The sequence below is a fragment of the Chelmon rostratus genome, chromosome 20 (genome assembly GCF_017976325.1).
Source record: "Chelmon rostratus isolate fCheRos1 chromosome 20, fCheRos1.pri, whole genome shotgun sequence".
NCBI classification, from domain to species: domain Eukaryota; kingdom Metazoa; phylum Chordata; class Actinopteri; order Chaetodontiformes; family Chaetodontidae; genus Chelmon; species Chelmon rostratus.
Window position 1 is genome coordinate 6674516 of NC_055677.1, and position 140947 is coordinate 6815462.

At 44.8% G+C, this 140947-nt stretch overlaps 4 protein-coding genes across 4 annotated transcripts in view; 1 reads left to right on the plus strand and 3 right to left on the minus strand.

Annotated features, from left to right (window-relative positions):
- Positions 1 to 10066, minus strand: part of pxdc1b (PX domain containing 1b) — a 10388-nt gene extending 322 nt beyond the window's left edge. The window contains exons 1-5 of the mRNA XM_041961629.1: positions 9404 to 10066; positions 1832 to 1923; positions 1544 to 1661; positions 1324 to 1435; positions 1 to 836 (exon numbers count right to left, since the gene is read on the minus strand). The exon at positions 1 to 836 is cut by the window's left edge and continues 322 nt beyond it. Coding sequence (XP_041817563.1) covers positions 713 to 836; positions 1324 to 1435; positions 1544 to 1661; positions 1832 to 1923; positions 9404 to 9659 — 702 coding nt within the window. The 5' untranslated portion in view covers positions 9660 to 10066 and the 3' untranslated portion in view covers positions 1 to 712. The remainder of the gene's footprint in view (positions 837 to 1323; positions 1436 to 1543; positions 1662 to 1831; positions 1924 to 9403) is intronic.
- Positions 10067 to 17026: 6960 nt separating this feature from the next.
- prpf4bb (pre-mRNA processing factor 4Bb) lies at positions 17027 to 26674 on the plus strand. Its single transcript, XM_041961290.1, has 16 exons — positions 17027 to 17098; positions 18408 to 18489; positions 19073 to 20220; positions 20565 to 20732; positions 20879 to 21037; positions 21513 to 21594; positions 21790 to 21991; positions 23572 to 23645; positions 23762 to 23852; positions 23981 to 24128; positions 24299 to 24436; positions 24548 to 24701; positions 24796 to 24910; positions 25002 to 25153; positions 25287 to 25373; positions 25546 to 26674. The coding sequence occupies exons 1-16, from the start codon at positions 17040 to 17042 to the stop codon at positions 25747 to 25749; spliced, it is 3063 nt and encodes a 1020-aa protein (XP_041817224.1). The 5' UTR covers positions 17027 to 17039; the 3' UTR covers positions 25750 to 26674.
- A 1087-nt stretch (positions 26675 to 27761) lies between these two features.
- Positions 27762 to 120312, minus strand: gli3 (GLI family zinc finger 3). The gene is made up of 15 exons (XM_041961363.1): positions 119906 to 120312; positions 103212 to 103385; positions 84406 to 84651; positions 68983 to 69088; positions 52080 to 52285; positions 48516 to 48677; positions 45015 to 45216; positions 42933 to 43152; positions 41555 to 41668; positions 40605 to 40745; positions 34802 to 34951; positions 34533 to 34697; positions 34152 to 34442; positions 32562 to 32955; positions 27762 to 31992 (listed from the first exon to the last, which is right to left on the minus strand). The coding sequence occupies exons 2-15, from the start codon at positions 103342 to 103344 to the stop codon at positions 29600 to 29602; spliced, it is 4923 nt and encodes a 1640-aa protein (XP_041817297.1). The 5' UTR covers positions 103345 to 103385; positions 119906 to 120312; the 3' UTR covers positions 27762 to 29599.
- A 14157-nt stretch (positions 120313 to 134469) lies between these two features.
- LOC121623921 (C-C chemokine receptor type 9-like) lies at positions 134470 to 137068 on the minus strand. Its single transcript, XM_041961455.1, has 3 exons — positions 136807 to 137068; positions 136595 to 136653; positions 134470 to 135821 (listed from the first exon to the last, which is right to left on the minus strand). Exons 1-3 carry the CDS (start codon positions 136808 to 136810, stop codon positions 134772 to 134774), a joined length of 1113 nt encoding a protein of 370 aa, XP_041817389.1. The 5' UTR covers positions 136811 to 137068; the 3' UTR covers positions 134470 to 134771.
- Positions 137069 to 140947: the final 3879 nt, after the last annotated feature.

Genomic DNA, 140947 nt, shown 5'->3' on the forward strand with positions numbered 1-140947 from the left:
GTTATCAAACCCATGTCGTCTAGTTTCACTTGGATCCTCGAGTACTCTCATGCCAAAGAACCAACTGCATCTCCCAGCAAGAAAACAGGAATTACCCAATGAGTTTCAGGCTGGTATTTGACAAACACAAGAGTTCCTAAATGCTGGTGGAAGCTGCACCATAAACAAATATCATACACAAACCTTCATGTTGGCTTCCTGTGTTCTCACAGGAATAAAACACCAGAGTGGCAACACTGTGAATAACACTGCAGGGAGCAGCCTAAAAGAGAAAACAACAATCCTTGCTGATCACGTATCTCCTGGCAAACCACGCCGATGCCATCATGGAGGTCCACTGGAGATTAAATGTGAAAGATAAAACAAATGAGATAGAAAAAGAAGTTTTAAAGTAACAGGAAATGGTCCAATACCGTAAATTTGTCTGCAAATCTAGGTTGATGTGCAGCTCTCTCCCCTCTGGTTGCAGTCACACTCCAAACCACAGACATCCATGTGTCTGACCGACCTCCACGGCTGTCCAGTCAGCATAAAGACGATCCCGTCAGGTAAGGCTCTGAATGAGGCACGCCGGTGACGTCGCTCTAAGTGGAGGTTTCTAGAATAAGCAGCAGCAGCATTTACTCGGCGCAGCCATGTGCAGCGTTGCATAGCTCGGTTCCACTGATTCCTCAGCGACAGTGTTGTGTGTCCATCAACGGGCGTCTGCTCCTCATTCCAGGATGTCAGTTTCAAATGGGACCAGATGGTAGTAGGAAAGGTTGGTGACATACGCCTCTGTTTCCTCGTCACACACGTCTGCTTCCATTGGCAAAAACTCTGTTCCATCCTCATATCTGGCAATAAAATGAAAGACACATTACTCTAAGGACGCAATGAACCTGTGGAGCCTAATTTCAGAATCAAAACTGCGATGCATTTGATTTAAGGCCCTGTGTTTATTGTCTACATCAGCCCATAGAGACTTTATTTGCTAGCACAAGGTCAGAGCACTGCAGAGAAGCATTTCAGCTGCTTAAGAGTGATGAAAAGTCTTGCTTTGTGTGAAATACCAAGAGGAATGTGTTCCTCTTTTGCTTCCTAAACACACCCAGGGAAGGAAGAGGTGCACAGACACACTTCCTGTGGGGGGTGGGGGGGTCCTGGGGTTGGTTCACATTCAAGGGCTTCAAAACAATTTCTGTACACTCAAGAGCACAACTTAAACTTAATGTTTGAGGAAAACAAGCAGGCAATTTGCTTGCTGAGCAGTCTATGAAAAAGCCAGTGTGACACAGACTGGTGACAGAGACAGGAACACTGAGGAGGGGTCTTAATGCTCACGTATGTTCCACAGAGTCGGTGGATGAGGGTCTCTCTTTTTCTTCAGGGAGGCTGTGATCAAATACAATGGTTTCCGTGTTGGCCAGACAGAATCCATTGGATCGCATGATTTCTAAAAAGGTGCAGAGTGCAGCATTGGATCAGCTGTCAGGTTGCCATGACGTCAGGGATGTCAACAGTGGCGCCATGTTTGTGTTAGAAAGGAAAGCGAGATATGCACCTGATATCTTGATTGGACTCTGGAAGCACGGCTGGATTCTGTGGACTTTGTCGTTCCTCAGCACCTGGTCCAGCGGTGAGCGCTCAAAGAAAGTCAGCATGACCTCCGACCTGGAATACTGTGGAGTCAGGTTTTTCATCATTTAACCTACATAGCTGTAAGTCTCCAAACATCTTCCATTTACCCCCAAACAAAAGGGAACATTAAAATCTTCAAATGTGCAGTAAATACTCTTTAATAAAGTATGGATAGACAATATTATTTGAAGGTAAAAGCTGAAGGACCGACCTTGCATGGCATGTTGATCGCGTTCTTCAGTAGTCTTTCCACCTCGTTCAGTTTCTCCTCTATGTCGTTTGCCTCTTTGATTTTTACAAGCCCTGAAACCAACAAATATGAGCATCTGAAATCATCAGCACTTGTCTTCCAAAAATATCTTCCAAAATCAGATACACCCGTGCACTCTAATGTAATTTAGTTTTGCAATTAATTTTCTCTTTGTGAAGCCTATGCTTCCATAAAGGGCCGTGTGGCTGCAGGTTTTCGTTCCAACCAAGAAGGAGCACACCAGGCTGGAGTCAATTAATCAGCTGATCTCAGTCTTCAGCTGACAACTAAGAGATCCATTGATGTTGATTGGTTGGCCTGGTGTGTTCCTCCTTGGTTGGAACGAAAACCTGCAGCCACACGGCCCTTTATGGAATCGGTTTGACATATGTGACCTAGAGGGTGTGGGACTGCCCATTGTTCTGACGGATCATTATTCCAAAACCCCAAGAGTTCAAAAAATATCTCATGGGACTGAAAGCCCATTTGCTGGACAGTCCATTATCCTGAAAACAAAAGCCTGCTGCTTCCGAAAGCACACACAACCCTGGAGCTTTTGGCCTTTAATATCTTATTGTTGGGTTAGGGTATGTCACTCAGTGTAAGGCCTGAAAGATAGCCAATTAAGGGCAAAACCCCAGCAAGAACTGGGACATTTTTCAAGAGGTTTTGGAAAACCGAACAATGGCGTGGCACCAGAGGGCGCCCTTCCAGTAGGCAGAATGCAGGGTTATATATGCTGCCCCACCCCATCGTAGAAAAGGTTTTGAACTGTTTCAATAAATGCATCACGACTTTCTGCGTTTTCCACCCCTGCCCGTGAGACCGCCTGAGTCCGCCCCTGCAACGCAACAGTATCAACAACTGCAGCCTAGAGGATAACATAAAAATATTCTAAAATACATTAGCAATTAACACTGAACTTAAAAGTCCCATGAACAAAGAAACTGGCCTGCACTCAAAAGTTCAGTGTATCTATTTCTGTGTTGGTGTGATAAAAAAGGGCAGCTGCTACGACCTTTACTGCCATCAGGCTGTTATCTGTCCACAGGGTCACGACACAAAAAGCCAGACAGGGCCGAGTTTATCACTTTGCCTGAAAAAGGTTGCCACAAATGCAAGTGAAAAGGCACTAGTCTGTTGAATGTACTAACCTTTTAAAGAACAATGCCCCCTGATATTTACCTCAAGTAGGAAAAGGAACCAGAAAAAAGTTTACATATCGCTGTGTTCAGAGCAAGAACACACAGTGTAATTGCAACCATTTGTACAACAGCAGTAAATAACAGAGGAAAGTAATAACAGTGGTACAATGATGACATGTAAATCCTGCATGAAATACTAGGAATGCAATTTAGGAGGCAGTTGGAGTGTAAAATCAGCAGGTTTAGGGATGAAAGACTGCCACCCCTGTGAGCGAGCAGTGAGCAAAGCATCATCTGCTGCCATGCTGACAAAGGGATGTGGCGAGGACAATAATGATGAACGCCGCGGCCGCATTGACGAGGCTCCATCCAATGTAAGCGGTACAGACAGAAGCCAGTCACACAGCGGTTACTGTTACATGGAGGCACTGAGTAAGAGAGTCTGAAGCCACACTATGCACAGTCTCATCCATTCGTAATGGCCAGCAGTGATGGCGTCATACCCGCGGGGATGTGAGGAGTGACTGGCCTGTTTAATCATCAAGAGGAACCAAGTGAGACTCCCACCCAGTCTCAATCTCACACTGCCTCAGGATCATGTTCTTACAAAGTCCCTGTAAGACCTGTTGACAAATCACACATGTTTGAGGCATATGCTGATCTCTCGTGTTTTTTTTCACAAGCTGTGAGTCACGATTTTAAGCTGTAATTCTGTTTAAGGTAAATAACAATGTAGATCTTTTTATACTCTGTATGCTTTCAAGTGCTTAGAGCTACTATTTAATGTGATTAAAACAGACCTGATAAGCAGAGAGTGTGTCACAGTGTGTCATTCCTACCGAATCAATGATGGGAGAAACTCCAGGATGTTTAAGTGTCGTTAAATTAAGGCAATTAAACAGAGTGCAGGCTGAACTAAAGCTGTAGATACCAGAGGTGGACAGCAGGCTTGAAAACACCAGTTTAATCCATGTTGTTAGAGCACTTGCTGATTGTGAAACGTTTGATTCTCATGGTTGATTCAGAGATGTGGTATCTCGAACAGAAATGAAGGCTGGATGACAACTTCACTGCAGAGACTTTAAACCGCACCCAGTCTTGTTAGTTGTTATCTCTGTAAATGGTTTAGTAAAGCTTATGTTCCGCTATGTGGGGCATTGACGTTATGAATTAAGGGCAAACGTGCATTATTGCATTTATGAGGTGCAGGGACGCCGTGCACACAGGGTGCACATGGTCACAGGATGGGATTTGGAAGAGGGTGTGTTAGGGATTGGTGACAATCATCACAAGTCCTCTAATCCCCCTGAAAAGCTGTTGTCTCCACCATAACATTCTGACAGTTTGGTCAAGGAACGTGTCCCAAGGGGAAACTTGTTAGCAGGCTAATAATAATGTAGTTTTGCATAAGAATGCATGGCTTTATTTACAATAGCTGCAATTGAACTGTAGTGCAATAAAATCAAATAAAAGTATGCAATGATGATTAGTGCATAAACTAGCAGGCTGTGTAGACCAAGATGTAACAGGCCTGTTTGATGTGAAAAAGAGCAGCATGCTAGCTATTGTTGCAACAGCTTGGAGCTGGTTGTGCAAGATTTAATTGTGTTTTTAAAAAAAGTGCCTCTCTCCAATTAGGGACAGCAGATTCAACACACACCTGCTGTCATCAGACGGATATAAAGGATGTTATTCAGCTGCAGGACTTTCATATAAGAAAGCTGTTGTGAACGGCAGGTGCTGCAAAATCAGACATGTCTGCAGGTTAGAAGAATGCATAACGAAGGTAAACCAGGATGCACAAAATGCTGCAATGAGTTTTCCTGCAGGGTCCCTAAGTGTGTTTCCCCCAATTTCCTCTAAAAGACTCAATTTCCTTCATGTGCTTCCTGGCTGCAGTGGCCCTTGTGTTATCAGTAATTACTCAACATGTTATGTCCTCTGTCTGAGATTATTTATTCAGACCTCAGTAAGTCTACTTGTCCTCTACAAACACTCCATCCTGCTGCAAAACTATTGGGCTTTTGGTTATTTCTATCTCCATTTTGGAAGATAAGCTAATCTTAGCACAACAGGTTAGTAAACTCTAGTAATAACAGTAACTGCACAGATACCAGATGAAATTATAATGCATGTGCTTGTCTCATACGCTTTGAAATTGCACACTTAAGTTCCCCGTCTGTTAGTTCCGTCACAACACGCCATGTTGACAAGCCACTTCACCTATTAGCTAAAATAACACAGCAGAAGCAGGAACTCGACTGTGCTCGAGTCATCCTCAAACCGATTATCTAAACAGTGATCAGATGTTGCAAGCACCAGCTATCTTCTGCGTAGATGTGATAAGCACATGTCAGTGGCCCGACACTTCACCATCTAACCACTAACTCTATGCAGTTTCGACAACGTGTTATTTCTGGACATCTCAGTCAACAAGTGGAGGACGTCAAACCTCAGCGATCATCCACGCCCATGAGAAGGTCAGGCTCCGTTACACGCATAAACCTGTCGCGTCAAGTGCAAGTGTTGTGTGTGGCTGTGCATCCAAAATCACTACCTAGTGCATATGCATAATTATATGCAAATAGGTATTTTATATAAGTCAGTGTTTTCTTACCATGACCATCCAAAAGACTGTCACAGCAATCAAATGAAAATACATAGCAGCAGTATAGCTGTTGACTCACTTATACAACCAAAATCATGTTTAAAGTCAATTTGCATGGTTTTAACATAGCAGCTACAAAGATATTACAGATATATATATATAGATTACTTCTTCTTCTCAAACAACACAAACTTAAAACTCTTTAACTGGGCCTCAGTGTTGCTGCCCTTACATAGAGTGGAGGAGACAATCAATACCAACCTTGTATCAGTTAGCTTAGCTTAGCATTAAACCTACTAAAGCATACTAATTTAAGGCAGGATGAGTGTGATTTGTTGGTTGTGTTTTGTAAACAAAAACAGCTCAATGGCTCTGATGCACGCTGCTGATGATCTGTTATTGGCCGGGGGCTGCACACCCACTGTCCAAAGGCTGATGCCCAGAAACATCCCGAACACAGCCAAATAAGAAAATACAGGCGGAGGGGAGGGACTCTGCAGATACAGACACAGCCACACGCGCTTCTAGTGGGTCAAAAGTGATGAATGAGAGGGCTTATTTCTGTTTGAGTCCAAACGTTGTTTTTTAGGTAAAATCATACTCATTCTGCCATTAACATGTTTGTTTAATCCATACAAAAACTGACACGTATAAGCAGCACATTGTCATCAATGCCAGACTATTTCTTGGCCGGGCATGCTAACTTCCTAAAGTGCTAAAGGGCAACATGTCCTTCTTTGCATGTCAGTTGTTTCCTTCTATTTTCAGTCTTTAGGCTACGCTAGGCTAACCAGCTGCAGGCTGGAGCTTCATATCTAACAGACAGATATGATTAGTGAGTAGTGATTTTCTCATCTAAGCCTCAGTAAGAAAGCGCATTAGCTTATTTCCCAAAAAGCCAAAATATTCCTTTAATCATGGTTGCATGAAATTAAGGGACACCCAGTGGGAACCAAGAATTTTCAGTGGCCAAATTTCAAGAGTTGGATAACGTTCTTCATCTATAAAAGTAAAGCATCTATTCCATAATTCTGTCAACAACTGCCAAATGGAAGTAAAAAGCGTAGAGTCCATAATTTGAAATATGATTAAATGTCCCTCCTTTGATAGCTGTGTAAAAACAAACTGAGATGATGATTCATACGTGTCAGAGATATGTGAAGTATTCTGATGTGTTTCGTACACAGGGAGCAGTGAATGACTGTGGGAGGGAGGGATTTCAGACGCAGCCTGTTTTGACCTGCCTCTGTGGGATGTGGCTCACATGGAATGTGAGCAATCACTTCCTGTCTGTGTTCAGTCTGGGGTCACATGGAAGGTAAGTGTTACGAGGCGTTCGCAGACCAGAGGGACTAAATATGGCAAGTCCACTCCTCTCTCGGTCACCCTCTCCCTTGCTCTCTCTCTCTCGTCATGACATCAGACTGAAAGCTCGGTGAGCCTTCCTTGTTGCCTAGGCGCAGCACAGAAACAGGAAAACATGAGCAGAAAGTGGAGCAAAGTGGACTGAGAAAGGCCAGAGCTACATCTTTTTTCACAGAGACTTTCAATCTGAGTGCTAATTAGAAAGGATGCCAATGAAATATTGAACGGAGGTAGGAAATCAGGAAAGGCTATGAGGGGAATGTCATTAACCCTGTGGCTTCCAGTCCATCAATGAAACTGCTAAACCAGCTCGAGTCACCAGGTACACTAACGTTTCCTTCAGTGCTGACGTCACAGCTCCATTTGACTTTTAATAATCAGGATGTGAAGGATGACAGACTGTAAAAAAAGAAGTGAAAAGTGAGTCATGAGATCCAAAATGTCTCTTCCCAAAATGCACTGCACTGGCAGCGGCAATGCAGCGAGCTGTCAACAACCTCGTCAGCTATTTCGGTGGACGGGCAGGAAGCAAAGCGTTCCAGTCGCCACTAAAGGGACGTATCCAAAACATTCGTATAGGCTCAGTGGGTAGAGACAAAGGGGAAGTGCCAAGGAGACTGTGTGGGGAGATCATGCCCACAGAACAAGCTGGGAGCTCTGCCAAGCCTGTTGGCAGTGCCACAGCACCACAGTGTCAAAGATCCAAACCCTGAGGGCCAGAGGTTTGGGCTACATGTGGGAAAAGACTGCCCTCTAGAAAAGCCCTGCTGGACAGTTTGATCAGATCGTAGCAGAAGAAGTCAGAGCACCTTCTCGTGAATCACAACCTCTGAACCTGTTGATGAAGTTATATTTCATGTACGGATTAGGATCATTCATGCTTGATTTGCTCAAAGTAACACAAGATTTTTTTTAAAAAGGAATCAACCACCTTAACGAATGAATAAAACACATTTCAAACAAGTTGGGAAGGAGCAACTAAAAACTGGGAAAGTCGCTAAAAAAAACCCTGTTTCCACAGGTAAACAGGCTGATTGGTAACAGGTGATAGTATCATGATTGGGTATGAAAGGAGCCTCCTGGAAAGGCTCAGTCGTTCACAAGCGAGGATGGAGCGAGGTACACCACTTTGTGGACACATGATTGGATAACGGATGTTACTATATGGACTCCACTTTTCTGGAATTGACGTTGCGGCACTCAAATTAAAATCAAATCCTTCAGTTTGCCTAAAAAAATTCTAAATCCCTAAATTTAGAGATGTTTTTACTGGATAAGCACGACATAGAGGCACATCTGAGCAAAGCATAGCCCGGACTGTTAATAACTGTGATTTAGTGTTAAAGTCAACGTTTTCGCCTGATGCTGGGACGGCAGCTGTCCCCTAACACCTCTTTCCTCTGCAAAGAGAAAAGACGTTAGATAGCAGGAATTAATCAGCCACTGCGTTTGATCAAAGTGCCGGCCTTAGAACTGAGGTGTGTTCCTGCAGATAATAGTCCACCCCTCCTCAATTGTTATGATGCATCTGATCTTTTGGTCTTTTTTCAGCGTTTTCCAACAGGAAATCCATTACTAGGCCACAAAGAGGTGAAAGCAAACCTCTCAGACCATTCGGCCTTTTAGCTGCCAATTATTGACAAAGATTTAGAAACACTGACAGCATGTTGGTCTTGTGGTCTGAAGGTTATGTGATAGGTCTACTAATATGACTTTGTTAAACATTAACCTGTCCAAACAAAGGGAATGAGGTAGCTCGGTTCAGATTAACCATAAACCAGTATTGATTATGATGACTATGTCTTCCTTCTTTTATTTTTTCTGCTCTACGCTGTAACAATACCATCTACCTATAGGGCACAAAACTGGGGAAATGAATGCCCTGATGCTCCTCAGTTGTACATTTACAGATGTTTCATAATCTCACTCTGACAGATGGTTCGGTGACTGTAATCCACAAAAACAAACTTTCCCAAAAGCACAGATCAGTTGTTGTGCTGTCCGAGGCTTAATGTAAACAGGAATATTATTTTGTGAGGAAGTCTTCCTCCCATCGGGGAAACTTTCCTGGTCTGGCCGAGCCTGAGATGAAAAACCTAAACTTTGCAGCAAGTCCAGAAAATGAAATCAGCAATAATACAGTAGCTGAGTTTATGTGTCGACAGGAACTACCTCTGCAACTATTCTAATATTTGAGTTATCAGTCTTTTATAAAGCAAAAAATGCCAAATATTTGCCAGCGCTGACTTGTTCATACTAAAGTTGAGGGGGGCTGCAGCCACCTCCTGTGCATGACCCCATAATTTGTAGCTACGCCCCTGATCAGAATTACATTTTACAGATTTCTATTAATACCTCCATTATTTCTGACACTTAATTATTAAATGCTCCGTCATCACTTTCCTTCATACCAACCTTCTATCAGGGGACACTTGGACAGGTCTCTTCTGTCCTCGGGAAAGGACTCTACCAGTCTTTTAAACAGCCGCCCCAGATCGGAATAACTCCGATGCAAGTATAAAATGTTCCTGTCAGACCACTCTGTCCTTATCTCGAAGAACTCCTCTTCCTCCCCGCGCTGGCTGATGATGAGCCTCCGGATCCCGTTGACCCAGCAGTCCCGCACAAACATGTTGACCAGCGACGTGCCCTCAAACACAGCTGATGCCATCCCTCCAGACGTCAGTCCAGCATTGCTGGGGCGGGTCGGAGGACAGCGCGAGAAGTCGAGGCCCCAGATATTTGGAAAATTTAAGAAAAAAAAAAAGAGAGAGAGAGACAACTTGGGTAACTTTTCGGCTCGGTCTCCTCTGAGTGCAGCTGTGCGTAAACAGGAGGAGGATGATGGTCGCTCAGCCCATCAGGCGTGATCTCAAACGTGGCATGATTTGAGGAAAAAATAGACACAGACTTGGGAGTCGCAGACACCGCCCCCTGGAAAGAGAACTGGCAGTATCGATCCACCAACAGCTTCTTTTCTCGTCCGGAGAAAAGTCTCTCAAAGCGCTGCGCCCTCCTCCAACCCGCCGCTGCGCTCCTAAATCCACAACATTTCACTTCACTCAGTCTGGATATGCAGCGGCTCTTCTTTCAGCGCAGCTTCCTCCCCTCTCCTTCCTCCCTCCTTCCTTCCTCCCCTCCCTCACAACAGGGTATTATTATGCAAAGAATGCACAGGGCTGCAAAGACAAAACCGTCCCATCTGCTTAAAATCAGGGGAAACAGCTCATTTTCATCTGTTTCTCCATTCAAACAGAACTTTTATTAGCCCTGAATATGATGCCGCCTTTCCTCAAATCACTTAATCTTGAAATGAGACCTTTGGAAAATAACCACAGGAACAAAACTCTGGTGAAATGCAGTTTCATGAGGCCCAGCAGTTATACCATACCAGCATTTTATCCACAGCAGAAAAAATGCACAGCAGCAAATTATTTGTGTCCTGTCAGAGTGGCCAAAAAAAAAAGGAGATTTTCTCTGCATTGCTCGGCTGAACGGCACACTAATGTTTCACTGAGTGGAGAGGCAGAGACCAGTAAAAGAGCTTTACAGGAAGTCCCGGTCAAGTCAAGAAATGACAATTCAGCTGTAATTAACTACTGCACTGTGGGAAAAAAACTGTCTGCACACTGTTCTGGTAAAAGCAGTTGATAGCAGTGCAGGAAATAGCATGTTCACTGCAAGTTAAAGCAAGCATAGAAACACTCCTAACTGGACATACACGTAAATCTGCTCAGAAATTGTGCTGTTGAGATAAGAGGAACTAGTCTCACATTGATGTGCACGTCACATTTTATAGGACAGGGCAGAAGGTCGCTGCAAACGTCTGCATTCAGGCCTTTTTGAGCTCGCAATCACACCTTTATGAGTGTTTCAGTCTCACTATGGCACATGTAAGGACTCCAAACAGGGCAGTGCAGCCAGTCAGGAAGATATAAAGTTTCAATCTGGCACATTTAAACTGTCCAAACAGGTCTTCTTGACATGTGACAGTTTCAAATACAGCTTTTCAGTCGCTGCAACAGTGTAGAAAATAGGGAAATAGACGAATATAGGAAATATTCTGAAGATACAGACTCACCGAGGGACTCCAGCTTCTCTGGAAGTTCCACGCTGTCAACCACAGACATGTCATGTTATTTCCCCATAACTGTCTGAGCCATTGTATCTGACTAGTTGCATATTTAAACTGCTTACTGAAAGTGTTTTTCATATACGTTACAGCGGAGCTGCGTCTTGGGAGCACCACTGCCGGGAAGATGAACACCAGATTTGTAGCCAGTGAGCATGATCATTTCCCAATATCCTCAAAATGTATTTAAAATGCACATTAGTCAGCGTGTTTGAATGCCCCTCTTCTCATACTGTGACTACAAACTAGTGATTCGATAAATTGTGTAGAAACTAAAATAAATCTTGCTTTATGAGAATACTGTCTCAGGTAAGATGCATTACTTAAATTAATGGCATCTTTTGTGCCACTTGGATCAGTGTTGTGTGTTAAATATTGAAAATTAAAGGGAAACATTAAGAATGCAAAATTATATGATCACTCATCTCAGTGGTTGTTTAGAAGAATCGTATTACATAGAGCGCATTTAGATATAGCTGTCCACACAAACCAACCATTAACCTGCATCCTTACAATGGTGGAAATTATACAGTGGGAAGAAAACGACTGTGATGCACTGTGATATTAAAGTAGCTCAGACTGAACGTTGACTTGTTAAGTGTTGGTGTGAGATGCGGTTTTATCTTTATTACAGAGGCAGAGCTGAATCACCACAAACAGCCTCTGTGAATGACTATGAGTACAAAATATTTATTAAATTACTTAGCATGAAGTCCAAAGATGACAAATCCTTTGGAATTGAATTAATAAAAAGTCTGACTAAATTTGGCCCAAATTAACTTCTTTGCCTTTCTGCTCTGCAAATCATGTAACATTCATTCTGAGTGTTGTGTTTTTTGCACCTCTTAGAGGATGAAAAGATGAAAAGTCAGTGGGATGCATCCTGTATGAATGTCTGCATTCAAAGCAATCCATCTAATATCTGCTGATTTCAATCAGGACCAAAGTGGTGGACAGTCCATCCTGAACTTTTAGCTGTTAGAAAAACAATGCAGCACGTCCCCTTTTCAAGTGTGAAGATGCTGCGTGCTGCACATTTCATTTTAAGCTTGAACGATTCGAAAATTATTGCATTATGCAGAGAAAGCGCCTCAGTATTATCACAAACCCCCTCCTCACCCTGTGTAATAATAGGATCTGTCTGTTTGGAGCAGGGCTTCAATCTGTGGTTCGGCCACATTTACAGAGTCAGCACATTCTGCCTCTAGACCCCATTCCACTGTAATTCCTCTCAAAGAGTAAACTTTAAATGGAAAAATAGGCTTTCGCCCACTCATCCTTTAAAGCTTTCCAATACAGAATTCTAAACACATTTGTCTCTCGTTACAAAAGCCGACGCCAAAAACCACAGGGGGGAAAAGTACCAGACCAAGAGGAATCGTTCAGGGTCGGTTTGTTTGATGAGAGACTGATGTGTCATCAGATAGACGACAGTTTGTCGGTGTGTGCGCTCGAATGCCCTCTCATGATAGAAAGATATGAACGAATCCTCCAAACTGAGGAGGCATTTTGCCACCCTGCACTTTTTATGACCTAATTTAAGTTTAGCAACTGGGTTAAGGTTTGAAATAAGAATTATTGAAGCTGGTAACAAACACAGAATGAAGGTCTGAATGTCTCCATCAGAGATTTCCCTGCACTGACTTTTAATCCAAAGGAGCTGAGATTAAGAGAGCCCTCATCAGTATAATGATGGAGCAGCATGCTGTGTTTGGATGACACTAAATCTTTGTAACGGCATTTTCTTAAAATTAAACAAACTATTCAGCATCATACACAACATGAGTTTCAGCCAATGGCTGATTTACCTTGTAACCTGGGTGGTGGGCCTACAGCATAGTTAAACACTGACATTTGGAGCCTTAATTATTGCTTCAGTAAAATTTTACACCCATGTTTAATTAGCTGAGAAGAAGAAAATAAGGGCCTCTAGATCTTCTGTTTTTTAATTTGTCACTCCCTCGCTGCCAAACTGCAAACTGCCACACCCCAGACCTGATGTGGTGCTGTTAAAACAGATGTCTCCAATCAAGCAGCACCAAATTAAAAGAATATTTCTACTTTCACATCACCTGAGATTACATGTATGTAAACCTACTTCTGCAGCCCTTCCCTTGAAACAAATATAAATTTCAACCTCTGTCAAGGCCATATGCTCAGGTCGTACTCCCAAACCTGCAGCTTTGCTCTTGTAAATCCTGCGCCAGCGCCTGCTCTTTCAGAAACTCAAACATCAGGGGCTCATAAAGCAAAACTGTTCAGAAAGGACGAGAAAAAGAAAGAACAACAAAGATGGACACGTCTGTCAGCGAACAAAGAACATCTGCGCTGATGGAAGCAGGCGTTCCCTCTTCATTGAGAAGCATTATGAGCTGTGGCAGAGCTTCACTCGGAGGACGTCGTTCTGAGCCATAACTCTGCCCTCGTCCACACCAGCAGACAAAACCCAATGAAGAGTGCAGGGGCTGGGGTGACAGTGGGTAGCGAACTGCCTGAGTGTTTTTAACAGCCTGTATAATGGACTGTGGTTGTCTGACGGCGCATCTGTTGGACCTCATGTTTTATGGCTCCATCCTTATTGTGTCTCCAGTGAAGCCTGGAGAGCGGAGGCCCTGTAAGAGTCAAGGCAGACCTGACGTCTGCTTGCTTTATTTCCTCTCTGTGGAAATCTGAGTTTCAGCTACAAGACTCATAAATCAGATCCGCAGGTTTGGGACATCAAGAAATTCCTGCAGTTGGCTCTGTGAATATTGTTCCATCAGTAATGCTGTCACAGTTTTTGCTGCCCAATCTGACCTGAACTGCTGATTTTGTAGTTCTCTAGGCTGTTTTCTACGTGGCAATTTACTGCCGAGTTCATGCACTTGTTGAAACAAAGGCAGGCCCCTCAACAGTTTAATTCATCCCTTAATTTTCTTCAATTTAATAACTTTTCTACATTGCAGAAAGTGTGACATTATGTAGAAATTCATGTGCGTGTACTGTATCTTCTTGTTCCAGCACTTTGGTTTTGTTAGCTGATGCTTACAGTTAATCAAATACAAATCCAAGATGTTGTTGTTTTTTATGGCTGCACCATTACATCATATGGAAATATTCTATATTGATTTCTGCACATTTTCCTCAACCTCTGCCCGACATACGGGACTAATGGGCTCTTCATTGGAATTTTAAATGGAGTTTTGCGTGTTCAAATGCTTGACCACGTAAAACAAGCCTGAAAAGAAAGATTCAACAATGGACCAGCTAGAATTGTCAGGATGGCTTCGATAAAAAAGCTTGACATTTCAAAAAAAAGACGGCTATCTTAGCTTAGCATAAAGACTGGAAACGGGAAACAGTTAACGCTAGCCAGTTTAAAGGTGAAATAAATCCACCTACCAGCACCTCTGAAGCTCACTAACTAACACATTATATCTCGTTTGTTTGATCCATATAAAAACCAAAGTGGAAAAAGGAAGAATTTGTGATACTTGACAACTTCTTGGTCAGTGGCAGTGACTTCCTGGAGTCTCCACTGGTTGCCTGGCAACCTCAGAGTGACAAGACTCCAGTCAAGGCTAGCTGCTTCCTCTCCTGTTTTTATGCTAAGCTAAGCTAACAACCTAGCAGCTCCAGCTTCGCACCTGAGGGACAGACACGAGCATTGTGTTGATCTTCTCATGTAAGGTTTTGAACTTTCAGACTTCTGTAAACTACAACGTCAGCACTGTGAAAACAGCAAGCAAGCATACATTGCACGGACAAAAGCTTCATCTTTACAAACTGGTCAGCATTATAAATCATAAAGTGTGTGACGCACAGTCAGACAGCGTCTCTGCACAGTAGTGCACAACGTTAACCACAGGCCCTTGATTTACTGGGCACACTGGGACAGAGGTCTCAACTAATGGAATAGCTAATGTTACCATGTCCGACACTTTAATCTGTGGTGGACCTCCATCTTGCAACTTTACCAAATAAATCTGAGCTACACTGTACAGCAGAGGGGCCAGACTGTGAGTTACAGCCCTCGGTGTGTACTGTATGCTGCACATATATTCACAAGCTCAAGCAAAAAACAGATTCCCCGTCGATTTTTATGTTTTCTATATAAATTGCTTTTTAATTTGAAACAGAATCAAGAAACATTTGACAGAGTTTAATCCAGCCTACACCAATCAAGACGTCTTTAAAACACATGACGATAACGACAACCCCTGCGGGACTCTCATCTGCCGAAAGCACTCGTCCCATCTGCCAGGATGTCAACGTTAATGCTGTTACATCTACACGCCTCCATTACTCTCACACTGCTATGAATAAGCGATCACAGGTGCCTCACAATAACATGATTTACTGCTTCATATAAAACTGTCAAGCGTGGATAATAACCATCCCTTGAATGCTCTTGCATCCTTAAATGTCACGTGCTTCCACTGAGCTGTTAGAGGGACTTTTGCAGCTCTTTTGCATTGGAGCATAATGTCTCAGATCTGTCTGATTACATCTTAAATTCTATACGAGGCAACATGCAAAATCAGATGTGGTGTTTGGTATTTTCACCCTTTTCGGTTAACGATCATGTTGTGTGGTTTCATGTCTGAGGATTAACATCTCAAGCAATGGACTTGTTCTTCGCATGTGTGCATCTCAGCAGCTCTGCAGAGCATCATGAGGCTGAGACTAAATGTAACTTGCATATCTCATTATGAGTGCAGTGCAAATTTAACCTTATCATGCTTAACAACAACGACAAGATACTTTCATGTCAGGCTTGTTTTTGCAGAGTGAAACAATGAATTTCATCTTTCAAATATGTGATTTCATTATACTTTTTCTCATGCACCCTATCCTTAAATAGTCAGTTTTACAATGCTTAAAAATGTATGCTATATACATTACAATTAATATTACTATACTATTAATATCAGTCAGTATAATTATTGCAGCCAACAATTTGTTCTGTCTCTTTCGGGACGATGCTGTTGAATTAATAATGGAGAAGACAATATTGCAGTATTAACTATTTCAAATACTTTTTTTGCCGAATCAATCAGGCAACATAAGTTAGAGTTAAGTGGCCTAAAAGTAAAGCAACAGGTTTTAATGTCAGATTAAATGAAATACATAGAATGTACAGAGATTTGGGCTAATAACATAGAAATTACAGTACATGTGATGCAGGAGAAACTCCTTAGATGCATTCATATGCTTTTACACATTGAGTCTACGATGCTATACTGGAGGAGGGAACATTTTCAAGTAAATTTAAAGTAGCATTTTTGTTGAGCATACCAGCTGGGGCTAAGGGAGAAGCACAACCCCCACGTGCACCCCATGGTGCCTAAGGGGCCCTCAAAACCACATTATCCAATAATTGACTTCCATGGCCATCCTGTGGTGTAAGGAAAGTAAACAACCCTTTAATATGCCCTTTGCTTTTTTTCTCTATTTTTTAGAGCCTATTTGGTTGTCTCTCAAAGGTTGCACCCAAGGCACCCGGTGCATAGATCAGTGTTTAACACAGTGACGCACACTCACTTGAAACAAGATATTGCAATCAATAGATAAATATGGAAAAGTTTGTTAGGCCTTAATTATTTACAGCCAAGAACACATTCTTGCAGTATTTTACCTTAGTTTGGCTTAGGTCAGTCCTGACGGCATCACTCTGCCAAGTTATGTCAGCTGTCGACTTATTTATTAAAACCTCCTGTTGTGTTAATATATTGACACCAATGATGTAAATCCATATGGCTGAAAACTTTGAATTACACAATCACACACTCTGGCGGACATAAGGCACATTTCAGTCCACAAAACCTTATTGTAGTGCGCCGCCAGCACTGTAGAGGGCCTATCGGTGTTTTGATATTGTTGTGCTTCTGTGGTAGCAGAAAAATAATCGAAGAAGAAAGGGCCCCTCAGCCGAGGAAAATGGCCGACGTTGAGATGGACATCGCGTCCACAAGAATGAATAATGGCAACGAACACGTGTAAGTCATTTAAGATAAGACGTTTGTGGTAATAAGGTGCAAGTGCCTTCTACAGGTAAAATCTAAAGAGAGCTTTTCTGTAAGTAAGAACTGTAGAGGCTAAGAGAATAGCAGGTTCACGTTGTTGCCGGGCTAGCTAAATTACTTGTCAATGGCTGGCTAATGTTCTTAGCCAACTAGCTAATGTTCTTTAGCTCACCTAGCATTAAGTTTCGCTAAACGACTAACACAGAGACGTGTAAGTCAGTTGCAGGGTGTGTATTTTCGTTCATAAAAGGTGTCTATACCTGTTAGGCAAGTCAAACGTTGGTATTTGGCAGCATGCAACGATTCTGTAACGCAAGTTAGCATGGCTAGAGGCTAACTGAGGATGTAGCTTGCTAGCTCTAAGTTGGATAGGAACGGTTAGCGTACCCGAGCGAAGGAGTGAAAATCATCTTGGCGGTTGTGCTCAGGGGGGGAGCGAACAAGTCAAGTTTCGTGGTGACAAATGAATGTCGTCGCCACGTTAATAAGTAGCGTCCTCTCATTAAAAATCGCAGTCGTTGTTCTTTACGTTACTGCTCAGTGTTTCTGCAGTTTGAAGCTAAATTCAGGACATTACGTAACCATGGTTTATCTAATGCTACCCACAGAGCTAAGTTGTGCTTGTTGTGATCTAACGTTATCGTTAGTTAAACGTTGCTTTGTGGGCGATATTATTGTACACGTGCTAAAATTACTGAAATGCAAGGGATACATTTAATTCCCGGCATATTTCCGTAACGTCTGCTAGTTAAATCTGGAAGAGGACGACGGTTAATGTAATAATTTTATAAATGTGTAATTTTTTTGAAAGTATGTGCCAATATTTTTATTTTAAGTGGTATTATTTCACTGAAAGGACCAACGCTGATTTTGCCTCTGCACAGGAAGGTTTTTTCTCACACTAAAAGTCATTGGTGCCCTGGTTGCCAATGGTTACTTGTATTGAGGGAGAGACAACAATAGAAAGCTTCTGATAGCTCTATGACCCCAATGTTTATAAGGGCTACAAAGTCTAGATTGTTGTCATTATCGGTTGTATTATTATTATCAATGATTATATTTACAGTTAATTGGATGTTTATTTTGTATGCAAGCAGTGTTGGTATAGTAAGTATTGTGAATCAGTAATATCTACGTATGGTAGCACTGGTTCTGACAAAACTGTTGTGAATGAATCCCATCAATCAAACAAATGAAAAAAACTCTGATAATTGACTGGTCATTTTAGCACTCCCGTGTGATACTGTGTGCTCTACATTTAAGATTGTTCTCTTTGTAACAGGAAGCAGGATCTGGAAAGCCATGAAAGAAGTGGAAATGAGGACAGCGGAGACATGTCTGAGGAAGAAGAAGAGGAGGAAGAGGTAGGGGTGGACCGCAGCGAGACCTAAATATCTTCAGTGGTATGATGCCATGATTCTGATCTAAACTTTTTTTTATCTTAAATTTATTTTAAATTACCTTAAATGTGGGCAGTCTACACTTCATTGTTCTCAAACTGCAGTGGCGCTCCATGTCTGCACCTCAATCTGGACATCCTATATTTACCAACTTAACAACAGATCTAATTCAATTCAGAGAGTCCTGTCTGTCTTCCTGTTATTCAGATTTTCCCTGAATGAAGTTTCGATTTTGGATTAGTGTAACTAATTGTAACTGTTTTTCTAAATGTCTGAGACCATATCACAAACACATCACGACAAACCCACATTAAAAACTTACAAATTATAAATAGCGAAAAACACAAAATTCAAATAATTGGATTATCTTTTCATCAAATGAACCCTAATCAAAATTAATAATAGTGCATAGTGCTCATCTGCAACTATGTTAATAATCTAGTTGAATACAGCGACATAAAATTGAAGATCATATCTATAATGAAAATATTGACATAATTTTACACCTGAATGAATTGTCAAGCTGATGTGTTGTATCTCATCCTAGGAGGAGGCAGTGACTAATGGGGAGAAGACAGAAGAGGGGTCCAAACATCACAGCAGCAGCGGTAAACACAAGAGGAAAAAACACAAGCATCGTAGTAAGCACAAAAAACACAAGCATGCCTCTGATGAGGACAAGGACCGCAAACGCAAGCATCGCCACAAACACAGGAAACACAAACGCAAAGAGGGCTCCTCTCCCTCTGGTGCTGTCCTCTATGGCTCCTCCAGCCACAGAAAAGTTGAATCCTCTCCCTCCTCTGGAAATCCAAGTCTGGACGACAGGGCCTTGCTGGAAGATTTGGAGAAACAGAGGGCCATGATCAAAGCTGAGCTGGACAGCCAGTTGATGGAGGGCAAGGTTCAGTCAGGCATGGGTTTGATCCTTCAGGGTTATAACTCTGGATCTGAAGAGGATGGAGATGCTAGGATCAGAAATGGAGAACAGCGTCAAAGGGTCAGCTCAGGTAAACCCATATCTCCCAGAGCAGGAAAAAGTGGGAAATCTAGACGGGACTCAACAGAGGGCAGTAAATCCAGCGCCAGGCGTCGTAGTAGGAGTAAGTCTGCAGACAGGCAAGGACAGGCCAAGGAGTCTAAGCCAGACAAGGTGACCAAAACCACAAAGGACACAGGCGTTAAAGACAGAGGCCGGGGCCGCAGCAGATCAAAAGACAGAAAGCGGTCCGACAGCACTGACAGGTCCAAGGATAGAACCAGGAAGTCCAACTCCCCCTCCAGCTGGAGAGGAGAGCAGAAAGGCAGTCGCCCTGATAAACGTTCCTCTCCTCAGCGGGATGACAGACCAAACCAGGAGAGGGGGAGCCAACGATCCAGATCAGCTGGACGAGAACGTCCAAGTCGCTCAGATGCTGACCGAGACAAACGACCAGCCAAGTCCCCATCCAAGGACGCGTCATCAGGGAAAGAAAACCGCTCCCCTCACAGACGAGGGCCTCATAGCCCCGTGAGAAAACGCAGTGCTTCCCCGCGCCACAGAGATTCCCACCACCCCTCAACTAGTGCCTCAGACAGGACATCGAAACAGAGCCACTCTCCATCCAGAACAAGGTCCCCCCCCAGGAGAGGCCGCAGCCGCTCACCAGATGTGAACAGGAGGAGGGAGGCCGATAGGCAGGAGTCACCACTAAGGTAGGGGAACTGACTTGTTGTGACTTTAATAACTTCTCACAGTAAAGTGAGTTGACTGTGACAGATGAGTCAGAGCTAAATGGAAAAAGTCTGAGTCTAAAAGATGTACAAAGATCAAACATTTGCCAGTTCATCATTCATTTATAGAATGTATGACTGAAAGTGGCTTTGTGAAACAGCAAAAGTCATGAGTGAATCAATGAATGAAGTGTTGAATATAAAACATTTAAAAAGACAGATATACAGTGTTTGCAGTATTTGAAAGCTGTTGCTGTCCTTAATGGTTCTTCTGCACAGTAACAGTTCTGTTCAAATGACAACGTGGAAGTCTGATGTTTCTACAGGAAGCGTCCCCGGCCAGATGTAATGCTAGGCAGAGATAGGTCACGAGATAACAGTCCCAGATCGTCCTCCCGCCGCAGGATGAGTCGCTCACCTCTAAGACGGAGGTCCCCATCGCTACGGCGACGCTCCCGTTCTCCCCCCCGCAGGCGGTCTCCACTGGGACACAGGTGATGTTGCTTTGGACTCAACCTCCATTGGCCTTTGCACACACCAGAGGCGTTGTCGAGCCTTTGTCAGGTTTCAGTGTTAGCATTTGTCTCTGGAACTTTTGCGTGGTAATAAACTCTCCTTCCTTTACATGTATGCCTCACAGGTCTGGGGAGAGAGACAGGTATGGCAGGCTCAGACAGTATCGCCGCTCAATGTCCCGCGATCGCGAGAGGAGAAGAAGACACAGCAGAGACGAGGACAAGTTCAAGGGCAGCCTTTCAGAAGGCATGAAAGTCGACCAGGAGTCCTCAGAGGAAGAAGTGTGAGTAAAAAAAGATATTCTCTCCTCTGACATCTGCTATACATATAGAGGCAGTTGTTTCCGTGTTGTTGTACCTGTGAAATAATGTTGTCAACTTGGGCTTCTTTTATTTTAGTTCAAATATGATGCAAAATTTGAAGATATAACCAGGCAGTTTGTGTCCAGATTTCTTTCTGGTTCTGCATTATTAAATTTAGGGTCTATACTACACAGGGTGCTCATCTGATCATTTGCTAAGTTTATTTAGAAACAGTGTACCATGACAGCTACCAGCTGGCTAATATTGGATAGCGTATTCATGGCAACTGCTTCTGATGTGAAGTTGTGTTAAAGGCCAGAAAAAAAGATTGCCAAGAAGTTTTACAAATAAACAGCGATTAGAAATTGGCCGTGAGACAACCTGGAGCAGATATGCTACTTCAGAATTCACTCGCACTGACCCTGATTAGAACTTGAGCCTTGTTTGTGTTTGCAGGTTGGACGACTTTGATGGAGAGGAGGTTGATGAAGAGGCTCTCATTGAACAGCGCCGCCAGCAGCGCATGGCCATTGTCCAGGTTTGTATACAGGACTCATCCAATCCTGCTGTTTGTCGATGGCTGTCGGCCACTATGTCAGTTTAGTATCGGTGAAGAAGAATGCTTTTTTATATAGTGGCATGTCTGCATGGAAGCAAATAACCCAACTGATGTCCATGGCTTACTTTGTTTGAGATGTATTCTTATGGTCACACTATTTCTGCCATTGTACAGAAATACAAGGTTGCAAATGACGACACAAACATGGTGTCAGAGCCCAGCAGCCCACAGAGCAGCACACGCAGCCGTTCACCCTCACCTGATGACATCTTGGAGCGAGTAGCCGCAGATGTCAAGGAGTATGAACGCGAGAACCTCAACACCTTTGAGGCCAGCATCAAAGCCAAGCACAACCTCATCCTCCAGGAGAAAGACGGTAATGTCCTGGTCAAAATGGTCATATATGTTGGCGTACAAGGCAAACTGAATGAACCACACCATCCGGTGTTTGCTCAGGAGTTAAATTAATGCAATTCATTTCTCTGCAAATATTCATAGAGGCTTGTGACGGCGCAAAATTAAATATCGCTCTCCAATATGTCCCCAGGTATTGTTCAGATGTAAGTGTAAGTTGGCGCACACACACAGGTGATTGTTCTAAATACTGCTCAAGGATGGCGCCTCCACATGGGGCAGATATAGGTCCTCTCACCCTGATCACACAATGCCTTTTCCTTCATATCTGCTGGCCAGAAGTATCATCTCACTAGTCGCCAAGGATACGTCAATCATGTATGGCTTGAAGTCTTAGTTAAAATAGGACAAGTATTACAGTAAGTCCAGCACAGAAGTTGCTCCTTGTATGTTATCTGTGGCAGAATGGAGTTAGACCCAGGTAACAACAGAATATTGCCGTCTGTCCGCGCTCCAGGCTCACCTATCACTCAAACCTTTGAAATACAGCTGAAGAAAAGATTCATCTGTACCTTTTGAGTCCGCCCACTCCATCGAGTAGACTGATTCTGGCATCGTGACTTACAATTAGCCAATCAGCTATGTGGGTGGGAGTAACGCCATTGTCAAGCTGTGCACTGGAACCAAGGAGGAGTAATGACAGCGATGCTGACAGATGTAGACAACATAGGTAGACAGCATGTCTTCTCAGTATTGCCCTATGTTGTAGGGGTTTTTTTAAAAATTTTGCTCCGCTCCACTCTTAAAACCTCAGCAAAACCAGTAAGTTGGCTACGCATCAGTGTCGATTTAAAATGACACTCGATTCAGGCGAATATGTGGCTCTCTAATGATCGGTTGTGGAAAATCAAATCCCCCTCCTCCATTGAAATGGGTAAGAGTGGACGCAGTGTTCTGTCTGATATCAGGCAATCACTGAAGAGCAGTCTGTGAACGTAGAGCAGATCAGAACCTGAACAGCTGAAAGCTCTTTCAGCGATAGCACTCACTTGTGAATAGTCTCTGATTTAATGTCTGTTCATTTTCAGAGGAAGCAAAATGGCAATTTTTTGGTGTTCTGACAAAGCAGTTTCTTCAGTTTGATCATGGTCAGTTTAGCAGATATGGAGGAAGTCCAGTTAACAGAGGTGAAAGCTGATGGGTACCATTTTAGCCCTGCCTTAAAATTCGTTGAACAATAAATGTGCATTACTACTTGCACGTCCGTGCAGTTTGGAAGTATTTGACATTTTTTGTGGCCTATTTCACACACTTATGTCAGACTGGCCAAAGGACACCGGTCTATGCAAAACAAAAATGCCTTGATTTGTATGAGAAATGCAGAGTTGTGTGATGCAGGCATTTTAATTTTCTTTCTTTCTGTCATGTGTTCATTCAGTTGCTGGCTTGTAATCCAAAGCCTGGCTGTCTCTGCCACCTGCAGCATATTTTGAGCTCTGCAGAGTATGTGAATCAAACACATGTTCCAGATATTCTGTTTTACAACATGGTGCACGACTAGAAACTCATCCCGTGTTGTTTTATTGTTTTTGTTTGTTGCAGGAGCAAACCCAAAGAAGCCTTCAGCCCCTGACATGTTTACAGAGTCAGATGACATGTTTGCTGCTGACTTTGATGTAAGTATTTTTTTAGGTCAGAAGTTGTAGTACACATATGTGTATCTACATAATTTTCACTCTTATTACTTTCAGCAGTTGTTTGAGCCACCATCTGTTTTGTGTTGTTTTAACAGAGTGCCAGGATGAGAGCAGCAGGTGTAGGAAAGGACTTCAAGGAGAACCCCAACCTCAGGGACAACTGGACTGATGCTGAGGGTTACTACCGTAAGTGCAGCCTTCCATAATCCATATATTTTGCTTGCTTAATGTTATAGCAATGTCTCCTTCCAAGGCAACACCCACATTTCCCCAGCTGGGGATTAATAAAGTTTTTATCTTATCTTATTATTTAGGGGTGAACATCGGTGAGACGCTGGACAAGCGCTATGATGTGTACGGCTACACCGGCCAGGGTGTGTTCAGCAACGTGATCAGAGCCAGGGACACCGCCAGGGCCGGCCAGGAGGTGGCAGTAAAGATCATCCGAAACAATGAGCTCATGTGAGTCAGACATTTTTATAGGAACTGAAAACATTTCTCCTTGAATGTCAAACAAATATGTAAACAAGTATAGACACTTAGAAATACAATACTCTGAACAGCAACAATCATCTGGCTGTTTGCTTGAAGTTGCATTGATGAACAACATCAGTGATGTTTTTGGTGAACAGGCAGAAGACCGGGCTGAAAGAGTTAGAATTCCTCAAGAAGCTGAATGACGCAGATCCTGATGACAAGTTCCACTGCCTTCGCCTCTTCAGGCACTTCTACCACAAGCAGCATCTTTGTCTGGTGTTTGAGCCTCTCAGGTACTGAAAACAGAAACGATTCATTTCTTCCCATCATTTGAGATGTGTGCTGTTAATAGTGTTTATGTGATGACCCTGCATCCTAATTACCTGTTGTATTGTCATCCATAGTATGAATTTGCGAGAGGTGTTGAAGAAATATGGTAAAGATGTTGGGCTGCACATCAAGGCTGTTCGTTCCTACAGCCAGCAGCTCTTCTTGGCCCTCAAGCTGCTCAAACGATGCAACATCCTCCATGCTGACATCAAACCAGACAATATCCTGGTAAAGTGCAAACAAGTCAAGTTAATTCAGGTTATAGAAAGCTGACAATGCCACAATATTGTGTGTACTCATGTATTTCTTTTGTCTTGAAAAGGTGAATGAGTCAAAGACCATTTTGAAGCTGTGTGACTTTGGTTCTGCATCTCATGTTGCCGACAACGACATCACTCCATACCTGGTCAGCAGGTTCTACAGAGCTCCAGAAATCAGTAAGTTGGCTTATTTGTGTAAATCAATTATTTCGACTTGAATCAGCTGCATTCAAAACTGGATCTTGCTCACAATTTCTTTCTGTCTCAGTCATAGGAAAACCATATGACTATGGGATTGACATGTGGTCTGTTGGCTGCACTTTGTATGAGCTTTACACTGGCAAAATCCTGTTTCCTGGATCTTCTAACAATCACATGATCAAACTAGCAATGGACCTCAAGGGCAAGATGCCCAACAAGGTAAAATTGCATCATACATTTTCAGCTCCATCAGCTATTGTTTCCCTTTCCTACATGAAGTGAGACATGTTGCTCTTCCATGCAGTGTTCAAGAAGTTATGGCTGATGCAATGATGTGGTTTTCTTTCCTCAGATGATCCGTAAAGGCTTGTTCAAAGACCAGCACTTCGATCAGAATTTGAACTTCCTGTACATTGAAGTAGACAAAGTGACAGAAAGGGTGAGGTGTTCCGTCTTACTTGTACTGTTTTCACATGATGAAATTTATGCGTCCTTGATGTTTTAATAATGAGTATCAAATATAATTAATTGGCTTTTCAGATCAGTATATCATCACTGATTCATTTTAACTTTGTATCTCCTGTCATTTCTCCATTTCTCTGCCCCATCAGGAGAAGGTGACGGTGATGAGCACCATCAACCCCACCAAAGACCTGCTGGCAGACATGATAGGAGGCCAGCGACTGCCTGAGGACCAGAGGAAGAAGGTGATGCAGCTGAAGGACCTGCTGGATGGCACCCTGATGCTGGACCCAGCCAAACGCATCAGCATCAACCAGGCTCTGCAGCACCCATTTATCCAGGAGAAGATCTGACACCCTGAACGCCGCACACTCCCAGAGCAGACACAGAACCAACCACTAAACCAGCTCTGAGGGAGCTCTGCAGTGAAGCAGCCAACCCACAGACTTCTATTCAGAATGTCATGGATTTTTCTTCTTCCTCAACTTTATTTTGTTTATGGATACATAATTGTGCTTTATTGTAAATAGATCATTGAAATGGTAGCCATTCTTGAAGACACTGATTTTGCGATTTATTATTGTAAACTTCCCCTCATACCCAGCAATGCAGTTACAGACTTTTTTTTATTTAACTGGCATTGGAGTGACAGATGTTTTAAAGAAAAATATAATTCCTGTAAATACTGTATGTCTATTGCATTAACAATCTCAAGCAGCAGACAGTTGAGTTTTGTTGTAGTTGCAGATGTCTAATACATAATTTCTTTCTTAACCACAATTGTCATTGTGGGGCGATGCATGCTTTTGAATGTGCACCCTTTGTGCTCTAGATTTCTGTGGTGCAGGCCTGTGTAAATGCTCTGTTTGTGCATCAGTGTCCCACATAGGAAGGAATAGATGCATATTATGTACTCCTTGTACAAGTTTTTGTTTTCCTTTTTTTTTTTTTTTTTTTTCAAAGCAGGTAGTCATTGTTTCCTGTTGCTGGACATTTCCATGTTTTTAACCTTCCTCCCCCTCCAGCGCTCTGGCTTGGTCATGGCTCTTAAGGCTCTCACATTCAAGTGCCTCCTGTATGAGCCTCGTGTGTTGAAACACCAAACAATGCTGGCCTGTTGAAGCCACACCTGTGACCCTCCTCTTCCATTGTTGTATATAGTCCACAGTTACTGTCATTTCATGTGTGATTTTTTTTTTTCCATTAAGTGGTTAAAAAAAACAATCTTGTGATTTCAATAAAGAATAGTTGTGGAAACGCTGCTGAAAGAGCACCTTCAGTATAAGACAACTTTTCAGTAATAAAATGTTTCCTATTGTATACCAAAACCCCTTTTCTTCATTATATCCCCAGCATGGTGACACAATGACCTGTGCAACCTGTTTATCAATACTTCAATTCATATAAAATTAAGTGCTAAAGGGGAAGCAAAAGTCGTGGAGCGTGCACACATTTTACAACTGGATGCCAGCTTTCCAAAAAGGCCTTTTTTTGATCCTTGTGCCCCACTAAGTGCAGTCTGAAGATGGAAAGACAGTTTGCAGGGATACACTGCAGCCTCCAGAGCATCAAAAGTAAAAACGGTCTATCTTGTATCCAGTTGGAACAATTTAAAGCTCTCATGCTCCCTCTCTGCTGTGGAAAGTAACTGTACCCTTCATTTCCGTCACGATTGCACTTGTGTTGAGCTTCAAAATAGCATAATGGGAGACTCGCTTAGAATACATTCCCACTTTTCTCCGTCTGGAAAGTTAGGGAGTGATGCAAGAGCTTTCTGTGCTTACCTGAAGCACGTTAAAAGGACTTCTGATATGAGCTGATGGGCCGTCAGCCTTAAAGGCTCTGTAAATACATGTGGACTATAGTGGAATAACCACCAGTAAAGATGTCCAGGTGAATGAGTGGGGAGACAAGCACCTACTGGCTTTAATCTCAACATAGAGAGATGAGGGCTTTTAATGTGAATATGTATCCAAACAAGTCATTTATAACCATGCTATCAAATTCATGAGGCTAGAATTAACACACTGCACAGCTCACGCCTTACAGTGGAATTGTAATTTCTTGGAATGACCAGAAGAGGGCATCAGAAGCACTACATATTCTTTCTGAATGAATTTACTGATGGTGACTGTGTTTCTTATATTCTTTAATGAGAGGAGCATATACCCAAACTATAATCTAAAGCAACATCAGGCCATGTATTTATTTACTGTCTCGTCGTTAATATAAGGAGTGTGTGCACAAGTACAGATGTAGTTATTCTGTTTATCCTCTATCTTGGATTGAAACAAAACCATAATTCAAAACAGTGTGTTTCATATATTATCAAACCCAGCATAGAAAGAAGGAAAGAGACTTAAAATATAATTTCCATTTTTATTAAAACCATACAAACATTTGTTGTCAGTTATAAAAGAGCAAAGTGGCTCTTCTGGCGGAGGGGCAGTGCTGGGCCCTTGAAGCTCCGCTCTGAGCCAGATGTGTCTGGCCTCTAACCAGGGCCTGGGAATCCCTGCTTTCAAAGTCAATTCTTTATTGGCCCCAGGATACTCCCCATTTCCTCTGCTAAACCTACAGAAAAGAGTATTGTATTTACACATTATATATAAAAGAGCACAATAAATGTGAAAACTTAAAAAAAACAAAATCAAAGAAAAGTAGAATGCATTTCGCAAATCTTAACTTTTCTGATATTCAGACTTTTCTTATATAAATGTTCTGTCATTTTATCTTTTTTCAGGTCTCACAAGACACTGTAAATGTTATTCTTTAATTTTTTCATAATTCACAATGGAAGATTGGCAGTGATCTTTCTCTTTACCGACAGGCAGATACTTATGTAAGGCACATACCTCAATGTAATTTCCCTCCTTCAAAGGAAATGATTTCTACTTTTTGGAAAAAAAAAAACAAAAACAAAAAAACAAAACACCATCAATGCACAGCTACAAAAATGACAAAAGTACCAAAGAACAATAAAACAATTTGTACCTCATTGCTTTGATGCTGAATAAAAGGTAAACTACTTAATATTCTGTGTTCAGTCACATACGACTGCAAGGCAATACTAACACTGTTGACAAAGTCACTGCAATACTTGATGGCAGTACACATTCTGAATTTAAGAGCTTTGGAGAAAACAATACGGATGATTTCCTATGAAACAAAACAACACTTTACAGCATTTATCATCATGAGAGGGAAGTTCATGTGCTGTGGACCACTGCTGGCCATTAAGACAGATTAAAAACATGAAGTACTCATATCTATTTATGTCAGCATACATAAAGCACCAAATGGGACCTTTGATCATCAAGGAGAAAATGTCCATGTTCACATCAGCTCCGAGCAACCGTGCAATCCAACAATAATCAAGATTATCACAAACAGAATATAAAAAACACTGTTATATACACTTGTGAGTACCTTAGCAGACTAACTAAATCAAGCTATTTAGATATCAAGTAGACGACTATCTACGGTGCCTTGAAGACTTGGATGTGTCCATTTTTTTTCGGACTCGATACAGAACCTCAGTTACTCTTGACAAAAACACCACTTGGTAAAACTTGGTAGAAGCACTGAAACATTTACAGATTCACAAAAGTAACGTACAAACAAAATGACAACAAATGTAAGTACACCACTTATTAAAACCTATGATATCTAAAGTTATCATCAGGGCCTGTTAAATTAACGACCCACGTCTGACCTGCTGTAATAAGAATGGATTTAGCGGCTTTGTACCTGTTAGCGATCAGAATGGTAGATACTTGGCACATGGGCTAGTCTATTACTTATATAGACAGTGTTCATGTTTAACCTTGAATACATGCATTTTTACCATCAGTGTGTACAGCAAAAACAGTGACAATACACGGAATACTGTTTTAAAGAAGTGAGCTTTTGCTCACCACCACATAGTAATACAAAGAGAAGAGCTTCCAAAAATAGCCTACATTCCAGAAAAGGAATATAACTATTTATCTATACATAATTTTGACACATCCCATTTCTGTGTGGGATGACATTTTTACAAAATAAATGGGTTTGGCAACTGCCTGTTCCACAACACTTTAAAGTACATAATAAAGTTCTCATAATTGCCACTTTGGTCTTAATCTTCACATACACCAGAGTTTTTCTCTTCCTTTTTTCCATTTTTCTTGAGGGAGGAGAAAGCTGAGAGAGAGAGAGCAGCTACTGCATGATAGCCAGGAACTTGCTCTCCTCAGCAAGCGTGGTGAGGAGAGAGCTCATGTCTCCAATTGCCATGTTGTTTAGGCCAGGGGCCACACTGTGGAAGGCCGCGGATGCTCGAGGGGTGGTCAGGCGTGATGAGGTTCTGGACAGACCCTGGAAGATGGAGGGACTCAACACCCCTGAGACCAGGCTACCCTGGTCAAAGCCATCCTCCAGCATGACTCCAAAGTCCAGACTTGCGCCCTCATCTAACACAACAGGCACATTGCCGTCCACTGTGCTGGTCACCTGGTCTGCACCAGGGGAGAGAAGGGAAACAGAGTTCCCGCTGCCACTGCCACCACTCTGTCCCACAGACTCAGCCATGGAGTCCAGTAAGCACTGGTCCTCCAGGACAGGGAATGAGGAGGCCTTGTGATCCGCTGGTTCGTAAGCGAGACAGCCACCAAAGCCCTGCTCTAAGTATCCATGGTCTGGGGCCTCCAGTTTCAGCCCAGATACCTGATGCACAAGGGAACAGTGGTCCCCGCTTCTCTGCAGTTGTTGCTGCTGGTTGAGACTAGCCTGGATTTCACTGGAATTCTCGGGGTTGAGGTACTGCTGGGTCCGGACCAAGTTCCTGTAACTGTTGATCGGTGGGTGAGGGGCATGGACTTGCCGATTGTGATGAAGAGCAGTTCCCTGGGAGAGGCTGGGTAGGTTGTCCATAGAGACCCTGCTAAGGACAAGGTTGTTCCCAACCTGGCAAGAGGTGCTGCTGTTGTGGTTCTGCTGAAAGTGGCTCTGTTTCTGAGGTCCATTGGAGGCCTGCTGTTTGAAGCTCTGCGGAAGAGGCCCATCAATGATCTCTGAGAAGTTAGGCCTTCCAAAGGTGTTCGTAGAGTTGTGACCGTTGTGACCTCTCACCTCCATGCAGGAGTTAGGCGATGTCTCTAGCTTCACCACAGGGTTGACACAGCAAGCACTTTGAGACTGATTAGCCTGGGCACAACTGTTCTGGAAGTCAAGGGACACTTGCTGCTGTACCACCATGTTTCCAAACCTGCCAAAAGGCGCAGATACGGGTCCACGTTCTGAGCCCGACCACCTTCCACACTGTGTGAGGTGGTTTTGTTCCCTCTGAGGAGACCTGTCAGCACTCCCGGAGCTCACTTCATTCCACTGGATGGGAAGTTTACTAGGGCTTTTCCGCTCTGCTACCTGGTGGTGCTGGAGACCGTGAGACCCAGGGAAGGCCATATTCAACCCTGAATTCTGGATCTGTTCTACTTCCTCCATGGATGGATGAGAGGTGTCCCTTTGGATAGAAGCTATTTGGTCCTCAATGTGCATGTAGGAGCCACCATCCACCTGAACCTGGGAGTGGAGATACTGCACCAGGTCATCTGGTAGCATATCCTCATCCCCAAGCAACAGGCCAGCCTCCCCATCATCCTCCATGGCCAGGGCTTCTAAGGCTGCATGTTCTGCGATGCTGGGGGTGTACGGTGAGTGCTGCAGGCCTCTCTGCAGGTTGCCCTCTGAGCGTGTGTAGTTCTGTAGGCTTAAGTTGCGAGTTTCAGGTATAGAATGATGAGACAGAGGTGGAAGAGGGTGGAGGTTGTTAAGGCTGTTGAAGCGTTGTACTGGGGGCAGACAGCAAACATCAGGAGCCTGTGTCCGCACTGGGTCACTGGCCCTGCGGTTCCCATTAAGTGGTCCCTCGCCAGGATAGAGGACCCTCCTCCTGTAGCCTGCATGCCCCATATACCCATTGGTGTACCCGTTGGTGCCATCACTGCAGCGATGTGGCCTGATTAGAGGTGGCAAAGAGTGGTTGCTACCACCCTCATCCATCATGGCCATGCGAGTCTTCAAGCTCATGCGCTCCATGTTGGGTAGAGGCGTGGGAGGTGGGCCACCAGTTGCTGCTGCATACTTGGCTTTCAGGTGGTAGTGCTGTGCTGGGGTTAAATTGAGCATGCCCCGTGACCCCCCTCCTCCTCCTACACCTAATCCCCCCACACCTCCACAGCCCCCACCTGAGAGTATCCCTCCACCCCCTCCTCCTGCCCCACCTCCATACTGGCTTGCCTCGCTGGACCGGCGGGAGGCATCAGTGGAGATAGGGTCGTACGAGTCGGTGGAGCTAAGGTTGTGAAGGCGGCGGTGGTGGGCGGCTGCCATCGTACCCTCACTCTGGGAAGCCTGGCTGGAGCGTCGACTGGAGAAGCAGGGGGAGATGCCTGAGGAGCGCCGACTGCTGCTCAGGTAGGCCGAACTAGTGGCGCTACCACTGCTGTCACGCCGGTCTCGGAGCAAATTAAGCACTGTTAGCTCTGTGCTGCCCAGCTCAGCATGAGCAGGTGGCTGAGGAGTAGACACCCCCCACTGCCTGCCCAGACAGGATCCTGGGAAGAAACACAGAGAGAAAAAGGAATGAAGAAAGTTTGGACACCGACCCGAGAGAACGAGGAAATTATGTGGTGAAAGGGAGATTACAGGAGGAACAGAGAGAAACAGCCAAATAAGTTAAGTGTGAGTGTGGAGAGATCCCTCAAACAGATGTTGCCGTAGACAACAAGCAGCACTTGGCCATGAAACATTGTTACATGCTGTTTTCTCTGATATGATATGCGGCTTGATATGGTTTTGATAACATTTTCCAGCGTAACAGTAAATTTTAAGCATTTCTTTTGCCTGAATGCTTCAGCCAAAACGGGCAAGATGGAATTCAGGGTAATATATTTCTCACCGTGTGATTTGTGGTGATGTGTAAATTCTGTGTGCAGGTGCTTTTTTAACTGTAGAATGCCCACATGAGCTCAACCAAGGATACAAGATGCTGTTGTGAATTTGTGAGGAGACTTTGGAAAAACATTATAGAGCATTTAGGAAAAAAGGTTCCCGTACCAAAGTGGACCTAAATTCAAGGATTTTCAAAATGCTAAGTTAAAAAAGTTTAAAAAGTTAATCTTACCCTTCCCCAGGATGTTGGGTAGTGTGGAACCTTTTGGGGGCGGTGTAGGGGACAGGGGCCCCAGCCTGGGCAGCGCTCCATTCACCTGCTTCAGCCTCTCCATCTTGATGTGCTCCATCCAGCGCAGGGGGCGGCCAACACTTCGCCTCGCCTGCAGGGTCAGCATGGCTGTGGTTGCCGTGGAGACTGTGGAGTCCATGATGGGGGCCGGCTCACCCTCACACTCCTCGTCCGCCTCCTCTTCGTTTTCCTCTTTCTCCTCGTTCTCCTCCAGCCCCTCCCCTGGCGAGCGTCCGGCGCTCACAGCAAGCTGGACTCCACTGCTGGGATAGGTGCTGATGGGGGACTGGTCACTGCTGCATGTAGACTGACCGCCAGGGCTTGGCTGAGACGTCTGACAGACACAGGCCAGGGAAGAAGAAACGATTGAGAGGAGGGAGGAAAGACAGAAGTAACAAAAGCAAATGATCATCAAGTTTATTTCAGGTAACACACGGGAAGGTATACAATGTCACGTGTCACAAACAATGATACGATGCAGTCGTTTGAATGATGCATTCCCTGCAACATTAGCCAATGATTATTATTCACAAAGATGAATGTGCATTATGAAACATAACTCTGCTCACGTGGTCATGTAATCATCTTGCATAATCACTGCAGTTTGAGCTGGTTCATCAAACAAGAGAAACAACTTCTGCATTTATTCTTTCAAAAAAAGTTGTTTGGAAGACAATGTTTTGCACATTATTGGGGCATGAGTAATGCCTCCCCTTGTGATCCAATCGGGACGCCCCCCCCAAACACACACACACACACACACACAAATGTTTTAAAAGAGAATCATGTTTTGGGTTGTTTTCAGAGGATAGGCAAATAGGATAAAGGCCTCTTGTGAGAACGGCTAGTGCCTAATTAGGTTGTTTACTGAATTTTAGGAACTACGCTGCACAGAGGAATAATGAAATCACTTTTTTTGGCATCAAGTGTCAACAGTGTGTTCGAGGGTGTTCATCCTGTTTACTGTGTGAATGAATTTGGCCGCACAGTGGAGCTCTGGGCAGGATCGGGCATACTTTCAATGCCCTCACAATCCTGACCAAAGGCATGGGCATCGCTCCTTTGGTAAATATCACTGACACTCTTCAAAGTGTTGTACAATGACATGAGAAGAATAATCTTTTTATGAACACGAGAGATGATGGAAGCCCACAATGAGGACCAAATCTGGCATGTTTTGGGTGAAAGTCAAGTCAAGCAGTTGTGATGGGATGAGAAAATGTCCAATAGACAATGAAACGATGAACACGAACAGAGAAAGACTTGTAAAGAATACTTTGCAAATGCAAGATGAAGGGATACCCATCTCACCTGATTACCCACTGTCCTTAGAAAGGGAAGGAGAGAAATGCCAAAGCATTGGATAGAAGAAAAGGTTTACTCATTAGAAGACTTCGGTGTTAAAAGTGCATGCCCCCAATTCAATGTTAAACTACACAAAAACCCAAATATTAGATGCTTAAATCATATTATTAGAATTAGTGTGAGAAAAGAATCAAAATAACAATAAAGGTTGATGTTAAGTCTCACCATGGGCTTCTCTGTCTTGATGGACTTGACCTGCAGACATTCATCCTGTTTTGAGGTAGCATGGTTGTACTCCCTTTGGTCCGTGTACCCACCCAGGGGCAGCTGCCCTGGTGACCGGCCCTGGCCGTTGCCCCCAGGCTCCCGGGGTTGGGGCGGAGGGCGCGGGTAATCTCCGCGCTGTTTCTTGGTGACGTGTGCCTCCGGCCCGTGCACCGTCTTCACGTGCTTGCGTAAGGAGCTCGGGTCCGTGTAGCGTTTGGTGCAGCCCGGGATTTTACACACATACGGTTTCTGAAAACGAAAGGAGAAAGGTGAGCTGTGAGAAACATGTCACCTGGAAACACAATGAGGAAGCAGATCTGTCTGAAACTATGTCAGTACCTCATTTGAGTGTGTGCGATTCTGATGTTTCGCCCGATCTGAGGCATTGGAAAAGGCCTTGTTGCAGCCTTCGTGTTCACACACATAAGGTTTCTCTCCGGTGTGGGAGCGTAAGTGAGTTTTAAGGTTTTCAAGACGGGAGTAAGCCTTGGCACAGCCCTCAAACTGAAGGATGAGAGAGAAGAAGAAGAGGACATCACTCATACAACCTCATCTTTTCATCTGTAAAATAAGTGAAGTCAAGTGAGCACACATAGCAGCATCCTTACTGTGCACTTGTGGGGTTTCTCCCCAGTATGCCTGCGCATGTGGACCACCAGCATGTACTGCGCCTTGAAGGGCTTCTGCTCTCGAGAGCATTCCTCCCACCGACACACGAACTCCTTCTTCTCCCCGTGGATGTGGTCGTTGTTGATGTGCTAGAAAAGAAGGTGACAGAACTTTAACCAAAGCAGGGAATGCATCATTATGAGCTCTTGTGCCTGTGCGTGAAAATGAAGTATGGACTAAGCACAATGTTATTTTGATCTGATTTGTTGTTCAGCTTGAGGATTTTTTTTTCTCTGCAGCACGGGAGGCAAATATGACATTCTCTTTCCTGTTTTCCATTTCTTTTCATGTGGCACATTCTCCATTTAATTTCTTCCATCTCATTCCTCTTAACTCTTCCCTTTCTCTGTTGAAATCTGCACAAACACGGCAGGGGGAGAAAAAGGCAGACTGGTGAGTCTCAGTGTCCGATCTGAACAGGATTTTCAAATAAAACCCTGTCACTTCGCATCACATTGGGCCCTCGCCCCTCCATGACAAGTGCTGACAGTTGTGCTGCCGTGGCAACTTCCAATCTGAGGCTTAGGAAGAAGGGGAGGGAGGGAGGGAGGTGAGGAGATAGGGCGAGAAATCAAAAGTTCAGTCGAGGCATCTCAAATGCGAGGGCTTTACAACTGCAGCCAAGCATTATATCTGCGAGCACCACCTTTCTCTTGCTCCATCCCCTTCTCAATGCCTTTTTTCTCCTTCTTCTCGCTAACCATCTTGTAAAACCGAGTAAGTGGTGGATGTTACAGAGGAATGAAGGAGGAGAAAAAAAAGTCATGCAGACCCTCTGGGGACAGTCAACATCTGGCTGTCTTTCAGAGACAACACTGTGGTGGCCTCTGAAGTGCCTTTCCGGGAGCAATTTAAACCCAGGGAGACAGACACAATATCCTGACCAAAAGAAAACGGTATTATTACATTCCTAAGCAGCGGAGAAGAGTCTTTTTTACCTTGGGGGTGAATGAAGAGGGACGGATGGCAATAGAGGAGAAGGAAATAGAGACTTGACTTTGAATGCTCTTAAATGTCTGGGGAATACGTGCTTTCTTTGAGCACTTACTCGCAAGACTGTTGAGCTATAAAACCTGCAGAACCAAAGCCAGTAAAGTGTCCAGGGTCAGTTCCCCTCCAGGCAAGACACAGCTCTGACAACAGCATCTTTGTCCCATCCCAGTGCCCTGCCCACTGGCCAGATCGTGACCCCGCGTATAGCCGTGACACCCACCAGAAACCGTCCTATTTTTAATCTTTCTTCAGAACATTTTGACCCCGAGTCTCCTCTGACTACAAAACCACTGCACTCACCTCCCAGCTAACGGAGCCGTATCGACAAATGAGTCAGCGCAGTAACAGCGGGGAGCGGCAGCAAAGGCAAAGCGTAAAATTGACACTAATATATCCGCAAAGGACCTCCATTATTCTCACTTGACATTTTTTTAATTTCAAAGTGACAAAACAAGACTAATTCCAGGGAAAATGATTGGGCACTGGATGACCACAGACGTTAGTGAAGTTTCCCCAAGATTGATCTTCTCCCCAGCTCGGTCAGAGCCTGAGAAAACCTGACTCGTCTTCTCTTTTTCTTCCTCTCTGTGAGGGAATCCCTGTGGCAAGCCATCGGTCTGTTGCGAGCAGCACTCAATATCCCCCGGCCGAGAGCGATGGGAGAGCGCCGTGGCGTTGGATCACGCGGGTGGCTGGCACAACACGAGCGCATGCACGCACTCGCACACACAGATGGATACGCACTCGCGCCCTGTTTGTACAAATGAAGGAGGTCGTTGACGGGTGTGATGCATGAGCCTCTGAGCTGACAGAGAGGGGGACAGACAGCACGGGGAGAGGGGCCGCCGACAAACCTAATGGCATGATCTAATGGCAATTCTTATTGAATCAATAATCTCCATGCTGAGCAGACAGGCCCCGTTGGCCGGCTAAATCGACAAACAGGTGCTGATAGCAGCGGCGCGGCAGGTTATTCATCTTCCCCCTGCCAGCTTATCGGCCAACAACTGTAAAAACGCCACCAAGATGGATTTAGGAGGGAGTCGCGCGACAGGAAGCACCAGGGACACGGACACAGGGGACACTGAAGCCATGTGTGACGTATGAGAGGTGCACACACACACACATACACACATATGCACAGCTGCAGGCGCTGTTTTCTTAGTCCAAACCCCTGCAGCTTGGGCGCACGGCAAAAACATCCATAAACTTAAACAGCAATAAAAGCGCAGCAACAATTTTACACTTGGATTTAAGTTTTTAATGTTTTTGAAGAGAAATAAAAGATTTGAAATTGTTTTCCGTCCCTCTATGCAAATGCTCAAACTCACGCATCTCCACACGCATTACATTTGCCATTTCCCAGCATTCGCCCACTTCAGTATCCATCTCCATGTCTCCTTATCAAACTCTCTCTGGGACACAGGCCTCATGCATTAGAATGCAAGCGTGCATGAAAAGAGGGCCTGTTTACAAGGCAATTTCACTAAGCTGTGGGACCCGCAACACCGTTTAGCTTTATCAAACACCGCCTAATAAATCATATGCTCTTTTGTGATGTCAGTTGCTGAAGTGCTTTGTGTAAAGAGAGGGGGGAAAAAAGAGCATGAAAAAGGCAAGACGGGAGGAGGGAGGAAGTAAAAGGGGGGAAAATTTAGTGAGGCAGGATGAGAGTGAGTGAGTGAACGGGCAGGGGGCAGGGAGCTAGAATTGGCATGTGTAATTCAGCACAGTCTTTTCATCTTAGAGTAAGATACTCTTGACAGATAAGGGGCCTAATCCTTCTCCTGATCAAAAAAAATCTGCATTTTGCCAATTAAAAGCCTGCGCCAGCAGCCAGGGAGGGGGGCTGGCTTCAGACTGCGCCCGCGTTTATCTCCCTTTAACACCGGGGAGGCGCACAGCAGCCGCCTCGACAAGGCTGCACACAGGGAGAGCCGGCTCCCCATCTAAGAACAAGAACATCACAGCGCCACCTATGTAGATGACCTGGAACAGGATGGTAAACCGTGTGGAGGGTGGGAAAGGCCCGATGAGCTGTGAGAACACACACATGCAGACCACCAACCCCATCAGACACCTCTCATAAACAGTTTGAAAAATCAGCCGGGCCACAGTGACGGGACGGAACCTGGGTGCGGTTCAGCAGCTGAAGGTTATCTGCACACAGGCGGTCAACCCCAAAATAAACTGACTTTAAACGGATTATCACACAAAAGTCGATTTTTTACAAATAATCTGAGAATAATAAAATATGCTTATTCATGTCGCAAATCTGCGTGATGAAAATAGTCGACTTTTTATGCTGATTCAGATTTAATCACCCTAAACCCTAAAAAAAGAAAACTGCTTCCCCCCACGGAGAACAATGATACTTACATACATTTTTCCATCACACAGAGCAGTGAAAATGCACAGCTCCCATGCAGATTTCTCCACGCTGAAGTATCAGTAATAGATCCGTGAGAAAATAATAAGAGATTGTTGAGCGCGGCCATATTAGGGAATTATGGGAGTGTGGGGTTGGCATCTCCGGCGACAAAAAAACGAGTGAAAAAAGCCCACTTCAAGAGAGACATTAAAGAAGCCACCAGGCCTTATCTTTAAAAGTACTCCCGCCGAGGGGAAAGAGGGGAGGGAGGGAGAGAAAATGAAAGAGAAAACCAGAGAGGGAGAGGTTTATGCCCAAAAATGGGGAAGCAAAAGAATGTGGAGCTGAGCGGAGAGGGAGCTGGAGAGGGGCAGGGAGCTGAAACGTAATAAATGAAATAAATACAGCAAACTAAAATTGACACCCGCCTCGCTTTTGCTGACTGGGTAGGCCAGATAAGTGAGCTAAATTGCATAGATCTGATGTTTATCTTATCGGCTGCACCGAGAGCGCTTAAACGCGGATGATAAAGGAGCGCGGCGGCATGTCATGGTGAGAGCATGTTGGAGAGTGTAAAAATATGCATGAAGAGCGCGGCAGGAGTGCTTTTGAACAAGGTGGAGAGCGATGAGGGTGGTGCAAAGGCTTTGCTCTAAAATTAGGCCAGCCGCGGAGGAAAAACCATATTACTTTTAATACTTCACAAAAACATTTATTTTGACGACGCAGATCGTGAACACAGTGAAATTTTTGTGCGTGCGTGCAGACTGTCACTGAACATGAATCCTCCTGTAAGCTCAACCTAGTGGTTAAATTGGTTACAGCCAAGGAGAAACTGTTTTTTTTTTCTCATCATGTTTTTTCCCCCCAAAGCCATTTCAGAAGACAAGTACAGGGGGAAGGGGCGCTCCATTGTTTGCCTATATGGAAATCCCCCCACCCCCAAACCCCTCCCAGTGTGTGAGGAGAGCCACTGTGGTCCAAATACTGTACTTATCCTATTACTGGGGGGGTGGGGGTGCGCAGAGATAAGAGCATTTTCTCGTCCGCTCTGCTGAATTAGAGGGCAGGGATTCTGTAGGCGAAGACTTTTATTGGCATCTCTCTGCATATCTGCATGTGCACAGAAAATGAGAAATAAAACGCAATATCAGAAAGTCAAATGGCGGAAAAAAGAAAAAAAATTCCAAGATGGAAAAATGTAAAACTAATAAGGACTTTGTTGGTTTTCTGTCTACACGGCGATCTGATAATAAGTGCAGCTCGGCAAGGTTAGGCTGGATAGCGGAGGAATGAGAGGACATTGTTTTGCTCAGACGGCCACCTGGTGTGACTACAGTAGGGGGAGGATGTGAGCAAGCCTTTCCTCTATTAAGAAGCCATCCTCTCCTCCTCTCCCACCACCTTAACTCATCCCGCCCCCTGAAACAGGGGCAGGAAGTTGTCAAGATGCTCAACCTTTGAGCCGAGCCCTTCAAACACGGGAGGCAGCCCATTCCGCGCTGAGGATATCAATTATAGATAGGGGTTACCACCGCGGCTGAGGATTGCAATGTCAAGACGGCGAATAGACAGCTGTGGAGAGCTGAGGATCTTTCTATCAGATGTGTGGTGATGTTTGTTTCATGTGTGTGTGTGTGTGTGTGTGCGCTCCAGCGTCCCCTGTTCACAGCATCATTTCGGTGTATTTTCATCACTCCGGCCTGCTCTCTCGCTTGGACGGCGGCAGCAGAGCTAATAAGTAGCCGCAGTGGGGGTGACGCGACCGTAATGTCATTAATATTTAGCTTAACGGTGAACCCTCCGGCGCAATGCGATGAGAGCCTAACCCGGGCTCTGTGAGAGTTCTGATAATGGCCAGGAGGAGGGCCGGTCCGGCGCCGTACGGAGGCTTAGCCCGCCAAATCAGTCAGCCACGTTCAGCTGTGAGATGTGCTCTCCAGCTTTTGAGCCCATTACCACCATCCCTGGATCCAATCAGGAATCCAGCAGCAGTATCAGTCAACGCCCGCGGCTCTGGCTCGACTGTAGGTTGCTGCCGCACGGACTCGCAGGCGGGGGTTGTGGCCTGATAGGAGGCATCGCGCAGAACGGTACAGCCGCAGCAGATGTTGCAGGGATCTGCTGAGCTCGAGGAAAGAAGCGCTGAAACCTCTCACAGCATACGAACGGGAAAGACACCGCGGCTGTGTGTTTTCTGCGCTTTTCATCCAAGTCTTCACACGTCTCGCAGCTATAAACACCCTGTTGTGCCTCCCTGTAAGAAACTCTGGTCCTGGAGACCAGCTGGGGTCAGGTGTGAACGCTTCCCGCCCACAGGAAGTGATGACGGGTGGCATGCATGTGTGTGTGTGTACGTGTGTGTGTGTGCCACTCACTTGCACTAGCTGCTCCTGCGTGTCGAACTCGCGGCAGCAGTTCTCCCAGTGGCAGTTCGTCTCATAAACCACCTCCGGCTCCTGCTTGCTCTCATCCTTGTCCCCTTCCTCCTTCACCAGGGTCATCCCGTCAGGATGGTCCTGAGGAACAGCGGTGAAAGAGTAGTGAAAAATAATGACTCCATCCGAATCTGTCAGAAAAGTCGTTTTTTACTGCTGGTTGACATGAAAGGCAGAGCCAGGAGAGATTTGGTTACAGGCCTCAGCCACAGTGCCCTTGTGATTTTTGCCTTTTTTTTTTTTTTTTTTTGGCTGCCTGGGAGAAAAGAGCGGAAATGTAGCGCTGAAAGCCTCGCTCTGTGTTTGCAGGTTGTTATACGACAGGACGGCGGCGAGTATTTGAGGAATCTAACCCCCTCTTCCTGCTGTAGGTTGCTCTATTAGCCCGGACATATTTCACTGTCACAGTTAGGTGGCTGAGTGGAGTTGGTGTGGGCCTGGGCCTCCACCACACACCTCAGGCTGCATCTGCTGCGGCCTGAATATTGACTCTAATAAGATTTTTTTTTTTTTTTCCTGCAGATGCAAACCCTTACTGTCATCACATTTCTCTTTCACTTTTCCAGCTACTTAAAGTTTTGATTAAAAAACAAAAAACAAAAAAACCATTTCCTTCTTGTCTCCCAAAGATCAATGACTTGTTTCGCTTCGGAAACGGCGACTGATAAAAGCAGGGCGGGAAACTAACACCAAGAAACAAGCGCAGGTAAATAAATACAAACAGTGGCTGGTAAGCTTGTCTATTGTTGCGGCCGCTTTGGCAGGTGACCAGCCATTATTCGAGTGGAAAAATCTAAAAATAAAAACTGGCTGGTGATTTCTGGGATTTTCTAACCAGTTTACAGTGTGAGGCTGAAAACATGGTTTCCTGTTTGTGAGGCAATCCTCACCTGCACGCTCACTGCGCCCGGGCTCGGCAGCTCTTCCTCCGGTTTCATTTTGGAGCGTTTGTGGTGCATCGGGTCTCCGGTGCTGCTCACTGCAGATTCACTTGTTGGTTTGGTCTGTGGAAACAAATTACTTTGTCATTCTGAGCTTCTTGTGATGTGGATTCGACAATATACATTTAATTTGACATTTTACTTATATTTATTATATGATCCTCATTAAAAATGCATGTGATGCTGATAAGTCGATTAATCAATTTCCTTAATCAAGCTAACCAACTGCAGTTGCGCCGTAATGACCAGGCAAGAGCTTTAACTGTACAAATGAAAAAATATGCAATTCACTGCATCACATTAGCTTCTCTAATCACAGCAATTAAAAGGAACTCATGAACCAATTCAATGGATGACCTGACTTCGGCCCTGGCTTAAATTCCCTCATGGGGGTTAGTTACACAACAAGCTCCCAGAAATAAAAAGTTTCTGTGGGTTTCCATGAAAATGTTGATGGCTTTCACAGGAAACCGTCTACTATACCAGCAAAATGTGGTGATTTGGCCAAAATGTAGCATGTAGCGAGCAAACAAAAGCTAAATCTGCAGTATGTCGTACTGCTAAATCTGGACCAATCCACAGCCAGCGGTCAGGCGCACAACAGGAAGTTTTTCACTAAATTCACTTCTGAAATTTTTTGAGGCAATATCAACTGCAATATCAGCTGCATAGATTTTGAACATTGCAAAAATAGATGAGGAATCAAAAACGTGCTCCACCATTTTGGGAGTTGAGAAGCTGTTGCAGTAGTTGTAGTGACCCTGTCAGTCTTTGTAACATGAAACACATTTGCCTCACTGTCTTCGCCGATTCTGTTGGGTCCCCAAAGCAATATTCTGCTTATTTGGGAGAAGGAAAAGGCAATTTTGGCGAGCCCAATTTGAATGAGGCCTCATTCCCGACAACAAGCGATGGGGAGCAGCAGGGAGGACGGGTAATCAACATGAATATTTACTTCAAATGTGGGCCCGCACATACAGAAAGAGTTGAGGAAGGAGAGAAAAAGCCCCTTTGGATCCATCCATCCATGTCAATATTCCCTCTCTATTCCTTGTTCTCTCTCTAGTGATTAATGGAGTCAGCAGTGGGATTCTATGCTAACAAGCCCCTTGTTGTTTGCTGCAGGCTCGTTCTGGGCCGTGCTCCGCACTCTAAAAACAAGAGACAACACAAGTAGGAGGAAACTCCCCTGAGACGAGCGTGCGGAGGGGGGGTCCTGCCTGTACCACGTTAGCTCGCCGCCTTTTGCCGAGACATGGCTGGCGTGCGACGCCGCTATCTATTACCTGTGATGATGAATCGCACAGGCGCCCGCCGCCGCTCTCACCTGTGAGGAGTCATTGGAGATGGCCGAGCGCTCGCTGGCGCTCAGCCCGGTGGGGGGGATGCCGGGGACGGGCCTCTGGGTGGCGAAGGCCGGCGACGGGTGGATGAGAGGCGGACTGTGGCCGAAGGCGGAGCCCACGATGCCCGGTTGGCGGCCAATCAGCTGTTGGTGCACGTGCAAAGCCACCGGGGTTGGAGGGTAGGCAAAGCTTAACGCTGGGCTGCAACAGAAGAGGGAAAGGAAGAGCGGTTATATTGGGTAAAATAATCATTAGAGTAAAGTACAGCTGCACTAACACATCAGTTGCAAAGGCAATGAGGCAAAAAAAATGGAAAAGGCAGTGAATAAATGGATTGTTCTGGATAGTTCGTCCTCCCTCAGGACAATCTGACAGGAGATGGTGTGGTAATGCTGGAACCACGAGGCTGCCGGCAAATCCCCGCCAATGAATGTTCGGCTTGTTAACACAGTGAATTATCATGTGGTCTGTGTAAGGCAGTATGTCATTCTTCCACTGGGCAAATGATGCAGTTGATAAACAATCCGGAGTGTGTCGTATAGCCATGTAAATAAAGCTAAATTAATTCCCTGCTCCTGCAGCAGCCTTGTTTCTTCAGTTTATTTACCCTCAACCTGAGCTAACTTTGTTTATCCTAAAAGTCCCAGAAGCCACCAAGCCCGCTCTGGGGTCTGTCTAACCGCAGGTGAACCACCAGATAAACACAGATCTGTGTGGCTCGACAGCAGCGGCATCCATTCATCCTGAGGCCTGACGCTTCGCTCTGGCTGCGACCCATATGTCTGCTGATCTTATTACGAGCCGAGTGGAAATCAATGGGCCGAGACACATTTGGGGGCCCATCCGCTTGTCATATCACTCATCAGTCTGTTGGCTCTGGCTATTTGGGCCCTGTCACTCGGACAGTGGCTGAGCGTGCAGCGTGATTGATCAGGCTCTTCTTACAGATCGCTGATCAATGGCTGTGGGTGGGGCGATGGATCTTTCCTTTTCCCCTCTCTCTTCTTCTTCTTTTCTTCCCTTCGCTCGCCTCCGCTGCGGGGCGTGATGTATGTGATGTTTCCATGAGGTGTACCGGATGACTGACACGAGCCGCCGGGGAGGCAGGCTGAATGGCTGGCTGGGAGATCGTCACCCACATGGGGGTTTGACACGGACGTTACACACACTCACGCTCTTACTCGCCGCGCCACACACTTCCTTTCCCCCCGTTTTCTCTTAGTATTGTAACTACGGTCATATCATGGCGCCATCCTGCATCCCTGCTGTATGAAAAACTCAGCCAATCGATGATATTAGAAAATCATCTACATCATCATTCCCCTCGGGGAGATCCTGTTGTTTGATTTATCATCGGCATAGTTAGTCCCTGAACGACCACCTTGAGAGAAACACAATCAATCAAAGCTCCTGAAAGACATCCTGACAGGAAGAGAGTTATTTTTTCAAAACTTTAAAGAGGAATCCAGTGATTTTGTACCGGAGACCCATTTTTTAAAAATGGGTCTTAAAAATCGATGCAGCAAAGCCTGATGAACCCTGACTTTTAGTCAATATTATGGCTCAAGCGCCAGAAACACTGGATCCTACATTTCCCATAATGCAACATGCCAGTGTGTTTCATTAGACCTCCCCTACTTCTAGTTTGTAACGCAGGCTTTTTGTTAAAGCTTTTAAGACTGAGCCCAATTTGAGATCATTTGAGATTTGAGAAAAAAATAATAAAAAAATATAGTACAATATAAACTATTTGTTTAATCAGTTATTTTCCTTTTCCTCTTCTTTTTACCAATTGATCATTTATTTTTCAACACATGTATTATTGGTGTTTTTTTTCTCTCAAACACGTGTGCCATATTTAACAGATTTCCACTCTGTAATCACACTCATTTTAATTACAGTAACTGCATAATATTTATTATTATTATAATTATTTTATCCCCATTTCTATCATTGTTGTGTCTTTAACATCGCTACTGTTTTGTTGTTGCACCAATAAAGAATAAAGAAATGGATAAATAAAGGCCTGGGAGCTTTAAGAGTAACTCATGCAGGACAGCTACCTGATGGCTCCAGCAGAGAGGTGACCGTAGGAGCCGCTGGTGGAGGAGCTGGAGCGGGAGTTGTTGAGCATGGTGACGAGAGAGTTGGGCGAATTGCGGATCATGGTCTGCAGGTCAAAGCTGTGCTCGGAGAGCGGCGAGATGGGCAGGGGGCGCTTCCTGCTGGGCCGCGACGGCAGCCGAGGGCTCGAGAAGCGAGAGCCTGGAGGAGGAGGAGGAGGAGGAAGGAGGAGACGATCAGAGCGAGAGAAGAGCGACCGCCAAGTGAAAGGTTAACATGCCCTGTGAGAGTGTAAATGAACCCTTATCTGCTCCCTTATTTCACGCTTTTTTTGGAGGAGAGCACCAGCTAAATTCCTCCAAATTAGTTCCAGATCGAAAATCAAGCATTTGCTGGTTTATACGCGCTTTCCTGTTTGACTTCATCCAAACTCTAACCTAATCTAACCCCAACAGATGACATTTTTGTCAATCATCAGACAAAAGGCTCATCTGAATGAGTGTTCAGCTGTCACTTGATGCACTGCTTGCATTTCATCCATGAGAAAACATGCCTTTTATGTTGGAGAAATGCTCTGACTGTGTATGGTAATATTTAATCAAGTCCAATTTGACTCGTTATTCAAATGCAATCAGTGTTGACTGGAAATACTAAAAAGGGGGTTTGAAAAGGTAAAAGGCGGAAACGGCACAACCATTCTCTCTGCACATACAATGAGCCACGGGTAGAGATTAAAACATGACTTTTGTTGTCTTTTCACATGGAGATGTCACAAACAAGACAGGGAAAAACAGAGGGAGATGGAAGGAGGGGGAAAAAAGCGCTGAGGGGATGTCGCGCTTTGTGCATGAACTGACACAATGACTTTGTGACTCAAGACTTGGAAATAAAACATTTTGAGTTATTTCATAAAGGCAAACAAAACCAGCTTACGCAGCCCCGATAACCCCCCTCCATATTTACGTCCCCCACAATCCATCCATCTCCCAAACGTAAATGCTCCATCTCTCGTTTGACACATCCAGCGATTACAGAGCGCTCCATTCACATGGTAATCAGAGTGTGTGGATGTGAATGTGTGTGTGTGGACGCCTCTGTGGTGGCAGCGGTGGAGTTCTGGCATACGTAGGCCTGAGTTTCGACTACGGCGTGAAGCTGTATGGAGAGCTACATCCCCTTTACATTGTCATTGTACGGAAAAATCTGTGTCTTTTTATGTCCTGGTGACAGGGGTGTTGGTGGGGGGGGCACATATGCACATACAAATCCCTGAATGCGCACAATTGCTAAATACAATGTTTGTCACATGACGCTCCTCGACATGTCTGATTTTTTTCATTCAGCTCGAATCACATGTATAATCCTGCAAAAAAAAAATAAAAGAATCCAACTATATACATCCAAAATTTCCCACTTTTTTTAAACAACCTGAATCCACCAGAAGTGAATTAGGAGAGCTCACTTTAGGGGAATTAGGGGAGGGGGGCACAGCCGAGGAGCAGGGCGTCCCACCACTGCAAAGCCTCATGGGAGTGGTGTTTATTAATGCACAGCCCAAATGATAAATCGGCCAACCGGGGAGACAGAGAGTGGAGCGTCCTGGCTCGTAGCACGACTGTCCCTCTAATTTCCTCTTGATTTATGGACGGGACGGCTGGTTACGCGCCGCGTCATTAATTCTTCTGGCCAGGGAGGGTTTAGACAGGCCGGACTGACGGCGCTGGAAATAAAAGCTGGCTCCAAAACTGGGGTTGAACCCTCGACGACGGGCCTCGGGGCCACCTGAGAGGGACGCGATCGCAAGGGAGGGCTGAAGTGTGAATTCAAGACGGGCCGGAAAACTTACTTCAGGACTTGCAACGATGCTTTACGAAGGAATAGTTCTATGTGACTATAATCCTACCTCTCAAAATTAGTGTGGTTATAATTAATTTACAGTAAAATATGACGTGTCAGATACAAGATACTGAAACTAAGAAGTGCAATCGATAACTCCATGAGCTGCAGTGTTCAAAATGTTACTAAAAGTGAATTTTTAAAAGAAAAATACTGCATAAGAATAGAAGAAATGGCAAGAAAATTAAAATGAACTAATAGAGAGCACAAATACAGACTTAAGAATAGTGATCTATGAGAGCTGTGGCACTAATTAGGCAGTATGAACACAGACAATAGCCATTAAAGCACAAATAGGCAGGACAGGCCCATTGTTTCATTAGCACAACTCTCACTGAAGGTAATTACACTGATGTGTAACAGACTAAAATAGCCGCAGTAACGTGGTAGCCCAGATTATCAGCGAAAGCCTCTTGACGGACTCTGCTCTTTGTATGTTTTTTTTTCTGAAATCCGGCAAAGCTTTAAAGTGTTAATTTTTCAGCCGTTGGAACACACATTGTTGAAACATGATGCGTTATTACCAGCAATGATCACAGGCGTTTTTTAAGTGAGGAGCATCGCATCTCCACTTAAATTTGGCCCTAATTGTTTTGTTTCAGTCTATTAATCTTAAAAAGTGACACAGAAGAAAGGATTTCTCCAGTGATGAATGGTGGGACATTCCAATTCCCACTTAATAGCAATTAATTTTCTGATACCCGCGCAAGTTTGGCTAGTTTTAATTAGTTTGTTCAGAGGAATAGGGGGAACTTCACCCCGGATTTCCATGAAAGCGGCGTCTGCCTGACTAAATACATTCTCATCAAAGGGAGCGGGGTGAGGCTGTCTGACCTTTCCAAGATTCAGTGTGCGTTTAATTTCCTATTTACACTTTAAAATAACTCATTAGCATAAGTCCTCTGCACACAGTCCTGCGCCCAACACATTAAGACAATAGCTCATTTAAATCATGTCAAAGCAAAGTTGCAGGTCCCTCCTCGCCGTGGTTGAGCCGCAGCTTCTTCTATATATAGTACAAGATAGGTGTATTGTGAAGGTGCATTTTAGAGGTTGAATTCCCTCTGGGGCCACCCATGCTATAATGTGCAGGTATTCACCCATAATACGTTAGTTAAAGGCCGGCTGGGCTACTTGTGGCTGAAAAGTCCAGTTTTTTAGATGTCTAAGGCACTGAAACTGCTTTTTAAACATCATTTAATCAATTAATTTTAATGTGTAGTTAGGATATGCAAGGAGCTGAGCTTTCCCTGTTTCATCCATCTCCAAACCTTCTCAACTCTTTTTTAGAAAAACATGAAGGACTACACGTTCCTTTATGGGTTAATAAATTCCTCCTACTTCTTGAAATAAAAATAAACCATTTAAAAAAAACTTTATTATCTGAAGAATGCATCTTATATATATCTCTTATGAAAAGTTGACAATGTGGAGATACGTGGTTTTCACCCCCACAGCTACAATACGCAAAACTGGCCTTCCTGAAATAAAAAACTAGCGATCCTGGTTCAGCACTCACACTCAGACACTTGAAATGGGCTTGTGTGCATTTCATAAACTGTGTTATCAGTCACATGTCACGTGTGAGATGAGTGCCAACTTACTGTCCATTGCCTGCAGGTACTCCATGTGCAGGGCGCTGGCGCTGCTGGCGCCCGCCGTGGCCGCCACAGAGGGGAGAAGGTCGGTCGTGTAAGGGCTACGGTGGCCCGCTAGCAGAGCCATCTGGTGGTAGTACTCGGCTGTGGCCATACCTGTGTGCGGGGCTGGAGCGGGAGAAGGATCGGGTCAGCGAAGAGGAAGCGAGGCAGCCGCGAAGTGAAGGTGACAGATGAGGAGGGGAGGAGAATGCATGGGAGGACATTTTTTTGGGGGGGAAAGGAGGGCAGAGAGGGAGCATTTGAAGAAGAGAGAGCAGAGACAGACCAGAGCATAGAAAAAGAATTAGGTGGCGAGAAAACCACGACAGGGAGAGCACCTGCACTGCATTATAAACCTGCGTTCATTTACATTAGATGATAATCAGCTCAGCAGAACAGTAATGAGCACATTAGCAACACCATCAAGTTAAGCAAAACAGCTGCACGGGGAGCATCACCTGAAGTGGAGAGCCTCACTGGGGATTACCGGATGCTTGCTCAGAGATTACAGTGAGTGTGCATTAGTGTTTGATTGATGCATTCACGCCGAGCACAGCATAACCGATCGTCTTACAATACAATTCTTAAACAGCCTTTTCTCTCCTTCTTACTGTTCCTTGATCACTTTGGAGAGAGTGCACAACTGTGTGTGTGTGTGTGTGTGTGTGTGTGTGTGTGGTAAGAGTATGTGGGCTGACACATCTTCTGCCAGAGATGGTGCTTGTGTGTCGTACACAGCAGGGCTGCAGTGTGCAGATATGCAACCTGCTCCTCGACTCTGCTCCCTTAAACTGCACAGGAAAACAAAGGGCCTAAATCTGCCCAGATATATCTGCATGCATAAAGATGCAGCAAGCGATTCTGCCTCCACTCCACTTCCTCTCTCTCTTTCTCAAAATGCTTCCCTTTTCCAAGTGGTTCCCTTAGTTATAGTGTTGTAAGTCCTTGAACCGTAGCCTAAAAATAAACATCTGGTGGTGGGCTTCCTTATGCAAATATTCTAAGAAAGAGAGAGGGAAAAGACTAACACTGTGGTTTTGGATGCAAATATAGAATCGGTTCAGACCCACAGAGTGCTGCAGCTCTTTTTTCCCCCCCAATTGAGGAAATAAAGAGAAAATAAATAAAGAAACACTGTATGAGGAGATTTCCTCTTAAGGCTGGCCTGTATGCCTGCAATATGCATCCATGATTGGTTGAATGAATGTATGAAAAAATTCTAAATTAATTCGATCTGGGTATTATGTCTTCAGTGGAAGGGGGGAGTTTCTTAATTGTCTCCAGTGTTCCGCCTTAGCTTTGCTTTTGCATTCAACCATAATGTGGCCCATTCAGTATCCGCGCACAGAAAAAGGGGCTTTGCGGAATTTCTAAATCAGAAATGTTGGCATCCGAGCGCGATCCTGGGGGCAAGAAAGGGAGAGTGGGGGAAGGCTGTCAGTGTGGCACCCGGCGTGGAAAAGGCTGAGACCTGCCTCAGGACTTGGTGAGCCACCGGGTGCTCCTTCAGCATTACAATAGGATCAGGGGCAAGCCTACCTCTGAACCCCGACTCCCATAGATGCAAAGAGAGCGATATTGCGAGGGAGGAGCAAAAAAAAAAAAAAAAAGATGTGAAAGCAAATGTGTGGCAGCGAGAGGGTGGCACTAAATCCCACCCACTTTAAATCTCCATTAGATTCTGTTAATTAATTCATCATTATTCAAATGTACTTTTTGCTTAGGAAAAAAAAACATGCATATTGAAGAAGGAGGCTCCCTGTAAGCGTGGTGATATACTAACAACACAAAAGCTGATGGGTTAATTAATCACCGGATTGATTAAAGGAGTAATTAGGTGCCTCATTCACAATTCACAGCGCTATGAAGTGAAAGGGGATCATGTGGTAGGTTGGAGAAACTATTTTGATTTAAAGCAAGCTGAGACTGGTGTGCATTATGTTGCGGTAATGGAAAATTGGAGGGTAGAGAGTCTGAGCTTGAGTATGTGCTTCCTGTTTGCAAAGAGCGATGCTGGATCGCAGGAGAGCAGGAGGTGGAGTGAGGCTGAGGCTGAGACTTCACTCGGACGCAGCTTCTAACAGACCTGGATGAGGTGAAGTGGAGGGTGCTGGTGTAGAGGAAATGCCCCTGCTATCTACCCCTGTCAGAAATACACTTCAGCACAAGGTGGGGAGCTAAAGTGGGTCTCTGATGCTCAAGTGCCAAAAGGCTGATGGTTGATGACACGAGGGGTCTAACAGCTCATCAGGTCTTTTCAAGACCTTTAAGGTGAATGCACATATGTGGCAAATAAGAAGGCTTTTTTTTCTTAAAACATGATCCTTAATAACCCCCAGAATAAGGCATTTATAAGTGCTTTATAATGACAAATAAAGAGCTAAATGCTACTAACATGCATGTTTAGAAACAACTAGTTAATGATGAATATGTGCACCTCAATATAAAGTGAGACTGTTATGGTCATTATTGGTTATTCTGTCATTTATTTTTGCAATTAACTGCTTCATTATTTAGTCTAGAACATGTCTAAAAAAAATAGATATACATGCTACATGCTAATTTTCCAGGGCCCAAGGCAATGTCTTCAGATTGCTGGTTTTGTCACACAGCAGTCAAAAACGCAAAGGTATTAAATTTTAAGTAATAGAAAACTTTAAAAAAGACAAGTAAATCCTCATATTCAAAATGCTGAAAACAGCAAATATGTGGTACTTATGTCTAATTTATGACCTAATTAGTCATTAAAATGAATAAATGTCTTAATTTTCTGTCAACTCAATCAATACTAAGTACAAAGATCACATCATTTAAACACAACCAATCATTGCACCACACTAAGGTGATAAAAAATGTGTTTACTACAGAGCGTGACTTTCCCTTATTCGTTTCTAATATTGATATTTTGGAACAGTTTTTCATACTTCGTCTGGTTCTGGTGTCCCCTTTAATTAATTTCCCAGTTCAAATCCATTATGAGATCTCAGGAAACAAATGCTCCCTGTAGGACACCATAACAACCGACCCCCCCAGCCCTGAACTTGAATCCGACCCTCCCTCGGTGTGCGCGTTGTAACTGTACGTGACCCTGCCGCTCACTGATTCATCCTCCAGAGATCTCTGACATGACTCACAGATCAAAAGGATTAGCCTCCCTCCAACCTGCGCCCCCACCCACACGGATCGCGCCACACTCATAATACTTCCATCCACCCGCTCCCTCACTCAGATAACATCTCACCAACCCCCGGGTCTTAATAGAGATGGATCTAGTTGCCTCTCACCTGACCTCTTCTGATCTCGACCAGGAATTAAACTGATACAGAGAATCCAGATCCCTCCTACCAGCGATCGAACCTCGCTAATCAATTCCAAATACCATTTTTAAGGGTCTGCTGAGGTTTTGTCCATTTCTGCTCTGCTGGGGTAGTGTGCAGATGTGTGCATGTGTGTGTGTGCGTGTGTGTGTGCTGTGAGTGCATATGAGCATCCTGCTTTGTGCGTCGGTGTATGTTTCACTTTATTCACCATCTGCAGGGCTGAGGCCCCGGGTGGCTGACAGCACCGAGATGGAGGGGCTGCTGTGGAGTGAGCGGATGTAGTCCATGTATGGGTTGATGTAGGGGTGCGGCGGGTGAAAGGGCGACTCCGCCCCGACAGAGGGGTTCCGCTGGGGCGAGATCCGGATGAGGGAGATGTCGGAGAAAGCCGGACTGCCCGCTAGCGCAGGAGGCCTGCAGAGACACACAGAGGAGAAAGCACATCTTAAATGGGCTACAAACTGAAAACGCTAAAGCATTCACACGTGTTTGAAAAACGGGTTTTTGGGGGGAGTTTTGGCGGTCTAAGGATAGAGGATGTCATATACAGCCTGTAAAGCCCCTTAAAGCAGACTTGTGATATGTGATATTGGTCTGTATAACTAAACCTCATAAGTGGACCCCAGTGTGAACATTCCTGCTGTAGATTCCCATAATAAACTGTTTCAAAAAGCACGATTTAGTTAAAGGTAAATCACAACATAAATCTCCATCCGCAATCCACATAATAGCATCTTTTGATTTGATTAAGCTCTAATGTCATCAACGCTGCGCACATAAAACATCAAAGATCCAGTTGAGTTTACAGTTTGAACAGGGACATCACGCTCGTTTCATTGGGCCCGACAGGCTGCGACTGTCCAGATCCTGCTACCGTGGGTGGACTCGCAGTTTCAAGGCCAGACAAACGGACTGTGACACTATCTCTCTCTCTCTCTCTCTCTCCATCTGCGAGGCAGAGAGGAGAGCACTGCATTCCAACTGCTCCCTACGCAGACATTTCCTCAGATCAAAGGCAGCTTTCACCACTGTGTCTTAATCAGAGGGAAACGTTAGACCGAGCTCACCACTGGCCAGGGCCAGACAAGCAACGCTACACCACTTTGCTCCGATGGCTTCGAACTTGGCTTTGAGCTGAAACCATGTACAGAATTGCCCGCGACGGATACAATGTTGTACAAAATCCATCGGCAAGTCTCGCGCAAGATGCGGAATCTCTTTACGGGCCGTTCGTTTTTTTATCAGAAACCTTTACTGTGAATCGCCTCTGCGCTGCAAGATAGGAAATAAAGTTGAGAACAATCAAGAAAACTTCTTAGGGGCCAAGTTTGAGATGAACTAATTCGTCTCCCTTCATATAATTGGCTAGGAGGGCTTGGAAACTTCATAATGATGGCCTTCACCACAAAGGCCTTCCCCTGAGGATGTGGAGAAATCCACATATCAGCCAGACATTAACAGGCTAAGAGATTAGACTGAATTAGCCCCTCCACTTCTCTGCGGCTCCCCAGTGGACCAGTCTACTGTGACAAAAGACCCCAGGAGAAGGAGAGGATGAGCGAGGCAGGGAGGGAGAGAAAAAAGTGGGGGTTTAAGAGGGAGGTGAGGAGGAGATATGGAAAAGGGTGGGAAAAGAGGAGAGAACGGGGAAGAAAGAGCGAGACCTGGCCCAGAGTTTGTCTCACAGTGACCTTGAGCAAGGCCAGGGGAGCGGAACAGCCCAATTACGACCTCCACCCCCTCCCCTGATCCCCTACCGGCACCTCCACTTCACAGCCCCGCTAATGAAAGAGCTCAGGCCAGGGCAAATAATGAGCGCCGAGGAGCGGAAACAACAAACACACTCGAGGACAGGCGCAGAAACACGCGGACACATGTGTGCGCAGGCGTTCACGCGTACAAACTTTGTCTTCAGGAGCCTTCCTGTAATGAGCCCAGTGGGGCCGCGGGACGATTTTAAAGGCTTTCACCGCCTTCAAGTGTGTGACAACGCGTCTCCGTGATGCTGAAGCAGGTGTATGTGAAAAAGACAGCAGCACCCTCAGGAGGGGAAGTCCTGAGAGGAATCTCAGTGAAAGCCTCATTGTTGAAGTGTGCAAAGGTGACAGATTAAGGGATCCGACGTTGCAACACAATGGTTGTGGAATTTTTACTTTTGGGTCCTCCATTTGATTGGTGTGTCTCTGCACGTCTCCCGTCAGACAAAAATTTGACTTTACTTCCTCCACACCTTGCAGGCCACGCTGAGGGCACATCAAAACAGGTGTGTGAAAGAGTGTGTTTATGATAAGCAAGTCATGTGCCCACACGCCACCACGACATGGCTCATTTACACGGATCACAACACAGCTGCAGAGTGATGCGCACTTTGATGTCACATGGCTGACCGGGCATCTCACACACACACACACACACACACACACACCTACAAACACACACACACACACACACGAGCATGCAACAGAGGGACGACACAAAAAAAATCTGCACTGTCATTGATGAACACAAGGGGAAAACAGTCAAATTCGCACATGCACACGGGTCCATTTAAAGGCACAGACATTTCTGTGTCCCTGAAGTGTCTCTGCATGATCTTTTAAGCATTTCTGAGCAGAAATAAGACCCCAGAAGGAAGGGTAGAAACATTTCATGACTTTCTTTTCCCTCGTCTGGCCCTCCACAGGCCTGTGTGAGGAGAGCCAGACACCCGCTCTGGCTGCCATGACACTGATTAACCCTGTCATGTGTTGGCTGCATCTCCCTACACTGACCCTGGCAAAATGCCTCTGCTCGCCTTGTTTTTCCAATTAACTTAGCGAGTAGGAGCAGAGCCCTACTGGAAGGCCGGGAGAACTGAAGGAGGCGGCGGTCAGAGAACTAAAGAAAAGGGAGCACACATGTTGACTGGTGGGAAGATGGTGGCACAGGGAGTTATTATTCAGCCCGCTGAAAGGCGGAAAGGGAAAGAAAAGTTTGAAGAGGAGAGAGGCAAGAGAGAGAGGTGTGAGAGAGGGCTGCAAAGGGGGGGGGGGGCAATTGGAGCATGAACGGTAGTCGGGAGGAGGAGGAGGAGGAGAAGGAGGGAGCATGTGAAGATATGGAGTATGAACTGGGAGGTGGACAGGGAAGAGTTAGGAGAAAGGGGGAGCTGGAGAGGGAGGAGAGAAAAAGAGGTCTCCGGGGGCGTGGAGCCAGGTGTGAGGGGATTTGAGGAGGACAGGAGGGAGACGGATGGTTCGGAGGAGTGCGGCGCAGCTCCGCACTGGCGAGAGAAAAGGAGCGTCCGATCTCCTGCTCTCTGCAGGGTCGTGATCGTCTTAGCATCTGCCAGCGTGCATTAATCAACATGACGAAAGGAAGTGATCTGACAACGTGCAGTGTGTGTGCAGAGACGTTCAGCCCATGCATGTGTGTGTGCCGATGTGCCAGAGGAGTAGCGTCTTAGTTACACCTGATTTAAGATTTACATCAAAGCTGTACCGCGGGGTCTGCAGACTGCTCCGTCTTACCAGAGAAAAAACTTTCCTTTCACTCCTCAGCTTCCCTTCGTGGGTTTATAATTCCTATTAACCCTCAAAGAAGACATCCAGCAAACAGGGCACAAGGAAAGACTGAGCTCCTGACATATGGAAGCCATTTCCTCTCACGTGGCCTTGCTTAAACCAGCCAGCGCCTCTTTAAGACATCGCATGTTTACACTGGGCGGTCTGTGGATTTTAAACTGTCGTCTTATTTCACCGGATGAATATACACTTGCCAAGTGTAAATATGCCCCCATAAGATTTTGAGGTTTCATGGAGGGGTGTGTGTTCATGTAAACAGGCCTTGAATCTTTGTTTGGAACAAGGTTATATCAACACTAATAATTTTTCTGGTGCAAGCTGCAGTAGGAACACACAGTTGCGGTGGAGGTTGATGACTTCACTGAGGACAGAAGGTATCATTGTGGCGCAGCAGCTAGACCTGGTGGTATTGACACAGCGGTCGGCTAAAACAGGAACCGTGCTTTGCAAAATACTTTTAGCTCGAGCATGAAGTGGTTGCGCATGAAATAAAATGAACATTTCTTGATGTGTGCTTCACAGAAGGGTACAGGAAATTGCTCAGTCCAAATCCAATAATCCAGCAACTGCGAGGGTTCAGAGACCATCATTTTTTTCATCCATAGCAGCTGAAGTGGTCCAAGAAGGAAATTTGAGAGAGAAAAAACACAGAAGCTGAGAGTCACGATACCAGCCGAGTCCAACAGAGGTTAGATTCAACACAATCTTTGCAGCATTTAACAGTAATATTGATAAATCTTCAACATGTGTATATAAAATGTATATAAAATAGTACAAATATATCATAAGCACCATAATTCCATATTTACAGCCAATTACTTCACTGCAGGACCTAACTTAATGTCATTTTATTGTTGCCGTGGATGCTATTAAACGCCTTAACCACTGTTTTTATGTTGGTGATACATATTCAGGTTACACTGAATAGATACAAATGATGATGCATTTTTCTGCATTGGCTATATAGGGATAATATCAAGCAGGTGGCTAAAATGATAGCCTAGCTTTAGCTAACATTAGCCAACTTAATATCTCCCTATGTGGCATGTGCAGTTGGACCTGCACGACTGGCAGAACCAATCCATGAAAACGACAGCATTCAGATACCGGTGAGATTCAGGAAGTCTGGTTTGAGGAACAGATGCTAAGATGCTGCACATGTGTTTCATTTTTGATTGTGAGGGAAACAGTAGCACCGCAGCATTCACGTTCAGTCCAGCAGGATTGTGCATTTCTATGCATTTGATTGGCAAAAGTAACGTAACAGCTAAAGTTGAGACAGTTGCAGCCTCTTCGCAGGACGACCTTGCATTATTTTTGGTAACATTCCGCCATCAACAGAGCAGTGCATTGCAAAGCTGTTGTTCTCAGTATAGCACAAGAACAAGTCACTACTATGGATGGGAACGTCCATGCTATACATTTATTGGTGGCAACAGCATTTATTTAAAAAAATGCAAAACATGGCACATTTTATTGCAGTAGGTAAATAAGTTTCTTGGTTGATAAACTTGCACTATTGCAGCAAGGTTGCACTATATTTCAAGGTGATGATTTTGTGCTGGAAGGATGTACAACGCTGAAAAATGGCGTCCTCAAATATGTGAAAACTACAGGAAGAAGAGGTAGCAGAAAAATACAACAGCGCAGGTTAAACCCATGTAGAGCTGTCTGCCTCGACATGTCACACCTGTGGCCACAAGGGGCTGAGTGAGGTGGGAAATGGGGGTTTTGGAGGGAACTGGGATCAGTCAGGCCCTCCTCTGACCGAGGCTGACAGCATCACACACGCATCCCCCCCTCCAACCTCACCTCAGTCTCACCACCTCATAGAAACCTGTGCCCACCCCCACCCCAACCCCCTGACCCACCAAGCCACGGCACAAGGCTGCCACCGCTCTGAAAGCCTAAACCAGAGGGGAGGAAGAGAGGGGCTCCTGACAGCGGAAACAGAAGCACTTTAAAGCTCCAAACCCTTTCACCGAGATCAAAGGGCCACAGGAACAGAGCCAGCTGAGACCCAAGGAGAGAGCAAAGGGAGCTGAGACAAGGGGTGAGAGAGAAGACAGACAGAGTGAGAGACAGACACAAACAGAGGAAGGTAGATATACTCTGGGTTCCTAATGATTCGATGGGAAAGTCCTCATTAAGTTCTGCCACTGAAGCACATTCCAATGACGTTTGTGATGACAATCACAGCAGCAGTTAAAGCTGAATTTCACCCTCAGATCCAGCGTCAGTCAAACCAGGGGCCTCTGGCTGCTTCGGCAAGAAATTAACGTGTTCACACAAAAATTTCCATCCTAAGCCAACGATATCGACCCCTTAAATGGGGCTTCTTGAAAATACTCCAAAGCGGATACATGTTGTGATGCAGACGGCGAATAAAGATTTTCACAAATGCTGAAATTGTCGTGTGATAAATCTTTCGGGAACATGACTTTATTTAGTCGTTTTGTGTTTCTTTATAGGTTCTCGCACTATAAAGAAGCTACCATTGACATATTTTCCTGTTTCTATTGGAAAAGAGGCGAGTGATTTGGTCAAGGTGTCAATGCTAACAAGTTAGCTTACTCGCTAGTTGCAGAGCTTTCAAGCGTATCCCGCGGTCTTCATCATCAGCTTCTTCAACACTAACACACAGTTAAGTCGGAGATCGCCAACGTTCAGACTCTGGCTCCAAATGACGTCACTAGAACAAGACGGCAGCGCCCATATCAAACATATTTCGGCTTCACTTTTGTACGGTGGGATGAAGTGGAGACGCGTCCTCCATCTTTATTCACAGCGTATGACTTGCAGCGGCTTTTGTCAGCAAAGCAGACCAATCACAGTTCTTGCAGTTCCCACATGGCGTAGCTACAGCAGCTACGTGCTAACGCTCTGCAGCTACATCACAACTCCTCAATGCATGAGTGCAAATTAATGTTTGCTAATGCAGCAAACATTGTGAAAAATGCTAGCACTGACCGAAAAAAGCTCAACAAGAAACAACTTTTTGAAACATACAGAAACAAAATCGGTTCAGAGTCCTGATTAAGGTCACCTTTGCTGATGAGACGTTGCAGAGATGTAATCTGTCGTTCTCTGGCTGCAGCCCTCATATCTGAAATGAACTCAAGTGATAGATTTCAGTGATAAACGACGGCTTGTCCTTTAGCCTTTTCTACGAGCAGTAACGGTTGTACTTCGTTGTATGCCACGTTGAGGTTGCCAGGCGTTCAGGGTAACTATGCACCCCCAGAGCTGCGAGCGCTCTGTGTGACCCCCTGACATCAAAGGCCTGGGTGGGTTCAGGGGGTGTGGATGGCTTTCTATTCATGGTCACATCAAGCAGGATTCCCTCTCTGTGGGATACCTCTGGAGGCGTGCCAGACATTCCCATACAGTGCAGTCAGTTCACACACACACACACACACACACACACACAAACACACACACACACGCTGTCCAGTTGAACGCCCCACACTCTCCTTCAGTGTCTCCGTCTCCTCCCACTGTGTGTTTCACTCACAGTCTCATTGTCTACATGCAGCAGAAGGAGCACACATGCACACTTGTCCCGCCAGAAAGACACACAGTACATCCCTGTAGGCACGTATCACTTCCACGCCGCTGGACTGATAACACATGTTTATCACCAGGAGCCAGCGAGTGTGACAAGCTCAAGTCATAACAAACGGGTCCAGGTGTCAGAGCAACTGGTCATAACTGCTGGCTGAGTGAACGCCAGAGGAGTCACGAACCCGCTGAAGGTGTGTCGCACACGAAAAAATGCTTCCTGTTTCAAATCAAAGCTCCTCGCCGCTCCTTCGACAACGTCAGCGGATTGCGTTTTATGGAATCTTTTCATCGCCTCCGCTGGCTCCAAACTACGACCAAACGCAACCGTCGTTTTGAAAAGTTTACGTCGGGCTTCGCCACGCAGCGGCTTTTCCTTTCACACGGCTTCGAAAACCATGTTTCCACGCCGCAATTAAATGTAATTTCTGCCATCGAGATAAGAATGTCGACCAAAACAAATCAACAGAGAATATAGCAAGAAAATGAAAACATGAAAGTGAAATTACACAAAATGAGCCTGCCTTTTTCTTCCTGTAATTTTCAAGGGGGCTGGAGCCGGGGAAGAAACACGAGACCAAAAAAACAAAATGTTTTCTTGTTCTCTCTTGCTCCTTTCCCATGCTTGCTTCTCGCATTCACCCTTTTACAAACAGAAGAATCGTTTTGCATGGAGCATTCCTCCTTCATCTCGACTCGCTGCAAATTACTTGCTGGCTGCTTTTTCTTTTTTTTTTTTCTAAGCAAGCACAGGTGGAATTAGCGCTGCTCTCGGTTAGTGTTTTGACTTCCTCTGGCATGCCCCGGGCTAGGGAGAAGACAGGGGGGGACTCCTGGGTGTTGAAGTGTTAAACTTCTCAAAACAGGGAGGAAGCACATCTATCTTTCCTTTTCCTCTCAAGTAATGTCTCGATGGCCCCGATGCCTTTTACACAAAAACTCAGCTGACGCCTGCAGCTAAACAGGGTTCAGGTTCCACACCCCACCGCCTCCGCTACCCCGACAACTCAGGTAATGAGCGTGTGTGTACGGCCCATCTCAGGTGAGGAGAATGAGTGTGGCCCAGGGCTGCGAGGAGCGGCGTGGATCCCCCTCAATTCACCGCGTCACGCTGGGCAGCTGAAATGAGCAGCCGCACGGATGGGCCTGAGCAAATCACAAACAATACGCAGCGCTACAAGACAGCAGAGACACACTGCTGGAGATGGTTAATCCTTCAGACAGAGATCTGAGGTAGAACAACAGAAAAAGGGGGTAGGAAGAGGAGGGAGGGAGGCAGCGCTGAGACGCAGAGGGGGGAGAACAGGAGCATCAGGTACAAGACGCAAAAAATATATGTTTCCTTCTCGGCGCTGAAAATCTCCTTTTCAGAATGAAATCCATCACGTTTTCCTAATACACACTTCTCGTAGAGGAGGGAAGGGAAGAAAATCTGGACAGAAGAAAGGCAAGTGCTGGTGGGAAAGTGAACAGACACAGCCTACTTTATTCCAGCCATTTCATCCATCTTGTTGGACTAATAAAATGTCAAGTGGAGTTCCTTGATATTTAATCATGAAGGGGCTGAGTGCGTGGTGGTGCCAAGCTCAGGCTCGCTGAAGCTTTTGGGAGGCTTAAACACAAACCTGTGTAAAATTTGGATATACCCAAAGGAGGATGTTTCACAAACCTGCTGCATAAGTGACACAAAACTGATATGAATGGGAGTGAATTCCTAATAAGCCTGCGTTGGGAAACATTTAGTTTTTCTGACTTTGGCTCCAGGAGGAAGTTTCGCAGCTTTCTTTAATCCCTTAAAATAAACTTTGATGCAGTAAAATCACTCACACGGAGATGTCAAACAACTGCGATAAATAAAAAAGGCTTGCTGCATCCTTACGCCCTGCAGCTTCGTGCATGACTGCGCATATTTGTGCAGCTCCCGCCGGACGCTCATGAGGGGGGAAGAAACTGAAGAACTTCACAAGCTGACCCCCTCCCAAATAAATAAATAAATCAAGTGGAGTATCATGGGAGACAGAAATAGCAAAGGGTTTCTTTTTTGGCTCATTCCAAACTCTGAACGACATTATTAAACACGAAACTATTCCCCATCACGCTATCAGATGTAATGGACACCACATCTGATAGCGAAGGGCTGAGAGAATAGAATCGCTTTATGTGATATGAATTAATTTTCGGGAGTGTAAAAGGAGTGAAATATGCTGCGATTGGAAGATAAACAAACAGAAAAAGGGGTGAGAGGAGGAGCAGGAGCTGTAGGGGAGGCAACGAAGCCACTTCCTCTTACATTAACACTTTTAAGCATGTGGGAATATTTCACATTGTTGCATTCGGGTTTCGTAAATCGTGCATCGGAGGCTTGAGGAAAGATGGAAGCGAATTAGAGAGAGGGAGGAAAGGAAGGGAGGGACTGAGGGAGGATGGAAAATGAGGAGAGTTGGAGAGGATTTATGACCCTGTTCCCCTGGTCTCGTTACTTGCTGTAACTGGCCCCCAGAGTGGGATCGCAGGGTCTGGAGCCCACAGCCCAGAGATCAGAGTAATGGAAATTCCACATTTCTACACTGCTACAGCATGACGTCTGCAGGGCACAAGCCGAAAAAAAAAAACAAAAACTGACTCAATTTCTTAAGAGTCCAGAACTAAAATTGATTATTGCGCATTAGGTAAGAAGCAAAATATTTCCTGTCTGAAATCAGCATTTCCTCTGATTACACAGTTAAAAAAAAGAGCATCTTTTAGCAGGAGGCTCGTTTTTGAGTATTCGTAAGGAGAAGCAGACGCCAGATCAGCGGCTGCCTCGGGTAGTGGAGGCGATGTGAGGCGACGTGCTGCCAGCGCTGGGTAATATCTTGACAGTCGCTGCTGTTCTCTAATAGCTCCCTGCCAATGAGAGGAGGGTCTTTTACAAAGCCAATTATGAACCGGCACGGCTCATAAAAGTGACAGCCTGCCACACCCATCGAGTAAGTTACCACCAAAGCCACTGAAGACTTTTACTTCTGTGCTCTTTATGAACGTCATACATCACACAAATTAAATGTTGCTTAAGGTTTGTTTAGCATTGCTGTTCATTTCATTTGGAATTAGAGCTGAAAAGTTTAATTAAGTGGCATGAAGTTAATCAACAACTATTTTTTAATCTATTCATTTTCAATAATTTTTCAGTCTAAATACAGAATCCAGCTTCTCCAATGTGACTTTTAAACTGACAGTTTTTGTTTTGGACTGATTATCAGATTTTAAAAAAGCAATATGAATATGTTAATATGAGAAACTGTGACACACACAACCAATAGAGAAAACAATTAATTAAGAAACTAATAAGCAGATTAAAAATAATGTTTAATTGCAGCCGTATTTATAATGCATGTTAGAATTATTCAGCTATATAATATTACATGTCAAAGATGAAAAATGTAGCCTGACCTGTAACCATCACTTTAAAAAACACCGGTAAAGTCAATATGAATTAAAATGTAATTTTGTTTGCTTCGCACTAAAGAGGGGAAAAAAGCTGGATTTCAAAGAAAAAATGGCAGTGAAATAAATAAAATGATGCTCAAATACCGACGAGGAAGCATCTCAAACATGTGTGTGTGTAAGCATGACTGCACAAGCGCGCACACACACACAGACAGACACACACACACACACACACACATTAGCGCAGAGCTGTTGGCACCTGCCTGTTATCTCTTCCCCTCAGACCTGGTTTTCCATTGTGCTCCATGGGAGAGCTACAAATTGAGATCTCAAACGTGAAGAGGGGGGCAAATTACTTGTGTAGAGAAAATCAAATCCACTAATGTGTTACATGTGCAAATTCACAGGCCGCGTATTAGAGATTAATGTATTTCTCTTTTATCGAAAAATGTACCTTTTTCAAAGGTATTTATAATGGAGCCAAAAATTAAATTCAACCAAGGGCTGAGATAGCAGAAATTACAATGAACAGGAAATATTTATTAAAGGAATAATCAGATTTGCATGAATAAAAGCGTTATGTAAGGAATCATTTGATTAGAAAAACTCACACTTCTCTTTAGTTGAGACACACTAAATCAGCCATAAACCACTTGGCAAGGAAAAATAAATGAAAAAGGCATGTGATATTTAATAACTAGGGACAACAGAGCAGCAGGAGCCGCCTCAGCGCAGGTAATCCTAGCCTGGTAAGTAGAGTTTTGGAGCATGTCTTAACAGATCTCCACAGGTAATGACTCAACCCTAAAACCTTTACAGGCCTTGTCAAATATCTGCTGTTCTGCTCTTTTTTTCCCCTCCAACCTGCAGGATCCATCATTCTCAAAATACACAGGTGCCTTGAAAATATCATGGTCCTGTGCACAGGCTGAACAGAAAAAAAACACACTTCCCATTTAGGCTTCTGAAACTGGTGTATTACAAAAAAATAGATATAGTGTAACTTCAGTCTGCCCACATTTCTGCTTAGGCATTTATCTCCTTTCTCTCTAAATCCTGAAATTGCCTCAGAAAAAAAAGGGGGAAAGGATACTTTCCCCTCTTCACACATTTTCACAGAGTGGTGCACAACTTTCTTCCCCCCCCCCCCCCCCCCCCCCCCCCCCTTTTTTTTTCTCCAGTGAAAATTGAAGAGGCTTTATGTCAAATGCGGCTAAAGCCAGCCTCTCCATATCAAACAACGCAGCGCGAAAATTACTGTGGCGATGATAAGGCTGCCAGATAGAGTGGGAGAGGAGAGGCGAGGGGGGGAAAAAACTGAAAGGAAGTGACTCTACTCAATTATACTGCAAAATTGGTATGACTGAATATTTTTCATTCAGGTGACTGATAGTATCAGTGAAGCTGCAATGCAGATAAATAAAGGAGCCTTCTGTCAAGAATAAACACCATTAATCATGAAGCCAGCTACTGCGTGACCGCCTGTCCCCCCGACTTACTCCATAGAGAAAGTATTAAAGAGGGGGGAGGAGGGGGGTGAGAGACAGGGGAAGGAGGATGGAGGGAAACCGGTGACTGCACCGGAGAGGGGTGACCTATGAAGTCACACAGAATGGGTTTTGGACAGTTGGAGAGGAGGATGAAAAAGTGGCCTTCGTCTCTCTGGCCTGCTCTTCGCTGACAGCAGCCATATCTGGACAGAAATGATCAGATGAGATTATGAAATAATCATCAATTCTTAATGTAATTTATGGCCCCACTTCACATTCTGCTTCAGTCTAGACGATATTCAAATGTGGAATATTAACAGCAAATCGTCAGGCAGGCTGCGATTTTCATTCTTTTTTTTGTTTTTACTGCAGAGAATCTGAGAAAACGTGGCTCGCAAACAGCCACGCTACATTCAAAAAAAGACAAATTCCAGCTACCGAGTCATGTGCTGCAGACAAAATTGGTGAAAAATTGTTTTGAAGTTTGGCCTGAAACTGAAATATCAACTATTAAATGAGGCCTTGACACGGCAAAGTCAGATCACGCCATAAAAAGCCACTGATGAAGCTGCACGCTTACAAAACATCCCTCCTCTCGCTTCTGCAGAGGCTACACTACACCCTTTTGTCTTTCTATTGTTTTGCATTGCGCGCGCGCGTGTGTGTGTGTACTCGTGTGTGTGTGTATGTGTGTGTGTTGCAATGCTCTGCCTCGTCCCATCTGGAAGGAGGTGTTGAGATAAGGCCGCGGTCTTTATGCTAAGCAACACGCCGCTCTTCTATGCCCAGATTGGGCGCTCTGACAACAGTTTATGTAAATAACAAAACACAACACAGCACACATCTTAAAAAAAAAACACACACAAACACACAAAAAAACCTCGCTCCACCACAGGCAGAGGACAGCGAGGGGGGAAGCATGTGAGAAGAGCGTGAGATCGGCGAGAATCTCAGGTACCCTCAGAAAATAAAATCAGAGGTTAAAAAGGTGATTCACTCGCTTTTTTTAAATAGCACAAATCTTAAAATCACTGAAGCGGCAGCTCACACGGACCTTAAGTCAATGAAGTGCTTTGCGGCTCGTGGCTTCAGAGCTGAGGTTGGGCTGCGGTGACGGCAGATCTCCCCCCGGTACCTGCAGAAAGCCTTCCAGTCAGGCCGGACCGGCAGCTGAACAAACACACTCCTGAATGAAATAACCACACAGGCTGGAGGACGGAAACACCCTCGCAGCCCCCACCTGCACGCTGCCTCCACACCGACAGAGAATCCAGCCCATGACTGTATTCATGAGTCACACTGAGAAGTTTTCTTTTCTTTGAAATCAAACTTTGAGCTTAAGATTGCATTTTCTTTTAAATCCATTAAAACATCTTTAAAAAAAACTGAAGCCTTTGTATCAAATGTTCTGTGTTTAAAGAAAAATATACAGTATATAAACTAAGCAGTGTTTCGGGATGTAGAAAGCGTATAATGAATTATATATTTAGGCTTTATTTTACTTTTCTCTGTCATTTAAATGCAACATTTGTATTGCTGCTTGAACATGGGCCCCTGTCTCAGTTATGTCAAGGTTAATAAAATAAATAAGAAAATTGCTTCTCTGTGCTCACTCTTTGACAAAAACATCTGCTTAATATCGTGCATGTGGTGCAAATATTTCATCACAAATCCACAATCAAACTGAAAAATAACCCGAAAAGTCAAACCTCGGGGCAGTCTTTGCTTTTCCAACTTTATAAACTCCTAAATGGACTCCGTCATTTTGACTAATTCTTTCCTAAATCCTGCGCAAAAGGTTGGGAGCCAATTGCTTATCCCATAAGAATGTTTTGTTGTTTTAGCGGCCCCATTCACAGCACGAGGGCCCGGGACTCCAGAGTAAACTCCGATGCTGATAATTGACTTGTGACGAATACCTCTGCTTGTTCTGAGGCGTCTCCGGGTGACCGGGAGCCGGCGCTGAGCCGCATGAGAGGCCTGTTTTGTTTTGCTGTGTACCGTGGTCGGGCAATAAAGCTGGAATGAAAGGATCGGTCTCTTCTCTTGGCCCCCCGGCCTCCCCCCTAACTCCCATTAAGCCAGTCCGGCACAATGGTGGAGGCAGAGGGGACCAGAGCTCCCGTGGAGAGCCTGCTCTTCACCGATCAATGTGTTTATTTAAGCAGGAAGCATCTTCTCTGGAGCAGGAAGGGCTCTTTCTCTTTGCGGTGAGGCTGGAGGTCAGCTGTTTCCAGACAGGAGTCATGCAGAGGAAGAAACACCAGCTTCAGGAGAGGAAAGACTTTGCTGGTCCTGGATCAGTACAGGACATTAAGGCTTTGCTTAAGTTATGGAAACTCAGGGGAGGCTGGTTGCTAGCTGGCATTGGTTTCTACTCAAACTGGGGCTGCTGAAAGTCTTTCCCTCCTCTCATGTGAATATACGAGTTCCTCTGTAAAGCAAGCACCCACAAGAAGGGACCCCCACCCTCCTGACCCCGAGGCTTTAATATTGAATGGCACATTGGTACCTTCCCCACAAGAATTCATAAACTAAACGATTAGCCTCTGTCTGTAATTGCGCTCTCCCTTGCCTAATAGGGGAGGTGAGGTAAAGAGGGAAAAAAACAAAGGACAGTTAATTTGTGATTTCCTCTGCTCATTTGAAGGCAAATTAAGTGTCAAACAGCTAATACAGAGCATATTTCATTTTATGAGCTTTTAATTTAATTCTGCCGCCTCATATCGCTGGAGCCCGTTAGCAGCGCTGCTAACGCCCGCGCCTCGGCTGCAAACGGGGGCCATAAATAAACATGTTTCAATTAGGCCCTTCACAGTAATAGGATATGATTCTGCTCATTTGCCACGTACGGATGGTGGATGTGTCATTGTGGCGGAGAGGAAACAAGCTGCTGGGCGTTTTGCAGTGTTTTTCTCCGGCCACGGATGCCCAGTGGTGACTGGCTGGTGAGCGTGGCGGGGGAAGCTGGCTGGATTGATGGAACTGCCGCAGGGCCAACCCAACTGTAATTACAGGCCGTAATGAGAGGCTGCATGGGGAAGTACTGCAATAATAGTCCCTGTGTACTTAGGCATATCTTTGAGAGGGCTAATAACGATTAATTCTGCTCACCGAGGAGAACTTGTCTTAAAACAATTCAATATTTCTCCATAAGCCGCCTCCTTCCATTTCCCTGAAGCGACAGCTATACGCCGGCTGCCTCTGTTTGCTCGGGCTGCTTACAAGCGGCGTCACAGAGCCGAATGCGTCGCTTCTAAACCTTCAGAGAGGTCTAATCTGCGGCCGTAAAGTTCAGATGAAACTTGCACAAAACCTGCGAGCGTAATTAGCTCTAATTTGCCATCAGGTGGTTGGTCCCAGCTGCAATACTGCGTCTGATGAGTGCTTCTTCTCACAGAGGAATCCAGGGCTGCTTTTTTAATCAAGTAGGCAATATCGTTTGCTTCCCCGCACAAAGACTCAAAAGTAGCGGAGATCACTTCTGCATGAAACCCACGTAAGTTCACAGCGTGCAACAGCGAGTTCACAGGCTTGATTTAAATAAGGCCGGCCACTAAACAGCTGTCTTATAATAATGACAAATAGTTTCCCTCAGCACAGCGTGTCATATTAAACAGCTCTATGCTTAATGGCTTGGATAAATAGGCCGTAAGTAGCGTGGCAGAGCACGGCCGTGTCTGCGGTGACAGCAAACCAAGCGCACAGATAACTCCTGTCCGGACAGAGTGACTGAAGACACCGGCGTAGCTTCTCCCCCTTAATTCAATTCCCCGGCTCCGTGTTGTCCCTCCACCCCCTCCTCATTTCTGTCCTCCCCCTCCCTAACCTGCGCTCCAGATCGTACCAAAGCGCTCCTGACGGATAACAAGCCGGGCTGTTTGTTCGAGCCTATGTTGCCGGCGCGTGTTCGCCCCATTATCTCCGCATAAGCTAAATGCTAAATTATATTTGCCATTTTGTTTGCAGTGACACGGGGCATCAATCACCTCCTGTTTTTTTTTTTTATTTCCTCGCCTCTCTCCCCCCTGTTTTTCCTCTGCTGCAGCCCCTGAGCAGGAGATGAGGGGCTGAGAGGTAGGGTGGGCCGGAGGTGGGGAGGCGGAGGGTGGGTGACATAAAAAATTCATTACGCTTAGTGGCACATCAGCAAGGGAGAGATATGACTCCTGAGGAGGAGAAGGGGGGGGTTGATAATGATGAAGAATATCAAACATAATGCGGCCCAAGTAGCTGCCCCATCCAATTTGTCCTCGTCGCGCTGTGATCGCTTCCTTCGTGTCGGCGGGTAGGAAACAAGCGCCGCAAGGACGATGAAGCGTCTCCTTATGGTGCACACCGCTCGGACGGCGAGAATACAAATGGCGGAGAGAGTAAAAGAGACAGGAAGAGTGAAGAAACAGTAATTTTGGGCATCAGTGTATGCGAGTGAGTGAGCTGAGGGAATGCTTTGAAGTTCTGTGCTGACCTCGCCGGCACCGTCAGAAGCACTCCAGGGAAATACGAGACCACCGTTCGTATGAGTCCTCCTGCTTATAAATACCGCTCTCTCTTACGAGGCATGACTCCATGTTTTTACTTTACCTCACATTTGATAGCTGGTGCGTGCGTGTGATTGGCTGAGGCGGGACAGTTAGCTGTATAAGGTTCATGTGTCAGGAGCCCATATGTGTCTGTCAGAGATGGCTGGATGTCAGCAGAGGAATCGCTTCCTTCCCCTGACAAGGCTTGATCACCGCTCTTATGAGAATCGCACGCTCCCAGGCTCCCCTCGCCCCACTCTCATTTCCATGTCTCTGACACATGTTCATTTGCGTGTCTCTGACATGCGGATCATGTTGCGCACGCACGGGGCCGTGGCCTTTGATCCAGGAAGGCAAAGAGAGGCGCCCGCCCAGCACCCATGAGGAGGATGCTCCACGCCCGCAGGCGGAAGGAAGTTCAGGAGCGTCGAGGAGCGTCGAGGAGCGCGCAGCTCGTCTGCGACGCGGCGGAAACAAATGTGGTCTCGGGTATGATCGGCAGTGTTTCGGTGCATGCGAGTGTGTGACCAGTTTGAGAGACTTACACGTGAAGAGGGGGCACAGGGGAAGGCTCGTAGATGTAACGTCCCTGGGTATGTCTGTCGTCGATTGGCACAGGAGGATGGAACGTAGGGAAGAACTGTGGCGCAGCTGTACAGAGAAAGAGAGAAAAATGACATGATTTTTTTCTAAACACATTGCAAGACTCCTTTAAAACCTCCTGCTCTGTGAATTCATTCCCTCCTCGGCTAATCTAAATAGCAGCTATAATGAAAGGCAGCAGTTGATGGCTATCTTTCAACAGACCCACCCAAATTAGACCTCATTAAATTCACTGAACTAAAAGCGGCACCGCTTCAAAACGTTCGCTGAGGAAGTCTTCGCAAATGTCTCAAGGCCGATACGACTCAAAATAAACAGCGATAAATAGCTGTTAAGACGGGCAGCCAAATGGCGCGTTTCTCACCGTACCAAGCATAATATGGTTTTGTGTAAAGGATAACGCTGAAGTGCAACCAATGAAATGCACAAAATGAGAACAAAAACATCCTTTTCCGTTTCAGTGTTTTGTCACAACTGCCAGAGAGAGTCGGGAGGCTTCTTCTTTTTTTTTCTCCCCCGTCTTCAGATAAAACATTAAAACATTTGCATAATATGAGCTTCCAAGCCTTTCTCTATTTTTACCCCTGAAATTGAAACTGTTGTGCTGGATTCACATATGTACGCACTCATCTTCTAACCCTAACTGCACCCCACGCCATACTCTTTAAAACTAAGGCTGGAATTTTTTTTTGTCCCAACTGTGCATCCATTGTTGGGCAAGCTGCAACAGGCGAACCATGTGAGTGGATTTTGCTCAAATGCAGCCTAACCGACGGCTGAGTTGTGAAACTGAAATGGGTTAAAACTTGTACGGGAAGGCAGGAAGAGCAAATGACTAACACACACACACACACGCATGCAACGTTTCTGGGTCCACATTGCAACATATTAATCACTTGTTCGCTCACATGCTATATGAACACATCTCATTTCCAGAACACATGTCACTTTATTGCTTATTGCTGAGGCCACTGCCAAGTTGTGTATCACCACCCTGAGGCGAAGCATGTGTCAACATCTGCATACCTTCGCGCAGCAGGTCTCCGAGGCTGCTAGCTATGTGTTTTTTGCTTGTAAACATTTGGAAGCGAGCGCCAAGGGGGCAGGTGGCCAAACGGCGGGGTGCCCGACAGCTCTACAAGTGTCGGTCCACGGCAAACGGCGGGCAACGCGGCAGGTGTTCATCCCCCGGCACCTCTCGGGTGCGCTTACCTCATCAGTCATTCATTCACTGGGATGATCGCTGCCAGCTTAGGCCAACAAGCAAGAGGGATCAGTTTGGTGTTGGTTGTAGTCCTACAGCTTTAGACTGAAGTCCTAAAGAGGTACTAGGGGGATTTAGCATTGCACTTGAGATAAATTAAAACCACAAGCAGCAGAGGCCAAAATATCCTGACTTTTAGTCCAAAATATGGGTCTCCAATTTCACTTTAAGACACTCGGCTGATGTAACTTCAGCAATTTTCTGAGACTTGGGAGGGCTCTCTCCAGTGAAAGAAAGAAAGGAAAATTTACTTTTAGATGTTAGATTGATGTAGCGTCCCTTTAAGTCTAAGACACCGTCACCGTCTTCAGAACAGGCCCACACACCTGTAGCAAAGAGGCACAGAAGGTGATACCTTGTTTTCCAGGCATTTTTTGAAGTGTTGTAGCTGTCACAATGAGTGAGGTGAAACTTATTGTTGAGATAGAAAAAGCGATGAGGGGGCTGATCGACCCTTCAGTGAGGAATTTAGTGAAATAATCCAGAAGTACAAAGTGGGACTTAACTTTGTGTGCTACATTAAGATCCACTAAAAGTCTCTAATTCTACTTCTTGTTGATCATTAATAATTGTGACCTGAAATATCGCTCACAGTATCCGAGCAGTAAATGTGCTCAACGAGTAAAAAGAAAACTTGGCTAACTTCTGGCAAACAAACACGGGTTTTCATCCTGTTTTCACAAGAGCAGAGATAAGTGGTAAAAGCCTCCTCCATGCAGCTCTGGCGAGTATCTGACCGCTCCGTCTCTATCTGTTTGATAGTTTCCTCCTGATGACTCAGTTTTGGCCTGGCTCACCTCGGCTGATTCCAGAGCTGCTGAGGGAGGCAGGGACGAGGGGATGCTGGGATGGAGGGATGGGCTAGACAAGGGCAGAGTCTGCTTTGTTTACTCTCCACAGCTCCACTCCAAGGCTGTCAGCCCTCGGCTGTCAGAGTCGGAAATGAACCTTCAGGTTTACTGGGGTCTATGTACTGTGTTCTAGCTCGATGGGAGTAAAAGCTTCATGTTCTCTAATCTTACTGATCGCTGCCCTCATTGCAGGAACTTTCTACTAACCTCTGCCCTGTTGGGCAATGACTGCAGAGATTACAAACTGTGAAATCATTTTAAAGACCCCACCCCTTCCCCCCCTGCAACACACACCTACGTTCCCACATCCGCCAGTCCTCATTGAATTACCCAGATACCCCCTATGTTTATGTCTCTGGAGCTCCTCACTCAGCACAGCCCTGTGCCTAGACTGGGCCCTTTAGTCTTCCTCCTTCATCACTCCTTCCTCCCCTCCCTCCCGCCTCTCGCTGTGGCCCATGACTCTGCCGCATGGCAAACCGTTCCGCCGAGGTTTATTTAAATCCAACTCAGAAGTTTACTTTACCATGGCCCTATCTAAATAGAGCCTGCCACCTCTTTTACGCCAGCGCAGCTCTCCATTAGCCAGGCAAACAGGCCTGTGTCACTGGAGGGAATGTATACAGTCGCAAAGAACAGAGGGCAAATGAGAGAGCCTCCATCCTGCAATCCATCTCCAGTGTTTCCTGCAGGGACTCCTCACTGTTTACTCCGGGACTAAATTGCCCCTGCTCTTCTGGATATTCAGGGGTATTCTCCTCCTTTAATACAGAATACAGCTGGAAGGCACATAGGAAGCCAACGCGCGCGTCACAATTTTTACCTTCCCACTGCGGCCACACACCACAGCGGCTCCAGCATTCCTGAGGAAAGTGTAATCACGACGGGTTTGTCCCAGCTGCATATGGTAAACCGCCACCGGCAAAGTGAGAGGGATTAAAGAAGCCACCTCAGCCAGTCAAATGCTGAAAGTCAGGAATGCAGGTAGTCGCGTTCATCAGCTCCTCTCAAACATTTTAATGACCTCAGTGCAACTTTTCAGAGCGGCAGTATTTTTGGTTCAAGTTTTTTTTTTCCTTTTAGGATAAGGGATGGAAGTCATTAAGACGTGATTACAAATGGGTCTTAATGAAAGGGCAATTAGAGGCAAACTTTGACCAGGCTCATTAATTCTAATTCAACACAAACACACCGTGCTCAGGACCAAAAGCCAGCTCCCCCTTCATTAAAGAGAGGATGGTAATTGCCTTGTCCTTTATTGGACACTTGAATAATTTCAAAAGAAGGGGGAGGACAAGGGGAGGATGAAGCCTAAAGCACATCATTTGCAATATCCTTATTGGTTAATCTCCTTTCATAATGGAAGTTTTACCACAAAGGATCTTCTCTGTGCTTTGGAACGCATGCCATGTGATACTTTAGGAGAATCTGAGCTGTCATTCACAATTCAGATTTGGGTTTTGATAATACACAAACAATTCCCTTTCTTTCCCTTTTGTTGTCAACTCAGCATTGAGAGTTTATTGTCTTGACTGCTAAACCTGAGCTCCTCCTCTCCTCTGGTGAGGGTTCACTGACTCTGCTCTAACAGAGTGTCACCCGCAGCCGAGGTCCAAACACTCTTCCATAAACACTGCACTTCTCATCGACGCTCTGCTGCGAGAGCACAAAGAGCCAGTGACAGATTGTCATAAGTGACTAAGGCGGAGTGAGAAAAGGGCTGCTGGGGCCTGCTCCAGAGGTTTGTGAATTGCTAATGTGGAACATATGAAGCCTGTGCCGGGGCTGTGACTGCCAGATTTCATTATGCCACCTCTCTCCCCGCTCATGATCTCACTGCTCAGGCACGCTCGTCTGCAGCGGGGCCCGCAGTTGCACCATAACTCTGCAACACTTCGCAGAGTGTGTGAAAGATGCTGCAGACTTTGTCATTTTTTGCGTGTTCGCAAGCGCATGTGTGTGCAACATGCGTCACTCCTTTCATGGCGAGACTACAAGCACGTGTACACGACTTAGCCATGCAGGAATAAAAGTTAAAAAATGCAGTTCTGGGTGTGTATTGTTAGCGGCGTTTTTTTAAACTACTTCTGGAGATGTCACCTTGAGATTCTTAAATTAAAGCTAAACTAGACTGATTAATAAGTCTGGACAGTAAGACACAAACTTAGTGATAGTGGCCGATGGCTGTGCAGCATCCATCAGTCATTCTGGGACACACATCAGAGAGGCTCCATACATGAAGTCAAGGTAATGTCACTGTGTGCCTCTGTTTCCTCCATTATAATATCTGGCATCTGACATTACTACAGTAACTCTGAGGGAAAATAATAGCTCAGCAGAGGCCCACACCCACCTAGATCTTTTATGGTGAATTTGATGTTCAGTTCCAGATTTATTCATTACTTTGACATACAAGTTAAGTTCAACAGTTATCCAGTTTCTAAAGAAGTCAAAGATTATCAGCTGATTAATCAGATGATTTCCAGCCTTTAAAAATCCACTATCAGTCGACCTCTAATGGTCTTGAACTATGTTACCTAACGACCCGTTAAAATTAACTTCAGCACACTTTGCATATGTATGACCTGTGAGCAGCTCCACCAAAAAGTGATTTCCCTTCTCATACTGTTTCATGTGAATAACCTTTATAGGCTTAAAGAAATAAGAAGGTAATATTACAGAAAAAATAAATATTAGATTTATTTCTCATTTTTTCCATTCTGCTGATCTTTTAAAGGTTTATCATAGCTCCAGCTGGGAGCGTTTTGTTTTCCTAAAACATCAACTGCAAACAACAGGTTCTGACATCAGCAGTAAAGAATCAAAGCGCAGCTGTTTTTAACTGAAGGAAATCAGTCAACACATGATTATTAAATAAATTAAAATGAACTACATGTTGGGGCTGTGCGATATGAACAAAATCTCATTCTCGATCATTTCATGTCCTGATAACGATACATATCACAATATATCACACATCTTTTGTAAACATTTGTTCTTCATATAAACTGACCACATTATATTTTGAATTATAAATTATATATTTGCAAAGTACAGTTTTCTGGTCCGCCTATGTCTCGGCTTTTTGGAATGACTCTGTTCTATGTCACGTTCCCTGGCCTCCGCCACGTTTGTTTGTATTGCTTTCACGCAAATTTTCTGCCTGTATCCGTGCCATGCGGATGAACAGGTCCAAATGTCGTAAAAAAAAACGTTGATTTTGCATTAATGTGCAACATTTCAGCTTGAGGGTATCTGAAGGAATTCTTCTTTTAGTAAACACAGATATCAGCTAACAGGCATGACTACAAGTATTACAGTGTGTGCCTGTATTCCATGACTCTGTGTGCTTAACTCTTCTGGAACAGCTTTCCTCCACAAAGCCTCCATGCAATTATCTGGCTGGCAAGGGAAGGAGATGGAGAAGCCCCGTGCAGAATATCAGCGGAGGCACTTTGGAAGCTGGCTCTCTTGTGAAGGCGAATTCTCCCTCTGATCAATCTCTTCACACCCCGTCTCTCATCATGTTTGCTTACACTCAACCTCAAGCTGTTTGGACATGTAAATAACACTTTCGGAGACTGTTTAGCTAAGCTCAATGGGAGTTGCTGTTGACTTTTGGAGCGCTTTGCTTAATTATGGGTCCCAGATTGTTTCAGGTCTAATGGCCTAATTACCGCTGTATAAATTAGCCTAATGTTCTTGCTGTGCAGAGCTTTCTATACTGTATGCGATGCTTGGGCACTAGAACAGAGAAAAGCCTTTATTCAGCAAAGAGCAACAGTAAGAAAGCAGGAGAAGAAAGCAAGCAGAGAGGTTAAATAACAGAAGAATGCTAAGTGTTGCCTTGCCAATCTCTCTGCCATTCATCATATACGTAAGGCTGGCAGATCACACTCTGCCTTCCTCTGTAAATCAATAGATTTTTTTCCCTCTTCCGCCGTGTTCTCCTCTGTTTTCCCCCTTCCCCGTCTCTCTTGCTCAATTGCTCTCACACCCTTAAACACAAACAGTCTCTCTGCGGGTGAACGTAATTAACATGGTGGAAAAGCAAAGCAGAACAGAGAAGCGAGCGGCGAGAAAGAGAAACGTCAGCTTCGCGCGATGACACGCTCTCTGTTCAAGTATACATTCCAACGCTACTCGCTGTCAGGAGTAATTTGTTTGTCTAGACTGAACAAGTCGGTCAATGCCCGTCCTTTATCTTCATGGTTCTACAAGTCTGTGCATATTTGCTCTGGAACTTAATGTTGAAGCAAGTTATCTCAATATTTACAGAGTTTCGTAAAGGATAACATTTCATTCAAATAAAACAGAATGTGATTTTGTTAAACATTTTGTTGTTGACACATCCTCAACTGAAAACAGTGCAAAGACAATATATTTAATGTTCGACCTCATCAGGTCCATTGATTTTTGTAAATATCTGCTGATTCTGAATTTGATGCAGCAACACATTTAAAACAAGTTGGGACAGGAGCAACAAAAGAGTGGGAAAGTTGTGGAACGCTCCAAAAACACCTGTTTGGAACATTCCACAGGTAAACAGGTTGATTGGTAACAGGTGATAGTGTCATGATTGGGTATGAAAGGAGCATCCTGGAAAGGCTCAGTCGTTCACAAGCGAGGACGGAGCAAGGTTCACCACTTTGTGAACACATGATTGGATAATGGATGTTACTACATGGGCTCAGGAACACAGTTCACTTGCAAACGGTAAATGCGACGATGATTTATATTTTCTACAGCATCCCAACTTTTTTGGAATCGGGGTTGTACATCATACATATGACACACAACAATCCCTGCCAAACTTTACCTAAAAAGTTCACGTTTTTACCGAATAGTATCCCCTTGTAAAATATGCATCCACTATCTGAAATAATGTACAGAAAGAAAGCCTGATTTTAGCATCCAGACTGATGAATATCACGATGCAGGCTGTGCTCCAAGTACCTTGCAGGTTTTTCTACCTCCTCCCCTCTCCATAAGTCACACAAATATCTTAATGGAACTCCAGCATCTGCAAGACATTTACCAAGCCGAGTCGATCTTAACAAATTGCATGCCAGCACAAGGACCCTTGCCTTGCTACAGAGTGGAGCTAAGCACGCACGCTGCTCTTCCAGGGGCCCCCAGCACCATCCAACCCCAGCTATGCCCCGTTTTTTTCTTCCTCTCCCCGCCTCCCTTCCTCCGTGTATCCCAGTGTGGATCAGGGAGTGAAGGTTATTTCACAAGGCCTCTGTGGAGCGCCAATCTATCTCCTACATTTGGTGAATTTCTCCAGATTGGGATAAGCTGGGGAGCAGAACAAAGCGCTATGCGTCGGCCCTCCCCCCTCGCTCCAGCACCCTCTCTACCCTATACCCCACCCTCCAGCCTCCTCTCCCCCACCCAGCTGGGGAGAGATTTACACAGCAGTTTAGTAGCTGAAACACTGCGCTACACCTCTTTCCCCTTCTCTCTCTCTCTTTATCTCTCACATCTGTCTATCTCCTCCTCTCCAAACGATGATACCGCTCAGAGAGAAGGGAGTTGATTTAAACCTCAGGTTAACACTCGAGGACTTTGCTACATTTATTTTTCTTCAACTCCCCCTTTGTGAATTATGCAACTCAAATTCAAGGCTGCTCTAGGTTTGATCTTTTTTTGAGACCATTATTTAGGATCTGGGGTCACAGAAGAAGTTAAAACATGCATTCTGATTTAAAGGGCTCCTTTGAATGCCTGTATTGTAGAAAATGTATGATAAATTATTCTGATTTACTGCGACATCTATATATGAGCCAAGGTCATATCAGTGACACTGTTCATGATTGCCACGGCTGTATCGGCCTACTCTGTGACAGGCTGACCCTAACCTTTCACAGCCCCTCCCTGGGCCCCTATGCAGGTGATACTAAAAATGCATGTGGCTATGTGATAGTGACTGTGAGGCTAATACACCTGCATCATAACAACACACGGGCTGGACACTGCTTTGGGAAACTGGGCAGCTTCTCAATTTTGAATCATGCTGAGAGGCCACTGACCAAAGGCCGGTCATTTTAATGTGATTTTGTTTACAAAATTACATATCCAGCTAGCTGCCCTTCTCAGTTCAGTTTGTGTACTGTGAATATCAACTTGGAGCGATTTCAATCTTGGTTAAGAGTGGTAATCCATCACTGAGAGTATTTTGTCACCTTTATTTTTATGTCAAAATTCTGTATCACCACAGGGTAATGTGGTTAGAAGAACGGGCCAGGTTAAAGATTCTCCTCAGTGGTGAATTCAAGGGCACTCCGGCATCGAAGATTTCAGTGAGAATGGCCGAAAAGCAGCAGATTAACATTAACTACCGTATGTTACAGTTAAGTACATGTCGTCTCTTGCATTACAGCGGTTGCAGATTGAGAACCAAATCTGGAATCTCCATCTTGGAAAATTCCCGAAATGGTTGCGTTCATAACTGGCAACAAAATGTTCTGGATGATCTTGCCTGTTCATGTGTTAAAATGAGTGGAAGCCAGCGTCTGCCTGGAAGGTCGGGAATCAATATAAAAACGTATTGCATCCTTTCAAAAATGGTCAAGCACACATGATTTTAAGTTCATAAGCTTGACATTCAAGACCATAAGTGCATTTCATTCATATCTATTACGATGAAATGGTATTTCACCCTGTGTTGAGGCTATTCCTCCATTTTCCACCAAACCCAGACATTAGACAAAGTCTGTGCAGGCCTCTAGAGGTACGTGGCCATTATTTGGCCTAATGGAGGAAACTGTGTGTCACAGAGCAAAGACAAAGCCCAGTGTCACAGCAATCAGACAAATGGCTACCGGGCACTGAAGGGCCAGACCGGGGTCGACACTTCTGGACCAATTAGGTCTTATGAGTGCAACAGCATGTGGAACTCTCCGATTCTCTCTCTCTTTTCCACTCTCCGTGCTCTCCGCGTTGCTGTCACCTTAGCCTCTCTTTCACCCTCACTTTCACTCTTGCATCGTCTTCCTAATTCTTCCAGTTAATCCTGCTCTCGGTCTATCTCTTTTTCTTTGCCTCTCTCATTATTCAAAGCGCATCCTGCTGATCTCTCCCCTTTCCCTCCTCACAGCATCCCAAAAACAAGGACAAAGTTGTAATCCATTTACTGCACCCCTGTCAACAGATTCCACCCAAATAATCCTAAAAGACTTACAACCAGGCCTAGGTACTATCAAGGGAAGGGAAGCAAAGAAGAGGCAGAATGCACAGGGGAAGGCAAGTGAGAGCCATAGAGAGAGAGGGAAGAGAGAGAGGAGAACATACAAGGGGAGTGGAGGAGTGAGCAACAGACGGAGGGAACTTGTGTCACAGTGATTTGGGTCTTTGTCACGCAGGTGGCGCCCAGGGGTTCCCTCAGCCTGGGCAGAGAGACAAACTGGGGCCCATGTAAACCTTAAAGAGGATTAACCCTGCCGGAGCGCTTTAATGAGACCTGAAAGTGCCGGGCACCAGAGAGCCCCACTGATTGAGCCGCGCTCGAGTCGGCTCCCAACGGTCCGCCGGCCCAGTGGCCCAGCAGCGCTGCTGCAGCCCCGTGGCCTACAGCTGCCCGCTCACACTGAGCCACATCAAAGCAGCCTGTCTGGGAGAACCCCAAGACGGGAGGAAGGGAAGGCGGGGGCGCATAAGGGAGGTGGAGAGTGCGAGTGAGGGAGAGGTAGGAGGAGGAGGGCGCCTGGATGGAGGAATCCCTTATCTCCTCCTGAGAGGATGCTGCTCTGTGGTGCGAGATTGTCTGGAGCTGCCACCTGTCCCAGGCATCTTTAAAGGCAACACTAAAGCCTGTGATGGGCCTGACCTCCTTGAGCTCCCATTCTTTTATGTCTCTCTTCATTTTCTGCTTTGTTACACCTCCTCCTCCTTCTTCTCCACTCTCTCTCTCTTTTTCTTGCCCCTCCATCTCACTTACGCCCTCAGACTCCCTTCCTCTTTTCCACAGCGATATCTCGCATTTCACCCGGCTGCTAGAAACATTTTAATTATACTGTGTTCATCAGCCTCCTCTTCATGTAGAACAATATGTACTCGCGACCCTCCAGAGACGGGAGCAAGATACGGGCTGTTTGCTGAAGGGATAAGGGCGCTTATCTTTGCCACTATGTGAGAGGAATGCAAATACAAAAAGGAGTGATGAGATTTGGATACAGGGGAAACAAACACGTGGAAAGCCATGAAATAACTCTGATTCTCCCATAGCACACAGAGGTGATTATCCTACTGGAGACTTCAGGGTAAGTTAAGGAGGAGAGAAAAAGCTCAACCAGCTAGCTGAGGAGAAGCTCCCACGAGCATTTAGTCTTGTTGTTCTTATAGTACACTACTTAATATTATTGTTACCAGTGGCGTTTGCTGCAGCTGATTCTCATTTTGGATGTAACAGATGCAGCAAATCTTCATTTTAAGCCTTCAGCAACATCAGCAAAGTGCTATTGTTTCTGCTTGCCTCTGTGGCTTGACTGATTAACCAATCTCAGTTGAAAGGAAGTAAAAACACGCTGACAGATGTTGTGACAATGATACCAAGAAATGCTGAGTGTCCTTCTTTGAACATCTTAAGTTCGCTGGAAATTCTTCTTAATTCTTCTCAGCCCCTTCACATTTAATCTTGTCATTGTTAATAGGAGCTGCCATTATTCTGAGATCTTCGGTTCACACACATCAGCTTTGCGGTAAGAGCATCACATGACCTTAAGATGGTATGATCGTGCTTTCTTGCAGCACTTCAAACTCTGCTTAACCCCCTTAAATCATCAAGCGCTACAAAGGGGCACATGCATGTGAGAATATGGCCTATCTTACAGCATGAGATGCCTCTAATAAGCTGTATAAAAGGGGATCATCTGATTATCCCTGGTGTGCTGGACCAAGGGGCCACAGCAGAGCACAGGCCCATGTTGTTCTTTCTTGATGAAAGGAGGTGGATGGAAGGGATCCCTCTTCATTGCCTGCAGTGTGCCCCAGGCTTCTCTGTGCCGGCACACCGCTGGGGGACTACACCATGCCACCACGCTCAAAAAGCCAATATTGAAACAATCACAAAGACAAACACTTACCCTTGAAACAGGCACGTGTCTTCTCACCCCAGGCTCTCCTCTTTACTCTCCAGTTCTTTGGGGGGGAGGATGTTTGAACCTGTATCCCAGCCAGCACTTGTCACGGTTAAACCAACAAGAGGCCAGGAAGTTTGTTCTTTGAGTGCAAGTTCAGTGCAAGCTCTGTTTGTGTTTTTTTTCCACCTACTGCACACATACACACACAATATAATTGCTCTTTCTTGCTCTCTCCGCTGCTCTTACTGTTTCGAGACATATGGAACGGCCCTGTGCAGTCCATATGAACTGCAAGAGCACTGTAATTAACTATAGAGAGTCTGGGCCCATTGATGTGCGGATCACGTTCAGTTTGGTGACAGCTAGCTCATTCAGTTCAGTGGTCAGCTGCATTTTGATATTGAGGCAGACAGACCGACGCCAGGGCAGCGGCTGGCGTGATACGGCCCAGTAGACCTGAGATCAGCTCGCCGCAGCAGTTTAGAGTTTAACCCCTTTGACTGGACACTCACCGCCACCTCCCCACCACCACCACCACATCATAAAATCCCTGGATGGGTTTTACACCATGGCTCAGTGTTCACACAAGCTTTCCTAGAACACTGGGACTGTGTGATCCAGGTAGGAGTCACCTTTGTCCAGGCTGACCGAGCAGGGTTACTGGGATACATGTGAAGGAATCCTTCAGCCAAGAGATCCATACCTCCACTGCCTCTAGCTTAGCAGGCTTGCTTTCTGAGATCAGTCAAGGACGGCAAGGCTTTGGTGTGGGGATTAAGCCCTGGCAGCCAGATCTGGGCTAGATTTTTTTAAGGAGCTAACCCAAAGACTAATAGGCAGCCATCACAGCCTGCAGACACACCTAATGTGTCTGGTCTACGCCTATCAACGACCTACTGGATCATAAATACAGTGCAGCCACAAAACTTATGTCACTTCAGCGCCAAAATACTTAACCATTGTCTCTCAAGCTTGGCAAATTTACTTGCCTTGTTGTGGTGTTTCAGTGCAGTTTTAAAATTTGCAAGAAAGCCACTGAAAGCGATGTGCTTTAAGTCCCTCCATGGATGTGTTTAGTCTGGCAAAGAAGGGCAAGTGTTTAAAGAACGCACTTTAAAGAAGAAGATCCCCTCGGAGGAAGCAGAGATGCTTCGCCAGCAAGTGGGCTCACTGTTGCTGCAGGACCACTGACCGGCTAATCAGCGCACAATGTAAACAGATGTCGGCGCTGCGCATCCCATTCACACTTCCACACAATTAAGATCTTAAAAAGAAGACTTCTCCCTCATTAATCCTCATCTCAATCCTTTCTTCTTATCCCACAACAAAGCCCCATGTATTAGTGTTGTGGTAAGAAGGATGTGGACTCTTATCCAGTGTTTGCCCAAGAAAAGCGGCTAAGACTCAGGCATCACCACGATTAGCTAATGCTAACAATAGGGGCAATGCTTCCTTAGTGCCTCCTCTTTTCTCCACTGAAGTGGGTGTAAAAACCAGAGTAAACACAGTCTTAGGCCGGGGACGCAAGAGGAGTGGGAGATCGCAAGTCTGGGTGAATAGAGATTTACCCAGAGCACAGACCCCTGAAGATAAACCCCCTCCTTGCTCTCTTCACGTTTTTCAACTCCCACGCCTCCCAGAGTTCCACCACCACGTTAATGACCGAGCGACCAGGTGTGGGGAGGCTGCAGGTGCCGTCGCATTTAGGCACATTAAGCACTGACACACACCGGCACTAAGAGTAATCGGATTTACCTGGCTGTCTGCTGCGTGGCGTGGCACGCTATGCAAGCACAGCACAAAAGCTTAGGGCCCCCTCTCCATCACAAACACACACACACACACACCTGGGATGAATTTAGGAGGTGACAAAGCCCTCATAGAGAGGGACTACCACTGGTGGAGTAAGGGCTGTGTGTGTGTGTGTGATCACATGTGTATGGAACCAGAAACCAGAACAGGAGCCCGTGGCTTTTCACACCTTGTGGCGCAGGAGTGGCGGCAGACTCTACAGGCTTCTGGTTCAAAGCAGCCGAGGGAGGGAGGGGAAGCAGGGGTTTTAGGGGAACCCTTTCGTTCTGCTGACCCTCAGACCGCTGGAGCTCGTGGGGATTGAGCTCCGGTGCTGGGTTCAATCAGACAGAATGGGACCGCCGCCTTCAGGGACACCCCATGTCCTCAACACCTGGGGCCAGGAGGAGGTGTTTTACACAGCTATGCTGGTCAGATCATAAGTCTTCCTGAGCAGAGTCAGGATCAGAGAATTGACAGAGAAACATCAATGGAAAACACTAGAAGCCATCCAGACTGTTTTTAAGGTTAAAATTTGTGTTATTTCTTGTCTTTTGTTTTTTCTCTCTACTGGTAGCGAATAAGGTCTTAACTTTTTTGAGTAATTCTTACAGTATAGGCATCCTACAGGAGACAGTTAATTACATTTGGCCTATTCTAACAATTCAATTCGATTGATGAATGAATCATTGTGTCGATGAAATGACAGAAAACACCAATTCCCAGTTTCCCAGAGCCCAAGGGGAGCCCCGGGGCTTTTTCTTGTCCAGGCAATAGCTGAAAACCTTAAATGTCCAATTCACCATGATACCAAAAAGAGAAAAGCAGCAAATCCTTGTATTTAAGGAGCTGCAACTGGCAAATGTTTAATGCTCAATAAACTAAACATTTTCAAATTGTTGCAGACAATAACAGGGTAATAGTGCTAGTAGGCATGTCGACTTGTGTGTAGACTTTAATATTAAAATGTGGAGGAAGCAGCGTGGCGGGAGAATAAAACCTATCGTGCCTACAGCTTCCCAGCAAGCATCACTCTTCCCTCCTCTGCCTCGTATGATTGCGGTCTTCCAGCCTCTTGAGCCCCAACGCACAAAGAAAGCCTCTTGAAGCTCTACGGCCCTTTTGACTTCTCCCGCTGCTTTTGAACTCTCCATTTCAGACTGTGACTTTTCCACATGACCCCAAGCCTCGGCTTGACCCCTCCTCCCCGCTCCTACCCGGAGGCTTCAGTGGTCTGGAACCTCCTGAGCTCCTTCACACATACACCCCCCCCCCCACCACACACACACACACACACACACACACACACAAACACAAACACATAAAATGAGAAGTGGCAGTGTTGCTGAGTTAGGTCAGGATGTAATGGGCAGTAATGTTCTGCCCTTGAGGGTCCTGTCCACAGCACCATTGCCTGGTTTTAAGTAACGTTGCCCTTAAAGAGGCACCTTGGTGACTCTCAGGCACCCAAGTACGAGTGAGCGGTAGCTAATGAAGTGGCTGAATAAATAGAGTTACAGTATACGGTTGGGGTCCACTGGACTTTTCATTACTGCTACCGGATTAAAATCCCTCTGTCCCACTCTGTCTGCCCCAATTCAGAGCCAATTTAACCAAACTAAACAAGCTATCACATCAAATCCTTGTCTGCAGGCTAAGTCCTGGCTACAGTGGCCGCTGAATTAACCTCCTAATCAGCCTCTTACTCCCCAATCATCTATCTCCTGTTCTCTCTTTCCACATACACACAGCCTCGCTTTCATCTAACTACTACTGTCTATCTCACCTTTTTTTTCCCCCAAATTATCTTCAGTATCTCACTCAAGCCACAGCTCTCCCTTCACCTCAATCTCTCAGGCTTCATCTCCATTAGTCTCTCTCTCTCTCTCTCTCTCTCACTGCCTTTCTCTCACAGAGTCTCTGAGTCCCACAGAGAGAGAGAGAGGCAGAGAAGGGGGTGGTGAGGTTTGACTCGGCGCTGCTTTGGGGCTTTGAAGTGTGTGTTGATGAGAGAAAGCGGAGTACTGTGTTCAGACAGGCCCCTAATGAGGGAATTAAGAAGCTATGCTGGCCGTTCCCCATACTAACTTCCCAGGCACAAAACAAGATGAGTGTGCGTGCATGTGTTCAGAAATGTGTGTGTGTGTGTGTGTGTGTTTGTGTGTGTGTGTGTGTGTGTAGAGAGAGGCTAATCTGTCAGACTTAATCAAGCATCTGGCAGTCCTGCCTCTCACCTACAGTAAAGAGCCGAACTTGGCCTCAGTCTTTGGAGTGCTGCGAACACGTCCTTGAGCCGTGCAGCTTCTTTACGAAATCTACAAGTTTTCCACTTTTAAAATGAACGACACCAATGGCTTCGCGGCTTTGTGGACTTACGGTAGTGCGAGTCCAGGTAGCCGTTGCGGGGGTCCATGGCGAACAGAGTGCCTCGGTACGGCAGGGCATGGTCAGCCAGGTGGGGCAGGGAACCATGAAGCTCCTTCTTGAGCAGGGAGGGGCGTTCTTCTGTGGAGGTGGAGGGCTCCTCGCTTACGTTCCTGTCCGGGGCGCCGGGCGTCGGGGCCTGGGAGCTGATGGCATTGCGCCTCTCGCGGTGGTAAGGCGTGCCGGAACTCTCGTCCTCTGCAAATAAATAAATATAAAAATAAATATGAGAGTGTAAAACTCTATGAGCAGATATAAGAAAAGGAGCAGGGGTGAGAATCTCTTCCTCTCGGTGGTTATGTTTCACACACACACACACACAGCTGAAGACACACTCACACTGAATGCACACGGTGAGGAAGTCAGCTCGTGCAGGAGGCGCCGGTGAAGGGAGGAGCTGGAGATCAGCTTTGTACACCTGAAACCTGCTGGGTATTATGGGTGTAAATCTGCTAGGGTTTCCCTTCCACCGCACCAGATGTGGGAGTTCAGAGGCAGACGGTGTGTGAGCAAACGGACACCGTGGATGAAAAAATCCCGACCTCTTCAATTCGCGCAGTTGAGGCAGTGTTTCCCAAAAGTCTGTTCTTAAATTCAGCTCTGCCTGTTCTTTTTATAAAGAAATGGGTTCCCATGGAGGAGGCAGCGCAGGCTTTTCCGTTTGCATTCCAAGCTGCCCTTTACCAAGCGTCACGGGTTGTGTCAACCCCACCCTTCATTCTCCTGTTCGCTCCTGCTCCCCACTCCATCACTGTTTTAAACTAACCTTTCGTACTCGCAAAATTAGGAGGAGTGGTGTCTCTGGAGAAAACTGCCCGGCATGCTGGGTAAAGAGGATATATGAAGAGTTGAGTTCAAGGGCTGAGCGCAACCAGAAAGACATGACCCTTGACCCTTGGCCTAACCTCTGATCTGACATGTATAGGGGTCAGCTAGCCTCCTGACCTGGTATTAGCCTTTTCTGTAGTACGATACTATATAGAGTAACTCACACTGCACACTGATGAAGGCTAGATGCCTGAATGTGTTTTGTACTTTAGTAAGATTATTTGTAGAATGAGACGCTTTTTGCAATCCAGCCTAGTCTTCATTCAGGCCCTGAATCCTTTATCAGCCGCTGCCATGAATGGCCTTCATGTTCAGTCCTGGTTATATGCAACTATGATTTCACCATTGAGGGTGCTGGTCAACAGTACTCTCCGACTCTCATTCTTACGTTAATGTGGCTCACTGAGACCCTGGCAAAATGCCGCTGTGCTGGCGCCAGAGGTTCTGTAGTATTAGCAGCCTAGCAATGCAGGGCTCCCCCACTATGCGCTGCAACCCAACAGCATCCAACTGCCAATTAAGAACAGAAGAGAGGGCCAGATTAAAGAGCACTACCTTAAGCACTGAAGAGGACCGCCATAGTGCTGTAGCACTTCACAGAAGAAGAGAAGCTATCAGAAAGGGGGAGGTTAAGAGAGGGAATCTGAAAGAGAGAATGAGATTGAGAGAGGCGAGGAGAGAGCGGGGTAGCAACCCACGGGTCCCGCTTTTATTCCCCTCACTCTCCCACATCCATTACCAGCGTTCGGGCCAGCCGTGCATCAGCGCAGCACTGGCAGCAGATTCAAGGATTCTTAACGCGGAACTGACAGCCAGAGAGGCAAGCCACTCTCATCCGCAGGAAATGACAGTGTCAGTTATGATATAAGTATTTAATCCTATACTGCACAGCCAGTGATCTTATTAAGGGAATAATGGCACTTATACGGTTAAAGCTGGATTAATAGGTCTGCTCTTGCAAAGCGCAATATTAACATAAAGGGATTTCAGAATTGGGTTCATCTCCTGACATGGATTGAAAGAAGTCGAGGCTGTAAACTACGCTGGGAGCAAGCGCCGCTAAGGGTAGAGCATGTAGCTGTGTGTAGCACAGGCTTCCACTGTGTACACTCAGCCCTTTCAAATCCCGAAAATCTAGCATTACATTTGGGAAACTAAAAACTGCCTATGTATTTATGAGTTCTTTTTCTTACTTTCATACAGATATTTGATGTTTTATAAATGGATCAATCACTGGGGCCTTAGATGGTGTAGCAGTTAGGAGACTAGAGACTCAACTGCTTACTTTAGAAAATATACTATGCATTACTTTTTTTTTTACTATTTTCATTTGTCTTCTTCACCCTTTTCTCACCAATCTTTCCTTTTTTTCTTTCTTTTTTCTCCTCCTCCAGTGACCCCCAGCACTATTCAGATATGACTCTCTCTTCCAAGGGAGGTCAAGCGACTAATAGTTCAATCACAGCAGTGTCACAGTCCCACCATCCCCCTCAGTCACCATGGAGAGCCCACAGGGGGGTTCATCATTCTACCATATACAACCTTAAGGGGCTTCATTACTTCAGTTTATAGCACCTTAAATGGTTAAACAAACACTCAGCAGCACAAGGGTCAATTGACTTCTCGTACTGGTGGAAGAGGGCAAGGTTTCTCTATTGTGCTGCTTGTACCTGCAGGTGGAAACTTTTTGTATCCTTATAACATGTCAGGTATCTGTCAAAAATGGACTAATGAAGACGGAGCAGACACAAGTAAACACATGCAACTTTGAAAAGTTCAACCCTGCAACACTTCTCTAACTCTGACCGTTCGCCCAACAGACCCTTTCCCTTTTTCCCTCCTCATTTTTCATTCCTCTTTTATTTCCCTCTCTTTTCCCATGGTTGCCACATCCAGTCCTCTACCAGTTTGCAGGTCTATTCAGCCCAATACAAAAGCAGCAGGCCGGTCCTCTGTGGACCAGAGGAAAGCATGCCTCTCAAAAAAAAAAAAAAATACAGAAAAAAGAACTATCCCACTCTCTCTCTATGGTGATTGAATTTCTTAACATCTTTTCAAAAAGCGCTTAAATGCCTGGAGGCGAGAGGAAGAAACAAGCTAATGGTGGATGGGGAGCACTGAACAAATTTCAGAGCCCTTTCCTGCTCGCGTTTGAGGTTGAAAGCGAGCTCCTGCCTTTCAAGTTTCAAAGTCCTCCTTCCTCCCGCAGTGTCACTGAAGGATTTGAAAAGAAGGTAATTGTGCTCACTGCCGTCCTGATCAGAGCACACGCCCCGGCTCTAGTATTTCAGGAGCTTTCTCTGCCACTATTATGGTACCTGGTGCTCCATTCCTGCATTCTTCCTCCCTTACTACTCTTTCTCCCCAACCCTCTACAAATGCACTCTCTCTTGCTCTCCCTCACTTGCTTTCTATCCTTCTTTCACCCCCAGCAAGCCACTCATTAAATCCTAAAGCCCAGGTTTCTCCCTTTTTTCCCCTTGTCTGGGGTCTCCATTGTAAAACCGGCACAAATACCTTCAGAGAAAACCCTATGCATGGCCTTTAATATGGCGGCATAAAAGAGAGCGTGGATGCAATGACAAAATGAAATTTTAAAAGAGATAATGAGATATGGAGTGGGGCCAGTTCCTCTGAGAGTTGGGCTCTGGGACAAGGGGGGCTTAAGTTAAGGGTGCCCAGCCAATTCAAAGAAATGAAAAGTGAAACAAAACCCTTGGCTTGTTGTTTTTGAGGGTATTTTCTAGAGGCAGAGGTTAAGAACAAGGATTGCTGTTCCTGCACATGCCAATCTGTCCTTGACTCTCAAGCATCTGATTTGCCCTCAAGCCTGAACTCAGTCTCTTAAGCTGGGGCATGTATGTTTCAGGGGTGCACAAAGGGCCACTGCACATCACACCACCACCACCCTTTCCTAAAAGCCTAAACATCAGAGGAGGTGTTGTTGTACCTCTGAGCCAAAGCCAGACGTATGCTGTGTTCCACCTTCGAACTTCTCAAAGCACTGTTGTCAGTGGCACAAACAGGTTTTGGCTGGGGAGCACATGGAGAGCGAACAAGGAGGAGAGGAGTGGAGGATATACAGTGAAATCACAAAACATTTCTTCAAAGCTCCTCTCCTCCTGTGCAATAATCTCTTGCTCCTTTTTTTTTTCTTTCTCTTGCAAATCAACTCCCGGGAAAGACTCAAGACTCCCCAATTAACAATGAGAGGGGGGAAGAAAAATTCCAGCAGCTGGCTGGAGTTTAATAAGAGCACCTCTCCAAGCGGCTTAGGCTTATGTACCTGATTCACCGGCCCTGGCATTGGCGCTATAGACAGAGGGAATCACTCACGATTAGCGCAGGCTGAAAGACGAGGGAGAGAGACCGCTCAAACTCCACCAAACCCAAGACAACCGGAGCACAGGGGATTACTGCAATTGTGTGAGGTATTTTTCTGATCAACTTCTTGGCTGACGGGCTCAGCGCCATAAGGAGCTGGGTGCCTTCGCCCAAAAAACAGAGTTCAGTTCTGCATTATGTGAAGGTTATCGAGTCCCAGTGGAGCCTAAAAAGGGGGTGACATTCGAGAAACTCCTTGACGAACAAATCTTCTAAATGTCAGAAGGCAGAATCAGGACGTTACCCTCATGTCTGGGGGGAGGGGGGGGGCAGGATAGTGAGCAATCCTCCAGTCAAAATATTTGTCAGAGCTCTGGAGAACTTCAGCAACCCTAAAGTTCACTCCTTTTAACTTTGCCCTCATGTTTGATTCTGTCTCTGCAGAGCGAATCTGCAGCGGTGCATTATTTAACCATCGCCGTGTGACTGATGTTTGGGCGAATTGCAGCGAGAGGCATGGGCAGGTCAGGATGTTCCCTCTCCTGGTTAGCAGTCGACTGTCAGTTGCCGATTCCCCACACAGCGCCCGCAGACGCCCTCCTCAATATTCATCTAGGCAAATTTGATGACTCCCACATCTCAATTTGGCTCACGCCCCAACCCCCTGCTCCACAGCCTGTTCTCTCTGCCGCCAGGGGTCTGCTGGGACGCACCCAGAGCTCGGCAGCTCGCGGTCCCAGCCTCCAGGCCCCGGGGCTGGGGAGGGGCAAATCAAAGCCTGCTTGGCGCCTTCCATCCTCCCTACGCTCACCTCAAATCAGCCTCACAGCAGGGTTGTGTCGTGCCAAGCCTCCGCCTGCCCCTAGCTACCCCTTATTCACCCATTAGGGGCGCAGGCCCACCATAGAGCGGCCGAAACCCCACTACCGTTTCATCAGGGCCACATTGTGAGGGAGCAATGAGCATTGCAGTGAGAGAGCTGAAAGCCCCTGACTCTAAAATGCACACTGATGCGTTTTTGACCATGGATAGTTACGGCTTTTAAGGTTTTTCACTCAAAGGGCACCTTGGCCTGCATTCTTTGAGGAATCAAACACCAAGAGATGCATTTGATCAAGGCTTCAAAGCAAAAATTGCAATTTAGTGGTCTGATTGGCTTATAGGCTGTATTAGCATTGCCTCAGATAGTCACAAGCAAGCTATGATCAGCCACAACCTGTTAGTTATTTATACTGTCCTCTCTAACAATATAAAATGATTGTGTTCCAGGGCAGACGGGGGAAGAATTATGTCCATTTGGGATAGTGGGTCTTTTAGGGTGAATCTGGGCACACTGCCCACCAGACCAGAGTGGGCCAGCTTTCCACTGGGCCTCAGCATTGGAATCCCACTTCTGACACCAGAGTGATCCGGACCAAGTCTGTGGCACTCAGATTAGGAACGGCTCGCCAAGAGAAATGGATATCCAGCCAAAGCAAAGAAACACAGAGCCAACAGCTAGGATAAAATAGAAAAAAAAATAATTTCAAGCACATCAAATATGATCCAGAATGCCACTGTGGATGTTTCCCACCTTACAGGGAAGAATGATATCATAAACTTAACTTTTAAGAGCTCAGGCTTCACATCCATGATGCATTTGTTCTCTAAATGCTCTTATGTAAACACAGCATGACGCGTGTTTCTGCTTGTGCAAAAATGCACATTCACACATTCTGGTGCATGTGTTTAAGTGCATAAGTGGGCACCACACTGGAGCATTACGGCCCACATTAAGATAGTTGGCCAGCACTTACTAGGAGCTGGATAATTAGACACTTCAAAGGCACCTGCCCGCCATCCCGAAGGGGCAGGAATCGCTGCGCCCCGCCCCATTTAAAAGCATGTTAACTCCTATCTGAGGCTAGCAGGCTAATTTAACTCTTGACATTTGATATCTAAGGAATGAGAGGGATCAGCCATTTAGCTGGAACAGGATTACCCCCCCACACACCCCCAACAGCCCTCCTCCTCCTCCTCTTCCTCTCCCTCCCCTTCAACCCCAAAACCCCCCTCTCCCAGTCAGGCCGGATTCATTAATTTTCCTGCTGCTAAGCACTTTATCAATGACTGGTGAACGTCTAAGTCCAGAGTGGACTCTCTCTCTCTCCCTCTCTTCTGTGGTGATTAGGCCTGTGGATGTTCAGATCTGTCTGTCTAATTCACCGCCTGCTCTGCTGCTGCTGATCTATTCTCGCACCTGCTATGCAGCTCGGTAAACAGAGGCGAAACGGTTTTCGAGAGCCGTGTTTGCACAACACTTGAGACGTCGTCCGTGCTAAGCAGGCTAATTTTGAAACCACTGTTTAAGTGTGACAACCAGCAGAACCTTTCCAAGTCATTTTCACGAAAGGATTCAGGTTGTTTTGTTTCCTCCTGCTGTCTGTGACCACCTGCTGAACTCAAATTTTAGTTGTTCTCATTTACATAGTTTTCTGTTGTCAGACAACTTGAGAAGAATGAAATAGCGACAGGATGCTACACTGCAAAAAGGCAAATCTAAGTGAAATATCTTAAATCAAGGCAACAAATGCTTGTTTTTTTGTCTGACAAGATTTATCTTCTAATCAGGCAGTTTTATGCCAGAGCATTTCATGCTTTGTGTCTTTAATTATCTTTATAAGATATTAGAACTTCTTCTTGATAAAGTTGTTTGTGCAAAACTGCTTTGTCGAAGTCAAATTTATTTGCATCCAGACGAATGTGCTTGTTTTTAGTCTGGCTGAACTGCTTTAAGATAAATGTGGGTTCTTTCAGACCAAATATTTTCACTTGTTTAAAAAATCTTAAAAAACTTAAACTTAAACTTAAATGTGTTGTTGTTCAATAATTTTGTTATTTTAAGCAATATTTGCCCCATTTAATAGCTTATTTTTATTGACCTCCAGTTTTGCAGTGCTGTCTTTGAAGCTACCTGTTAACCAAGTGCGCAGTAACACCTGTGCTGTGCTGCAAAGATGGCTTATTAGCTTTACCATGACACAGTCTCCAGCCAGGCGTACTTACTAGTTTTACCCAGTCACACTGAAACACTTGTCATTTTCACATGTATCCACTATGGACACCATGTCTGAAAACATGTGTCACATGTTGGTGCAGTGTGGACCAAAACGCAGAGAAGAAAGCTCAAATTTAGCCGTCTTAGTGTGAATGTGCTCTCTGTGTGCTGCCACAGAATTCCCTCTTTGGTGCTGATGATGTTATTCATTGTAAATCTAAATTAATGTCCAACAGCATCACAGCCAAACATACTCAGATACAGTCAATAACCCTTGACTGATAACATGTTGAGAGGTGCTGGGAGTTCATTTTCATTCATAACTCTACATTAGTCTCAGTCTAATGCCTTCTGCTGAATGTCTACATTACAGGTTGAATCGGGGGCTACACATGAGTGTGACGGATCTGGGTTAAATGAACAGCATGCCTGGGCCTTTGATGGTGCAGCTGGTAATGCTTACAGTTTCTAACCCATCACATTTGGACATAAGGTCTTTTCACCAGAGAGCATGACAATCAGAATTCCAAACTACAAGCCAAATGTCATAAAAATAACCCAACTCGACTGACTCCTTCAGTCTGCTCCCACAATGAGGGGCTGTTCTGCACACACATTAAGTCACCTGGTGTTAAAAAATGCCAATGCTAATTGAATCAACTCTTCGCATTTACAGCGTGACACATTAATTATATAAAATAACATTAGTTCATTTTCCACATTTTTTTCCATCAAGACCTAAAAGGTGCCAAATAACCTCACAAAGGAGTCTTTATGAACCTATCAATCATCATTTGCCTTCCAACATCCTATCATCATCATTAGGGCTGACGTTTGGGCTGCGAAATCCCAGACCTCACCCTCACCCGCCCCCAGCGTGTGATATGAATGGGAGTGCCCGCTTAATAAACAGGGTGTAATTCACCCCTCTCCCCCTTAAAGTACAGGTGAGACCTGGACCCCTTCATTACAGCGTCTGCAGCAGGCAGGGAAAGCTCTGCAGATTAGAGGATCTGCTATGTTGGCCAAACAGACTTAACCACAGTCTGCTGGGAAGGGGCTAGGGGTTGGACGTGAGTAGCAGGAAAGGAAAAGGGACCAGACTTTCTGTGTGATTAGATAAGTGGCTCTGTAGTGCAATAAAAATGACAACACAGGGCGAAAGTTGCAGGTTTGGACGATGTGATGGACTGGAGCAATCATATTGTATGTCACAGGTTAGATCAGTCAGTATGTGTCAAGTGTCACTGAGTCCCCAGGTGCACACTAAGTCTGCTGTATATTGCAGTGTGTGTTAGAGAGAGGAGTTATTTAAGGTGTCCAAGATTCCAGAGCTACAAATCCTATCAATTTTCTCCATAAACATGTAACTGGCAGTGGGGGCCTTTGGACGGGCATGGGATGAAAAAGATGCGCAACTTCCTTGATAAAAATATGATTCTCTGTTTAAAAAGTCAATGGTGCAAAACTGTGTACTTCGAAAGGAGTATGAAACATCCCATGGCTGAGCTTAAAATTCTGCTTCTTGCAGCACTGATATAGAGGCTGAAGCCAAAAGTCACACTTTTTAGACCAATGTTTACACATCCAGCAGGTCACTTTCAGGGCCCTTCATCATACCAAAGTGACAGAAAAAAAACACAGCAATAGAGCTGTGATAGTTATAAGTAACCAAATAACCATTTATCAGAGAGGAACACTGGACAGGTAAACAGGTTGATTGGTAACAGGTGATAGTATCATGATTGGGTATGAAAGGAGCATCCTGGAAAGGCTCAGTCGTTCACAAGCGAGGACGGAGCGAGGTTCACCACTTTGTGAAAACATGATTAGATAAAGGATGTTACTACATGTGCTCAGGAAGGCTTTGTAAAACTGTTGCCAGTAAACACAGTTTGTTTGCAAATGACTGCATTCTGCAGCGCGCCAACTATTTTAGAATCAGGGTTGTAGATATTGATGATTAAAAATGCAAAAGCCTACAAACGTGAAAGTTGCTTCTTTAACATCCCATACGTGGGACTGTCTGGTCAGACATCATGTGGTTTCCTCCTCCCTTTCCTCCCTGTGCCTCCTGTTGCTGTCCTCCCTCTGTAATGAGCTCTCCTCATGTATGACCTCTCCTGTCACTCCCGGCAGTCGAATCCTCCTCTCCCCGCTCCGCTCTCGCTTCCTTCTCTAATCTCCACATTACTTTGCCATTAATCCCACATTCCACACAAGGATGGCCGGTGCAGCTCAGATGACAAGTTGCCTTCATAATCTGGTGTTCATATTGGAATGAATCAGCGGGATGGACCGAGAGCAGTGTTAAAAAATGATCAAGAAAGACCCGGCTCTTTACTTTATGATTCACCTGTAGCATGTGGCGTTCACCTCTTTACGCGTTGCCTTCTGTATCTCATTCACACTTTCTTCCTGCTAATCTTTTCTTACTTGCTCCCGATTTCCTGATCTCATCCCTCATCCTCCCATGTTTTCTCCCAGTTCCCATGTCTTTCCCAAATCTCCACTACCTCCCTCCGTCCACCCGTCTCCCTCCCTCCAGAGCCCCATGCTGAGCTGCTCCAGAGCCAAGCCAGAACAAAGAGCCCATTGAGCCGAGCGGAGACATAATGTGGTCCGCCTCTGACAGCACTGAAGATGAAGTCATGAGGTCGCCAAACAGTTAATAATGACGGCCCATCCTCCAGCTGCACCAAGTGTGTGTGTGTGCACAGTTCGGTGCCGTCGAGGAAAGTGAGAGAAAATGGGAGATTATGTGTCTGCATGCATGCATGACCGAGTATCTACAGTATGCAATGCATGTGTACATATCTCAGAGCATGTGGATGGATAAAAAGCTTTTAAGGGCGTAATGAGATACTCCATGACACTCAAAAATGCGCTCAATCACTTTGTAAATACCACAGAGGAAAAACAAAACCTTCAGAGAATTGCACTTTTAGTTTTGGCTGTGCTCCAGCTGCGTTGAAGAACACCCACCCCACCCTGCCCCACCCCACCGCCGACCCCCTTTCCTTATTGGAGTCTGTCTGGCGCAAAGTCTGACATGAGACACATCTCCGCGGGACTGGAGCTGTCGCTGCGAGGCCCACACTCCGAACATCATTAGACTCGCAGCTCCAGGTGAGATCAGGCGGGGTAGGAAAGACTGAAGAGAGGTGCATGTGTATTTGTGTCTCCGCGCAAAAAGCACGCATGCGGTTCGAGCATTAATCTCAATGCCTCTGAATGGGCATGGCCTATTAAAATGCTTTTACAGGACCACTTGCTTGTCAAGAGGCCTCCAGGCGAGTTGGGCGCAGGACAGGGGGAGGAGGAGGAGGCGGGGAGAGAATGGTGAAAGACAGCTATGCAATTGATTAACATTAGAGGGACTTGCTCGAGTTCAAATTGCACGGCCCCTGTGCTGTAAGCTACAGACATTTGTTTCCCCGCAAGTAGAATGTTTCTTTCAAACCCTGTCTCTGCTGCACATCTGAGTTCAATTCTCCGCATGCCCTCTCTCTGAAAATCAATTCCTCCTCCTCTCCCCTGCTCTTTTCCTCCAGCTCTGCGAGCAAACCAGGGCGAGGGGATTACACTGTCCTTCCCCAGATCCAAGCAAGACAACAAATGGTTCATATCAACTGACACCCCCCTGCCATCCAGGAGGAAGAGGCAGAAAAACTGGCCGAGCCGCCCCGGCACGGATGTGTTTCTGGGCTCTGTCTGCCAATCGAGGCAACTCTTTTCACACTTGAAGCCTGAGCTATTTACGAGAGCCCTGGGAGAATGCGTCCGCAGCACCGGAGGGTGGGAAGAAAGGAGGGGAGAGAGAGAGAGCTGCTGCTTCTCAACCTCTGCTTCTAATCAATCACCAGAAATCACTGCCATGGTTTATGGCCTTTGATCCTAGCTCCTCTTTCGCACTGCAAGGGAGAGAGCTGGGCAGGGAAAGGGGAGGGGGAGCAGGGAGAAGAGTGAGAGTCAAGGCCCAGAGGGTGTGGAGGTCAGGGGAGAGAGATTAGGGGGTATAGGGCCTTCTGCTCTCTCAATGCAGGTCTTGATTTAATCCAGCGAGTTTTGAGCAGAGAGCGGAAAGTGGTCTGAATATACAGGAAGCACAAAAACACCATTCAGGCGCCAGAAATGATGTTACATTCAGAGATGCTGTCTCTTTAAAACTATAATGCCAGAAATGTTTTTTTTTTTTTTTTAATATTTTATTTAGGCTACCTCAATGACTTCTTTAAAAATGGCATATTGATTTTGAAAACAGTGGCCACTATGCCAACGTGTACTTGATGGGGAAAGGATATAAAAGAAATAAATATGAAAGCAGTATCATGATGCAAGTATTTAACTTTTCTTTCTTTCTTTTTTTTAAATGTTGATGACACATCCCACACTCGGGGGCATAAACTAATTTTACTTATGTAGTATGCTACCGGATCTGAGAGTTTCTGGAGTCTGGGCCTCACTGATTACTGTACAAAAACACAACTTTCTAACCTCAGTCACTGATTTGGGTGATATTGGATAATATTTTATGGTGAAAATATTTTCTGGTTTTCATTATGATGTCTTCAGGCTCCTCTGTCTCAACTAGCTTTACTTGCTGCTAAAGTAACCGCTAACCACTGCTAATTATCAGCCTCCTAGTGAAGAAACACAGAATCCAACATTGACGGAGGCCAGTTTGACGACAGGGAATACAGTACTGAGGTGATTTACAGAGTCATCTGATGGACAGATAGCTTTACTTCTTGCTAAATTAACTGCTGCGTAGCTGGCGTTAGCTAGTTTGCTCGGCTAGCCGTGTAGCTAGCGGTCCTACTATCTAACTCAGCCACTGGGTGTCATGAGCCAAGCCTAGCTAGAAAACCACTTTGGTATTGTATTCCCTGTCGCCAAGACGTCCTCCATCGGTCTCTGAGGCTGTGTTCAGTGCAGGCAGAGTCAGCTAATAGGACTGCTAATGTTAGCTGCACGGCAGGGGTAGCTACCGTAAACGCCAGTCAATGTCCATGACAAGTCCTTCCCTCGCTGCCTGCTGTTACACGAAGGGCGTAGATATGCAGAAGCAAACAGCCCTCTGTTCACCGTTTCATGGGAACTTTAAAGAATTTTCTTCATTCACCTATGGCACTTTCTTTTAATGTATGTATAAAACATGCAACAAAAAATGATAAAGCAGAAAATGTTTTAACATAGGTTCAACACAGCATATGAATGAGTAAATAAAATCCCATTCAGAATGCAAAAGATCAGCTCATGACCTGTCCTACACAGTCATTCTTTTGTACAAGCTCCAACACTGGTGGCAAGGCCACTAGTTGCTACTTCATCCTGAGTCCCATTCAACAAGAATCCAGCTGTGGTGAGGAGGTGTGAGCGAGCAAACAAAACAGACAGGACGCGGACAAGAACACACCACAATAAATCCTCTTGGCAGGGTCAGGACACTCCTGCTTTGTTGCTCCTGGCAGGAGGGAGGCCACTGATGCCTACCGACAAATGGACAGAGTGGTAGAATAATCAAGTGCTCTTTCCCCACTTTGTGGGTTTATGAGGTTATGGGGCCCTTAGTAGCCCCTACGCCTCCCCTCCCTCCCTGAGAGGAGCGACATCCGGCAGGGCCACAGTGCTGCTCGGCTGCAGCAGGGCCGGGATGGTCGATGAATCCCAGGTCCTTTCACACAGGGCAGGCTGATTTGTCTTTGTGAGGCTGGTCGTTGGTTCAGAGACTTGTCTCTGTCCCGGGTGACCTCTGACTCCCAGGCCATTCTGGCTCTCAGCATGTCAGTGAAAATGATCTCAGGTTCTTCTAAGGAGCCATTGTGATGGCCAGCATGAGTTATCACAACCTGTTAGAATTAAAAATCTATGACTGACATGTAAAACTGCGATTGCTCTCTGGAATCGGAGCAAATCACAGGAAAATTCAACTACAACATAGAACTCGGGTGTCATTTTTATAGCTTCAGCCATCATCTCCATTGGAAATAATAACACTGTGTTCTCTAAGTTGATTGCCAGAATCTGGGAATGCAGCAACACAGCTAAGAAGTCCAAGCAAGGAACACAATCATGCAGGTTTTTAATAAGCTCCCAGGCAGCCAAATGTATTTGGAAGAGAAACCCAAGGCCAACAACACATTTATCACCAAACTGTCCGTAACAAACATCCATCACAGTTTGCAGTTTCCTGTATCAACTTTGACCTTCTGTACTTACCATAGTTGTGCATCTGTCCAGTTTTCCTGTGCAACAAAGGAATATTACTGACATTTCACTCGCTTTGAGTTGTAGCCATCCAAAAAAAGTTGTTTAAATAATCTGTCTCATTTACGTCACGTCTGCTTGTCTGGCATCTCGTGTTGCTTGCCCTCTCTGACTTCATTGTATATATGAAGTCAGGGAAAGCTCCCAGATCACAACAATTTTTCTGGTGAGTCCAAAGTTATCAGAACTGATAGAAAGCTCAGAAAGACTACAAAAACCAGACCCGATTTAGAATAAATTGTAATGTCCTCCAAAGGCTTATTTTGAGGTTTTCACTGAGGTTCAACGCTGCTGCATTATTTCTTGCTACACCCACCAGGGCAAACAAGGAGGACGATCTCTGAGCAAAAAAAAAAAAAAAAAAAAAAATGCAATTCCACTACAGCTAAATTCTGGCAGCATCTCCACAGCATGCAAAAGTCTTGAGGCAGAGGCTTATATGCATCTTCCGGCAGTGAAGGAGCAGTGCAGCTCCAGCAGGCAGATCTGGGCACGCGGAACCGTGCCAGACAAGAGAGGCCAGGCTGGGCTGGACTGGGCCGGGCAGCTGAGGTTCCCCTCCGCCCTGAGCAGCAGCGAGGCTAAGCTAATCCTGCGCCTCAGGCCCCTGTGAGGTGGCTCTGCCAAAGCCTGTCCCCCTGCTGCTGCAGGAAATTGCCTTCAGTGCAGAGGTCCATGAAATGGCTATGGCTCACCAGTGAAAGCAAAGCACGCCCACTGTGTGCACACATGGGTCCAGTGTGACTTTACAAACCTGTATCTACAGGTAGATTTTATTTTTAATGCCTGTATATCTCTAAAACCTCATGAATCATGTCATGAAAACAGTCATATTGTGGGCAAATAAGTATTTTCCTCTATGCATTTCTGCTTGCATAATAAGTTTTTATGTATTCTATGTATAATTGATGTACCATACAGAGGTCTTTTGACACTAAAAGCCAGTTTTCCTGTGTGGGGTTGTGTGTCAGGCTCTATAACGCCTCCTCCATTGTGCTGTTTGACCCGTGGGCCAGCCAGAGTTCCCATGAGGTCCCTTATCCCTCCATCAGTCCTCTCTCATTAGCCCCCACAGGCAGAGCCCAGAGTAGGGTAACACAGAGGGGCCCCTGCTTCCTCCTCAGGTCCCCATGAAATACATACAGCACAAATACAGATGAAGGAGATCACCTTTAAGCAGCTTTGATGCACAAACAACTGGGCACGTTTCTTAAAATAACTACCAGCCTGTTTCCTCCAAAAGAAAAGGACAATTTTAAACAGCGAGGGCACATTTCTTGCAATTCTTTAAAATCCCCACCAGATCTCTGGATGCTGAATCAGTTGGCAGCATTTATTGTCAGGCCCTGGCTGGGCGTTCTTGTTAATTTTCTATATATTATATATAAATCTTTCTTTCCTTCAGACAAACAAAAAAGATCATACTGCCAAAGTGGTTCATGTTTTACAGGGGGGCAAAACCGGGATAAAAAGTGGAAAGCAGAGGTGGCAGCATGAGGAGGGAGGAGGAGGAGGAGGAGGAGATGGGGCAGGACACAGTGGAGAAACAGTTGATTATGAGTCCCATCAAGTGATCAATGATTTCATTAATAAGACGGATCACGCGGCTGTCATAGCTGTGACACGGGCTGAGGGATGATCCGCTCCCAACGCTCCATTTCCCCCTAGCCTCCCTCCCTTCCTCCCTTCTCCCTCCCTGTCCTTCCAATATCGCCTCCCTCTGCCAACGACAAGGCAACGGCAGGGAAAAAAGGGATGGAGCTGGGTGTTGACGGGGGTGGAGGGGGGGTTAGTCATGAGGGAGGGAGGGAATGGAGGGGGAGAGGAGGGAGAAAGAAAAGTGAAAATCCATTTTGAAACCCATTTTCAATTAGGGGTCCACAAGCTGTTATCACAGGTGTCCCAGAATGGGGGCCCGTAAGTGAAAATGTCTCCTATCCGTTTCTGAAATGAAACCTTATCTGGGAGGCACAAAGATGGCGGGGACAGCGTATCTGTAAATTACTTTCCATCCCCGCTGTTAACGGGAACTTTATTTCTGTCAGATGACATTCCCCTCTATTTACTGTTGATCATTTAAATGGCTGCCTAAAAAGAAGGTGGCCCCTCTATCTCGCGCCGCTCTCTGTATCACTCCTCCTTCTCTTCCCATCAGGAGATTTTTTTTCAAGTGTTCTTTCTTCTTCTTTAAACGCTTTAGCCACGCTCTCCATTTGCTTAGCGATTTCTCTGGTCACCTACACGAAAGCCTAACATTTGTTGCCCTTCAAGGCTTAACTCGTAACTCCCCGAGACCCTTGACCGTTAAAAGGTCCCAGCACAGCCACGTTATACAGGCTCCGCCACGTTAAAACAGCATTCCCTGACAATTTTCGGAGCTGTGCTCGGTTGTTCTACTCCACCTTTTTTAATTCTCACACTGCTACTTACACCAACTCCCTCTATCCCTATCAGCAGCACCCAAATCATAAAAGTCCGACCAGCCAGAAACTTTTTCCCCTTCCTTTCTCCTTCGAATAACCAATCCTTTAGCCCCCACCCTCTGTTTTTTTTTATTAGCAAATTATCCCATGACGACAGGATTTATTCAGGCAAGGAGCATGGACATCTTTTTTTTTTTTTTCTAGCTCGGGACCCAACAAAAGAATCAGGGGACTTTGTGGTCCACCTGCCTGCCGAATGATGAGGGTGGGAGGGGAGAGCACCCCCCAGAACCCCTCCTAAAGAGCACCAATCACAGCATTGTTGTGGCACAGTCGGCTCTTTTGAGCTGTCAGTGCGAGAGGAGGGGGCACCGAGATGAATGGCACACAGGATGAAGCCACCATTTAGCCAACCATGTGGGAACGCTCTACCAGGACTCAATAATTACTCTGGGCCTGCTCAACCTGGACAAAACTTACAGACTGGGGACAAGAGGGTCAGACAGAGTGGAGGAGGAGGAGGAGGAGGAAGAGGAGGTTTTAGAGCTAAACCAGTTTCCAGGCAAAAGTGCAGATCAACATGTGATCAATACCTGTTCGCAAGCCGATCCCAACCACAGAATAAAGCTGTTCTACTCAGTAGCAGAGATTTGCTTTGGAGAGACCAAGCTAAACATCCGCCTTGTGTACTCCATCTGCCCCCCCCTACTTATCTTCCACTTTTCACAACTTATTGTAGCACGCTGTTGCCTGGCGCACCACGGGGTCTCCGCTGCGCTGAGATCAGGGGCCGCTGCTCTGCTAGACGGGGGGAAATATTTCGCCGGGCCTTCCTAAGAAGAACCAGTCGCCGGGGTTCCACAGCTGCTCACAATTACCTTTTGTTTCGATGGAGGCGGTCGGGCAGGGGCTACGGGGGTTAAAGTTGAGGCGAGTGTAGGGTTACACCTGATAAGAGGTTATGAGTTCTGGGGGCGACTTGGGAATGTGCCGTAATTATAACAACACAAAGAATGTGTAAGATATCTTCTGATTCCAAGAGCGAGATTGGGATCTAAAAGGGACCTTTCGCTGCAGATAAGTATCATCCACTCCCTCCGTCGAGTGAATTATGGGACTACTGTATTGCAGGGAGTGCAGCATGGCTTAAAGCTGCAGCGGATCTTCTGACGTGGCTGAGTCAGTGCAGGAGAATCCCCAGCAAGGTTTTCAAGACAAACATTATATGTTCAGAGCTGTAATTACCAGCACATTACGAAGAAAAATCCACAATCACCGAGCCAAATTACATCCATGCTTTTTCCACAACAATTTTTTTCCTCTCCTTGCTGCCCCTTTAATTAATAAAACAGTGCTGGCCATCTGGGAATGAGTAAGAGTGAGAGTGTTCCCAAGATGCTTCGGGATGCATTACCTTACCCACTTCCTGTGATAACTCCCATATGGGAAGCAAGTCAGAGCGACTTATCCACCCGTTCCTGAATGTTTGTCTGCTGTTCACACTTGGGTTCATCACATTTGACATCAGCTGAGTCGAGAGGGGGTTGACAGAAAGCTCGACTACAGCCAACCCTCCACACCCAAAACCTCCGAAATCCTCTCGCTGCTAATGAGCACAGCTGCAGCTTAGGCCCTGGTGATCTCAACTTTGGTTTTGTTATGACTTTAGCTTGATGCTCCAAGGCTTTTCGGGCAGGGGAAAAAAAGGAAAAACACCATCTAATATTCCTCATTCCAGCGTCTGAATTGAGAATGAAAGGCGGAATGGCGACAGGCTTCGTGAACTGTAAGCTCCACACCGCTTTTAATAGCATGTGTCAAAGACGTTGCTATGTTAACATGCCAAGGTTTTGCTACCAGTGGAGGTTGCATGTGACTCTCTGTGAACCACAAGAATAGCGGAAAAGTCAACATGAGTAACTGATGCATAAATCTTGAAATCGTGTTTTTGGGAGTTGGTCAATTTCATCTTTAAGTAATGAGAACATAAGCATGAAATAACATTCCTTGAGCCCCAGTAGGTCAGTGGCCCCCAATGCTCACAAATGTTGAGTGATAGCAGGTGATGTATGGTAGCTACACCTCCGTCTCCAGCTCACCGAGGTCTGGTATACATCAGTGCAAAAAGACTTTAGCTAAAGTTAAGATAAAAAGGATGAATGTTTATCCACAAGTTGGTGAAGCTTGATTAACAGATGTGCCCTGCAAGTCCAAAAACGAGCAAAGAGGTGGAGTGTGGGTGGAGCTGACGCCGGTTGCTGGTTGTTGAAACCTAGCTGCTAGCTCTCATTTAAAGTGTCACATAATTATGCATAACTTTAAATTTAATTTAAACAAGTGAGTTACATAAAACAATTCCCCCTTGCAGTGGTCCTGAACGGGGAAATTTGCAATAGAGAGCAAAACCGTTTTTGGCTGTAAAATGTTTATTTCTGCTGTAAAGTTGGGCATTTTAATATGTGGGTCTATGGGGATTGACTCACTTTTGGAACAAGCCTCAAGTGGCCTTTAGAGGAACTGCAGTTTTTGGTCACCAGCAAAATCCAAACTAAAACACCCATATTTTCCTTTACAAATAAGAAGCCGATGCTGGATCTTCATTTAAAGAATGAGGATACATACATTTTGAAAAGTTATTATTATTTATTGGGCTTATTTTTGAAACTATCTCAGGAGAAAATAACACCTGAATGACAGCTAAGTGATTTCTCCAGGCTGCATCACATTCCCTCGTGGTTTTGGGCTCCATGTTCAAACTACTCCACGGTAGACTGACTAATGGATCAATCTCTCCATAACTGGGTGTGTTCCAGAAGACTAAAACTATATTTGCACTGCCCACAGTCGCTGAGTGTGCAGTTAGAGGTGACGCGTACCGTTTGAGGTGGTGCTTGAGGCCACCGCCTTCTCGCTGATGTCATTGCGCGCTGACGAGCCCTTGGTCGCCACAATGGTCTCCACCCTCTTCTTCTTCTCAGCTGCTGAACTGGCCTGGGACTGGGTTTCCATGGCGATTGCTCATTCCTCAACACCTCATGGAGACGGGATAACTGGTGGAGGAGAAGAAGACGATAAAGATGACGAATAAACGCAAAGACGCAAACCACATAAGACAAGATGAAGGAGCTCAACATCATTTTTTGGTGTTGTTGTTGTAAAACCGAAGTAAATCATTGGTTTGATTTGTGCTTTAAGCTTAAAATCGAAATTATTTCTTGCTTGATCCAAATTAAACATTTTTACAATAGAGTTCCTCAAGAACAGACTTCAACAGTGAGAACCATGTGAGGAAAACTTCAGATCCAATCCCCCCTTTTCATGATGCCCAGAGCAGACCACGGGTCAATCCACCAGCTCACCCTGATTTATTTTAACTAAAACCTGCTGGGCTCTGATCTGCTTGTTGGGGGGCTGATCTCCCTCTCCACTAACTGTGGTTAAATATCCAAAATTTAGCTTACCTTATTTTCAACTGTGTCACACTAAACTTCTGACTTCTTGTCAAAAAAAACAACAACTCTATAAACATAGTAAGGCAGGACATCCTGCCTCGGTTTTATATCTCAGAATAGAAGTAAAGGCAGCTTGTGGATATACTGATAATCCTACTCTAGCAGCCTTTCCACAGAGAAAGGAGAAACCTTAAGGGGATACCACAGAGAGAGAAACGTTCACAGTCCTAAAAAAACAAGGGTTGTTTGAAGGCCCTTTTGGGAATATCATGGTGCCGGGCAATTTTTCTTTCAAAGAATAAAGGTGGTTCAAGTTAATACTGTCTGTGGGTTTAGAAGGGGTTCAGCCAACAGTCTAGCAGACATGCTGCTCAGTTCAGCACCTCAGAGGCCGTCTACAAACTCAACTCTATCTAGGTCATGGAGGTCTCTGATTATGGAGACAACACGGTGATACACAACAACCACTCATTTACACAAAGTACAGGACAGCTTCATTTGGTCCAATACAAAGCCTTTAATTAGACTCCATAATTCATGGATAGTTACTGGAAATATTTAGTCTGACTAACATTTTCTTTCCAATAAAGACCAGCTAATTACCCAGATGTACTATTTAATTGTCCTCCACCCTTTAAACATGTATGGATACAAAGGCCAACAGTAAAGTCAGCTATAGTGCAAACAGAGGAGTGCTACAGAAACTGAAACTACAGGAGAAGAGGGGGGGCTGATTTTTACCAACTCCCCAAGGAGGGAAGGCAAGGGGGAAGTGGTGAGGGGTAAACTTCAGACAAACACTGCGCGCTTTGTTTGTTTTTTTTCCCCAACCCCCTGAAAAACCAGAGTCTGTCTTCCATTCTGACCCGACAACAACATCTGTAAGCAATTGCTGGCTTACAAAAAACAAGAGAAGGGGGAAAAAAAACACAATGCAATTACTCCCTTACCAATCAAAACAGAATTAAACAAGAGCTCGTCCTCTAATCACTCCCACATGAATACATGTGTAGCCGTCATCCCCAACCAAAGACATTTTTGTCCTACTTGCACAGATATCATCTCAAATCACTTTTGCATGTGTTTGACAGAGTGAACGCTTTCATTCCTGGGGGTCTCCTGAGCAAGTTAATCGTTAGAATATGTGCGGTGCATGTATGTCTGCGCATGCATATTTGTAAGTTCCTACTATGAACACAGGTGCCACACATTCGCTTTAATCAGCAGATACTGAAACGGGAGCGTGATCTGGGAAAGAGTCTCTTTGAAACTGTCCTTATATCATTCTAATGACTGAACTTGAGCAGAAGTAGTGAAGGGAGAAGAAAAGGCAAAGAATCTGCTTCACCGCTGTTACTGAATAGCTCCCAACATGCTTTGCACGCAGAGTGTGCATGCATGTTATGTGTGGGTCTTGCTGTTGCCCCCAGGTGAGTCAGACCGGAGCTCAGAGAGCAGAAAGTGAAGTGAATATGAGGGTCCAGACTGGGGTTTGTAGGGGAGGCGAGAAGAAAGCGGGGCATTCCACTGGTCGGGAAAATATTCACAAGTCCAAGCCACTGAAGCGTGTCTGACCGGCCTTTTGTGTTCCACAAGGCAGGCCACAGTTCCAAAGCAGCAATTAAAAGCAGGACCTTTTCACCCATAATCCCTCTGACCTGGACGCCCACACCCAATCCTGCAGATGTTCCTGTCTCTGCTTTCGCCTTTGGTGTTGCTCATTTTCGCCCCGATAAACTCTCCAAAAATCACTCACCAACATGGCGTTTACACCGTGACATGATGAGGTGGAAAAAATGCTTCTTAATGCGAGGAAGTTTTTCTGAGTTCATGCTTTTGATGCTAGAGATTTAGTTTGAATGTCATGTCCTTCACTTAGCACTTTGAACCTTCAAACAAACACTAATATGCATACAAGCCAGATGCAGAAATCTGATTTTTCTATACATGAGACAGCACAGAAATATTAGCATCAACGGTGTGACAGAGAGGCCTGGCACAAAAGAGGGAATTACAACGAGGCATTGGTTGCTGTTGTTCCCCAAAATAAATGTTAATTTCATATTAATGTCTCTCCCATGAAATGTCTGTCCTACACCCAATTAGAGAAGAGAGAAAGAGGGTGTATCTTTATTTGTGCTCAACTGTAATCCTTCCACACAGAAAGGGAGGCGATTAAACAGGTTTAAAATACCACAATTCAGACGGTTCCCTCGGAAAAAAAAAACATTCTTATTTTATAAGCACATTAAGCAAATCAATTTAACATAAATTATACGCCTTGGTGACAAAGGCACTGAGTTGAAAGTCATCCGCAAATTGTACACATCAAAGTGAAACACTAAAATAAACTTTTGCCTTTGATAGAAAAAAAATTCTTTTTTTCTTCATGCGAGCTTAAACGACTGCAAACGCTATCAAAAAATCACTGCCTTTTGTTATTTAAGGGCGAAGTCTTTACAAGCTTAATTCTATGAAACTGCTTTAGGTGCACCTCCAATTCCACTTCCTTCTGTCATTAGGAGCATGTTTGTAAATGCATGGCACACACACACACACACACTCACACACTCAGAAACAGGGGTGACATTTTTATATAAACTCTTGAAGTGTCTTCTTAGATTTGGTCACCCCCCCTCACAGACGGGGTACTGTATTTGTGTTCATTTCATTAGGGCGACTGTTCAGCGTCGAGGGCCCCCTGAGGGGGGGGACTGGCAGTGCTGCAGCATTCATCATCATTACATCAGCGACCACCGAGATCTGCTATCTTAGGCTTATCAACACGGCACAAACGCACTGCAGCGCAGCCAGTTAGAGGGGAGGGGAGAGATGGGAGATGGAGACGATTGAGGGAGATTGTGAGCAAAAGTGGGATAAGAGGGGGAGAAAATGAATGGAGAAAGGGAGGAGCATGAGAATGTGTGTGTGTGTTCATGTATGCGTGCACCTCACTGTGCCCCTGCATGCCTGCACATGTTTTCCTGTGTGTACAGTGTGTGTTTGTGCACATTTCGCAGCTATGCCAACAACATTAAGGGCTCCTGCACAGCTGGAATAACTAAAAACACGGAGGGGCAAAGAGGGAGGAGGAGTCTAAGCCCGTCGGCAAGATTAGCTGAATCTAGCAATAAAACAGAATGCGCTGGCTCAGGCTGCGTGTGTTTGCATTGGATAAGGTCAGTGAGGGGATGAGGCCCCTTGAAGAGACAGTGGAAGTGCTTGCTGGTGGTTGGACGACCTGTCGTGAGTCTTAAATCCCTACTGAGGAGGTGTTCCTAAACTCAATGGCTCTCTGAAACCACATACTTAGGTTTCCATGCTGTGTTCGACACTGCACTTATGGCTTGCCCTTGGCCCTGGAAGGCAAAGAGGGAGGGAGGCAGGGAAGGGGGGGGCTGGGATTGGGGATTTGGTGGTTGTGGCTCCCATTCACCAGTGAAACTTAACATTGTGCCCAGATGGCACTAAGTCTGGCCTACAGCTGATGGGGACCAGCCCCTCAAGTAAGGGCCATTTAGCAGGAATTAGTCACACCCCGCCACACACGCACACACATATCAAATCCCAGATATGCACATGCAAACTGGTTTAGTGCTGGGCCTCCTCACCCTTTTGTATACATGGTTGAGCTGTTCAGATTGTTTCTCATTTGCATGTTTCTATATCATCCCACCACGATGTGTGAGTCCCACTTCTTAGCGCTACAGAGTCAAACTTCAAGTTCCTGCATTTATTGACATGATTGATGGGGTCATGTTTCTAATCAGTAAATCATCTTGTGAATATTGAGGCACATGTTTTCTGCATTAACATTTCATGGAGACCTACCTGCTTTAATTCGTCTTTACTCGGGAGCTACAGCATCATAATAGCGTTCCAGCAGCAAACAATCTGCTGCTATCACGAGTGCACTGCATTAAATTTGAAAAAGGAAAGCCAGTGCAAATGGGGAGTGTTTATGTTTTTTTTGTCAAGGACAAACAACACAGCCCATCAGTAGCTTTCAGCGGAGCTAATAAGATTATCCTCGCGTGCGTCTTGGTCCCTCAGACCTCTCCACTTAAGATGCTTTGGAGGGCTGGTGAGGGACCGTGTGTGTTGCACCGCAGAATGAGCTGAGTGCATCTTACATTCCTGGGTAACAAACCCACACGATGTAATCGGAACGCTTACACGATGCCTCTTTTGCGCTCGCTACCCAGTAGATAAGGGGCAAATAAAGCATGCGCCACAAAGGAAATCTTGCGTGTTTTCCCCACAGCCCCCTGCTTATTAGACTGTTTATTTATTTTGACTTTGCATTTGTTCATGAGCCACTTGTGTCAGGGCAAGTGGGGCTGTGAAGGCTGAGACAATGGATAATGCGGGCAGCTTTGTTGCCGTGGTGGCCCAGTTATGCGGTATTGGTTTCCCCTGCACTCCACTTGATTCATTTTCTTTCCATGATAAAACGTAGAGCCATTGTTTGATCAGACAGCTTTCCTGATTCTTGAGAAGAAGGGAAAGATGCTTGTTCAGCCATTTACTGCAGGCCAAAGCAAACAATGCAGCCGATTAAAAACCATGAAGGCCCTTGGGAAGAAAAGAAAAACATTTTTCTATATACAAAACTTTTTTTTGCCTTGAACTTGCACGGATTAAGATTAGCATGATTACAAATACTCTTCCCTACTTTGCAACAGACTTGTTTGTATCCACGCAGTTGAAACTCAGGTTATTATAAAATCACTGTCTGCAGCAGCAGCCACCTTACACTCCACCACAGCTAAGGTTTCCACTCGGATGGCCCCTGCACATGGAACACTCTGCAAAGCAAAAGAGAGTGAGGTCTGTATCCTGTCAGTGGGCCTCTCATCTCCAGTGAAAACAGACTTCTTCATACAAGGCTTTAGAAAGCGCTCTGCACGATGCCACAAGCAGAGCGCGACAACAACATCCTTCACTGTGCTTTCACAGCGAAAGAGTACATGTTACGCCATGTGCTGCGTTGTTTGAGAGCACAGTTCCTATGTAATGCGTGTGTGTGAAGGTGGCGCCGGGAGAGAGTGGGACTGCTTCGACTGTGTTTGAGAGTGTGTGAGCCTCGCTGCGTGACGGTGTGTATAGGAGTTGGATGCACCAGGTGCTGTATACGCCTTTCAGTATGCAAGTGCGATCACTGTGTGCAGAACATAAATAAGAGAGGGCACCCCAGGGAGGGGATGAGTGGAGGAAGAGAAATTCCTGTACTGATGAAAACCTCACACACATCTCTCTCTGCCTCCTCCTCCTCCTCCTCACACGTGCACCCGGAGAAGGATCAAGCAGATAGATGGTCCTGTGTGAGCGTAGTGGCAGCAGGTATGGCTTTGACAGAAGGTCTTCACACTTAGCCCAGGGGACTGTAGAATGCACTCCTCTTATCCTCCGTGCCTTAAAAGGCAGTGTATAACAAAGAGTGGCACTATTTGAGGCGACTGAACTACTGAGAGAAATCCAGAGGCTGCACAGCTTCAGGTTACGGAGTCACCACTTGGACTTCTGTTCAGTTTGACTTGTTTCATGCATACAGCTCTCATCATTACCCTCCTCCTTCCCATCTCTCCCTCCTTTCCTTCATTCCTTTTTGTCACTGGGATCAGTAAGCAGAGTGAGTCAGTGCTGCTACGTGATTAATGACGGGCCCCGGCTTCTCCGGGGCCGAACGCTAACAACAGCCAGGGGGCAGCCCGATAATGCACAATAATAAAGCCAGCAGACAATCAGCCAGGCAAAGCAAGGCCTATTAGCTAGTCCCATCAGTGAGAAATTAGCCCTTCCCAAGCTCCGCCACAATTCATCAAGTGCTGCCCCTGAATCCCCCCTCAAGAAGTCATAATGTTTACTTAAAGACTGGCCTCGATGCCCCAGTGGCGAGCTTTATTGGCTCTTATTAATTCCCGTTCTGGCCCTCGCGGCCATGCCATTTAAACCGAATTAAAGGGGTGAAAATTGGATGAGATGAAGTTGTCTTGGTGTTTGGCTCTCGCATGATAAAGCCGGACCTAAACGGAGGCAGACTTGAAGAAAATGAGAGGGGAGGGCGAGCCGATCGGCATGTAAAGGAATGCTGAATGAAGCTGTCCCGAAATGTGCCGCAGTCAGTCAAAGGAATGCAGGGAGAGAGGGGCAAAGGGAAGAGAGGAGGGAGAAATGGCATCGCTTTAATGTTAGACTTCCTGTGCGGACGGGAAGAGATCCAAAAGGGTAACACCGGGTCACGCATTCCACAGATGCAGAAACGGATGATTCTGTTGTATCTTCATGCTCCCCTTATCTTTCATCGGACGGGTTGAAAAATACCTTGAAGTAAGGTCACTCTCTCAGCACTCCGGCCTTATTTCAACATGTCAGTGATGGACGGGAGGGAAAAGGGGAGGCAGCACACGCAACATAAAGTACATGTTTTTAATGAGGCCTTAAAAACACAGCACGATGAATCACACATGATGACACAGGTCTGTTTTCATCATCTTGGTCACATGACCCATCATTTAGAGCTGTGCGTGTTATCTAGTGCTGAAATGCTTAGCTGATTACTTCAATCAATTAGTCACTTATGATGAAAAAAAAGAAATTTGCTGGTTGAAGCTTCTCAAATGTGAAAAAATGCCACTTTTCTCTGTTTTGTATAATTGAAACTGAACTTTTAGTTCATTTAAAGGCATCTCGGGCTCTAATGGGCAATTTCTCATTAATTTCAGACATTTTACACACTAAATTATTTATGATTAATGGAAAAAATAATCAGCATGTAAACAGTCAGTGGTTGCAGCCCCATATCTTCATTATGTCTTCCTGCAGTTGCTGTTTGACGAGTTCGCTTCCCTTTAAGTTGTATAAGTAGTGCTTTCGTATGAAACCACAACAACATGAATGGGTTCACGAGGCCCTGGGCTGGTCTGGAAGTGAACTGGGTCCGCGCTGCAGGACCGGTGGCGGGCGAGAGTGTGCTCTATAGAGTAATGTGGAGTCTACGGCGGCGGAGGTGTGAGATCAAAGACAGCTGAAGCTCAGAGGGAGTCCCGGAGACTTCTAGCTCCCTGACGGCTCTGCCCACGGCAGCGTCGGGAGACAACTCTCTCCCTTCACTTTCATATCAGCCACAGATCCCCCCCATCCCTCTGCGCCAGCTCGCAGGCTGCACACACACTCACACGCAGCAGCAGTCTCAGAGGATTTGGCAGTGCTGCCAAACCTGTACCCCACCTACAGCAACACTCCTATACACAGATACACACACACACACACACACACATGCTGTTGCTCATCAGAAACCAATGCATCAAAAACACACAGCTGTATATTTCGCATTTTGAAAGGCTGAGTTCGGAAGAAACTCTCAGCCGAGTGAAGAAGTCTCACGCAACTCAAATACCAAGACGATATCACACCCCACAACGCTGGAATGAGATGCCATAAACCTCGCAGCGCTGCCGAGTGTTCCACAAAAAAACTTCCCATAAACTCCAAAGAGCACAGTCACAAAATGGCCCCCTGAAAATCCCCGACATTAAGAGCGAGGAACAAGACTGTCATTAGGCAGGCAGCCCCCTCAGGCCCGCCGACTTGATCGTGAGGAAGCCAAACATCTGGCTGTATTTACCCGTTTCAGCTGTTTGCAACCCCGCCTCGAATAAATCTGGAAGCTGTAATGCCATTGCTTAGGACAGCTCCTAAACAAACACGCTCAACGCTCGCCGGCTCGCTCGCTCACTCACTCTTCACCTCGCGCATCCCAACCAGAGCCAGGCCGCCGAACGCAGGGAATTAAATTTGCGAGGAGGAGGAGGAGGAGGAGGAGGAGGAGGCCTTAATTGGAGCGTTTGACGGGTGCCTGGGGTTAATTGGGAAGCATGGAGAGCAGCTGGCTCCACGGTGGAAGTTGAGACAGGGATAATAAGTTCACCCTTTGCAGGAGAGACAGTTAGTGATGAATCAGATCAGAGGAACAGTGTACAGTGTAATCATCCTCACATCTCCCCTCCTCCACCCTGCTCTCCTGACAAGCAGAGACAACCTGGCTCCCAGCTACGCAATCTGGCACCTATCACACAGGACTGGCAGTCACAGGGAAGAGATCACCCGCCGATGGTTCACACACACACACACACTCAAACTGCGGTTCATTCAGCTAATCACTCACACACACAATAATTCTTACCTCTAGGACAGGGAACCCAGTTTATCAGTTTGCCGGTCGATGTATGTAAATCTCTCCAACAATGTGTGTACTAATGGCTTATTACCCTGCGTTAGCTGGTTTGCATTGATCTCTATGCCAGAGGGAGACGGGGAAACTAGAGCAGCTCGCTGCTCATATGTACCGAGCAGGACTATAATCACATCCCAGCTTGTTTCAATAAAAGCAACATTAACATAAACCATCTCAAACACACTAAAACCTTCACCCTCGCTCAGTCCGTGCAAGAAAAGGGGAAGAAAAAACTTTCCTGGATTACAGGGTAATTAGGGCCATATGGGATGGGTCTGTGTAACTCTGTGTGTCTCTCTGAAGTGTACAGATTGTGCTTGTCTCCACAGATTATGACATTCTAAATGAGAAAAGACCGATTCCAAAAAAGTTGGGACGCTGTATAAAATGTGAATAAAGGGAAGAATTCAATCATTTGCAAAGAAACTTTTGTTTTATAAAGTGTTCCTGAGCTCACATAACAACATCCTTTATCCAATCATGTGTTCACAAAGTGGTGAACCTCGCCCCGTCCTCACTTGTGAACCACTGAGCCTTTCCAGGATGCTCCTTTCATACCTAATCATGAGACTATCACCTGTTACCAATCAACCTGTTTACCTGTGGATTGTTCCAAACAGGTGTTTTTTGGAGCATTCCACATCTTTCCCAGTCTTTTGTTGCTCCTGTCCCAACTTCTGTGGAACGTGTTGCTGTATCAAATTCAGAATAAGCAGATATTTACAAAAATCAATTAATCTTATGAGGTACAACATTAAATATATTGATTTGTGCTGTTTTCAATTGACATTCTGTTTTAAATACGTTTCACACAGTGTCCAAACTTTTTTTGGAATCAGGCTTCTCCAGAGGAGCAAATCTTGAGCCGGTATATATATAAAGAGAAAGAAAGTGATTCTGTGGTAGCGGTAAAGCTTTTAGATATAACACCAAACTCCTTCCTTGTGCTGGGAGGGTGGCTGAGGGAGCATTTGGGGGCCGAAGGAAGCCCAGGTAGAGTCATAGGCAGTAATGGGAGGAGACAGGGACTTAGAGCGCCACACAAAAGCCAGGCTTTATAAATAATTCCAAAAGCTAACAGCATCCCTTGTATGTGTGAATGTGTGAAATACATTCACACATGGCTGCACACACACCCACAGACACACACACCCTGCCACCAGGGGGAATAGGTTATTCACACTGCTCCGCTGGGGCTGTTATGAGTCTGACCTGCATGGATTGGTAAATTTGGGTGAATATCTTTCTTGCATAGATGATACAAAAAGTCTTAAAAAAAAAGTCAATTTCAGCAACACACACACACATTAACACACACACACACACACACTCGCTCACTCATAATGCAGGGCAGCAAAGCACACCGGAGACCTGTCTTGTAAATCTCTTTGTGAAAGCAGCTTTGGGGGGTAGACAGGGGCTTACATACTGAGCCCTGAGGTAGAGCTACAGACTCCACTCCCTCTAACCCCCCCACGGTCTTTCTCCCTCTCCCACACACACACTCCGCGCTCTCGTCTTCCCTCTTCCTCACTTTTCTGTCTTCCCCACATTTCCTCCGCCTTTCTCGCCCCTCTCTCACCTTTGCCGTCGCTCCCTCCCTCCCTCCCTCCCCTCTGTCCCAGCCCGGGCTCCAGAGCACTGGTCCTTAGCCCTGCAGGCTCCCGTGGCGTTGCGGTGACTAATGTCCTGCCTTTGCTCAGACAATGAGTTTGAGACTGAGCCGGGAAAGTGTTGAGGAGGGGAAAAAGACTCCAGCACCTTTGACAAATGGAACCCTTCGCACTCCCGTGCCCGCTGAGGGAGGCTTTACAATGTCGCGCTCCACGCTCCACGTCCTCCGAGGGACGGCTGCAACCCTCAAAGCCGCATCTGGGGGAACATAATGAATTCTTTGGGAAGTCTAACCTGGCTTTCTTCATGAATAAGATATATTTCCAAAGCATGTCGACCCCTCTTAATAAAAACACCAGTCTGGCAGGAATAGCCAAAGCCGTTTTAGGGCCCCATGTACACGTTAATATTTCTGTTTCTCTATAAATTTTCTCAGGCCCACTTCTTTCCAGGCCTGTCACTGCAGGGCGAGCCCTGCATTTTCCCTGGTAGGTGGAGGAGCCATGATGACAAACTGTCATTAAAATTGGCTAGAGTCCCTCTCTTTCAAGGAACTCAAACTCTTGGATGCTCCCTCCTCTTCCCTGTGCACCCTACCCCCCATGCAACCCTGAAAGGAACTGGGCTTTGTCTGAGGAGCAAAGGAGAGAGGAATCCCCCCTCCCTCCAAGCCTTACCTCCCCTCCCTGAGCCCTGTTCCTCACTCCCTGCGGAGTATTGTTAAAACACAGCCCCCTCTCTTTCTGTGGCCCGGGCTCTTAAAACAGCGTGCTTTGCATGAGAAAAAACGATTAGTCTTCAAATGCTGCGCTGTCAAAGGAGGGCTCTTTCAGGTTGGGGCAGAAATTTGCTCAGATAGTAGAGTTCCCCTTTTGTTTTTCTACGATGAGGCATTATTAGCGCCGGGGTCTGTTAGCATTCATTGCTGAGAAGAACACACTAGAGGGGTTTGTATGGGATGCCCGCCCCCCTCCTTTCCCAACTTGCCCCAAGTCCGCCACAGACGGAAATGAAGGAGCAAAGTGGGGGAAGAGGTACTCATCTAAACATGTTTGGAGAGGAGAGAGAATGTCTGGCCCTATGCTTCTTTCAGGTATTAACCTTGGGATTTACATTTGACATTCAAACAATAAGCCCCTCCTTGACCTCCACTCCAGGATGCAGCAAGACTCGGGGGTTAACTCCCAATGAAAGACAACTACGAGCAGCATGGAACTGCAAACACATGGGGTTCACATTGTGAGCATCATCGCATGACAATGCATAACTTAATTAATGATGTGAGGACAGGAGGTTTGTTTAGAAAATTCAGTTTTCTCCCTCAGGTCAAATAATTTTAGTGGGGGATAAAAAAAAAAAAAGCGTGTGTGTACTGGTGTGTAGGAGTAGACAGAGCCTGACTCATGGCCTCACACATCAAGAGGCAGGGGTAAGTGACAGATCATTGTTCACAGCAAGCAGCCAGTTCATCTGTCCCCCAATCACCACCCCGGACGAGGAAGCACAGACCCCCTCACGGATGCCACAACCGGCTCCCATCAAAGCTGACACAATGCCACATCTGCAATAACAGCCCCGGCCCCGGGAAATTGTGTCTTTAGGCGCTCAAATTTACACGCAGCCCGCAAGCAAAAGGGCCCCGAAAGCGAAGCACTTCGCCTCTTGCTGCTACACTTCACACCGCAGACGTGAAGACGCTTTTACGGCGGCTACAGCAAACAGAGGAGGGGATGAGCGGCGCCCACATGCAGGCGCGACCTGTCCTGTTCCTCCTCAAGTATGTGCGAAAAGAAAACACACACTCTGCATTCTCGCACACAAACCTGCATATCTGCAATAAAACGTACCACGACCTACAACGGGGCTTCTGTTGAGCTGTCAAACAACCCAATCGATCATGAGTTCAGATCGCTTGATTCAGATTTACTTGACTCTTCGCTCTTTTGTTCCTTTTTTTTTGTTTATTGCCGTCTTCGATGCCTCAGTTGACCGGACTAATTGTCAGGTCCAGCTGGAGTTTCCAACAGGCCAAAGCCATGGAAAACAAACCAGCCCTCTCTCAGCCCCTGCTAAGGCAACTCCAGCTCCCACTTTTTTTTTTCCTCCCATTTCTTATTTCTTCAGACAAATGAGAAAAAAAAGTTGCTTCCACAAAGAGAGAGAAGTGAATGAGCGTGTGCATGCATGCATTTCGCGGTGAGGTGTATGACTGTCAGTGTGCTGTTTGCAAAGCCCCAGAGTGTATTAAGATTCCTGCATGTGTGTAATATACATATCTTAAATTACAGTACGATATCTTGAGTCTCACACCGTCTTCATCGCCACTTTTCCCCCACCGTACGTACGCCTTATCCAAAGACATCACCCGGCTTGAAAGGTGCCTTTAGCAGGCTCCTTGAAGCGAGGAGTGGGGGTCCCGCTCTGGGACAATGATGGTTGAGGTGGAGGGGAGCCGGGGGAGAAGGAACACATAGCATATTAAATCTGCTGGCGGAGCTGGGTCGTCCGCATGGAGAGCCAGAGAGCCAGATCTGAGGCATGCCCTGAAGGGATGGCTGGGCCTGGGGATTAGGAGGCCAAGGAGAAGCCCTTGCACACCCGAAGACCCCTTCTTGTCTCCGCTCGCACGCAAATGCATCCAGACGTTTTGACGCTTCTCAGGTTTGCCATCTCAGCCCAACTTTTCGGAGCACTCCTCCGAGCCTCGCAAACCACACCAGCGCACACACACATTTCCATCCACTCTCATGTACAGCCTTTTTTTCCTCCATCGCTACCTCTGTCTGACTTAGTCCTCTTTCTTTCCCCACTGTGTCTGTTTCATTTGATGTCAACATATCAAAGTACCAAATCATCAAAGTGAGAGATTTCTTTTGGGGGCCATCGACTCAACTACTCAACTACTTATATGTAGGGGAAGCAACAGCTAATCAAATTACACAGGGAATTACTCCAAACTTTCACCAGTCATGTGGTTACTGTCTATTCTAAAACTTAGAATAATTGTTATTATGCACACAAACACAAAACTCAGACAACCTGCAGAAAAACCTGCAAAATCAGTGAGCAAACACTGAAAATAAACTACAGTCCTCATTATCTTAAGGAAAATCAACTTCCTCACATCACCCTCGCTTTAACAAAACATTTGCCACCTCTTTGAGCGCTCCGGGAGCAGCATTAGCACAACAACACAGCTCATTAGGGCCTCTTGCATACAAACCTGATAACAGGTATTCATCCTGCAGGGTGTAAAAGGCCTGAGGACAGAACCTGCCTTTAGCTGTGAATGCAGGCCCCTTAAAAAGAGGAGAGGGCCATACCTCAAAAGCTAATAGCATGTCATCTCCCCGCATTAACATGACAGCCTCCATTCTATCAGGTCGTCAGGTCACGGGTGTACTCGGCCAGTGTCGCAATGCATAATTTTACTTAAAGGAGTGCTTAAAGTTGAGATAAAGCGGCACGCTGCTGCTATCTGACGGGCTGACTCCTGCAGAGGGAAGCGTTATCCGCCCGCTCCTCACGCATGGAGCTGAGGAAGCAGAGAGCGGCAGTGATACATCTTTGCTGGCTACAGTAAGCGAATGGCTCCGAGTTGTGCATCTCATTCCAGCAGATTAGCATCTTAAACACTGCTGCATTCATCACTGCTGCTGCATCATAATGAGACAAAGTGCTTTTTTTGGGTAAAGGTGCACCTGTTTGACATCAGCTTCCCTCTTGGTCGTTTCATTGAGGCAGAATGTAAAAGTACCAAAAGCTGTTACAAGTGTTCTCATAGAATATTCATACAAATTTATCACTGGATGCCGATTTTGTTTGTGACATGAAGCTGTTTCTTATGTTTTATAATATAATGCACATTTTAAAAAATGCACTGACATCCACATGCTGTGTAAAAATAGAATTTAAAGATGAACTTAGTTATGTCACAGATTTCACTGAAATTTGATTTAATCACATGTAATACATTAATACATAAAAAATACATTACACCTTATATTAAGCCTACACTTTGAAAATTAAATCAGATACCATTACAATTTTGATTTAAGACCATAATTATATAGAGGTAATTAATTGCTATTTTTATGTGTCGGTTTTATTTTAAAATGACAGACAGGTCACAAGCCACAAAAAGCAAAACATAACGGGGGAAATTTGCAGCTCTATTAGCTTAATCAATAAAGAAAACTATAATTACAAATGATTCTCATGATGTCATTTTAAAATCTAAAATATTAGGCCATAAATCTGCACAGTTTCAGGCCTGATCCGTCTATTCATAATTTTTCGTGTTAACTGAGTTGAATCACTGACGTGACAGTGATTCATTTCCTACTTGTAGGCCCTGTGAAATGTTATTCTGTTATTATAAATAAAATAGGGGACATATTAAATGACAGTTTATGTGACAGTTCCTTTTTAATTTTATTAGACTAATGGAACCAAGACCTGCAAAAACTCTGCTCAAAGCCAAAAACTACAGCCGAGATGAATGATGGAACATCAGCCTCATAAAAATAGCTACAAGGAGATTTTTATCTGTCTGAACTTGTGCCGTTAAACATCTTGTTTGGTGTGTTCACTCACTGCTCCGTCTCAAGGCAGCCAGACCTCCGTTAATAATTTGGCAAGTGTCAAAAAAAAAAAGAGGAGGATTTGAGCTGCACCGCATGGCTGAGCACCTCGGACCCTCGTCGTCTGTATGAAACCCGAGAGCAGACAAGCAGATAAAATGTGGAACAGTTGGCGAGGACAGGAGGGAAAGTTTCAAACAAATATCCGCACATGTGGAGACTCCCAAACGTTTTCATGTCCCGGACCACCAAAACGAACACACAGACTTCTGTTAGAGAGGCTTTTTTTTACCCTGTTCGAGTCCTTGTTAGAGTTTTTTTCAGTGTTGATTTTGTTTTTAAACTGTCTATGAACGAGGCAAAACCTGTGATTATATTAGTCCTTATCCATTTTTAATTATGATAAATCCTGTGAATTCTAATAAACTAAATTATAGTGACTTAACACTATTTCTAATTTTGCTTGGAGCCCCATAAACCTCCCCACATGGACCCCTGCCGAGCCACAGACCCCACTGTAATGGGCTTATATTTCATTGAGCACATGCACATGCCTTCAAACACGCTCTGATGTATCCGCGAACATTTTTTTTTTTTAAGGTTAAGCACAGAACAATGTCAAAACTCTTCAATGCAAATCAAATTGCCAGATTGAAACTGAATGATTTCCTGCTTCTATATTCTTGGTTTCCAGTTAGTGACACTTATATCTGCAGAAAATAAAAATGAAAGTTCACTGGAAACACAAACAACTATTTCCCCTCAATGACATACTGAAATTTTTACTTGTCAGTTCAATGCAAAATCTGACACTAAATATTAACATAATACATTTTTTGCAGTGCAAACATTTCTTCTGTCTGCAAAAAAGGCCTCAGGTTAACTTCTAAGTTTTTAACATATTATAAAAAAAACTGAAATGTTTGACTTGTACAGTGATTTTAAAATGAAACAGGCCTGTGTGCACATGTTAAAGGTCAAGGCGAGGGTCAGCCACAGGCTTGGATGCATTTAAAAAAAATAAAATAGTGCCTGAGCATGTCCTTGCAAATGTTTCTGCAGGACTCTTAACAGGATATACCGAATCAATAACAGACACTGAAATATGATCACACGTGCACATAAATATGCATGACCCCCCCACACACACACCCCACCCCCCACGCGCGTTTCTTCAGGCAAAAGTCCAGTAAAGTTTCATGTCTGCAGAAGTTCATAAAGTTTCAGTTGAAAACTCCCCACAGAATTACACGTGTTTCTCCTTATCCAAAGACAAGTTTTTCACCGCCGCCGAACTTCACGCAACTTCAGACTAGTTTTAAAATGCGCATCTGTCTGTCGGATACGTGTTAAGTGTGCCATCCGGGGTTTCTAACAACCAACACGTATTTCACAGAGAATAAATCACACCCAGGCCAAGTGGGACGCAGTCTGCGATGCATGTTCGCCTGTTTCTGCGATCTCAGACCGAAGCTTTCAGCGCTGTTTTGAAAAAGCTGCTGTTTCACACCGGCGTTTCTCCTGTTAATCCATGTCTACATCTAAACTCGCGTGAAATCCCATCGTTTTGAAACGTGAAGCCGCCTCGCGAAGTCCGGCTGCCTCTGTTTCACTAAACTTTAAAAGTAGACAAATGAGCGCAACACTGTTCCAAGTCTATTCCGCCCGTGTGTGAATGTACTTACTTCTTTCTGGGTGATTTCCCCTTTAATTCTTCACTTTTCTCTTCACAAGGGTAAAAACGAAAATGTGTGTCTTCTTTCTTCGTCTTATTCTCTTCCTAAGCTGCAGATGTGCCTCTGGAGTTGCCTGGGACTGGACTTTTTTTTTTTTTTTTTTTACGCTGCAACTCCAACTCCAAAACGGCTCTGCCAGAGTTTTTCCTCCTGCCCGTCTTTCTCCTCCTTCTCACAGTTTGCTGTGTTCAACCACCGCCGGACCAACACCATCAGCCTGCCGATAATATCTGCCGATAGCAGACCGCAGATGTGCGTAAAAACAACATAAGCGTCAGAGAAGCGCATGGAGAGCTGTTATTACAGTTAGTGCGCTTTTTCGAGGAGAAGAGAGAGGGCGAAGTGTGGGACTCCAGCTGCTCCTTCCCTCGCTTGACTCCTCCCTTCGGATTGCTCCCTCCTTTACTCACTGCCTCCCTCCTTTTTTTTTTAATTTTGTGTACCCCCTTTCTTCCTTCCCTTCCTTTTCCCTTCCTTTATTTGAGACAACATTTTTTTTGAAACTTTAATCCGAGTTAGTCCCAATATATCAATTTATTTTCCCTCAGTGGGGATCAATAAAGGTTTGTTTTTTTTTATGGAGCATGAACCAACATTAACTCAGTTTGCCCACCTTTCTGTTCCAGGCCTTTCATAGCACATTTGGAAGTCCTGGACTGACCCAAGTTAGACAAGAAAAATGTTTTTCGTGATAAGAAAGTTACATGTTGGATATCTTTGGCAACAGCTTCCTGTTTGTTTTCTCCTTGTCTGCATCTAACTTAGTTAACAGTGTTTGAGTGAGCCCAGGGAGGCAATGGATCACATTAAGGACTCTGCTTTGTAAAAGAAATTATGTTCAAACTGCACAGCTGCAGTGTCACATTGATCACAGCTGCCAGTCACTTAAAAGTTTAAAGAACAGCAGGAAATGTGCTGCTCTGAGTACATTTACATAAAACCTTAATATTAAACTTAGTGCACATATACAACATCACATTCAGCACATTAATCAGTAAAAAACGCGTCACATCAAATGGAATACAGACTTTTAAAATCTGCTTTTCACTCACATTTAGAAAACATAAATCCTGCATCACATGACAACTCTTTGAGTAATTATGACAAAAATATGTTGATTTGTTTTGTAATTACGAAGATTTTTTATGAGCAATTAAATTCAGCAGTGAGGTTAAAGTGACATTTCTACACACTTTGATGCAGGTATTTGACACAGGCCTCTATCTTAATTGTATACTTTAAAAACCCCAATTTACATTATGGAGCAATCTGACTCACATATTGTTGAATGGTGTCGATTTAAGAGAGCTAAAATAGTCTCCTGGGTTCAGCCTTCAGAGTGATACCTAATGCAGAGGGTAGCCTTCCTGTAGGGTTAGGTTATAATCAATATACATAATCAATATACAGGGAAATTATGTGGTAAGAGAGGTCTTTAGGGTGCTGTTTCAATCAATGAAGAGGTGGGAGTTTGGAGAGCAAAATCACCAGTTAATCGTTTAACCAGGATTTGAATGTGTGTGTGTGGCCGAGAGGTCAAGTCCATCCAGACACAGATGGTGTATTTATCCTGACACGCATCCAATCAGCTGCTGTGGCAAATAAAATTAGCCTATAATTTAAAGGAATTTTCTGCCTCAAAAAAAGATGTTTTATAAGCAGTTCCCTGATGCTGATTATGCCAATAAAGTCTGCATTGACTAATTACTGCCTTAATCAATCAGAGCCTAAGAGCTCCTGTCACGGCTGCCAACGTCTTTGTCATCAATAAACCTCCAAATACTTGAATTTTGATTTTGTCAGAATAAGAAGATGGATTTTGAATGTAAAAGTTGGGCGACTGTGATGAGTCTCCCAGCAACTATTTTAAATAGTCCATTTATTCTATTTTTAACAAATACTCTTCATCAATAAATCTGCACATACACGTGTTTTTTACTTATAATCCCAGAAACGTCAAAATAAAAGCACAAGTGTGTGTATTTGATTATTTAAAATTTCAGTTCAGACATAGTAAATAAGGTGCAGAGTAAATGCTACACATGCTCAATAATAGAATATGAGCTGTGATATAAATCAGTGTAAGTGCAATGAAAACGCTCGCGTCCGTGACGACAGGAAGTCGGGCCGAGAGAGGAGACAGTCAAAGGTGCTCTGTAAGACACGACTAATTCTCCTGTCAGTTTGTCAGGCGGTGCTCATCTGGCCTGGACTACACAGAGATAAAGTCCTTGTTATGAATCTCTCAAAGAGAATCCGAGGAACGTGGAGGTGGGGGTGAGGTGGGGAAGAACAAGAGGGTAAAGGAGGAGGGAGGGGGTGCACATGGGCATCAGTAGGGTTAGCGGCTCCCGAAAGTATTTCATCAAAGAGGGCCAGGATCCTGGGGATTGAGATTCTGCCTGGAGGCAAGTAACCAATGGTCTCCCAAGAACATATTCCAGAGTAGGGCTCGCAGAGCCAAAGCACACATCAAAAGCACCTCTGTAGCCAAAGCGATTCTGGAGGAGAAAAAAAGGGGTTCGGGTCCCTTCTTGGCCCCCTTTAAGCCCCAGATCTCACCCCAATTAAGAAGGAACTACTGTTTGTTCCAGACCCTGAGATCTACAGACAGGGAGGTGTACTCACTAAGGTAGACACTCAGGCGTGCTCACAAACACACACACACACACACACACACACACACTCCATAACCAATCACAAGCATGCACACACACACTCACATATTGTCACTTTTCCTCACATGACAATCAAGAATCTGGAATAACTGCCGTTCGCTGAAGACCAGCGTTTCAGTCTTGTGCTTATTTTACAAAAAATGACCGACCGTCAGAGCGTGTTTCCAGTTTCAGCCGTGATCTCACTGAACTGATATGTAGTGCTCAGTGTGTCCACGTATGTTACACGAGTAACAGTAAATCAATACTTGGCAGAATGTTGTGTAGGCATTTGGATTTTTGCCTTTAATTCTCCGCCGCTGGACAGATGTCACTGTGAAATGGATACGGCAGAATAAGCATATTATATCCACACAGATGTGACCGCTGGAAGTGCGCTGGCTGCATGAACAGAGGCATGACACGCCTCCTGTGCTTTCCACAGCAGAAAGGCAGTATTTTAAGATAAGGGACTGTATTCAGTTAGTATTGAGGTATTTTACTTTTTTTAAAGGCTGTGTTTTAAATTCTTAGGTAGCATTTTAAAAGTGAAAATGGAAATCCAAATATTCTAATAGTTCAGTCAACCTAAACAGCAATAAAAAAATGCAGTATTTTCTGTGTGCGTCTGTGCCAGCTATTGTAGCAGGAACTACCACAGAGGCAGTTTTGAGTACTTTCCCTGGTCTTTATATGTCTGGGGACATGTTTCATCCCCGTTATAGTGTCACAAAACTTCACAGGTGTGCAGTTGAGATCAAAATGAAGGCTGAGTTTGAAGATGGGTCTGGTCTGAGCAAGGGCGCCGGAAGTAGGGAATGGGCCATGGTCCTCGCCCCCTGTCCACTTAATGCCCCTAGCCCATGTGATATACATTATGTAAAACTAGAGACCGTCTTGCAATGGGATCAAACCAGCCATGATGCTGAATCAATGTGTATGATGCAATAGAAGACAGAGGGCCAAAGAGCTGAACTCTGCCAGATTAAAAAAATCTGCCTAACAATCCTTCCATGGTCAACTTGTAACCCATGTTACCCATGTTAGTCTTGACATATATATGTGTTGCTGAAATTTTCCCTCATTTGACACGAGCGTCATAACTGTGCAAGTCGCAGTCCCGAAACTTTACGGGTGTGTAGTTACGATCAAAAATGAAGACCGAGTTTGAAGATGGGTGTCGTCCGACCCATAAGTGTTGACTACTCATGTAATAATGACTGTTAAGTACTCATTGGTCAGAATGTCAACATGTTGAGGCAAGATGGTCTCTAGTTTTTCATAAATATTAATTTTCAATTGTGATTATCTCCTGTGGGTTAATACGAGTAACAAGGATGAGACACCCGGCACATTAAGGAGGCCATTCAGCTGCAGAGTTTGTAGGGTTAAGTCAGAGGACTTAGAAATGAATACAAATTACATGGCGATTTTTGCAATTAGTAATGTAATCCATTGCATAACAAAAAAAATTATATCTACTCATGGCAGTGCGGGATGAAAACATTAATGGCGTCCTTCTTGGCTGAGCTGTAATGTTAGCTAGCAGTATCAGTTAGCTATGAACTAATCTCCACAGGGTAGCAATGTTAGGCAAGAGTTAGGGGACTAAATGCACGATTCCTTCAGTGCTGTGAGCACAGGGTTGGCAGGCGTAGTTGGGTAGAAGAAAATAGTTCCTACATGAAGCTGCTCACAACAAGGTCTATGGATTATCTTGAAGTAACTGGGTCATGGTTTCTGGAAAGAAACGTTGCTGTTGAGTTAATCAAATGTATTTTTACTGGCCTTTTGAGCAATGAACCTGAGTGCCATCTATTTTCATTATATTTGTGAGAAGCTGATATCTCCAGAACTCACACCAAAACAATCCAGATGAATAAGGACACAACATGTAAGAGGGGAAGAAAATGTCTTTTTATGCCATACAGTAAGTGTGCCAACCAACAACTGGCTGCAGCCACCTGACACTGGGCCTGTTTGAGGGGACCAGAGATTTGGGACCCAACAAACCACAAACAAGAGCTCCGGTAAGCTCTCGTCTACTGTCAGGAGTGTATTAGAGTGTTAACTCTCCACAAGCTGTGTACATAGAGCTCAAAAACACTCCGTCTACCTCCTTCCCTTCTCTGTTCATGTTGGTTTTTTCCTCCTCTCTCCCCCCTTTTTCTCACATGTACTGTACCTGTACACACTTGTACATTCAGTACACTAAACAGAGCCCTCCCCTCATCTCCTCCCTCCCCCCCAGCCGGAGGTATCGGGTGGCTTGAGTGGGCCATTAGTGTGAATGACTGATAAGACTCTCAGCTCCCAATAACCAGCAAAGGATATTTGCAGTTATTTTGAATCCGTCAGAAATAATAAATGCCAAACTATATCCACTTGGGCTATTTAAGCAATTTCCCCGTGATAACGTCCCGTGGGGATTTCATGTGGAATCCAAATGACGACATAATAAAACCACGACGCCTGCGCCCCCTTATCAGGCTGGATTAAAAGGGAATAATGAAACAGAGAGGGTTTGGAGCCTTGTGTGGTATGAATATGATTATCTAATGGACTCCAATGGAAAGGCATGTTAATTCCACTTTAACGCGAGACCTTTCCCAGACTATCTCCTGCCCCTGGCTCCTCATAAGACCCCCTCTTCCTCCCCCGACTCGACCCGTTTCTCTGCCTCTGTCTCCTCTTCCTTTAAGTTTAAATAATCGCTCTGCTTTTTCGCACAGAAGTCATTATGCCCGCCGTCTATCTCTGTGCATGAACGTGAGCATGGGAGAGTGATAAATCCAACCCCCTCGCCTTTCACCCTCTTTTTCTGGTCTGATTGGACTGTGTTGGCCTCTTAACTTTCAGACAAAAGCACTCTAGGCAATTATCAATATTCAGATTTTTTTTTCTTGCACGGAGATCATTGTTGCTTGAAGAATGTGGGTCACTCACACAAATTCAAATCAAAGTTTCTGAGCAGCCAGTTGAAATCATATTACATGGTCTGATACTGGGCTTAACAAGGCCTTAATGGGCCAAAAAAAAGTATCACAGTGAGGAGTCACTTTAAGCATGCACATTAAATGTTCCACTGTTTATTTATTTGTTAATAAGTTGGCAGCAAATTAACTTTTTTTTTATTCTTATGTAGTCCAAGCTAAATTAATAGGGATGAATTTTCAAGGTGGCTTTCTCCAGTTATGAATGCACGTGTTAAAGTATACAACATGCACACTTAAAGCCAGTGCACCTTTCTTTCAAGGGCAAACTACCCGTCCAAAAAAAACCCAACCAACACCAAATAAAGATTTAAGTCATGTGCAGGCTTTGCTGTCAAGACTCTGTAAAGATGTTGTCAGACACACATCGCTTGTGTGTGTATTTTGCAATAGGTGTGGACTGATTAAAAACACCTCTTCTTTTGATCAACGAGAAAAGAAATCCCTGAGCAGTTAAGACCCAGAGTGGGGGGTCATTATTAGGCCCATTAGGACCAATAAGACTCCTTGAGCCGCATCGTCAAGTCCATTCTCATCTAGCGAGGCACGGAGCAGTATTGTGGATCAGCGCGCACATCCTGAGAGCAGACGGAGCTCCCACAGGACACAGTTAAAAAAAAGCATCAATATTTCATCAAACTACTCTCTCTTTCTGGTCCAGATCAAAGCCCTGACTCCCACAGTCCTACAGGTAGAGATGGCTCTTTTGTTTTTGCTCCTCAGGTAGCGCAGCAGTCAGACTCTGTTCGCTTTTGGAAGCCTTGCAACGCTCAGCCCATCCATCTCACAGCTTACTGCCTCGCTTTTGGAAGAGGAGGTAAAAGGAAGGGTAGAGACTGTGAGGGTGAAAACATGTTCCAGAGATGTCAAGAGATTGAACTTCTTGGCCTTGCAGTGCTGTATTATTTCCTGTTTCTTTCCCCAGGTTGGCCCATAGTGAGACTAATGGAGAAAGCAAATCGTGGGTGTTGTAATTTGTCTTGAAAGACTGAAATAGAACTGCATTCCTCACCGACATCTACATCTTCATCATTACGACTGTTTTAATATATATGCTGCCTCCAGTGATTAGGCCCATTGGCCATTGGTCAGCAAGACATATTCAGCGATGAGCTATAGTTTCAGCGTTGTTTATCAGGCACCAAGCACTTACATGTTTTCAATATGCTTTTTTGTAAATGAACTTGAACCCCTCATTAGGCGTGTGGCTGCACAGCGATGCAGCGAGTTAAACACACTGCCAATAAGGGCTGAAGACAGTTTGATGGATTGCCTTTGAATTTTTAACTGGACACAATTGCGAAACTGTGTAAACAGTATCGGACAACAAATTCAGTGACAGTGATTACAATCGGAAAACAGCGAGATCCCATAAACCAGAATTTAATGAAAGGTACTGCAGTTACTGTGAAGTCCCTGTAGGCATACAACATTGTCGTTTACCTTGTCAGCATACACATAGAGTCCACAAGAGTTAAAGTAAAAACAGTAACAGCTATCCCGTAAGTAATTCAAAGTTAGCTACTTTAATTATGTATTAGCAACACATTAGCTTCAGAGAGCTAGTAGTGTGGCTAGCTTAGTTAGCAGTAAGCTGATCATAGAAAAGCTAAATTCCACAACTAAGTCACAAATCAGCAATGAGCTGTGATAAAAGACGTACCGATGCTGCGCCAAGAAAGGTATTCAGGGGATGGATAAAAGACGCTTAGACACAGATCTGACAAAATAGTGGATGTCAGTTAGGCGGCAACTGCTATAGAACTATAGTGCTATAAGCGGTTGCTACTAGCAACACAAGGTTCAACTGAAACCAGCTATTGGTGGCACAAACAGTTGATGGGTTTATTTATTGATGGGTTTCCATCCAAATGTATCATATACTTAAAGTGAATGTTTAGAAAACTGGTTAAAGAAAGTGTGTTTCCCTGCATGTGATTATTTGCAGTTTGCCAATTATCATAGCATTACTACCAGCAGCACAGACCTCAAGCATGACACAAATAATTTGAATTACCAAATATATATCCTCATCCTCTCTCTCTCATTGGGCCTTAAAAGAGGCTGTTTCCTTTAAATGAAAGCTGACTCTAACATATTGTAAAAATAAATGTGAGGGTGAGTAAACATGATATTACCTTTTTTTTTTTTTTTTTTTTTGACTGCTGGTGTGACCATGATATTAATACTCATCTGGCAAAAAATGACTCAATTAAGAAAACCCATGCTCTGTGCTGCACTGCAGGACCACACATGTAATTGGCAGGGTGTCCGCTCATGAACAGTGGCTTTCTATGTTTACGGTTGAAATGCTCGTACTGTTGTTGACAAAAACCTGTCCTGGTCCAACACAATTAAACTATGGAATTAAAACTGTGTTTGAATTTGTGAGGCATTGTATTATTATTGTCATTTATTATTATTATTATTTATGGTTATTTCATCAGAAATAACTTAAGCACAATGAGTTTTGAAATATCTTGGAGGCACAGCAGCTGCAGTTTGTGTTCCTCTATCTACACATTGCTGCATAGATTAGATTCTATGATATATTGGGATCAAGCTTAGTATTTACATTATTATCTACAGTTGATTCATAAAAAGTCATGTCAAAACATTTTCCTCACAGGGCCTTGTATCTTCATTGGAGGACCACATTTGGCCCTCTGTCCCCTACTTGCTTATACTAATGATCAAGGGAATCAAATATAATTACTGAGATTATGCTGAACATTTAATCCACAACTGAACGACTTTACTCACCATGAAATCCATCTTTGAGTCTCTTAACTACTCCTCAAGAGGCCTACGTACGTGATGATCTCATAGTTATGGTTTTTGGAGTAAATACAAAGAAAAATGAGGTAACATTTATTCTGTGGGTTCTATGTTTTCCTATCATTTCCTACAAAGTGACTGATATTTAACTGTAAATTTATAGGAAGGCTCCTCGAGTGAACAATGTAATTTGGAACTGATTAAAGGGAAAACAGAAAGTGTTTTAGCAACACCAGTTAAATGAAAGTGTAACCTAAAGAGTCTTGAAGTCAGCGCACAGCGAGTCAGCTGTATATGAGCAATAAAAGTTTCCAATGGCTAAAAATGAATGAATTAATATTTGGTGGAATTTAAAGCTTAGGACCCCAGCAGTTCATTTAAAAAATATAACTGTAAATCTGCTTCTAAACTAAACATAATTAACTAAAATCTAACAACTTTATCAAAACCTTGTCTTTTTTCCTGTAAGTAGCATCAAATTATGCAGTTTTTTTACTGGGAATTCTTTAAAAAAAATGACAGGATCCATAAAATAAAGTGTTACCAAAGGGGGCAGAATTGTTATTTCATCACAATGTTAAGCACTGACATATTGTTAGAGTAACTGAATGGGAATTCTTCACCTTTAACATTAAAGATACAGTAAATGTCAAATGTATTAGGAACTAAACACATTCTGGCAAATGAGGAAATCATGTGATCCCTGAATGTCCCTTGATTGTGTCATAACAAAGACAGAACGCCTTCTCTTTTAATCCACCTTGAAGTGTTTGCATGTTTGTGCGTGGCTTTGTGTTTGTCGTTATACGTGTTTAAATGCACCCCCCCCCCCCCCCCACCTCCGCATCAGCCGTGGTCGCCTGTCGTCCCTGAACACACCGGGCCTCTCCTCCTCTCATCATCAGCGTCAATCTGTGGCTGTCACTCGGAGCCGGACAGTGACTAACGACACTCCCAGTCAGTCAAACACTTATCACCACACAGGTAACACACAGGCCTGGAAATGACTGACATGAAATGGAAACGTCTCTCATTCTGTGGGCCCGGGAGCTGAAGTGAAATATTAGCTGTGGGAGAGATGGCGGACGATAAGAGGCTCCCTGTTTGGGCTGGAATTGTGGAGGTCCAAGTTCTATTACATTTCTTTTTTACGCTGAGGAGAGGAATGAAGATCCTGTTTGCTTGGATAAAGGATCGCTTCCCTTTTCCATTTGCTCTCTCATATGCACCATTTCACTGCTTTCTTCACAATACGCTTCAAATTTGCCAATGAGCCACACTCGAACTTTGATGGTGAGCCATTTGTGACTTGTTATAGCAGTAAATGGTGCTCATGTAGCCAGTGGGTCATTGCTGACACAGAAGCCATCGTCCCTGAGGCTTTCTCCACAGAACCAGACCTTAGGCCGGTTCAAACCAGACTGCAGCCCACTCAATGTCAACGGGTCACATATACTTACTCTGTCTCTCCTATTACTCATACACTCCAGCATGTCCTCCCTCTATCCCTCTTTTTCTTTCTCTCACACATCTCCTTCGTGCACACACACACACACACACACACAATTCCCCATGTGCAGAAAGATGGATGGGATGCTCCCAAACCACAGGTGCTGCTCCACTTGTGAGTCTTTTGCATTCTTCACGACACGGTCCAGACCTGCTCAGTTTTTTGTTTTTAGTTTTCCCCAGTGGTGATTACTACAGTACTTCTGTTGCAGGATAATGAGGAACGTGGAATATTACCGCGTACGATCAATCTGCCTGTCTATTAGCAGCTCTTTGGGAATGAGGATCTTTTGCCAGAAGAAGACAAACCTCGTGAAACTTGATGTCGCTGCTTCCCAAGACACGGCCTCCCGTCCAGACTGCCGCTAGATGGGGTTGGTTTCATTTTCAGTTTGAGTGTTTGCTGGTAACTCTCCCTGAATCCTAAACCGCAGGCTAACTCTGCTGTGCAAGCTACGCCACCTTGTGGCTGATGCTACCAGCAGCCTGTGATAAAGTTTAGGAAAGCTCACGTTGTGCTTTCACACAGTCTGGTTGATGATTTTTCACTGCACCGTGATGAGCAGGTGCCTTTATCTACTTCTGCAGGTACCAGGCACTACTTGGAGAGATTGTGAAGTAGTTCATCCAATTTTGAAATATAGAATTTACATTTAGATGGAAAATAAACATAGAAATGTGATTCAGACTGTGGTGAGATGTAACTAAATACAATCACTCAAGTACTGTTCTTATGTACAATTTTTTGTATTATATTTTATAATATACCTTTATACTTCTGCTCCACTACATTCAAGAGGCAAATGTTGCATTTTACTTTACATTAGCTGTAGTTACTTCTCCAGTTTAAGATTTTACATTTAAAAAACATAGGATGATCTTATTAAATTGAACACATTGTTAAAGTTTTATACCAGTGGTTTCCAGTGTTTTGGCTTGTGACCCTTGGGGCCCCTTTTCATGTTTCACATGTGAGTTGTTAGTAGTTCCACCACAGAGTCATTTCCCCTCCAATCTTCCCAGTTTCATTTAGGTAACTGTTTAAGAACCAAAGAGCCCAAAAAAACATCCAAAAACTGAATAGAAATTTGTGTCGCAGATTTGGCTTTTAATTCTTTCTGATTTTTTAGGGCCCTGACCTCTGGACTAAACCAGCAAACTGTATCTACTGCAGTTAAACAAGCTCCAGCTCGAGCTGCTGCATCAGTAAAATGCTGCTCACACACTGATGCATCAGTAACATGTTAATGATGCCATACAGAGTAGCACATCAGTCACAGGGGAAATTTTACTGCAGTATAACTACCTGCGCTTCTTCTGATAGTACTTTACTCAGAGGTGGAAGAAGTACTCAGATATTGTACTAGTACAAAAGTATAAGCATCAAAATGTATTTAAACTACCAAAAGTCGAAGAATGCAGATTTGCATATTTCAGAATATGAACATTATTGATACATTAATGTGTTCATCACTTTAATGCTGGAAGGAGGTTTAACTGCTTTATATAGTTTATTTGCTGGGTGGGTTGTGAGTTTCCTCTCATGAATCGATTAAGTTTTACCTTAATCTTTAAAATTACATTAGATTTTATTTGTCGATTAGATTTTGTACCAGTAAACTAAATCTGTTGACAAATAAATGTAGTGGAGCAAAAAGTAGAATATTTGCCTCTGAATTGTAAAGGAGTCGAAATTTAAAGTCGCATAAATGGAAATACTGAGGTAAAGTACAAGTACTTAAAAACTGTACTAAATTACAGTACTTTGGTAAATGTGCTAATTTTCACCATTACATTAACTTTGGTAAAAGTTAGTATGCATGAGTTTTCTTGTAGTGTGGTATTTTCACGGTTGATTTAACATAATTTTTTTGTGGTATTGGTACTTTTACTTCAGAAAATTATCTTTGCACTTCTTCCACCGCTGGTTTCTCATTTTAACTTGATTTATTTTCACAGTAATCAACCACAGTCATGTTTCTATTCACATGAGTCACTTGGAGCACCTCATAAGTGTTGTGAGCGTGCCTGAAAACTAGTTGGCAAGAAGCCACCAAACGCCTGAAAATAATGGATAAATGCTTGAGTCATCCAGTTTCTTTCTCTCCAGATGGTGGGAGTATAAATGCAATCCCGACAGCTGAGGAAAAGAAAAAAGAGATCAAATTTAAACATCGACAGGGACCCTTTTGTAGAGATTCCCATCAAGGATTCAGCAAAGCCACCATGTTTTTTCTGCAGAAAAATACTGTCAACCAATTGACAGGGTACGACAAAGGGCATCTTGAGCTCATCTGATGTACGGGGATACGTCAGAGAAAAATAAATAGTTAAAATGGATCCACTGATACAAGGACATCTGATATAGTAGTTCAGGAAACATCATTGTCTTAGTGGAGCTTTTGTTGAACTGCTGCTGACAAACATGAGGCCTCCTGTCCACCTCCTGTGCTAAGGAGATGCTCTCCAAAGGAATCAGTCGTTCTCATACTGATCTTATGTAGGTTCAGTTCAGTCATTTTATCATCCCAGATATTGGGGAAATTTGACTTGTTGTCAGATAGCCAAGTTAAAAAAAAAATAAATAAATAACAACGCAAGTACAAAAACAAAAGCACAAAACATAAAGGATTCCTGTACAAACAGTATACAGAACACAATAATACCACAAAACAATCTCTAAAATGGTCAATTGTGTGCAGAGGGAAGAGTTTCAAACTCAAAGTGAAGCGGGTGGTTTGCAGTCTAATTACAGACCTGGCCTCGCCAAAAACCTGCTGGTCAAAAACAGCAGTCATCGGGGTCTCTGGGACACCCATCGCCTACAAGCCACCATCTCAATCTAGCTCAGGTGGCTTTTGTCCCTGATTTGAAAAGAAGTATAGGTTCAATAAGGGCCAAACTACATCTGCAGAGGATCTGGTTTTATTCATGGAGCAAATTCTTCACCAACATAGATCACATATAATCTTTTTACTTATTACAACATCAGTTCTGAAACAAGAAGATATATTTGATTTTGCAATAGGATGTGACACACTGTTGCAGTTTCTCCTTTTTAAAGAGGTGTGAGAACTTGAACTCAGGGATTTACCCTGTGTAGAGCATCAAAGCTAGGTTTAAACATTAAAGTGGAATGCACAAACTTATGCAGAATATGCAAATGATGCTCTGAGTGATAATATTGCCATTACTACAGTAAAGCAGAGGCATGTTGTTATTCACTCGGCTGATGGTTTCCTGTCGTGACAGAAAGAGGCAAAATGAGAGAATGTGGTCTCACCTGAATTCAGCAGGTAGGCAGCAGGTTGTCTGGGGCCAACCTCAGTGGCCACAATAACATCCCAGCCATTGTTTTTTACCGTTGATGTGCCAGACTGTACGTACCACATATGGTGCTTCTCTTGTTTTCTTCCTCCATCTGTCTTTCCCTTTTCCTTTCTATGTGCCAGTATATGTACAAAAACATCTGAAAGCTTGAATTCAAGATCTTTTGGTTTAATTTCCAACTCCAAACCAACTTTAGAGCCTAATCAAACATCTAAATCCACTGAGCTCACAGTCATACTACATATACAACATCATACTACAAATTTTAATACAAATGTTTCTCTTTGACCTTTTGATGTGAATGTTTCGATACATTGACTTGATTTGCTTCAGGGAGATGAGGTGGACAGATCAACCGATGCTGCCAACCTCAAACCTCTGCTTTGACTCTTTGCATTTACCAATTTCAGATCATTTCAGATTGATTGAAGCAGTTTCTGTGCTGACGTGTCGTGAGGCTGTGACGCAGGGCTCGTCGCCTACAGCTCACCCATCAGAGAGGAATGAAAAGCAGGCCACCAACCCACTACGTAGGGGTGCATGGCTTTGATGTTCTCAGTTTTAAGTGGCACAGGCCACACATGTAAAAACAAGTCTCCTGCTAGATTCTGCATTGAATTTCATGCAGATTGTGTGGCTTTGACTAAAAAATATGCGTCCAAAAATTCAGTGTGCCGCTTTTTGAAGCTGGCAAAACTGAAATTATGGGCTTCGAAAGCTGTGGCTGCATGTGGAAAGTTCTTGAGGCCTTGACACATGTCTGTCTGTCTGTATGTCTGCCACCTGTCTGAACTACAGCCGCTGTGGGGTCATTGTGGGAAAATTCTTTCATGTCAGTTTAAATGGACATCCGTTGGCTTCCACAGTGAAACTGCCAAGTCATAGCCAAACCCAGACGAGGTTGAGCAGTTAAGAGACAGACGATGGCACAGTCGCTCGAGAGGATGTCTCGTCAGATCGAAAAGATTGTGGATTGAGCTAGCCACATTCAAGTGGGTTTTCCACCACACACCATGTACGTTACACCAGTGAAAGCAGTCAAGCACTCTCTCAAGCATATATAAATTGTTGTCACCATCATCATCATTTATAGTATACATACTTGAAAACAACTGTTGCATCTCCTTCCCTCTTGTTTTTGTGCTGTGGGGACAGAGTAGCAATGAAGAAAGCTGCAGAATACTTTAGATTTTGTTCTCACTTTTAATTGTTGTGTTGTACCCGAAAAATCAAAAATACACTTTTATTTTGGTTTGGTTACAGCAGCACATGAGAAATACATGATGGAACAAATATAAAAAAACCCCCAAACATTTAAAAAACAGTATTTACAGTAATATACAGTTTATACAATGATTCTAAAAAAATGTGTTAAGGACTGTCAGAATATGAATGTCATGAATATAAACTGTAAAGACTTTTTTGCTTGCAAGTTGAAAATGTTATTGTTGCTCTGCTTGTAGCAAATAATGCATGAAAGAACAAAAGAAACATCCGATCATAAACTAGGCTCAGGTCTCAGGGTTCGGATTTTAGGAAAACGGGCATTTATATGGAAAGAGCAGGGGTAGTATCAGTGTCTGACATGACCGAGGGACGTTTTGGAACTGGCTGGGTTTTACTGAGCCCTCTGCTGCCAGCACACATCTTCAAAATCCTCATGAGGTCTTGTCTGAACCGAACTCCAATGAAGACGTACAGGAACGGGTTCAGGCAGGCGTGAGTGTACGCCAGGCTCTTGGCAACCTGTCCGGCCACATCAAAACCAAATATAGTGTCACAGTCGGTGATTGTGGTATTAGCTGCCTGCGAGGCCTCCACGATCAGCAGACTATTGAACGGCAGCTGAGAGAAAACAAACACAAAAACCACAACAAAGATGACCCGCAGAGCCTTATGCTTTTCAAAGCTCCTGGCCTGCAGAAGTGTGCGAATGATGACAGAGTAACAAAGGAACATAACTAGGAGAGGAAGGCAGAAGCCCATGCATATCTGCAGGGACAGCACCAGGATTTTAGTCCGGTTGTTTACGTTGTTCCAGTAGACCAGGGTACAGAAGGACTGCCCCTTTTGGTTGGTCTTAACCTGGGCGAAGATAAACTCAGGGAGAGCCAGGAGAGTGGAGACAAACCAGACACCCAGGCAGACAAGTTTGCTGTAGAACAGCCTCTTTTTCTTCAGGTTCTGGGCTTTGGTGACTTGTACAATAGCAATGTAGCGGTCGACACTAATGCAGGTGAGCAGGAGCATGCTGCTGAAGAAGTTGATTTTATAAATTGCAGACACCATTTTGCAGAGGCCGACGCCAAAGTCCCAGCCCTTGATGGCATCGACAGCCCAGAAGGGCAGCATGCACAGGAAGAGGAGGTCAGCCACCGCCAGGTTTAGCAGGTACACGTCGGTCATTGTTTTCAGGCGGTTGCGCACCATGGTGTAGATCCAAACCACCATCAGGTTACCCACAGCACCAAGGATGAAGATGATCCAGAAGAGAGGTGGTTCGTACCGCCCACGAAACGCCCTGACCCAGCCTCTGTTGCACATGCCTGTGATGTCGGTCGGTCCTGCATCATAGTAATCTGTGTAGTCAGAAGGGTCCTGCAATCAAAAACAGATTATCTGATGTGGTATTGAAGAGTGTTATGTGCAACAGTTACACTGCTCTTTTTTCTTTGCTTTTATTTCCTGTGTCAGGCATATTTTTCTGTCCTTGTTACCCAACTCACTAACTGCTGTGGGGGTTTCATAACATAACATGCTTCTAGCGGGGACACAGTGACATGACATCAAACGCTCTCTGTGACGTAAACGCTAACCAGAGCGAGCAAAGAAACTGCTCTTAGGTGCAGGTGTTGTGTCTGTGCAGGAGAAACCACACTTCTGCACAACTTCCTGCTGCTATCCAAGCCTGAAAGGGGGGGGGGGGGGGGGTGAACGATCCTCTGGGGGTATACAGAAAGGGGCCCACAGCAGAACCCAGTACCCCAAAAGCATCAAGTTTAGATTTAGGGCAGAGATAAACAGCGTGGTGAAACCGGCGCTCAGGTTTTCACAAACGATGGAAAATTTGATGCTGATACGGCTGTGAATGTCGCATTTGAGTATCCTACAGATGTCTGCTTCAGATAAATCTACTGTACCTGTAGCATGGAATCAAAAACACAAAAGAATGCAAAACATTTTTAAGTGTATTCTTTGAAATCATACTTTAAACACTGCAGCATTTAACTAAACATGCTCAGACTTCATTGCTCTCCTCCAGCCCCTTTAACCTACTCAAATCATACAAACATCAGCATTTTCTATATCACAGAGTCATTGTTTATTATTTGAGTCATGGCTTCAGATATTTATCTCAAATTATTACTTACTGTTCCAGTATAACCAGTTTCTGTGGTCATTAAAGTTGTAAAAGACTCCTCCATGTTATCTACAAAGAAGCAGAGGATTTTTATATAAGACAAGATGCCACAACCTTGTAGTCTTGTAAAAACAGAACAAGGAAAAAACACAACATATGTGGAAAATGAAGCTTAAAGGCTGAAGAGAAAACACTTTTGCAGCAGTGCAACAAATCACTTACCCATTCAGTGATGAGACGTAGAGACCAATCTCTCTTTGCTGAGTTGTAAGTGGTAACTTTAGCAACTGGTCTCATCTTCCCTTGCTTATATGGTTTCCCTTTAACCACAGGGTCACGTGCTGCTGTGTATCATTCCATCTTTGTCTGCAGTGAAAGCACAGCGCTCAACCCTCGCTGCTGTGTATTTCTTGCACCAAATACAGCTGTACAGTGCTATTAAAAAAGACCATTGAACGGTGGCAACGGTGTGCTGGTTTCACAGGGAAGCTGCGACTTTTCAACTTAACCCACTCAACCATGGCCATCAGGCGGGAACCAAAACAGTACACCCACATTCCTTCCACAGTCGATCAAGTTTGATCAAGTTCAAGCCCATTTTTGACACACTTTGTGTACACAGGTGGAGCACGTCACACCACAGATGAGTGATGCATGAAACTGAAAACCCCGGGGAGCAAGTGATACTCGATGATGAGATGTTGTAAGCCCCGCTGTTTCAAAGCTCAGGCAGTGTGCTTTAGCGCCTCAAATGACCAATCAGCTTTCCCCTTAATATGTCCTCGCACTGAACAAATAAGAATCAGCGGTGTGAGGTTTCAGTTTTCTAGGACTTTCACTGTCAAAGAATTCAAAGAAATAAGCTGAAACTCTACGGATAGACAGATGAAGTGAGTTTATGAGTCATGTTTTAGAGGTGTTGGAAGGTGGATTTTTATACCTTTGTACGATCTTCTCCTCTAATTCTTCACAATGAAGTGAATGCACCTATTTCCCAAAATGTCTACCTCTGCATTTAACTGGAATTGAGTTTGCTTCATCCAAATCAAGTTTAACTGTGTGACTCCGGTTTAAACCCAGGCCAAGGCACCGCGCTATAATCACTGATGCAGATATTGCAGAATCAGCTGCTGCCAAGTTAGAAGGCATCCGTGTGACATTTTCTGGAAAACCAAGAAACTTCTGTGCAGACAGGAAGAGGGAAAGTTCATTGGGATTGCCAAGAGTAAAGGGAAATGAATCAAATGACAAATAGTCACATAGCTGACCACAGTGGTACAAACATGGCAAAGAGAAAAGTCCCTGTAATACCAACTGCTTCACCGACAGCCCCAAAAAAACAAAAGTGACAGTAAAAAAATTAGCAAAGTCATCGCGAGAACAGGATTGAATGAGGTCTGAGTTTGCAAAACGATTACGTGGTTTAAAACCTTTACTAGTCCAGTGTTTAAATCACTTTTCTTGTGTTTTCTGTGAATGTGTCTTACCCTTGTGAGGCCTCTCTATGGAAGCCCATAGAAGACAGCACCCAGTCTGTCTTTTCACAGTTTCACTTCCCAGCCTGATATAACTCTTTCAGTCCTCGCGCATCATGAACACTCGACGCAGAGCGTGGGGGCCATCGGCTCTTCAGATTTCTACGCAGTGTGGTTCGGTTGCGTTTCTCGGTTTTAATCAATCGGTGAGGCGCAGGGAAACGGCCGTGTCATGATCAGATGAGTGTTTTCCTTCTGAGAACAAGCTGTTGAAGAAAGTGGCGAACAGAGAGGTTTCATTCACACGGCATCACTAACCACCGAAGTGCTAAAAACTGACTGTATTGTCTTTATCTGTGGGTATATAAAACGCTGTGTGTGCAGAAGAGACTGGCAGACTGCAGCAAGTAAAAACAAACATATTCTATATATATTTATATGTACACCCATGTTTATTTTTCCTCATCTTTACTCAACTTTATGTCTTTTTCTATCTTTCCTGTGAATTTTTCCTGTAGGAACCTGGTCCTTCATGCAAGGACAGGAGACTCACTGTGCTAAGACACCTCAGTTTTATTACACAGGACAGATTTGACTAACACTTATGATCTCACTCTGACTAATACAGATGCCATTATTACCGTCCTCTGCTACAGAGAGTGACGATAATGTGGTCACAAAACAATAGATGATGGGAAAAATCTGCAAATCTCCAAATCTGCATCAGATTGTCCATTTCTTATCCTCTGTTGTAGATGCTGTTGTTGTGTTGTGACTGGCATGACTATTGATCCTTTAAATCTTTTAAGTGCACTTAGTCTAAGTCGTTTAGGATAAAAGCATCAGTTAAATGAATGTAAAGTAAAAAAAAAAATCTGAACCACAGGAATGTAAGAAACAGTGAGATACTGTAATATAAGTAATGTTAGTAATTACAGTAGATATGAGAAATGGTAAATTAATGCTATTCTGATGTGTGTGTGATCATGCACCACTTGGATCACTCCAGTCAAAAAAGTCTGGATGAACCACTGGAGGGCTTGTGTTGAGAACTGTTATGCATGTTGTAATGGTTTATGGTCTGGTCATACCAGACCAAGTAAGGCTGTAGCAGCAAAACCGTTGAGTGCACTGTATTGAAGAAGGGTTTGTTTCATTGTTTAGGAACTCAACATTTCATTTGTAAAGGGAAGACAGAGTTATGTCTTCTTTCAAGAGTCACATGGTTTAACTTTAAGTGAATAAGTAGGCTAATGAAGTAATGAAGGGCCGAAAGGTTAAAGCTGAGCCTTTCTGTTCCTATAAATATCAAATATACCGTCACATCATTGTTTTGAAACATCATGCAGCACTCAGGACATCACTTCCTATTCAGAAACATTCAAATGTGCGTTATTTCTAAAGTAGAACTCTGCTTGATCATTCTGCAGAAAAACCAAACAATAGGCTTCTGTCTTGCCAGTGAAACTGAGAAAACCCCTTTGATGGCTTGTCAGGGAGCAGGAAGCTACTGTACGTGAGTATAAGCACTCTGACATAGGCCTATATATTAACAGGTGCCCCACATTGTGGGAAAAGACTGTTGCTGCTCTCAGCAGTGCGAGAGATTGAATTTGGTGCTGACAGAAACTAGTCACCACTTCCTGTGTACCTGCAAGCTGTGATTTATTTCATGCACTGACAGACAACTGTTCAGCATTTGCATCCTATTTGAAATTATCAGCAGTTTTCCCATGACGGTTACTCTTCAGCTGTTGCAAATAGAAAATAGATGTATGTACACATTGGCTCATAAGCACACAAATGCAATCTGATCTCATGAAATAAATAGATGGATAATAAACGATACGGCTTTTCATGCTTGTATCACTTTTTATCTGTTACGTTTTTTGAAGCAGAACAAAGAGGTTTTAAAGGATGTTTCTTTTTGTCGTGTTTTTTTCATAAGTGTCCCCCCCGCCCCTTATTTTTTGCACCCATAGAAAGAAAGGTACACACAACTTTGTCACATGATGCAAAACGAACAGAAGTTTAAGTCAGGACAGACTGTGGCTTGAAGAGTTTCACTGAAAACAACAGGGGGTTGACAGTTGACTGGCTGCTTTCTTATTCTGCCACATTGTCAGTCTACTTTCATCAACACATATGAGGCAAAAACAAGGTGAGAGGATATCCAGAAAGTGACAAAATGATATTGTAATTTAGAATTTTGATGTACAAAAAGCTGAATGATCACTCTCACGATCATTTTTGGTGATCTCTTTGGTTTCTTGATCTGTAATCGGTTCTAAAGCGGGGGAAATCGTCTGCCTGATTCAACATCAGTAGAGAAGCCCAGGCCTGGTCTGCTATGACACATATGAATACAAATTTAGCTTACAGGTTTGGTGTGTCCTGGTGGGCCGGCATGCAACAAGCTGAGTAACAGCAACATCCCCGGTCTAACCACGGCCAGTTGTTGCATGTCACCCCCCTTTTTCTCTCTCTCTATAGAATGCTTTAAAAATATTGTGAGTTCTGTACTGTTCATCCTCCCCTCCACACTGTCTACAGCCACCCTCGTCATGATGATTGAGGTATCTGGGGCATCTTAGAGGAACTAAAGCGTGCACCATGCAACCCTCCTGAGCCCTGTATATCACCCCACTCTTCTTCTTCCCCTTTTCTTGACTTTCTTTTCAGTTTAAGCCCATCGGGCAGACGTGACAGAAATAATGTTTGAAAAACAAGATTATTCATAGATGTGACTGTCCTGTAAAACTGTATGGTGAATACATGAAGTAAGTTTTAATTTGAAAACAGCTCATAAATCCTCATAAAATACTTTGTATATATTCGTTTACATTAATTGCAGGTTAGCCACTGAGATCATACACTTGTGCTTCTTC

Coding starts and splice junctions, on each gene's coding strand:
- prpf4bb (XM_041961290.1), top strand. CDS start 17,040: ATGGCCGACGTTGAGATGGACATCGCGTCCACAAGAATGAATAATGGC. Junction 18,490..19,072: donor AAGAAGAAGAGGAGGAAGAG/GTAGGGGTGGAC, acceptor ATCTCATCCTAG/GAGGAGGCAGTGACTAATGG. Junction 21,038..21,512: donor GAGTCCTCAGAGGAAGAAGT/GTGAGTAAAAAA, acceptor TTGTGTTTGCAG/GTTGGACGACTTTGATGGAG.
- gli3 (XM_041961363.1), bottom strand. CDS start 103,344: ATGGAAACCCAGTCCCAGGCCAGTTCAGCAGCTGAGAAGAAGAAGAGG. Junction 34,698..34,801: donor AGAAACCCCACAAGTGCACA/GTAAGGATGCTG, acceptor CTCATCCTTCAG/TTTGAGGGCTGTGCCAAGGC. Junction 31,993..32,561: donor ACCCAACATCCTGGGGAAGG/GTAAGATTAACT, acceptor GTTTCTTCCCAG/GATCCTGTCTGGGCAGGCAG.
- LOC121623921 (XM_041961455.1), bottom strand. Junction 135,822..136,594: donor AAACTGGTTATACTGGAACA/GTAAGTAATAAT, acceptor TTTTGATTGCAG/GACCCTTCTGACTACACAGA.